Below are 127,879 nucleotides of genomic sequence, written 5' to 3'. Positions count from 1 at the left end.
GACTTCTAAACTAAGGTGACCAGACATCCCACTTTTGGCAGGACAGTCCCAACTTTTAATAATTTCTCCCAAGTCCCATGGCTTTTTAAAAAAGTCCTGATTTTTGGAAAGAATGCACTACAAGCTAGGGAACAGCGGGAGAACAGGAAGGGAATATACAGTTTTCAGAGGCCATGTGGACATTTAACCAGGATATGAGTTTTATATTATTTGTGTTAATTTTATAATATTTTTGTTTACTTTTAAAATTTAATTTTTAATATATTTTATTGATTCTTTTGTCCCCCTCCCTCCCTCCCACTCATACCCTCCCTCCCCAGAGTTTTATGTCCATTGGTTGTACTTATATGCATGTATACAAGTCCTTCGGTTGATCTATTATCTCCCCCAGATTTTCCTCCCCTCTCCACTGTAATTTGACAGTCTGCTTGTTGCTTTACTGTCTCTATATCTATATTTTTGTTAAACTTTAATAATAACAAATAATTGTTGAGAACTAATTATCAAGAAGTGCTTATCAAAGTTCGCATTGTTGATCAGTTGTTAGAATTCGACCACCATTGTTTGGACTTAATGAACAACTGCATTTTTTGGTATTGGCAATGACGAAAACATTTTGTAACTGTCTCTCAGATGATAAACCTCATACTGAGTGCTAGTAAGCTAGTGAAACAAGTGATGTCATTACAAATCAGCTATTCAGATAACTTAGGTAAGTAATTTACTTATTTATTTCATAAATTCATAAATTTTCTTGAATTTAGAGGAGAGTAGTCATATTATTTATATTTTATAGTGGTGGCAAAAAGCCTAGTGGCAACCTTGAAAGTGACATGACTTTACATAATTTTTATTTATTTATTATATTTGTAAATTGTTCTTATGTTGAAATTTAAAATATATATTACAATACTATTTTTGCATTATATGAAAATTTTTGTTGCCCCATATATAATCAAGAACCCCTCCCCCCATGAATGGTGTCCTGCTTTACCAATGTTTAAATCTGGTCACCTTATCCTAAACTCCTACCTGCCTGCCTGATTTCCTCCAACTATCCTCCACAGGCCTGCTCACCCCAAAATGTCCCTACATACTGTCTTGATCACCCTCAATGTCCTCCCCTGCTGGCCTACTAGCCCAAAGCTGCTTCCCCTGCCAGCCTGGTTGCTCCCAACTGCTCCTCCCCTCCCACAACTGACCTGCTCACTTTCAACTGCTCCCTCGATGACCTGCTCACTCCTAGTGCCCCCCTCTGCTGGCTTGTTTGCCCCTAACTGCCTCTGCCTTGGCCATGCCACCTTGGCTGTGTCAGGAAGGTTTCCCAGTCTAATTAATGTATTACCCTTTCATTAGTATAGATTATTACTATAGATTAGGGGTGTCGAACTCAATCAGAGAAGGGGCCAAAATCTAAAATCCAGCCTAAATCGCGGGCCGAATGGTTTACTGAACAGTCATAAACTGTCATTGTGATGGAAACGCAGTGGAGTGCAGTGATGACAGCGTGGTGCGGGCCACATTGCAAGGCCTGGCGGGACAGATTTGGCCCACAGGCCTTGTGTTTGACACATGTGGTATAGATTATTACTATAGATTATTGTTTTCTTTTCCATATGAACAATTGTAAACAAACCACTTCCCTCCCCTCAGATATATGCTCAGCCTTTCTGAGGAATTGGCTCTCACATGATTATTGATTATTGATTATTGATTATTGATTATTGAGGCAGGGAAGTCCCATGACTAGAGAGCCAGTTTAGCTGTTGTAATCATTCAGTTTCACTGAAAAGTCCTGAGAACCAGGGGAGATGATCATGTAAATTTCATTCTGAGGGCTGGAGAAGGTGAGATGCGATGTTCCCGTTCAATCTCTGAAACTAAAGTGGAGATGAGTTTCTGCTTCCCTGGGCTTTTGTTCTACTCAGACCCTCAATCGGTCACGTGAACCTAATCTCACATAGAGGGCAATGTGTTTGCTATACTGAGCTAGCCAGTGAAATGCTGGTTCCATCCAGAATCACCCTCACAGACACACCTAGAAATAATGTGTAAACTGGGAACCACATAGCCCACTCAAGATAAACATAAAATTAATCTTCACTGTAAACATATATTCTAATTGCCCTGAATGAGGACCTTGCTAAGATATGGCATTTTCAGCAGTAAAGCCAGGAAAATTCTGGAAAAATGGGAGGAGTTGGTCACAGTGCAGTTTTTCTGATGCTTAGGCCTAGACTGATTGAGATGTCCAAACATTTCCTGGCATTGTATGTGCACAGGCGAAATACATATGTGCCAGGTAGAAATGGGATTGGCTCATCCAGGTATCACAGACGACTTGAGGGTCCTTGAAAAAAGGAGGACACACCTGCCCCGAATCTCTTCCCTTGTGGAAAATAGGAGCCATTTTGGAAAGAGCCTAGGTGATGGGAGACAGGCATTGTGCAGAATTGCCTCCAGATTAGGAGTGCACTGCTCTAAGGGAGAGGACTTGCTCCATAAAACAGAGTTCCAGCTCCAAACATTTACTGCTCAGCTAACTTGTATTTGGTGTCAACATGAGGTATCCCGCAGAAACAAGGAAGAGCACCTAACTCTGTCCTCCATCCCTCAGCAACACTGACCTCGTAAATCAGGAGTTTAGGGGCCATGCCAGAGACATGAATGGTGCCAGGAGACATAAATGTAACACCCAGTGCCATTGCTGCTTCGATGACTGACTTTCTAGCTGTGCAAGACTCTGAGGGCAGAGAGGCCCAGGACCCTGAAAAGAGCAGAATCATCCTATGATAAACTAACCTGAGACAATGGGAATAGTGTGACATGTTTCTTCTCACTCAGTACACACTGAGACCTAGCGACTGGAGCCAATTCAGATGGCCCTGTCATTCCTCTTGTGGGCATCAAAGTGGTTCTCAGCTGAGGGGTTGAGGACTTCCCTCCTGAGACCTAGGGAGGAAGGTGAGGACAGTGACTGAGTTTTCTATCAAAACAATCCAATTGACCTGTTACCCAAAAACCAACAGCAAATCTGGTCTCTTTCATTCTTTCTCAGCCTTTTCCTTGATGCTCCTCAGTTGAAATGAGTTCTCATATACTCCTTTTTCAAAACTGCACAGTGTCTGAGACTCAGGGATTTTGTTTTTTTGGCCGCTTTCTGAAATTGAAATATTGGGATGCAACAGATACAGGATATCACCCTCTAGCAGACACCCACTCGAGAGAATCTTCTGTTAAACCTATGAGGACTTCATACACATCAGGGGTAAACCACAACAAGTTCTCTCCTAAAATTAGGGCAGAACCACCCCCTGGAGGCCTCAGATTATCAACCCCAGCACCAGATGAGGTAGCTGAGAGGGAAGTGGCAGACTCTGCTCTGCCCCCTTCTCCTACTCTTTTAAGTCCCATCCAGCTCAGTACCGGGCCCCTCGAAATCTCCTACATGCATTCGAGCTCAGTTACCTTTGTATTCCCATGGGATGACACCTGCCAAAGGAGGGGGAACAGACCCTCTCGTTAGGACCATTGTGCATGTTTCTATGTATTCTTGGCTAAGTGCTAATGCTCCTGAGGTAGTGGTTGGCTTTCCTTGAGGAGACTTTGGATATTAAGTAATATCAATTGCAAAATGGATGAAACAAAAAGGACCAAGGGAAGACAGAGAGACTTCCCACAGTGTTGAAGGTCACAATGCCCATGAAGGAGAGAACTCAGTTTGATTGAAGGCCACTGAGAGGAAAGCAGGAAGTGGGTTTCCTGTGCTTCAGATTCTGGGAGGAGACAGGTCTGACTTGGAAAGGAGCCCTACTCCCAATCTGGTCCTAAGAGTGAGGCAGGATGTCACATGGGACACACAGTGTTCTTCACCATGTCTCTTAAATTGTTGGTCCACTGAGAATCCTCATCTCAGAGCTGTGTGACTTTTGGAGGAGAAATCTGCCTCATGCACAGAGAGATATTGGCTGGTGTATTCTGGAGAAAGTTGGATTTGGAGAACAGACAAGTCAGGACTGCTGTCCTGGCCAGAGGGATATGGCACTGTACTCAGGAATGAATGAAAGTTCTATGGATCAAAACACTCTGACAGAGTTTTGGCACAAAGTTAGTGCCCTTGTGCTTACCACAGCACAGGTGTTCTGAAGAGCAAAGGGTGGTGACACCCTGGCCAAGGGAGGACAGACATCTATGATGGAGTAGAGCAGAGTAAATGGGACATGGTAGGCAGTGACAATTTTCTATGATACTATGGTTTCAGTGTGGGTGCCTAAACATGTGTGTGTTCCATTAAGTCAGTTTCCACAACACTCTTTAATGTCTGATAACAAAGAAATGTTAGTAATCCCTGACCTGTTGGTAATCCCTGAAATCCTCAAGCCTGGGCCTGGATCCCTACACTTGTCTGCCTCAGAGAAGGGAGGGGCCTCCGTGCAAATCTGCTTCCTTCCTTGCCTCATCACATCCCACTCCAATCTACTTAGATGCCCCGAGAAAGAAGAGCTTTGGCAAGAATTAAGCTCTTGCCCTGGTCTGATAGGTTACAAGTTTACAGCATCATCCTGCTCCTCTTTGACCCCCTGCCAGTGAACATACAGGAATCCACCAACGAGTCTTAAGTAAGCAGAACGACAAATCCATGTTTCTCTCTCTCCCTTCCTCTCTCTCTAAAATCAATCAGTAAATGCTTTTAAAACAGCCGAGCTCTTAAATATACTCTAAGTAAGGTCATGCTGAGCCCTGGACAGATTGCAGAAATGGAGCAGGACAGGATAAACCTGCCTTTTCTGTTGGGGGAATCCTGGCTGCTCCTGGATGAGAAATCACAGGACTTCAACTCTCTGAGGTGTGGACAAAGGTGAGGACAGCTTGGCTGAGAAGGTTCAGGTGCTCCCTTCCTGGGTGTCAATGGCAGCTGGGGACTGCATATTGTCCTCCACTTATCTTATTCCCTTTAGTGAGGATGGCTCCTCCACATGGCTCCATCCTCTGTCTTTGCGGTGGTTTGAGCCTGAAGCTGAGCCCTAGGCCACATTAACTCTTTTAAGAGATAATGTATTGGGCACCACTGTTTGGGGACTTCAGGAGCTCCCAGGGAAGCAGCGCTTCAAACTACATCCTCTGACAGCATAAAGCCAAGCAAGTACCTTCCCTTCATCCAGGCCCTGGCTTCCCCTGGGATCCTAAGATGGTACAGCCCCTGGTGGCCCAAGACCCTGCATTCTTCAGGGAAGGCAGCAGGGTTGGGAAGGGGCTATTCCTGATTATTTCCTTAGCATCTCCTTTTTTTTTTTTTCCAGCTCAGCACCGGACCTTTTGACACCTTCTATTTCCCCATGAGCTCATTGCCCTTTGTTTGTCTGTCAACTTCCTCTAGCCTGGAATGTGTCCCCTGTCATATGAGATAGTCAAAATGCTCATCTCACTGCTCATTAGCTCCTCCCTCCGTTGATTAGGCACAAGGGTATTGCTCGTGAGGTAGCTCTAGGCTCAAGACTAAGGACACATGAACAGAAACCAACCCAAATAGGAAGGTTGGATGAGAAACATGGGGCCATGTGAAGACAGACTGATTTGTGGAATTGTGGGGAGAAAGGATATTGCACAAAGAAAGGGTTCTGTGGGACTGAGAAGCTCCAGGTATTGGAATAGCAGGAGTCAAGGTGAAACATGGGCTGGTTCCTTCTGGAAATTCCAGGGAGAGTCTGATTCCTGGATCCTCCAGTTGCTAGGCCGCCAGCATTCCATAGCTGTAGGTACATGACTCCAGTCTCTGCTCTGTGATTCCATCTCCTGCTCCTCTCCTGTCCTCAGATCTGCCTCCTTACACCTAGTAATCCATTGCCTTTGCATTAGTCAGGGTTCTCCAGAGCAGCTGGAGATTATGAATACTTGGCTGGTGTGATTTCAAAGACTGAGAACCACAATCTGCAAGCTGGGGGGCCCGGGAAAGCTGCTGGTCAAATTTGGCCTGAGTCTGAGGACCTGAGAACCAGAGGAGCTGGTGGTGGAAGATGCAGTCTGAGGACAGAGGCCTATGAGATGAGTTGTGATGCCTCATTCCCCAGTGATTCAGCAATAAAGGGGTGAGCTCCTTCATTTGTTTTAGGCAGGCTATCAGTGCATTGATGGTGTTCACATAGGGAGGGTGATCTCTTTTTAGGAGTCCACCAATTCCAATGCTAACCTTTTCTGGAAGGTGATCAGAGACACACCCAGAAATCATTTGTAAGGTGGGCTGCTGTCCTGTCCTGTGGGCCATGAAGCCAAGGCATACAATTAACAATGACAGTCCTATCTCAAAGCCTTCATCCCATCTGCAAACTCCCTTTTTCCTTGCTAGGTAACATTTCCAGATCCCAGGGGTTACCACCTGGATATCTCTGGGCACTCATTGCTCATGCTCAGGACCAGCCTTTGAGTCCTGCACAGGAGTGTGGGCACGAACACACACACGGGCGTACACACACACACACACACACACACACACACACACACAGGAAAGGTTCTCTGAGGGGCTGTTCTCAGGCTGTTTGGCACAGTAGCTCACTGAGGTGTCCCTGACACAGGAGCTACCCCAAACTGATTTTTAATCATTCTTTAAGATGACCCAGCTGTCCTTTTCTTGAAGTACTCATATAAATGGAGACCTCTGAGAGTCTGTTCCCACTGCTTGAGTCTGCACACAAAGCAAAGGAAAGATCTGGAAATATCCATCAGTGTCAACCTGCCCTGCCTTGCTCGTCTTGCTTCTGCAGCCTTCATGAGTGCTTCCCATTAAAATATGCCTTACCGTAAACCAAAGAGGACAATATCCTTCTACAATCAAAGCCATTTTTCCCTTATGAATTCCCACACTGGTACCCATGTGTTTTTGTTGTTGTTGTTGTTGTTTTTTTAGGGATTCCTTCCCTCCCATCACGGACAGGAAGTGGCTTTCAGTGTGGAGCCTTGGTGACATGCAGTGGTACCTGTTGATGACTGAGGATGCACGGGGCCCAGCCCCTAGTTAGCATTAAAGAAATGAAGAACAGGTGATCAGGATGTGACTCAACCTGAGAGAGGAGAGGACTCCCCCTGGTCCCTGTGAGGCACTGCTTCAGGAGGGAGGAAGGAGAAGCATGAAGTGTGGACTGATGCCTGCACTCTGGGTTTGGGAAAATACTGAAGGGAGAAGAGGGGTACACTGGACTCCAGAAGCACAAGCCCAAGTTTGTTCAGAAGTTCTACACTAGACTGAACATTCATGATGCCTGTGTGTGGATTAATCTCTTCATGGTGTTGTCTAGTCCTGTTAGGTGGATGCAGTTAGGAGGAAGTTGGCTCACCAAACAAACCCCCATTATATCTTTTGAGGAGTAGGATAGCACAATAGGTAAACGTTCCAAGATGGAAAGGGAACTGTGCCAATCTTGATACAAGGGCAGTGGGTTGGGACTTAGTCAACTCTCTACAGAGCACAGGTTTTGTCCCTCCAGAACCCCTCCAGCTCAGTCCCCGTGAAATACTGATATAGAGTGTTGTGTCAAAGGAGACAGTGAGCCTAATGGAAAGTCTCATCTGTTCCTCTCTCTTCCTTCATCCCACCAATTCTTCAAGGCTTTCCTCAGTTACCAGGGTTTCAGCAATAGGCTGCATAAGCAAGGCCCCAGTAAAGGACAATGCTGACTAGATTCCAGGGGAAGCAAAGTTTAATATCTGGTGTCCCCTGTGGTACACTTGTTTTCCCAGTGAACACCAAACTGGAGTAGGTTCCTCATGTCCATGATGAAAGACGAGAGGAGTTCAGAGAGCACTCCAGCCACAGAGACATAAATGTCCCTGCACACAGGGAAGCAGGGAGTGAGCAAGCAGGATTCTGTGAGCTCAGGGCAGGTTTGCTCTCATTTTCCCACAGGGCTTGCTGCACTGTGCTAAGGTCCCCAGATGGGATATAAAACAGTGACATCCACTCCCTTCTCAAACTAGACCCTAGAGATGGTGAGGGAGGCTGGCTGCCAATCCTGCAGCCAGAGAATCAGTGTGAGATCTCCAAAGGCTAAGAACTGACAGCATCCTTTAGGAGTTGAGTGGGAGTGCCCAGGTCTTACTGGTGTGAGTCCACCTCATTATTAATCCACACACACACTGCCCCCACCCCCACTGTCACTGCCTCTTCCAGAGCTTCTGTCCCTTAAAGCCCTGAATTGTGAGAGCTTGATTCAGGACAGACAGAGTTCATGAACTTGGGAATGAGAACAAGGCACAAACAGACTGGTAAGTCCAGGACCATGGCTCCTGGTGAGTCACAATAAAATAACTGGTCACCCAAGAACCCAAAGAATGGTATCTCCCCTGGGTGGTGAGGAGCACAGGAGCCCAGCCATGCTAGTGGCACTCTGAGTGCCTCCTGAGCCCAGAGCTGGGCAGGGCAGCCTATCCGTGGGTTACTGTTCATAGCAGGGTGCCCTGCATTGAGGGTGGGGGTGGGAAGGTGGTTATGCCTTTTCATTCAAAGGCCTTCTCTGAGCATGGGCTGTCTTCCCTGTCTCCTCTCACTTCAGACCACTGAGGATGGGGTCTTCAAGAGTGACCTTTCTTCTTGGGATATGGCCAAGTGGGTGTGGCTGGTGTGTATGTGTAAATATAAATTTGTGAGGGATTCCTCATGGAAACAGAGCCCCTGAGCAGAGTTAATCAAGGGAGAAGTGCTAGGACCAGAGGTCCCCACAACTGTGAGCCATAGTTTGTTCCACAGTTCCACTACAGTCTAAAAACAAATGGTCATGATAATTATGCATAGGTCACTCTCTCACTGATGGCTACAATTGGAATCTCAGTTAAGGGCAGGTTGGGGCTCCTGGAGTCTTACCCACAGCTTATGCCCCACACCCTACACCCACCTTGGAGATTTGGCAGAGCCCACAGACCTCAGCTCACCACAAACTAAGTGAGCTCTGGACTGAAGATCTGGACACTGCAGCCCAAACAAAGGCTCCCTGCCGTGTCCCTCCCTGTGGCTGCAGCTGCCACACAGGCAAACAGAGTTGCAGTATCTCCCCTTGGACCAGTGCTTGTGGTGTCTCCCATTGGAACAGTCCCACCAACACAGCCCCTCTCCATTCCTGGAAAAAACTCACTCAGCCTTGTAGTACCTGCTGTGCTGAACATAGCAGATAGTCAGGCCTTCTCATCCAGTATGGTAGCCACCAGCGACATATGATGAGTTATCCCTTGAAATGTATCTAGTGCACTTGAGAAACTGAGTTTTTATTTTAATCTAACTTTCAATGTAACACATTTTCTGTTATTGTTTGGAGCACATTGGCTGTATGAGCGAATCTATTTTTTTAAATATTGGGGAATGCAAATAAAGACCCAGCATTTCTTATTAAAAAGGATTAAAATTAGTACTCAGTACTTAATGAGATGTTTGACAGAGTCAATCGTGGGCGCCCTGTACAAGTGTCAGAGTCTCAGGAGGCAGAGCCCTGCAGGGTCTCCCCCAAATAAGAAGACTTTTTGAAAAACATGAAAGTAAAATACTCATTAATATCTTTGTGTTGGCTAAGGTCTTCTAGGCTGGGCTAATAGCCAACCAGCAAAGAAAGATTAATAGGAGAACATCAGGGTTTACTACATGTGCAAGGAGGTTTCACACAGATATTATAAATGCATAAACATTTCAAAGACTCTGTGGCTGTATAAGACATTTGAAAATAATTTATAACATATTTTTATTGATTTCAGAGAGGAAGGAGAGGGAGAGAGAAGTAGCAACATCAAAAATGAGAGAGAATCCTTGACCTGCTGCACCATTCTGGGGAAGCAGCCTGAAACCTGGCATGTCCCCTGATGGGATATCCAATGGTGACCTCATGGCTTCATAGGGCAACCGTCAACCACTAAGACAGGACAGATGGACTATATATGGCATATTTGAACAAAGAAGAAAGGGGGTAATGGGATATTACTTTCCTGAAGTGAGAATGGGAGATTTGCAGGTAGTCGAGGAAGAACAGAAGACACGTGTCAGGAAAATTAAGAAACCATATGACACAGGTTATGTAGCTGACAGATACCTGCTTGAATCCTCATGTAGCATATCATTGAGAATTAAAGGACCAAGACTCGGCCACCCTGAAGCTGCTGTGGGGATATTGATTTTCAGCTGTTAATTAAGAGGCAAAAGTCTCAGAGAGAACCTTTGGACACCCCCAGCCTGTCCTGCCCAAAAGACTCAGAGAGGGAAACCTGCTTGAGGAAGGTGGTTGCCTTTGCCTGGTTTGAAGGAAACATGGTACACAAGAGGGCTTCAGCAGGTGTCTATTAGCTAGAATCCCCTGCAATCCTATGACAGTCTCAATCAGGTGTGTGTGGGAGCTTCCCAGACACTGCTGGTCCCAGGAGGAAGAGTTATACATTCCATAGTGGCTGCTGGGACAAGTGCTGGAGATGGTGGCAGTTCAGCTCACCCAGAACACCTCCTGGGCTCACAGCTGGACAGGGAAGAGATGGTATCTGGTAGGCTAGGCCCAGGACCTGGAGAAGAGTGGGAAGGCAGGGAGGGGTGACTCAGGTGTACCTGGAGGGGAGGGAGAGGAGTCAGTCCAGGTAGCCACATAAACTGTCCTTGGGAACTGTCTCCTGGGTCCTGAGGGAAGACAGAAAGGGAAATAGAGCCCAGGCCTTGGGGGAGACCTTGCAGGGCTCTGCCCCCTGAGACTCTGACACTTGTACAGGGTGCCCACGACTGACTCTCTCAACCTCTCCTCAGCTAGCTTCTTAGGTGAGGAGGGATCTCCATGCAAATTTGTTCCTGAGCTCTGAGGATTCCAAGTTCCTTTGTTCCAAGGTGAGACTTAGCAACCAGGAGAGCAACCAATGGACACTCAGTTCCAGGCAGGACTGGACCAGGACTGGTGGGCAGCCTACGTCCTGTCCTCTTCGCAAGAAGTTGCTTTGAGGCTGGTCCCAGGGCCTGGAGCTGTGGGAGCCCCTCCTGTCAGTGAGCAGCTGGCCTTCAGGTGAGTGTACCTCTCTACACACCAGACCTCTCCCCCAACAGTCACACACATGGGACAGCCACCAGACCTCTCCCCCAACAGTCACACACCTGGGACAGCCACCAGACCTCTCCCCCAACAGTCACACACCTGGGAGGGCCCTACCCTCTTCAAGTCCAGTCTCTCAGAGGCCTGAATCAGGGAGAATGATGCCGTCCACAGGTGACGGTCTCTGCTTTTCCCTCTGGGCTCCTGGATACTACCCTAAAAGGATTTTCAAAAGGTGTGGTATACCAAATCTGAACACACATCCTACGGAATGCATATCGGCCACCCTGAGTGCTCCCTAAGACCTATCAGATAGGCTAACTCTGCAGCAGACTGGCCATCCAGAGGCCATTGCAAATGCCTGTTACTAAATCAGGAGGCTATTGTACAGGGGGTGTCATGGAAGCACACGTCAGCCCAGGTTCCTTCCTGATTAGCCCACCCTGCTCTTACTTCTGGCTTAATCTGTCTCCTCTCAGTGTCTTCACCAGAAAGAAACAACAACTGACAGCATGAAACTTCAAAGTGTCCTGGCAGGAGTCTGGCTAGAAAATCACCTTCCAGTGATGCATCCTCTGCCCTCTCTGCCACTTATCATCTCCCTTGTACCCCGATCTCTCTTGTGTTCTCATATTGGCCAAGCGCTTTACTCTCCCAGAATTTGTGCAGTCTGTCCTCACACCAGAACAGGATCCTTCCAAGCCCTCCAATGGCCCCTCCTTGCTCAGGCCTCAGGCAGGAGTAGTCTGCCTCTGTAAGTTTTCATACCAGCCCCTGTGCTTCTTGACAGAATTATAATATTTACAAAGAGCCAATTGTAGACAATGGTATCCTTTGCTTCCAGTGTTTGTGTGTGTGTTCTTTCTATTCCATCCTAAACCTTGTGAGGAGAGACTGTGTGTAGCTCTGAGCATGGCATTTGCAGCCACCATAGGGCAAATACATGCCAAATGCAACTAGAAGAGAGGAGGGAGGGTAGGCTGAACCTCTAGTTCCCAGGTGAAGCAATTGAGGTTTTTGGTGTGGTTGTTGTTTTCTATCTGCTCTGCTCTTGGTGCCAATACCAGAACCACTGGGGATTAGTGCAGTGGCCTCGTTTGTAATCATCCATTCATCCATGTAGCTGGAAACCTAAAATTGCTAGTTCATAGGCAGAAGGAACGTCTAGAGGAATTACAGACAAAGGCAGCCTCACCACCCTGCCTGTTGCTCTCAGACCATGGCCTCCCCACACCCTGTAGTAAGGAGATGCATGGCAGGGACACAGTGCCCAGTGCCACTATCCCTCTCAGGAAAAGTCTCACAGTTGAGGAGTCTGAGTATTTCCCAGGCCTGAGTGAGGAAGTGAAAGGGACACAATGTGTCTGAGGCTGCCCGTCACTACTTGAGCCAAAATAAGCAGAGACAGAGTTGAAGCACAGGTTAGCGTTTACCCAGACAATGCAGTCAGTGGTCACTCTCCCTGGCAATGCTGCTCTGACCCCCTGGGGAGAAGATGGCTACCTTTAGCTGCCAGCTACAAGTGTAACAGGGAGAGGGGAGGGGAGGGCGTGCAGTCAGCCTTCAGGAGCGCAAACTCTACAACAGGGGTGTCGAGCTCAATCAGAGAAGGGGCCAAAATCTAAAATCCAGCCTAAAGCGGGCCGAATGGTTTACTGAACAGTCATAAACTGACAATGTTAACCAGAAATGTGAATTTAAAATGAGTGGAACAATCTTTTCCTCAACAGTGCTGTTAACCAACTCACATGCTATCAAGCAAAACAGTAATATTGGTATCAAGCAAAACAGTAATATTGGAATGTACCTAAAATGCTCATTGTTTTGTTTTCTGGCTAGATGTCTGACACCGTTTTCCCCGGATCAATGAGTCAATGTTCGGTTTTATTTCTTGGGCTGTAGCAACCCGCAAAACAGCATGGAGGCTGTCATCTGTAATGCGTGATCTGTGCTTGTTTTTGTTCAGATTCATTATTGAAAACATCTGTTCACAAAGATAGGTGCTCCGGAATACGGGCAGCATGAAGTCGGAGCTCTGGCATTGAGTCAGGGGGCAGTAGAGGGTAGAAGTCCTCAATTTCAACATCCTGAAACCTTGATTTCAGGCCACTGTCAGACTGAAGCTCGATTATCTCCATCTGAAGGTGATGGGGCACATTGTTGACATCAACTGTAAAAGGATTGGCAAAGATGTCAAAGCCTGAGTGCTGTGTTCTAAAGTCAGAGAAGCGCCACTCAAATTCACTTAGTAAATGGCTAACTTTGGTAGCCAGCCGACTGCAAGGAAAAGTACCAGAAATAGTGGTTGAGATACTCAAACAAACGGGAAAGTAGGCAAGATTGTCCTGTTCCAGTTGGGACTTCCATAGTTGAAGTTTACGCTGGAATGCTGTGATCATGTCAGACATCTTCGTGATGACTTGTTTGCGTCCCTGCAGCTTCAGATTCAGTTGGGCGAGATGCTCGCATATGTCACACATCATAGCAAAATCACATAGCCAGGTGGGATCCGACAGTTCAGGCAAGGGCTTTCCTTTACTTTCCATGAAAAGAGCAATTTGTTCTCTGAGCTCAAAAAATCTTTTGAGGACTGCGCTCTTGCTCAGCCATCTTACTTCTGTGTGGTATGGCACGTCTCCATGCTCTGCACCCACCTCCTGTAAAAACTGCTGGAACTGGCGATGATTCAGGCCACGTGCCCGTATAAAGTTAATAGTTTTAATGACTGTGGTCATTATGTCATTCATGTCCAGAACTTTTCCACACATAGCCTCTTGGTGGATAATGCAACGATAAGTAATCAAGGGTGTGTGGCAGTGACTTTTTTGCATTCTTTCCTTCATTAGTCCAACCAAGCCTTTCTTTTCTCTGCACATTGAAGGTGCGCCATCGGTAGTTAGCCCCACCAACTTTTCCCAGGGTAATTTAAAATCATTTATAGATTTCTCCACAGCCTCAAATATATCTCTACCAGTCGTCGTCCCATGCATGGCAGCTACATCCAAAAGTTTCTCAGTGACAGAGAGGTCGGTCTTCGTAGCACGTATAAAGATGGACAGCTGTGCTGTATCAGTGTTGTCTGTGCTTTCATCGATAGCAAGAGAAAAAGCGAGATAACTGCATGCCCGTTTGGCCAGCTGTGATGATAGATTTCCTGAGAGTTCTTGAACTCTATCTGCAATGGTGTTTCTTGACAAACTGACATTTTGAAAACTCTGTATCTGGTCTGGGCATACTTGCTCACACACTTTTAGCATGCATTGCTTCAAAAAGGCACCCTCTGAAAAACACCTTGAAGTACGGGCAATTTCTTCAGCCACAATAAAGCTTGCTTTCACTGCAGCATCATTTTTTTTTTTATTTTTTGTAAACATTTGCTGCTGTGATTGTAGTTTGCCTTTTAGTTCTTTAACAATTTTATGCTTTTCTTCCAAAGTATATTTGCCATACTTAACATTATGTTTGGTGTCAAAATGACGACATATATTGTACTCTTTCATCACCGACACTGTCTCATAACACAATATACACACTGGTTTGCCCTCTCTAAGCACAAACATGTATTCATTTTCCCATTTGTCATTAAATTGTCTGCCTTCACCGTCAACTTTTCTTTTCCTGGACATTTTGGGATCAATATTGGCAGTAAAAGATGTAGTTTATTGGAAATCTGCGTTAGAAGGAAAAAGTTGAAAACTGCACAGGGATAGCTTGATTTGGCAGATGGAGTGGAGAAAAAAAAGTCAGTCAATAAATGCCTGGCTGGGTACAGATAGCAGATTCTGTTGCGATTTTTATGCCTGCACTTTATGCCAGGAACTGGCAGCTTCTGCTGTGTATTTTTTATGCCCGCACACTCACTCTCTCCTCTGCTCTGCCACCCGCACAACCACATCGGATGCCATGCCGGACTATAGGTCACGCCTCCTGAATCTCGCGTGACTTGTTATCTATGCGCATGAGAAATAGATAGCAAGTACGGAGGCCAGCGAGGCGGCCGGCGAGATCACAAGCCTCCTATGTCACCGCGCGTCATTGTGATGGAACACAGTGGAGTGCAGTGATGACAGCGCGGTGTGGGCCACAATGCAAGGCCTGGCGGGCCGGATTTGGCCCGCGGGCCTTGTGTTTGACTTGTGTGCCAAAGAGAAAGAAGGCCAGAGCAACCAAAAGGACTGGGAGGTCAAACCGGTAACACTGACACCTAAGAGCTGAGTTACAAACTGCCTTTTTTTTCTCTCTCTCTTTTCTTTTATCTTTCAATTAATCAAAAATAAATGGACACAAATAACTAAGATATAGCCTACTTAAAATTAGGGATTACCTTACAAATCTGAGGTGCAGTGGAATGCTGGGATCTGCAAGACTCTCTGGGCGGAGAATCAGGAGTGCCAAATACATTAACAGAGGAAGTGAATGACCACTACTGGACATTTTTATGCTAATTTTACTATTCTTTATTTAATTTTCATTTTTTACATCTTTTATTTAATTTTCATTTTTTATATCTTTTACTTAAGAAACGATTTTTTTTCCTTACTTAATTTTACCTTTCCAATTATTACATTTATCAATCTCTACCATCACTATTACTACAGCTATTTTGCAATTTTTGTTTCTTTTTTTTTCTTCTTTTTTTCTTTTTTTCTGTCCAGTACCATTTTATTTTTTCTTTATTTTACATTGGGAGTAACCTTCATTCTATTTTAATCTTTACTATAGCATCATTCAACCCTATCTCAACTCGACCTTTACACCATCACTCTCTTACTAAATTTTACCTTTTTAGTCTCTGGTTTATCCTATCCTTTTCTGGCTTTAGTTTTTCCTCTATTCTTTCTGTATACCCCCTGCTAAAACTCTCACTATACTTATAGACCTAAGTTCCAACCCCTGATCCTAGTATATAAATACCAATATCTGCACTATATTAACTAGTTAAATAAAAAAATAAATAAATAAATAAATAAAAAAAACCGTTCTCCCATCTATCCTTTTCACATTATTTGTGTGAAGGTAGATTATTGTGAATTTTTATGCTTGTTAGTGAAATTGTTATGCTTATTTCTGTTTTGTTATTGTTGCTTTGTATTTAAAAAAAAATCCTCTGTTTTTGTTTGTTTCTTTTACTTCTGTATATCATAGCCTTACTTAATAATAGGGAATATTGTAGTTTGTATTAATCTACAAGTATTGTTACTGGCATTGGCTGGGTTCAGTGGTTGTAATATTGCAATTTTCTCCACATGTATATACTTTGTTTCCCATTTCTCTTTAAGTTTGCTTCTTCTCTATCTTTCTTTCTCTCTCTCTCTCTCTCTCTCTCTCTCTCTCTCTCTCTCCTTTCTTTTTTTCCCTGTTTTCCAACTTCATTTTGTCAGTACTTTTTTCCCTCTTTTTCTATCTCTTTATCCCTCTTTTTTTATTTTATTTACTAATTTTTTTTTAATTTTAATTTTTACCTTTTTAAATTTTTCTTTATTTTATTTTTACCTTTCTTCCTTCCCTCCTATCCCCTAAGTTGCCTTTCTCTAGTGGTCACCTTTATTAAAGGTTATTAATATTGTAAATACATTCCTGTTAAGTGCCTCTTATGTTGTACCTGGTAGTGTTGTATTTTGTACCTTTTAATCAATGCAGGAGAAGGAACACCACATAACCAGACATCCTGGGAAGAGAGGCCATGGGGAAACAAAAACATAGTCCGCACATGAAAGAAAAGCAGGCATCACCAGAAAAGGAAGTAAACGAGTCAGAGGTAAGCAGCCTACCAGAGCAAGAATTCAGAAAAATGATCATAGGATGGCTAAAAAGAATGGAAGAGAAATTTGACAATAACCAAGAAGAAATGAGGAAGAACCATGAGGAATTGAAGAAGAACCATGAGGAATTGAAGAAGAACCAAGAAGAAATGTAAAATGACATCGCTACCATGAAGAACTCAATAGCATCAAGAGTAGACTAGATGAAGCAGAGGACCACATCAGTGAGCTACAAGATAAGATGGAAAAAAATACCCAAGTAGAGCAGCTTCTAGAAAAAAAAAAAAATTAAAAAGCAAGAGGAGAGCCTACGGGAGCTTTAGGACAATACAAAACAAAATAATATTCAAATAATAGGGGTTCTAGAAGGAGAGGAAACTAAGGTAAACATAGAAAAAGTATTTCAAGAAATGATGACAGAAAACTTTCCTGAAATAGAGAAGAAAAAACCCACACAAATCCAAGATGCTCGCAGAGTCCCAAGCAAAATGAATCCCAGAAGACAGACTCCAAGGCACATTATATTCAAATTGGCAAACAACAACGACAAAGTAAAAATCTTAAAAGCAGCCCTGAAGAGACAGAAAGTTACATACAAAGGAACCCCCATCAGAATAGCAACTGATTTCTCAACAGAAACTTATCAGGCCAGAAGGGAATGGGATGAAATATAAAAAGTCATGCAAAGGAAGGGTCTGAATCCAAGAATACTGTACCCAGCAAGGCTATCAATCAAAATTGAAGGGGAAATCAGGAGCTTCACAGACAAAAAAAAACTGAAGGAATTTATCTCCACCAAACCAGCAATGCAAGAAATGCTAAAGGGTCTACTGTAAAAATAAAGAAATAGGAAGTGAAGAAGGAACATGGGTATAGAATAAAAATGGCGTCAACTGTGTACCTATCAATAATAACCTTAAATGTAAATGGATTAAATGCTCCAATCAAAAGACATAGGGTAACAGATTGGATAAGAAAACAAGACCCATACATCTGTTGTCTACAAGAAACCCACCTCAGGAAAAAAGATGCACAAAGACTGAGGGTGAAGGAATGGAAAGAAGTTTTCCAGGCAAATGGAAATGAAAAAAAAGCTGCGGTAGCATACTTATATCTGAAAAATTAGATCTGAGAGTGAAGGACATAACAAGAGACTATGAAGGCCACTTCATAATATTAAAGGGAACAATCCAACAAGAAGAAATAACCCTGGTAAATATATATGCACCCAATACAGGAGCAACCAAATACATAAAAAACTGCCGTAGGACATTAAGAGAGAGATTAATAGCAATACAATCGTAGTAGGAGATTTTAATACCCCACTGTAACCCCTCGACAAATCATCTAAACAAAAAATCAGCAAAGAAATATCAATCCTAAATGACTCACTAGACCAGATGGAATTAATTGACATCTTCAGAACAATCCACCCCAAAGCCACAGAATATACATTCTTCTCAAGTGCACATAGGACATTCTCAAAGAAAGACCACGTTCTGGGACATAGGCAAAGTCTCTTCAAATTTAAGAAGATAGAAATCATATCAAGTATCTTCTCAGATCATAAAGGCATAAAACTTGAAATTAACTACAATAAAAATAATCCAAAGAAATCAAACACATGGAGACTAAACAGCATGCTATTAAACAAGGACTGGGTTACCAGAGAAATCAAGGAAGAAATTAAAAACATCCTGAAAACAAATGACAATGAAAGCACAACAATCCAAAATCCATGGGACACAGCAAAAGCAGTTTTGAGAAGGAAGTTCATATCCTTACAAGCCTATTGCAAAAACTAGAAAAAAGGGTAACAGATGATCTAACTCTACAACTCAAAGAGTTAGAAGAGGAGCAACAAGAAAAGCCCAGTGTAAGCAGAAGGAAGGAAATAACAAAAATCAGAGCACAGATAAATGACATTGAGACCAAAAAAACAATACATAAGATCAACAAAACCAAGAGCTGGTTCTTTGAAAGAATAAACAAGATAGATGGACCTCTAGCCAGGCTAACCAAGAAACAAAGAGAGAAGACACAATTAAATAAAATCAGAAACGAAAGAGGTGAAATAACAGACCCCGATGAAATACAAAGGATTGTTACAAAATACTACGAACAACTCTATTCCAACAAACTGAACAACCTGGAGGAAATGGACATATAACTAGAAAAATACAAACTTCCAAAACTCGATCAGGAAGAATCTAAAAATCTCAATAGACCAGTGACTTGGGAAGAAATAGAAACAGTCATCAGAAAGCTTCCAGCAAACAAAAGTCCAGGGCCAGATGGCTTTACAGGAGAGTTTTACCAAACATTCAAGGAAGAACTAAAACCTATCCTCCTCAGACTTTTCCACAAAATTCAAGAGAAAAGAACACTTCCAAACTCCTTCTATGAAGCCAGCATCACCCTAATACCAAAAACAGATAAAGACAACTCAATGAAAGAGAATTACAGACCAATATCCCTCATAAACAAAGATGCCAAAATCCTCAACAAAATTCTAGCAAATTGGCTCCAGCAGAGCATCACAAAGATCATACACCATGACCAATTAGGATTTATTCCAGGAATGCAAGGTTGGTACAATATCCGCAAATCAATAAACGTGATACATCACATAAACAAATTGAAAGATAAAAATCATATAGTCATATCAATTGGTGCAGAAAAAGCATTTGATAAAATACAACACCCTTTCCTGATAAAAACTCTTAAGAAGGTGGGAGTACAAGGATCATACCTCAACATAATAAAAGGTATATATGATAAACCCACAGCCAACATCATACTCAATGGGCAAAAACTAAAACCATTCCCTCTAAGAAGAGGAACAAGACAGGGATGCCCATTCTTGCCACTCCTGTTTGACATAGTACTGGAAGTACTAGCCATATCAATTAGACAAGAGGAGGAAATAAAAGGCATCCAAATTGGAAAAGAAGTAAAGTTATCCTTATTTGCAGATGAAATGATATTGTACATAAAAAAACCAAAAAACTCCATTAAAAAACTAATTGACTTAATAAATGAATTTGGCAATGTAGTAGGATACAAAATTAACACCAAGAAATCCATGGCATTTCTATACACCAACAGTGAAACTACAGAAACAGAGATTAAAACAGCAATTCCATTTACCATCGCACCAAAAAAATTAAGATAGCTAGGAATAAATTTAACTAAGGAAGAAAGGACTTATATGCAGAAAACTACATGACACTGAAAAAAGAGATAGAGAAAGTGTAAAGAGATGGAAGAACATACCATGTTCATGGATTGGTACAATCAACATCATCAAAATGTCTATACTTCCTAAAGCAATCTATAGGTTCAATGCACTCCCCATTAAAATACCAACGGCATATTTCACTGACCTAGAAAGAACTCTCCAAAAGTTCATTTGGAACAATAAAAGACCCCGAATAGCCACAGCAATTCTGAGAAAGAAGGGTAAAGTAGGAGGGATCTCAATACCAGACTTCAAACTGTATTACAAAGCCACTGTTCTCAAAACAGCCTGGTACTGGCACAAGAACAGACATATAGAACAATGGAATCGAATCGAGAACCCAGATATCAACCCAAATCAATAGGCTCAATTAATATTTGACAAAGGAGGCACAACGGAGTCAAGACAGTTTATTCAATAAATGGTGTTGGGAAAATTGGGCAGACACATGCAAAAGAATGAAACTAGATCATCAACTTACACCATACATCAAAATAAACTCAAAATGGATGCAGGACTTAAACATCAGACAGGAAACCATAAAAATACTAGAAGCATCCACAGGCAGCAAAATCTCAGACGTATGCCAAAAGAACTTCTTCACTGATACTGCCCCTAGGGCAATGGAAGCTAAAGAGAAAATAAACAAATGGGACTACATCAAAATAAAAAGCTTTTTAACAGCAAAAGAAACCATCAACAAAACAACAAGAAAGCCCACGGTGTGGGAGAACATATTTGCAAATAACACCACTGATAAAGGTTTAATATCCAACATCTACAGACAGCTTATACAACTAAATAAAAGGAAGATGAATGATCCAATTAAGAAATGGGCAATGGACCTAAATAGAATATTTTCAAAAGAAGACAGAAGGAAGGCCAAAAGGCCCTTGAAACCATGCTCAAAGTCACTAATTATACGAGAGATGCAAATCAAAACAACAATGCTGTACCATCTCACACCTGTCAGAATGGCCAACATCAACAAATCAACAAACGACAAGTGCTGGCGAGGTTGCGGAGAAAAAGGAACCCTCGTGCACTGCTGGTGGGAATGCAGACTGGTGCAACCACTGTGGAGAACAGTGCGGAATTTCCTCAAAAAACTGAAAATGGAACTCCCATTTGACCCAGTAATCCCACTTCTAGGAATATATCCCAAGAAACTAGAAACACCAATCAGAAAGGATATATGCACCCCTATGTTCATAGCAGCACAATCTACAATTGCCAGAATTAGGAAATAGCCTAGGTGCCTGTAAGCAGATGATTGGATCCAAAAACTATGGTACATCTACACAATGGAATATTATGCTGCCATAAAAAAGAAGGAATTCTCATCATTTGTAGCAACCTGGATGGAATTGGAAAACATCATGCTGAGTGAAATAAGCCAATCAATGATAGAGAAACACCACATGATCCCACTCATTCGTGGATAATAAAGATCATTATAAACTGATGAACCAAAAGATAGATATAGAGACAGTAAAGCAACAAGCAGATTGTCAAATTACAGCGGGGAGGGGAGGAGGATCTGAGGGAGATAATAGATCAACCGAAGGACTTGTATACATGCATATAAGTACAACCAATGGACATAAAACTCTGGGGAGGGAGGGGATGTGTGGGAGAGAGGGAGGGGGGCAAAAAAAATCAATAAAATATGTAAAAATAAAAAAATTAAAAATAAATAAATAAATAAATAAATAAAAATGAAATTAGCAAAAAAAGACACAGGAAATTTACACAATGGAATACTATACCATTGTAAAAAAAAAAAAAAAAAAAAAAAAAAAGAGGGATTTCTTACCCTTCAGGACAGCATGGATGCACTTAGCAAAATTTTAGGCTAAGTAAAATAAATCAATCTGAGAAAGTCACTTACTTGTGGACTATAATTATCAGAATGAATTACCCAACAAAATAAGATCTGAAGCTTGAAGGCATGGACCAGACTGACATACCTCGATGTGGGTTTGGGTGGATGAGAATAAATAAACCAAAGAGCTTTATATACTTACTAGAGGCCTGGTGCACAAAATTCATGCATGAAATTTTTCGTTAGATGACAAGAGTGGTCGAGGCCGTGTGTCCAATTTTGATCAAGAAGCTCTTCAAGCTCTTTTGGTGCAAAATCCTCAAATTACCCAACAAGAGCTTGCGACAACTTTAAATTGTTCACAAAAAACAATTTCCAATCAATTGCGTGCACTTGGCAAAGTCCAAAAGTTTGGAAAATAGGTTCCTCATGAGTTGACCGACAACAACAGTAATCAAAGAGTCACAATTTGCAGTTCGCTCCTCTCTCATCAAAACTGTTTGCCATTTTTAGAGCAAATTGTTACCGGAGATGAAAAATGGGTGCTGTATGTTAATTTGAAAAGGCGGCCTCAATGGTTGGACAAAAATGAGGCTCCGCAGCCCATGCCAAAACCTGACTTGCATGCAAAAAAAGTGATGTTGTGTGTTTGGTGGAATTTTAAAGGAATTCTTCATTATGAACTTTTACCATCTAACCAAACCATTACAAGTGCAGTGTATAGTGCCCAATTGGAAAGGTTCGCCCAAGCTTTAAGAGAAAAAGAACCCACGCTGATTAATTGGAAGGGCATAATTCTTCACCATGATAACGCACGACCGCATACTGCAAGAATCACTGCTGAAAAACTGCGCCAGTTGGAATGGGAAGTTCTCCCTCAACCTGCATATTCTCCTGATATTTCCCCTTCTGATTACCATTTGTTTCGTTCTTTGCAAAACTTTCTTCTTGGAAAAAAATTTAATAATGAGAATGCCTCAAAAATGCATTGACGGAATTTTTTGCATCAAAATCACAAGAATTTTACAACAGAGGGATTAAAATGCTTCCTGAGCATTGGACACAAGTAGTAGAAAACAACAGCAACTATATTGTTGATTAAATTTTGTTGTATTGTTTAAATAAATTTGATTTTAAAAAGTATTAGAAAACGACATTAATTATTACTAGACCTAATAATTAATCAATCAATCAATCAGGAGAAACCAAGATTGCAGCATAGGGTAGACACCCGAATGCAGCCTACCACAACAATTTTGAATTTAGAACTGGAAAACAGGGGAGGCATCGTCCTGAAGCACCGGAAGGCTGGCTGAGAGGAGGCTTTGCCATCTGGGAAGGAGACAGAAGGAATGCTCAACCTCAGAAACTGTGAAGGTGCAGAGAACTGTGTGTGCGAAAAGGTAGCTGCAGAGTTCCCTGCTGCCATAATTCAGGCTCACAGAGAGGGGCAGACAGCAAATGCGCAGCAGACTTTCTGGTTCTGGGGAAAAACAGAATCACCCTATTGCTCTGATATACAACCCCAGACAGGGAGGCCGGACTGTCAGGTAGCGGACAGTGATCTCTCAGAGGTGTCTGAAGCCAGTGGCAATTACTGTGGGACTCAGGGAGTGGCTGCCAATGGGAAACCAAAGCTTGTCTGCACCACCCTGAGACTCCGCCCCATCCAAGCTGAGCACAGAGGCTCTCCCAGAGGCAGGCTTTCTCTAAGGAGGGACTGACCAGAACCCAAAGCTTGTCTGTGCTTTTAACAAAGAGGTTCTTGCACCTGCAACCAATCTTGCGAGACTCTCCATGAACAGGATATCCGAAGGCGAGACTGACAGGGAACCAAAACTTGCCTGTGCCACTCCAAGATTCCACCCCATCCAAGTGGAGTACAGAAGGCCTCCTAGGTGAGACATTGCTGATCCTCACAGCCAGTTGGCTTGGAGATCAATGTCTCCCAGTGATACCAACAATAAGCAAGGCTTAACAACAAGACTGCACACACAGCCCACAAAGGTCTACACCAAGACTGACCACCGCAGGTAACTGGGAAGACAGTGCTACTGGGCTCTACCAGAACACCTAGCACACAAAACTATTCCATCATATTAGGAAAAAAACTAAAATGCAGACAAGAGGCAGGACACAAAGGAAGGAGATGGAGGAAAAGAAAAGAATGAACATTGAGTTCAAAACTACAATTAAAAGGATTTTCAAGAATTTTAGAAAAGGCCGATAAAATAAATGAGACCTGTGAGGATATGAAAAGGGATCAACTAGAAATAAAAAGCAATCAACTAGAAATAAAGAATGCATTGTCTGAAATAAAAAATATTATACAGAGTCCTAAAAACAGAATAGAAGATTGCAAGAATCAAGACAAAGATTTGGAACACAAAGAACCAGAGGAAACTCCTCTGCAGAAGCAAGAAGATAAGAGAATCCAGAAAGTATTGTAAGAAATCTCTGGGACAATTTCAAGCAAACCAACATCAGAATTATGGGGGTCCCAGAAGAAGAGAGAGAGGAAGATACTGAAGCATATTTGAAGAAATAGTGACAGAAAACTTCCCCACCTGGTGAAAGAATTAGACTTCAAGTCCAGGAAGCACACAGAATCCCAAACAAAAGGAATCCAAAGAGGACCACACCAAGACACATCATAATTAAAATTCTGAGAGCAAAACTCAAGGAGAGAATATTAAAAGTAGCAAGAGAAAAGCAGGTAATTACCTACAAAGGAGCACCCATACAATTGCCAATTGATTTCTCAACGGAAACTATGCAGGCCAGATAGGAATGGCAAGAAATATTCAAGGTGATGAATAGCAAGAACCTACAGCCAAAAAATACTCTACTCAGCAAAGCTATCACTCAAAATCAACAGCCAGATAAAGTGCTTCACAAATAAAAAAAAAGCCAAACCAATGGGAGTGCTGAAGGGGGTAATTTAAGAAGACAAAGAAGATAAAGATAAAAATTATGAACAACAAATACCTAACAACAAATATCAACAAGTGAAACTAAAAACCAAGGGAATTAAAAAAATCTGATGAACAATATTAACTGGTGAATATGATAGAATCAGAGGTATGGAAGGGGAGTGGACATGATTCTGGGGAAAAAGGAGAGTGGGGGGTGTGGGAAGAGACTGAACAAAAACTGTGCACCTATGGATGAGGACAAGAAGGGGTGGGGAAAGGGCAGAGGGTGGGGTGGGAACCTGGTGGAGGGGAGCAACGGAGCGGGGGGAAGAGAAACACATTTATAATAATCTGAACAAAAAAGATTTATTTAAATAAATAAAAAATCAATCAATCCATCAATTGGTTTTCCACTGTTAATTTTAGTTGAGCTCCTGTGGGTAAATAACAATTGGTCTTAAAATATCAAGAGGAGTACCAGGGAGGAAAATTATAATGGTTCCTATATCCTAAGGCAATTGAAGGGTGTAAATTTAGGATAAAATCTCAATAGAAAATTCATTAAATTTACTTGTGTGTACTTTCAGAGCCATTATCTCAATAGATTAATGGTGACATTACAGGATTCATCAGGTAATGCAGCTGATCCTGGAATCACCTGCTTTGTTTTGCTGCTTTTTTGACTCCGAAGCTGAAGTACTACTAAGGGTTAAACATTATCTTTAAAGAGTAAAGGTTGAAGATGGGGTTTCTGAATAACATCACCAAGCAATATAAATCAGAAAAGCATAACATTGGGAATGAGGTACTCTATTTTTCTCCCAGTTTTATCCATTGCTACATACCAAATGATTTTGTCCTGGTGATCTATTGTACCTGGCCTATTTCATTACTCCTATTTTATCTGCCTAACTTCCTACCACATTCCCCTCTCAAGGATCTTGGCTCTTAGTTTTTTCTGGGAAAAGAAGCCCAGAATCTGTTTAACTGCTTCCTGCTGAAGAGAGGAAGACTGTTTTTCAGAGCAAGGAGATCATTTCTCTCTGTCAGAGAGACACTGTAGTATGTGCACAAAAGAATGTGGCAATTGTGTTTAGATTTAGTACCTCTCAGTACTAGTAGAGTCTGTAAACACCTGTTCATTTGGGAGTCTATCAACCCCCCATATAACTTTCCTTTCATTAGTTACCTGTTTCTTTGAGAGGGAGAGCAAAGTAGGTACCAAAATAACAAACAAACAAACAAACAAAAAAACAAATCTTGCCTACCTGGTTTGACATGGTGGAGGGAGCATTGGGCAGTGGAATGAAGTGTCCCAGGTTCAATTCTGATCAAAGTCACATGACCAGGTGGTGAGCTCAGTCCCAAATCAGGGGAATACAGAAGGCAGCCAATCAATGATTCTCATCAATTATGTTTCTATATTCCCTCTTCTCCCTTCCTCTCTGATTAGTAACTTGATTTTACTCAAATGCCACTCTCCCCATGGAAATACTTGCTAGTGTTTATTAATACCTTTAGGGTATAGGCAGAACACTATACAACTTGAACTGTAAAAGCCCAATAAGTTGCTAAATTTTTAAGAAAACAAATCACTCCCATATTTTGATTTCCTAGGAATTGACAAAGCAATAATGACCTTTTTTTCCCCCCTATAACTACTCAACAAATATCCTGTCTTAGGTCTACAATATCATCTCCACACTAGCTTGAGACCCCATGTCTCAGAAAAGATGAAAGAGCAAATCAGACTATCTAAAGAATCTGTGTCAGGAGATTTCAGATACCTTGGTAAAACTCTCATCTATTGCCCTTCTCAGTTAAGGGCAGCTCCCAAATCAGTATTTGTCTCAGTTCCTATGAAATGTTGTACAGATGGCTCTTTCTAACTTTTGACTTCCTATTAGACACTGAGACTCATGAAGTTGTTAAGAACTTAACTAATTTATGACATGTACAAAAGCCCTAACTGAATATGGCAATCAAATTCTGCCTATGCCCCCCAAAAGGTCCATTCCTGCTCAAATTAGCCCATGTGACATAGTCCTTCCCCCAATTTAGAAGGAATATTCTCCCACTAAACAATTACAACTAGGTGAAAAGGCCCCTAGTACATTTCTCTAACTGCCCCCACGGTTTAAAACTCCAAGTCATTAATAACTAGAGCTTGATTTGTCCAAAATGAAACCATTTTCTTCTAAGCATCCGTTTAGAAGTTCTGAAAAGGGTTTCCATGACCATGTATATGACTGTCAAACCCTTAAGGACTTGAAGTTTATTCTTTTGTATAAAATGGGCCCCGTGCAGGAATATGAGGGGTCCCTTAGCCCAGCTTGTGTCCTCTCACAGTCTGGGATCCCTCTGGGAATGTCCATCTGCTGAGAGTCAGACATCCCTTTCACAGTCCTGGGCTCTTGCTGTTCAGGACTCCTTGCTCCTTACTGCCTGCTTACAGTTCGCCAATCATGAGCCTGGCTTTTAGCTGAGAAATGCTCCCGAGGAGGCTGCTTTTGCATTGAGCATCTGTCCCCTGGTGGTTAGTGTACATCATAGCAACCAGTTGTTCTGCCATTTGGTCAATTTGCATATTAAGGTTTTATTATATAAAGATAAATATTTTAAAAATGTAGACCATATCTCTATAAAAGATTTTAACATAACATTTTTTAAACTGCTAGAAATAAATTAAAAAGATAACCTACTTCAGTCTTGGAAGAAAGCCCAACATGGCAGCCAGCAGGATGAGAATGAGGGAGAAAGTGTAAGGAAGTTAGAAAGGTGTGCATGTGTGTGTGTGTGTGTGTGTGTGTGTGTGATAGCATTCATAGGAATCTTGGGAACTGATAAATCAGGCTCTCTGGATAAAGAAACCATGCTACCACAACAGACACTCCCCAGAGGACATGGTTCCAGCTCAGAAACCATGCCATTTTGAAGAGAAAACATCCACATCACCACTCAGACTGGCCTTGGACACCATTCCAGACCCACACAATCAGCTTTTCAGCATTGGGAACTGAGTTGAACACCATACCTATTGTAGAATCTGGGACTGTGCAAGGAGTCACAAAAGAGGGACTTTATAGATGATCTTTGTCATGTAAGCTAGGCCCCTGAGCACCTTCACAACAGCTTTTACAATGAGGTTGGAGGAGAATCACATGGTCAGACAATCTATGAATAGACTCTATCCATGACTAGAACAATAACATCAAGACTGAAATATATGCATTAGAGTAAAACAAATAACTCAAGTATACGGCTTCCTAAAACACCCAAACTTAGATCTAGAGACTGCATCATGGGTCCCAGAAAACAAACTACATATGATCTTCCCCCAAACCTGGATGGCATTGAAATTTTATCTCATTCATAGAAACAAATACAGAGAGAGCAAAAATGAAAAGACAGAGAAACAGTCCCTAAATGAAAAAAAAGGGGGTGGGGGGGAGGGAAGGAAATCACCAGAAACAAACGAAATGAAGGCAAGTGATGTGACAGATAAAGAATTCAAAGTAATGGTTATAAGAATGCTCAAAATGTGACAGAATTACAAGCAACTCCATAAGAATTACAGGAAGCTGGATAAGAAATTCACCAACATGAATAAGAATCAAGAGGAAATAAAGAAGGATATAGCTACAATAAAGAACAAAATGGGAGTCGGGGTCTCGGGCTGACGTCGCTCGGCCTCCGGTTCCCCGCGTCCGTGTTCCGGCTCCTGCCGCCCGCTCCTGAGCGCCTGATACCCAACCGAGCCCGGCCCAGGCCCGGCCGCATCCGCCGGCCGCAGCGCCCCCGCTCCGGCGCCATGTCGCAGAGCGGGAGCGGGACGCCCGGACTGCAGGAGGAGAGCCTGCAGGGCTCCTGGGTGGAACTGCACTTCAGCAGTAACGGGAACGGCAGCAGCGTGCCAGCCTCAGTTTCTATTTATAATGGTGACATGGAGAAAATCCTGCTGGATGCCCAGCATGAGTCTGGACGGAGCAGCTCCAAGAGTTCTCACTGTGACAGCCCGCCTCGCTCACAGACCCCGCAGGACACGAACCGAGCATCTGAGACAGACAGCCATAGCATCGGAGAAAAGAACAGCTCCCAGTCGGAAGAAGATTACATTGAGAGGAGGAAAGAAGTGGAAAGCATCCTAAAGAAAAACTCAGACTGGATATGGGACTGGTCCAGCCGGCCGGAAAACATCCCCCCTAAGGAGTTCCTATTCAGGCACCCGAAGCGCACGGCCACCCTCAGCATGAGGAACACCAGCGTCATGAAGAAGAGGGGTGTCTTTTCGGCTGAGTTTCTCAAAGTCTTCTTTCTGTCTCTGCTGCTCTCACACCTGCTGGCCATTGGACTAGGGATCTACATCGGGCGGCGTCTGACCACCTCCACCAGCACCTTCTGATGAGGAATCGGAATCGGCTTTTCACAGGGAGCGGGATTCGTACCGGAGCTTGCGGCGTGGCTCACTGAGGCGCTGTCCGGGGCCTTGGTGGCTGCCACTGTGTTGATTTGTCCTGTAAATGCTGGGTGCCTGATTTAGTGAGATGAAGAATAGACACGAACCACGCTAACCTAGAACCAGCCGTACCTGTGGGATCAATCAATGAGCACGTCACACTAATACTACTGGAATAATGTAGTGGTAACTTTTCTTTGATATTATAAATATGAGTATAAATAATTTTACCATGCTAGTCATGATGTAGTATTTTAATAAAATTATTTGTAACCTTAATTCAGTTAAAATCCTCCCTACTTTGAAAGGATGGATAACATTGTTAAAGTGACTCCATAAATGGTTTATCCCAAATAAACATGTGGCCTTCCATCCACACGCTGTAGGGCTCCCTGGACGTGGATGCAGGGTCTGGGAAGACCGCTCTGCACTGTTAGCTGTTGAGCTGTGACAGGGCCCAGGGCACGGGCTGGGCCCTGTGCAGTGCAGACACTGGCCTGCGTGCTGGGCAGGGCGGTGACCGTAGTGACCACATAGATGATGCACCGAGGACACCTGCTAAAGCACCTCTTGTCCCCAGCCCCACTCGGGATCGCTGCATTGAGGCTCATTTGTGTTCATTTTTTTGGCGTGCTCACATTCAGCTTCATTTTAAGTAGATCGGTGTCTACTTTAAAAGACTGGAAATAGGAAATAAATGTTTGCCAAATCCTTCAGCGATTACTGTATTTGTATATAGTTTAAAAGGAAAACTGTGAATGCTTTAGGGTTAAACCAGGCATAGTCCCGTTGTCTGATTATTTTCTCTTCAGCATGGTTTTTCCAAGGCTGCCTCTGGCATGCTGTTTATGCTGTTGTGTATTTCACTTTTCCATATTCAATGCAGTTGTGTTAAAATAAATGTGAAAATTTCATTTAAAAAAAAAAGAACAAAATGGAAGATTTCAACAGTAGAATAGAGGAGACTAAGGACCTATTCAACAAATTAGAAGTCAAGGTAGAGAAAAACACCCAATCTGAGCAGCAAATGTGGAAAAATTCAAAAGCAGAAGGAGAGTCTAAGGGAACTGTAGGACAAAATGAAAGAAAGCAACATATGTGTAATAGGGGAGCCAGAAGGAGAAGAGGATGTACAAAGAAGAGAAAGCCTGTCTGAGGATATAATGACAGAAGACTTCCCAAACTTGGGGAAGAAAACAATCACACAAGTCCAAGAAGCATACAGAGAAACAAGCAAGATGAACTCAGAAAGACCCATACCAAGACATATCATAATTAAAATGGCAAATGTAAAAGACAAATGAATCTTAAAGGCTGCCTAAGAGAAACAGAAAGTTACCAACAAGGAATCTCCCATGAGACTATCAGTTTATTTCTCAACAGAAACACATCAGCCCAGAATGGAATGAAGTATATAAAGCAAGGGACTGAATACAAGAATATTCTATCCAATAGTTTAAAATTGAAGGTGAAATTAGGAGCTTCACAGACAAAAACAAACAAAAACTAAGAGAGTTTATTACCATAAAACTAACAATGCAAGAAATGATAAAGGAACTGTTGTAAAAAGAAGTAGGAAGAGAGAGAGAAAAAAAAACAACAACAACAAAAACACAGGCATCGAGAATAAAAATGGTAACATAATAACTTAAATGTAAATAAACTTAAATATAAATGTAAATAACTTTAAATGATAATAATCTTAAATGCAAATGAATTAAATACTCCAATCAAAAACATAGACTATCTGAGTGGATGAGGAAATGTGATGTAAACATATGTGATCTACAAGAGACCCATCTCAGAACAAAGGAAACACAAAGACTGAAAGTGAACAGATGGAAAAAAATGTTCAGGCAAATAGAAATGAAGAAAAGCTGAGGTAGCAATACCTATATCTAACAAAATAGACCTCAAAGCAAAAGCCATAACAGAAGATAAGGAAGGCCACTTAGTAAAACTAACGGTATTGATATAACAAGAGGACATAACACTGCTAAACATGTGCACCCAATACAAGAATATCCATAGAATTTCTGGAAGATAACAAGGGTGAAATCAATAGAACCTAAGCATAGCAGGGGACTTTAACATTATGGGACCCTGTGAGGAATACATTGGATGTTCAAGCCACTCTAAGCATGAGCCAAATTGAGGTGCTCAGGATCAAGATACTTTTATGCAGGTGCAAGGTTGCCACAAGCTTCACATTGCATAGATGTGCCTTTCTATAGTCCAATATCATGGTTACTGTTTGGCAAAAGCCTTCTTGTTTGAACTTGTTTGAGCATGTATATAAACTGTTACTGACCAGCCTGCCATGGCTACTTTTGTGAAAAATAAAGCATGTCTCATTTGCCTGTTTGCACATGTGTGCTCTTCCAATTCCCATTCCCAGGAGGGTAAGGTCCTTAGTTGAAGAGCTTTCATCCAACACACACCCACTGAAATCAAGGGATAAATTTTCTAGCCTAAGTAAATAAATAAATAAATAAATAATAAAAAAGAAACAGCAATCCTAAATGCTTCACTAGATCAGATGAAACTAATTGACATCTTCAGAAAACCAAGATGGCGGTGTAAACAACTAATCTGCTACCTTGCACAACAATTTCAAAACAACAACTAAAAGACAAAATGTCTATCACCCAGAACCACTGAAAAGCTGGCTGAAAGAGAAAGGAGCACAAGTGCTGAAAAGCTGAGGAGCCTAAGTACAAAGGCTCGCGAATTGGGCTGGTGGCAGGTGACTGTGCTCACAGCTTTTTTTTAACTTGAAGGGAAATAAGCTCCCGATCACTGTAAAATCCAGTTTCTGGGATCACACGGGGGACCTACGGGAGAAGCTGGTCTGTTGGCCATGGGGTTCGAAAGTGAGGGTGACTTTTTTGCAGAGGTGCATGCAGCAATCATTGTTTACTGTGTTGGAGTGTGGGGATGCAGGGACTTGAAAACAAGGAAAGGCAGAGACAGTTGTTGGCAGCCATCACTGTTTGCCATGCCCCAGCCTAGTGATGTCCTGAAACTCTACCTCACCCTGAGGCCTCACCCCGAACATTCTACAAACCCACCCAGGCTCCACACAGTTGCTTCTGCATATAAATGGCCTGTATTGTGGCAGCTTAATGAAATAAACTGAAACTCCAGCTACAAAACTGCAAAATCCCAAGCAAAGAGAACAATAAGGTAGTTCTTGCAGTAGCTCCTATGGGTGGCCTCAGACAGAAGCTGAACTGCACCTAATTGGAAATCTGGAAACTAGTGTATCTAGTGGCCGGTGTGAGATGACACCAGATTTCAACTACTCTCCTAAGGGACACGTTCAAGAGACAGACTCAGTAAGCATCAAAGCCCTATGGGAACCAGTCCTCCCCCACAATTATCAGGGGGAAAGGGATGTCTGTGTGGGGGGTTTGGGAAGAGACTGGACAAAAATCATATACCTATGGATGAAGACAGAGATGGGGGGAGGTAAGGGCAGAGGGTGGAGTGGGGACCAGATGAAGGGGAGCTATGGGGGAAAGAGAAATAAGAAACAATAGTAATAATCTGAACAATAAAGATTTATTTTTTTAAAAAGACTGAAATCATATCAAGCATCTTCTCATCACAATTCCATAAAATTAGATATCAACTATAATAAAAAACACTCAAGAAACAAATGGAGGATGAATGCCATGCTATTAAACATTGTGTTATCAAAAGATTCAAAGAAGAAATAAAAATACTGGAAACAAATGGCAATGAAAACACAACAATCCAAAATCTACGGGACACAGTGGAAGCAGTCTGAGAGGGAAGTTCATAGCATTTCAGGTTTACCTAAAATATATATATTGGGCGCTAACTGGTTTGGCTCAATAGAGTGAATAGAGGATCGCCTGTGGACTCATGGGTCTCAGGTTCGAATCCGGTCAAGGGCATGTACCTTGGTTGTGGGCACATCCCCAGTGGGGGGCATGCACGAGGCAGCTGATTGATGATTCTCTCTCATTGATGTTTCTAACTCTCTATCCCTCTCTGCAAAAAAAATCAATAAAATATATTGTAAAACTTGTAATAAGTTATCTACTCCTACAACTTAAATAATTAGAAAGATAGTAACAAGAAAAGCCCAGGGTAAATAGAGGGAAGGAAATAATAAAGATCAGGGTAGAAATAAATGACAGAAAGACCAAAGAAAAACAATTTAAAAGTAAACAGAACCAAGAGCTGGTTCCTTGAAAGGTTAAACAAGATTGATGAATCTCTAGTCAGGTTCACCAAGAAACAAAGAGAGAGGACCCAAGTAAACAAAATCAGAAATGAATGGGGTGAAGTAACAACCAACAACAAAAATTACAAAGGATTGTAAAAAAACAAAAACAAACAAACAAAAAAAAAACTATGAGCAACTCTACTTCAACAAATTAGACAACCCAGATAAAATGGACATATTCTTAGAAAAATACAATCTTCTAAAATTCAATAAAAATCACATGTCTATATCAATTGATGCAGAAAAAGAATTCAACAAAATCCAACACCATTTATAAAAAAACAAAACATAAAGAACTATTAGCAAAGTTGGAAGAGAGGGCCTATATCTCCACATAATAAAAGCCTTATATGACAAACCTACAGCAAACATTATACTCAATGGATAAAATCTAAAACCATTTCTTCTAATAACAGGAACAATGCAGGGATGCGCACTTTCACCATTCCTGTTTGACACAGTACTGTGCATATACGCATAACCCTTGGACACAGACAGTAAGGTGGTGAAGGCCTGGTATTGGGTAGGAATGCAGGGACAGAGTGGGAGCAGTCAATGGTGGTAAAGGGGACATATGTATAATAATACTTTCAACAATAAAGATTAAAAAATAGAATAATCTACTTTTTAAAAAGTAGTTAAGATTTGAGCAGGCATTTTTTTAAAAAGCAAAGAAAACCCCCCATAAATAGCCAATTTACACATTAAAGTGCCCTATCATCCCAAAGAGGTAGTCCCTGCCCACCCATCTGGCACTTTTTGATGATTTGCAAAAAGAGGTAGGCCAAAGCTGGGGAGGCCTGCGGACCCCTGAGCCAAGCCATGATGGAGACCTGTAGACCCCTGGCACAGGCACAAGGAGGCCTCTGCTGCTTTTCCACCCCTGGGCCAGGCTGCAATGGAGGGGCCTCTCCACGTACCTGAGAACTCCTTTCTGGTATGGCCCTGCCATCCATCTACGACACTGCAAGATCCTGCCCACCTGTGCCTGCTGCACACACAGCCTGCTGATTGGTTGTTATTGTGATGGTGTCCTCACTAATTTGCATATTATCCTATTATTAGACTAGTGGCCCAGTGCATGAAATTTGTGTGTGCTGGGAGGTGTCCCTCAGCCCAGGCTGCACCCTCCCCAATCTGGACTGGTGGCTCCTAACCATTAATCTGCCTGCCTGCCTGCTCACCCCTAACCACTCTGCCTGCTGGCCTGTTCACACCCAACTGCCCCCCCAGCCTTCTTGCCCCTGTCCCCCCGCCAGACTAATTGCCTCCAAATGCCACTCCCACTAGCCTGATTGCCCCTGCCTCCCCTGCTAGCCTGTTCACCCCAAACGGCCCCACCCTGCCAGCCTAATCTTCCTCACTGCCCCCCACCTGCTGGCTTGCTGACTTCCAATTATTCCCCCTGCCAGCCTTCTCACCCTCCAATTGTCCCCCACCAGCCTGCTTGCCCCTAACTAACCCCCCCACCAGCCTGATTGCCCCTAATTGTCCAAACCCTGCTGACCTGCTGATCCCCACCCTGTCAGAGCTCAGTGGTCAATGACATGAAGAGGGTGGCCCTGGCCATCCGGCTGGGACTCTAGGATCAATGGCAGAGCAGAGGCAAGCATTTCCCACCTGGCCTGGGCTCAGCCATTAATCCCTGCCCTTAGGGAGGCCCTGCCCACCAGGCCAGTCCTCTGCAATCAATGTCAGAACAGAGAGAGGCTCTTCCCATCAGGCTTGGGATCACCATTGAACCCCACCCACATTGGGCTCTGGGATCAATGGCAGAGCAGAGGTAGGTGTTTCCCACCAGGCCAGTGCTCCACAATTAATCCGCAGATGGTAGTCCAGAAGATCTCTTGCTCTAATTAGCATTTTACCCTTTTATTAGTGTAATTATTTCATACTAGAGGCCCAGTGCACAAAATTCATGAACAGAGGTGTGTGTCCCTTAGCCCAGCCTGCACCCTCTCTAATCTGGGACCTCTCAAGGGGCCCGTTTAGACCCAATCCTGGATTGTGAGAGGGATGTCCTACTGCCAGTTTAGGCCCTATCCTGCTCACCTGCCTGCCTTCCTGATTGCCTCCAACCTCTCCCCTGCCAGCCTGATTGATGTCTAACTGCTCCTCTGCCAGCCTGTTTGCCCTAAACTTCCCTCCTCTGTCAGCCTGGACACCCCTCACTGCCTTTCCCTGCAGGCTTGCTCCTCCCAACTGTGTTCCCTTTCAGGCCTGATCCCTCTTCTGCAGGCCTGCTCACCACCAACTGCCTTCCCCTGCTGGCCATCTGGTGGCAGCCAACTTTGACTACATGGGGCGGACATCTTGTGTAATGGCATGTAGGTCAATTTTGCATATAATATTCTTTATTATATAGACCTACTGCACCAATTCATTCATGGGTGGAATCTAGCCAACCCAGCCCCAATTAGTAGATTGGAGCAGGCCTGTTGGGAGGAGATGGTGGGAGGCTGACTGATCAGGGACAGGCCAGCTGGCGGAGGGCTTTAGGGGGTTAGCTGGCCAGCCCCAGCCCCCATTGGACTGGTTTGCTGGCCGCAGTGTATGTCATAACGACCACTTATTCTGGTTGCTGGCTCTTGTTATAGACACATGGTGCACAATTTCATGCATAGGTGGGATCCCTCAGCATGGTGGTGATTGAGGCCTATTGGGGGTCAGGACCGTGCAAGACTGGCCAGGCAGAGGGAGGGGCTGCAGAACTGTGGCTGGCCAGGGGGAGAGACCATAGGAAGTTAAGTTGGCTGGCCATGGGTGGTTGGCTGTGGGGAATCTCCTGCATTGAGTCCATCCCAGGTGGTCAGTGCATATCATAGCAACTGGTCAACTGGTCATTCCAGTCATTTGGTCACATTAGGTCACATATATATATATATATATATATATATATATATATATATATATATATATATATATATATATATATATGCCTAAGAATACACACACACACACACCACTATTGGCTCTGGCCTGCTCACCCTATCTGCTCCCCTCCTGGCCTGCTCACTCCAAACTCTCCCTATCCCCTGATGTCCTGATCACCTCCAACTGACACCCACTGACCTATTTGAGGATAAGCACCCCCAACTGGTCTGCTTATCTTCAATGGCTCCTGCCATCCCATACTGGCCTGGTCACTTGCTGGCAACCCAAGGTCCCAGACCCTTTTTCTTTTTTCAGCACCTCCTTGAGTAGAGGGCCAGCTGGAAGCAAGTATCTAGGATTCTTCTATAACTAACTTTGTAGCCTTGAGTGGAGGCCAGGGCCGGTAAGGAAGCTTAGCTACATCCATCCCTGGGGGAAAACCAAGCCTGCTGTTTGCTCCAGCTCAGTGGCTGGCTGCCATCTTGACTGTGTTAATTTGAATACTCTCTCCTAATTGGCTGGTGGGCATGGCTTGGTGTAGTAGTGATAATTTCCATGTTTTTCTTTTATCACTGTAGATATAAAGCCATTTTGTTACTCTTCGTTTGTTACTTAACTGGGCATGCAAATACTGGCTTTTTCCTAGGTTTTTCAACTTGAACATAAAACTGCTTATCATTCACAACAGCATGAATGTACCTAGAGATGTTTCTGCTAAGTAAAATAAGACAGAGAAAGACAAGAATATGATCTCACTCATAAACAGAATTATAGATACAGAGAAACAACTGACAGCATTAGAGAAGGGCTTGGGGGATTGGGTGAAAAAAAAATACCCAGAAAGAAATAGCCAACAGTATATGATTAACAGAATGAAGGAGGGTGGGCAGATGGAAGAGGATAAAGAATGGGAAATAATTAAAACAGAGAGACTTGACTCTGAGTGGTGAGTGCAGGATGCATTATGCAAATGATGTGATGTATTGAGTTGTACACAGAAAACCTCTGTTTTATTAACCAATGTCACCTGGATAAATTAAATAAAAATTCATTTAAAAATTTTATTTCTATGTGGAAATGTTTCTAGCATCATGTTATATAGTATTTTAAAATGACTTCTTTCAAATATTACAAATAAAAAGCTTATTGTTATAATTCTTATAATTTTGAAAAAAACTTGCTTACATAGGATTAGAAGGACTTAACTTTTGCTTAAATATCACTGAAATTCTATATGTAAGTATTCTTGCTAAGATCAGCTAGCACTAGAGAAATTCAATCCATGCACCTTTATAAAGTCTTGCCCAAGTTATATTATAAAAATATTGTAGAACCACCCACTTCAAAAGAAAAAAAATGCCAACAGAGCTTAGGCTGTATAAAATGACTTGCCAACCAATCAGAGAGTAGTCTCCTCTATTTTCAACTTACTTAAATTGGGTAATAATTAACTAAGAGAAATCAGCTTCTTATAAAAATTATCTTTGAATTTGACAATTCAACATTAAATTTAAAGAACACACAGAGCCTGTTAAATGAATCATTTCATATTTACTAAATCTTAACAGAGTAGATAAAATAGGACTCATATTAGTGAAAAAATCTCTACAAAATATCTTTGAAAAATGAAGACTGCTTCATCAATTCTGTATCTCCATGAAGGATGCGACCTATAAAAATAAAGCAGTGTATTTATACTTCACTCTTTTTGGTTATTTTCATTTATAGTCTGAAAGAGGTAGATTTTTCTGCAACTGAGAAGAGAATTGTGATAACAGGTGTAATAAGACAGTCATACAGAACTAAAAATTAAGTCTCATAACCACAAAATGTATTTCTATAAATCTGAAGATGAAATGCTCTGCTATTTTACACCCATATTCTTTTGTCTACATTGAAATCCACTACCTAATGGTTTTAGAAGTTTCCACAAAAAGGTGCATAACAATTTAACTTATTTCAGCATTGAAATCTTTTCTGGGCGAGCTATAGTATTTTCCAAACACGGGCTGAAAAATAGAGTCAGATACCATATATTTTAGATTTGCTCAAGTAGAAAAACAGACTTGGCTAACTTGGGTTCAAGAACATAGTAAAAACTGTGAATACTACATACTCATTTATAAAAGAACTATTCTCTTTAGTTACCACCACCTCTTTTTTTTCACTTGGTTAATAAATTCTAAAAGGAAACTGAAAGCTAATCAAACAATCCAGTTCCTTTTAATATCTTCTACTACTACATAATATTATCTAATATATTTAGTTCACCTAAAACAACAGACAAAGTGCTGTCACTCATAAAGCTCTCATTACCTTCTACAAAAAACAAGTAATCCAGAGAAGCGTGATGGGGTACACAACAACTTAATAAAATATTAAGAGCTTACAAGCAGCAGGGTCCTAGTAAAATATTAGGGTAACTTTTAGAATTTAACTCAATTTTAAGTCTTTAAATTCTATTTCTGACATGTACCTTCATTTCCTTTCAAAGTGTTAGAGACAATATCTCATTTAGTAGCTATCAATAAAATTTGGATGGGGGATTGTTTGATTGTGCTAATTTTGGCATAGTAATTTGTCAAATTTCATGTACATTGTTTTTTCTTCACCATCTAGCCTGTTGATCGCCACTGATAAAAATTTTTAAATATTTCATACTATAGGCTCTTTTTCTTGTTTTATAAATTTGCATTTTAACTCATTTTAAATTACAAGTGTGACAGGAAATTTAAATATAAAATATTAAATTTTCCAGACATTGAAATAAAAGAAATTAAGGAATGAAATTAAAATGTTCAGAAATTTCCCCATTTTATATGCAGAGACCTAGTACTGATTTTTTTCTTTATATGTCTGTTCTAACCTGAATTTAAAGCAATATAATTGTTTTTAGTCACATATATTATTTAACCTGTTTGTCCAATGACTTGCCTATATATCCTAATTTCTTTACAAATGGGATGTTCATATATGTGTAACTTACCAAAACTCTAAATCAAGATGTGCAGTAATCTCAATTTGTGGTGATAAAAAATATTATTAAAAAACTAGTGTGAATTAAATATGCTCTGCTTGTTTCATATCCCACACTCAGGTTTAATTTTTCACTTGGTATTTAAATGAGCTATCACACAAAACTAATTATTTTTATATTTTCTAGTGTTATAGGCTAGAAAGTTTAAATTAACTTTAATTTTCACATAGGAACCCATTGTCAGAACAAATCTAACTTTAATGATAATTACATGCAAAGGGACAAATAAGACAATAAACATCGAAACATACATTAAAAGGACAAGGTAATGAACACATATTCCAATAAAGGGAAAATAAAGCAGCTATGCAATGCAACTCTGGAAATGTATACATTAAACAATACAAAACTGCTAAGCAGCCTCCAATATCGAATCGTTCAGAAGTTCCAAGAAAATACAAAGTGGTAGAAAATGTAATAAAACTTTCATCTCAAAATCAATATTAGCTGCTTCAGAAAAGTTATATAGAAAATATATTTCTCAATATAGTCATCAGTCTTAACTGAATTCCGTAATCTCATTAACTGAATCAATACCCAGAAGAGATTATGTGAGACAGGTCTTTTGAACTGCGCTTTGTTTTATTTTCTGTCTTGGTTTCATCCTGCAAGTAGATTCCTGGAGCTCTCTTAGAGGAAGTGTTCAACTCTTTCTGAAAAGCAGCAGTAGTACAAGGCTTTATCACAGCTGTTGCTAAATCTACATCTGCTTCTTTTACAGAGACTTGCTCTTTCAGGACTTCTACCTTCTCATTGAGCTCATTTCTTTCCATTTGAAGAGCTCTAAACAGCTTCTCTAACAGTCCCAATTTCATTTGAGAGGACTTGTACTCTTTATCGCGAATAGTTTTCTGAAGGGGAAAAAAGACAGAATTTATGTAACCTTTGTATATATAAATAGAAATTAGATTATTGTATACAAAATTAACTAATCTAAGCCATACTTTTTATCATCTCTTGGACATCACAGTATATATACTGGTATTTAAAATATTTATAATTATATGAAGCAATGCAAAAATTAAATTCTTTGTCATATTTTCTTCAAATAACCAAGATCTACTTAATGACTTTAAGCAGTGTTAAGGAAATTTAGCATTTTAATTTAAAATGCTAGAAATAGGAATGTTTTTATATCTACATAGATTTTTTTTTCTCTTCCACTTTTTAGAGCCCTAATGTTTTCTCCTGTGAAATGTTATAAACTAGCCCTACCAAGTTTCTGTAAGTGAGAGATTTAGAAACTGTACATGGAATTCATTTCACTGTTATTTACAACAAGTATGACAAAAAGTAGTTTGTTGCCTTTTGGAAAGAATAAGTTAGGACAGAAAAGCAGTAAGTTACAAGTCTGTGTTCTCTGAATAGGAAATCTTAATCAAATTGTCTTTATTGAAGATCACTGATTCTCAGGTTTTGGCTTTTGATTCAACATTGGTATTACTTGGATAATTTTTAGAATTGCAAATTTTGGGCTAAATCCCAAATTTAATGAAACAAAAGCTTTAAGGGGAGCAGAATGCCAAGTTTAATAATTCTTAAGATGCATAAGCTTATTTACTATAGTAGAAAGCAAAATTGAAATACTTTAAAACTATCTATAGCATATACCTGAACTAATTAGTTGGGGAAATAAGTTTACACATCTCATTAATTCTAACTTAAGTAAACTAATCAAACTTTAGTAATCAAACCAGCAATTACTTTAGTAAAAATCGGACATTCCAGCCTGCCATAATATTGAAATAAATAAGCATTCACTATTCAGTAAAACCTTCTCACCTCTTCAGCCATTTGTAGAAGTACTTTATTATTACTTTCCCATTTGGTACGCCATATTATCATTTCTTTTTCCAGTTTCTTAATTTTCTTTGTCATCTGCAAATCAACACAAATATGAATTTAAAATCTAAATTGAATTCCCTGACCTACCTAAAGAAGGTTTTTTTTCTTTAAAAACTCTTTTATTTTTATGTTTCCTAATAATCTTACTTTTTATTCTTTTGTCAATTTTTCCATTTGTAGTTTCCTATTGATATTTCAGTGGAAAAAATGTTTTAATGTATTTGACCCCAGGATTATTTATTTTTAATACTAGAAGCCTGGGGCATGGATTTGTGCACACTGGAAGGAAATTAGAAAGTAGCCGGGGGGTTGGGACTGAGAATATAGGCCAGACATGCCCTGGAGCCAACCTCCTGTGATCTCTCCCTGGTCTGTTGCACCTGGGCAGCATTGGGGCTCGAAGGTCATTTGTGGAGTGAGCAGGGTCCCTCTTGCAAATGGGGATCCTCGGCCTGGCTTGTGAGGATCAGGCTGAAACCAGCAGTATGACATCCTCTGAGGGGGTTCCAGAGTGCAAGAGGTCATTCTGCATGACTGCTATCACTCTGCAGCTCCAGCATTGAGCGTCTGTCTCTTGGTGGTCGCTTAGCCATTTACATATATAATTTTTTTTTTCTGTTGAGAGTATTACATATCTCACATTTTCCACTTCAAAAACATTTTATAATATTCTTCCCCTCTCTCATTACTGCACTTGCCTCAACTTGCTGATAGTCTGCATGAATTTTATGTTCTTAGTTTCAGAGAAAGAAATAAGTGCTAACTTCAGATACTACACCTAACTCTCTCAGATAAGGCTGCGATGCATTTCATCCCAACTGAAGATACAAGACTTCCTGCTTCCTCAGTTTTATTTATTTATATATATATATATATATATATATATATATATATATATATATATCTCCTTGTTTTTGAATTTGCTGAATATTGTACACTAGAGGCTCGGTGCATGACATTCATGGACTGAGAGGAGGGGATGGAGGGGGAAGGGAAGAGTAGAAAGGGAAGGTTTCCCTCAGCCTGACTTGCACCCTCAGGGGATATTACTACAACATACGTTTGATATTTTGCTACTTGTGGATTCCTATCCATTTTGAGTTTATTTTTGTGTATGGTGTAAGTTGGTAGTCTAGGTTCATTTTTTTTACATGTGTCTGTCCAATTTTCCCAACACCATTTTTTGGAGAGACTGTATTGACTCCATTGTTTGCTCTTGCCTCCACTGTCAAATATTCAGCATAATGGCTTGGGTAGATTTCTGAGTTCTCTGTTCTGTTCTATTCTATGTCTATTTCTTGGTCTACGTATGTTCCTATGCCAGTACCATACAGTTTTGAGAACAGTGGCTTTATAATACAGCTTGATATATGATGGTATTGTGATCCCTCCTACTTTATTCTTCTTTCTCAGGACTGGTGGGGCTATTTCTTGTCTTCCTTTTTTTTAATTCCATAAGAATTTTTGAAGTGTTTGTTCTAAGTCTATGAAATATTCCATTGGTATCTTAATAGGGATTACATTGTTTATAGATTGCTTAGGGCAGTATGGACATTTTAATGATGTTGATTCTACCAATCCATGAATACTGTATATTCTTCCAACTATTTATGTCTTCCTCTATCTCTCTTTTTTTTTTAACATCCTGTAGTTTTCCAAGTACAGCTTTTACTTCCTTAGTTAAGTTTATCCTAGGTATCTTAATTTTTTTTTTTTTGTTTCAATAATAAATGGGATTGTTTATGTGAGTTCTTTATTGGGATATATATACATACATATATATATATATATGTATATATATATATGTATATATATATATAAAACTATAGATTTCTGGGTGTTAATTTTGAATCCTGTTAAATTGCCAAATTTATTTATTGAGTCTAGTATTTTTTTTTTTTTTTTTTTTATCAAAACTTAGGTATTTTCTACAATGTTAAATCATCTGGGAATAATGACAGTTTTACTTCTTTCCCAATTTGGAAGCCTTTTATTTCTTGTCTAATTGCTATGGCTAGCATTTCCAGTACTCTGTCCAAAAAGTGGGCATCCTTGTCTTGTTGTTATTCTTAGGGGAAATGGTTTTAGCTTTTATCCATTAAGTATGATGTTGGCTGTAGGTTTGCCATATATGACCTTTATTATGTTGAGATTTACTTCCTCTATTCCCACTGTGCTAAGAGTTTTATTCTCGAAATGGGTGTTGTATTTTGTCAGATGCTTTTTCTGCATCTATCGATATGATTGTGTGATTTTTGTATTTTAATTGGGTCATGTGATTTATCATGTTTATTGATTTTCAAATATGTACCAACTTCGCATAGCTGGAATAAAACTCACTTGATCATGGTGTATGGTCTTTTGAATATATTGCTAGATGCATTTTGCTAACTTTTTTTGAGGATTTTAGGATCTATGTTCATCAGGGTTATTAGCCTATAACTCTTTCTTTGTACTATCTTTACTTGGCTACTAAAGGCCCAGTGCATGAAATTTGTGCACAGAGATCCCTCAGCCCAACCTGCACCCTTTACAATCCAGGAGCCCTCATGGGGTATCCTACTGATGGCTTAGGCCCTCTCCCTTGGTTCTCTGTTCTCTGCAGGCCTAGAGGTTTCAATGCAGCAATGGAGATGAAGCCCCCATGCCCTGCAGTGTGCTCTGTCTGCCAGGCCTGGGGGCTTCGCCAACACCGACACACTAAGGAAGCCCCCGAGCCCTGCTGTCTGGGCTCTGTCTGCTGGGCCTGGGACTTCACCTCCATCAATCTGTGAATGAAGCTCCCATGCCCTCTGCTGGTATGGGGGTGCTCCTGCCACCACTGCACTAAGGAAGCTCCCAAACCCTGCTTTTTAGGCTGTCTGCTGGGCCTTGGGGTGTTCCCAGTGCCTCTGTACTAAGAAAGCGCCCAAGCCCTGCTGTTCAGGCTCTTTTTATCATGTCTGGGGACTTTCCTGCCACTACCGCACTAAGGAAGCCTCCATGCCCTGCTGTCCAAGCTCTGTCTGCTGGGCCTGGGGATGTTCCCAATGTGCAGGGCTAAGGAAGTCCCCAAGGCCTGTTGTTCAGGCTCTGTCTGTCAGGCTTGGAGGTGTTCCCACCACTTCTGTGCTAAGGAGACTCCCAAGCCCTGTTGTCTAGGCCCCATCTGCCAGGCTTGGGAGCAGATCCAGCCTGGCTGCTTAGTCCCCATGAACCCCAGTGGGGCTGACAGGCCGACACTGCAGCAGTTGTGGAGTGAAGAAGGCTGGAACCCCTCCAGAGGCAAAATCCAGCCCTGCTGCTCCAGAGGACAGGCTAGACACTCCAGCAGCAGGGCTGAGGGAACAAGGTGCCACCATTTTGTCACAGAGTGACAGTTAATTTGCATATTACTCTATTATTAGATAGAATATAATGAGGATAATTTTATGCTGCCTTCATAAAAAGGAGTTTGGAAGTGTTCCTTCTTTTTGGGTTTTCTGAAATAGTTTAAGGAGTATAGGGATTAGTATTTCTTTAAAGTTTAGTGAAACTCCCTGTGATGCTGTCTGAATCCTGGTTTTTGTCTGCTGAGAGTTTTTTTGTTTGTTTTGTTTTGTTTTTTGATTACTGCTTCTATTTTATAAGTTGTTTTTGGCCTATTCAGGTTTGTTAATTCCACCTGAGAGTTTTGGGAGATTGCATTTTTCTAGGAATTTGTCTACTTCCTCTACATTGTCCAGCTTCTTAGCATAGTATTTTCTTACAATCCTTTGTATTTCTGTGGTGCCAGTGATTATTCCTCCACTTCTGTTTCTGATTTGAATTGTGTCATCTCTGTTACTTGATGAGTCTGTCTAATGGATTATCAATTTTGTTCATCTTTCCAAAGAACTAACTCTTGGTTTCATTAATCTTTTTGTATTTATTTTTTAGTCTCTGTTCTAGTCTTTATTATTTCCTTCTATTTGCAATGGGCTTTTGCTTTAAGTTGTATGGTTAAAGAGTTTATTGCTGATTTTCTTGTTTTCAGAGATATGCTGGTATTACTATGATCTTCCATTTCAGAACTGCTTTTGATATCCTTCAGAGATTTTTGGGTTATTGTGTGTTCATTTTCATTTTTTCCAGGAAGTTTTTAAAATTACTTTCTTGATTCTGTTGGTAACCCATTTATTATTTAATAGCTATTTAGTCTCCACATATTTCATGTTTTGGGGTGTTTTTACTGTAGGGATTAAATATTTTTTTTAATTTTTATTGATTTCAGAGAGGAAGGGAATGGGAGAGAGAGATCGAAACATCAATGACAGAGAATCATTGATCAGCTGCCTTCTGCATGACCCCTTTGGGGAACGATCCCACAACTCAGACAAGTGCCCTTGACCGGAATCAAACCTGGGACCCTTAAGTCTGCAGTTCATCGTTCTATCCATTGAGCCAAACCAGCCAGGGCTGCAGTTGATTTCTAATTTCATTCCACTGTGGTGTGAGAAGATACTTGATATGATCTCAACTTTCTTACTCTGGTATGAGACTGGTTTTGTGTCCTACCATGTCATCTTATGAGACTGGTTTTGTGTCCTACCATGTCATCCATCTTTGTGAATGATCCATGTGCACTTGAGAAGAACGTACATTCTGTTGCATTGGAATGAAATGTTCTGTATAATATTAGATCCACCTGATCTAGTGGGTTCTTAAATAGTCTCTGTTTCCTTGTTACATTCTACAATATTTCTTTTTGTCTGGAAGATACAGTAAATCAGAGGGGTGCTAAAGTCCCCTTCTATGAATATATTATGGTCAATCTCTCCCTTAAGGCTCTATAGGTTTTTTTCATAAGTTAGGTGCATATGTTTACCAAGGTAATATTCTCTTATTAAATTAATCCCTTTAGTATTATTATTTGTTTAAGTAATTTTTTATTAAATTATCTGTATACATATTTATCATTGCCCCCCCCATACATACCCTCCCTCCCCAGAGTTTTATGTCCATTGGTTGTACTTATATGCACGTATACAAGTCCTTTGGTTGATCTATTATCTCCACCAGATTTCTCTACCCTACCTGCTATAATTTGATAGTCTTCTTGTTGCTTTACTGTCTCTATATCTATCTTTTGGTTCATCACTTTAGTATTATTAAGTGACCTTTTTTGTCTCTTGTGATGGCCTTCATTTTAAAGTCTATTTTGTCAGATCTGAGTATGGCTAACTTTTTTATTTCATGGAAAGTTTTTTGTATTTGGTGGTGTTTTTGTTTTTAGGTGGGTACCTGTAGACAGTATATAGCTGGGTCATGTTTTTGTATCCATTCAGCTACTCTAGTTTTTTGATTGAAGTATTTAAGTCATTTACATTTAGGGTTATTATCAATAGGTACTTATTTATTGCCATTTTAACTCTATATGGCTAGGTTTCTCTCTGTTCTCATTAAAGCAATCCCTTTAGCATTTCTCATATCAACCTTAGAGATATATAACCTGGCTTGGTAGTGATTTACTCCTTTAGCCGCCCCCCCCCCCTTTTTTTTGTCTGAAAAGCTTTTATTTAGTTTTCTATATTTGAATGATAGCCTCGCTGAATACAGTAATCTTGGTCTCAGATCCTTGCTTTCTATTACCTGAGTATTTCATGCTATTCCCTTCTGGTCTGTGAAGTTTCTGATGAAATATCAGGTGTCATCCTTATGGGCACTACTTTGTAGGTAAATTTCTTTTCACTTGTTTCTCTGTCTTTAATTCTGGCGCTTTAATTATGATGTGTCTGGGTGTGGGACTGTTTGGGTTCTTCTTATTTGAGGTTCTCTGTGCCTCCTGAACTTGTATGATTTTTTTCTTTACCAGGTTAGGTCCCTGCCACTATTTCTTCAAACACCTTCTCTATGCCTTTCTTCCTTTCTGCCTCTCCTGGCATACCTGATATTCTAATATTGTTATGTTTCACACTGTCCCACAGCTCCCTTATGCTGTCCTCCTGTCTTGTGATATATTTTTTCTTAAGTGGCTCTCTAATTGATACTTTCAGCTCTGTCTTCTAATTCACTGATTTGTCCTTAGTTCCCCTAATTTGCTATGTATTCCTTCCAATATATCCTTTGTGTTATGTCATTCTTTATCTCAGACTTTTTTTTATGCTCCTCAGCATCTTTACCATCATTACTCTAAACCACATGTGTCAAGCACACGGCCCGCGGGCCAAATCCGTCCCGCCAGGCCTTGCAATGTAGCCAGCACCGTTCTGTCATCACTGCACTCTGCTGCATTTCCATCACAAAGACAGTTTATGACTGTTTAGTAAAGCATTCGGCCCACAATTTACGCTGGATTTTAGATTTTGGCCCCTGCTCTGATTGAGTTCGACAGCCCTACTCTAAACTGTTTCAGATAAATTTCTTCCTTTACTCTGAACTTTGTTTCAGAGAAATTTCTTCCTTTTTTAAAATATATTTTATTGATTTTTTACAGAGAGGAAGGGAGAGAGACAGAGAGCTAGAAACATCAATGAGAGAGAAACATCTTACCAGCTGCCTCTTGCACACCCCCTGCCAGGGAGGTGACCACAACCAATGTATATGTCCTTGACCGAAATCGATCCTGGGACCTTTCAGTCTGCAGACCAATGCTCTACCACTGAGCCAAACCGGTTTCGGCCAGATAAATTTCTTTTAAAAAAATATATTTTATTGATTTTTTACAAAGAGGCAGGGAGAGGTAGAAACATCGATTAGAGAGAGAAACATCCATCAGCTGCCTCCTCCACACCATACTGGGGATGTGCCCACAACCAATGTATGTGCCCTTGATCTGAATCAAACCTGGGACCTTTCAGTCACAGGCTGATGCTCTATCCACTGAGCCAAACTAGTTTTGGCCAGATAAATTTCTTACCTCTGCTTTATTTCTCTTCTTCTGGAGAATTCTCTAGATCTTTCATTTGGGGCTTATTTATTTTGTCTCCTCATGTGGCTTTCAGTTTGGGTTTGTGACTATGTATGAGATAGATCCTCTGCACCTCTCAATCTCTAGTGCTACACAGTATTAAAGGCTGTTTCTGACTACAGTGTAATTGGATCAGGCAAAGATTCAAAGCCCCCAGATACTGACTTGAATTGTTCCCAGGCAATCATCCTCAGGTGTACCTAGAGCTTTTATTTTAACAGGGTGGGGCCATTGCTTCTGCCTTGAGGCTAATGGTTATTTTTAATCTCCTTTGTAGCCATAGAACAAGTGTTTTTCAATAGAGTGTGTCAACTGTCTTCCTCCCAGGCAAGACAGATGTCTATGTGGGAAAGATGCCCTCCCCTATATCAGGGAATGACTCAGCACAGGAAACTTGGGGTGTCTGCCTTCTGAGCTCTATCCTTCCAAATCCCCAATCTTGGCATCTGTATCACAGCTCCAGTCCACTCAGTTCTCTCTCTGCCAGAGCACAAAGAGGGTGGCTCTACAGGAAATTTTGTGTGTTGGGCCTTTAAGAGAATGCCTGAATTTTCAGCTGTTACTCTCTGGCAGGCAGCACCCTGCTGATTTTCAGAGTCAGATGTTATGTGGTTACACTCCTTAATTTTGGTGCTCTTTGTTGGGGAGCCCAGCATAGGTATTAGACCCCTGAGTACTCAGTGGGAATCCCCACACCAGCGATCTCTCTCCAGGATTTCAATTGCTGTCTGTGGGTGCCCAGCCAGCCTTTTTTTGCCTCCTTCCCTCCTATCAGTCTCTATGCTATCTCCATTTTGTGTCCTCTAGTGTAAGGGTTCCTTCCGGCCAGTTTTCAATTGATCATTATCATTCGGGAATTTTTTTCTGTATTTTAGCTGTAGGAACAAACTGATTCAGCATCCACTTACTCTGCCTCCAGTTTTAATTTCCCTCCTTATTCCCATTCTTAATGATGAAGGAAAACAGAGCTTAAACAATATGTCAATGGTCTCTAATAAATAACTTAATTATTAATGTGAGAAATCTGATTACTGTATATAAGCATTCAACCAGTATGCAATATCTGATAATAATGACTAATATATATTGATTGGTTATAAAATATCAGGCCTTATTGATAATTATCTTCTAATGATCACCTTTTCTTAAAAATCTCAATTTTAAAGGGGAAATGCCAAATAAAATAGCTTGCCCCAAAGAAGTCACATAATGCAAAAACAGATCTCAGTACCAGAATCTATGCTCCAAACTAAAGTGTTCCCTGTTTTATTTCAGGACAGTGACAGATAACTGTACTCTCTAAAATTGAATTTTAGCCCATATTCTTAAGTGGAATGACCCAGAACAGTTTTCTATGACAAATTGTTTTTAAAACTGATAAACTATATTAATAAGGCAAATTAAAAAAAAAAAAAGTGAAACTATTTTAGGCATTATTTAGACCCTTAGAAATAATCTACTAAAACCAAAATATATTACTAAGCTTGGCCTGGTTCTTAAAAACACACACACACAATTTACACAACATTTTGGAAAAGAACCGAGAAAAAAGCATCTGAAAGTGATTTAAAAAAAATCTACTTCTAGTTCTGGTCAGTGACTCAGTTAGAGCTTTGTCCTATATATTAAAAGGTAATAGGTTTGCCCTCACTGGTTTGGCTTAATGGCTGGAGCATGAGCTTGCAGACTCGAGAGTCCGGGATTGGATTTTAGTCAAGGGTATATACTCAGGTTGTGGGCTCATTCCCAGTAGAAGGCGTGGAGGAGGCAGCCTTCCAATGATTCTCTCTCATCATTGATGTTTCTCTCTCTTTCTCCCCACCCACTTCCTCTCTGAAATCAATTATTTATTTATTTATTTATTTATTTATTTATTTTATTTATTTTAAGTTCATGGGTTTAACCCTTGGTCAAGACACCTACCTGTTTTGGGTATGGTCTCCTGGTTGGGGTATATATTGGTGACAAGCAATTAATGTATTTCTCTCTCCAATTCTCACTTCCTCTCTCTCTCTAAGGTTGATAAAACATATTGTCAGGTAAGGATTTTTTAAAAAAAACTACTTCTAAGAAAAACTGTCCTTATTAGGAGCATTCTCTTTAAAAAATGACAGAATTTTGAGGATATGGAGACTATTAGCAACTTGAGACAATTTCTGGACCTAATGCATGAACATGCCAGTGAAGGTAAGAAAAGATAAACTTAACATTGTATCAAAGTATACATTCTTCCAAACAATAATACTTAATCATATTTAAAATAATCACATGTAAATTTTCTAGCAATATTGTACTATAAATTTGTAAATACCTTTTCCATTTCCTGCCTGAAGGTTGTAAATAGCTCATTGCTTTTTGCCATGGTAGTCTGGAATTCTTCAAACTTATCCATATAAAGAGAAAGCTACCGAAAAAAATATGAAATATTCTGAGTTCCAGGTAAGTAATTTAAAATCCAAAAGACTTAAAAGAAGATAATATAACTAAACACTTGTGACTTGTTAAATGTAATAAAAATAAAGTCAAACAAATAGCAAATCCTGGAGCAACCACACAGGAAATAGCTACAATTCTGATAAACCATTGAAATTTATAAAATTGTTTAATATGTATAAATGCTTAAAATGTACAAATATTCTATCAATCATAATAAAAACTAATGTACAATGGTATGCTATAAAATATCATACAATCAATGTTTTATGCACTACTACTCTCCTTACATTTCAAAAATTGTTCTTGGATAAAGGTAATTTTTTTACATATACCACCTGCATATTTTTTAGTTTTATTTCAAGGCTATCTTTTTCTTGAACATAGAAGGAAAATGAAACAAAAGAATGGTTTGGTTAAAAAAGAATTTAGTGTGAGTATAGTTGAGAAAAAAAGGAAAGCTAAAAAAGATAGAAACATCTTTCACAACCTGAAGGAATTTTTATTCTAGCTAGAAAAAGAATGCTAACTGAATGTAGAATTCAGTCATCTATTTTGGGGGGAACGAATAAATATGTATAGGAGAATACTATACAAATTAAACGGGTAGTTTAATTTATAAATTAGGCATAACAATAGATCAACAAAAATAGATAATAATAAAATATATCTTTGATAATAATATACTGTAAACTCGTGGGAATGTAATATACCTCATTCTCTGACAAATGGATACTCATCAGATAAACTGGTAGCATATACAATGTGAAGATGTTGGACAATGGAATGATTTATGTCCCAGGCAGAACAGAGCATCAGGTACAAAATTTCATCATGCAATTCAGAATGCAAAGAAATTTAAAATTTATAAATTATTTATTTCTGAAATTTCCATTTAATGTGAGAAAACTGCAGAAAGTGAACCCATGACTAAGGGTGACTGATGTAGTGTTTTGCTAAGGAAAAATGACAGTGCCTCTGAAGCTGCTGGAGAAGTGTGGGGGATGAGGGAGCAGGACAGGTGGCGGTGGTGGGAAGCCCACTGGAAGTCTTGCAAGAATATTCCTGCAACAGATCACTAGTAATTAGATAAGAAGACTTAAGAGAAACAAATCACAGACTGACATCAATAGAACTTAGTGAAAAGGCTCCCCTGTGACTTATTGCTACAACAATTATCTATGAATTCCATTAAGGGACATCTTTCCAAACTATACATAGGTTTTATCTACCTTCCCCACATTGATTTTCTTCTCTATTTATGTGAACAATTGAATGTTTAGGGCTAAGGCCCTAACTGGGTAGCAAATTGGTTAGAGCATCATCCCAACATGCCAAAATCATCCCTGGTCAGGACACACCCAGAAATTAATGGATGCAAAAATAAGTGAAACAACAAATTTCTCTCTACCTTTCTTTTTTTCTAAAATCAAACAAAAACACAAAACCAAAAAATAACCCACAAACAATAAATAAATGAATAAGGATAATGAGTAAGGAGTATAAATTTATGAGAAACATGCTAATAGGATCAAACATAAATTTATTCTGATATTTGATTCCTCTTCAACTGTCATAATAAGTTAGTTTTATAGACTATCACTACATTATAAAATGTTCCCAAAGATAAAGGCTGCTCATGAAGATAGATGCATGCCACTCTTAATGTATTAGTGTACTTTAGAACTAATTAAAGGAATTATTACATTAAATATTATATGTTTTAAACGGGTAGTACTTTCTTGAAAAGAATATAATGTAGGTAACTAAAAGAATAAAGTATGCATATAAATAACTAATTGCTTCTATTTGTTCAAACTAAGTAGGCATTAGTAATACTTTAAATATGGAAAACCCATTCTTTCTTTCCTCTGCTTATAAATGTTTGAGCCTCTGCTTACTTTATTCCACAAAAAAGACACTTCAATCTGATAACAGAAAAAGACTGAACTGACATACAGAAAAAAACTTAATTTTTTTAAAAGTACTGACACAATATTACCTGGGGAGTGGACATGTTTATACATAAGCAGTTTTTTAAATTACATATTGGAAAATATATGTTTTTTTGTTTGTTTGTTTTTTGTTTTTGCCAGTTTTACTTTCCTCAAAGAACAAAATTAGAGCTACTAAAAACATTTGTAGGATAATAGAAAGAGCACAATAAAAATAGGCTGACTAGTCATCTTTATTTCCATGGGCTGAGGGATTTCTTAGAACATGGAACTTACAATATAAAACCAAGAAAAGTTAAATGCAAGGGAAAAAATCCAAGAGGGTAAGAGATAATTTTTTCTGTTCTAACTGGCTGTGATCAAGGAAACTCATAAATTCTATTATCCCCTGTTGTCAAGTTACCTGTTGTTTTAATTGTACTTCTTGATGTTTCATTTCTTCATATTTGTACCTCGATTCAGTTGCTTCTTTTAATAACTAGAAAACAGAAACATTCTGCCAAAATACTAATAGTAATTAACATATGTCTAAAATGCCAAATCACAAGATAGCATTAGCCTTTATTCATTATTATGAAAGAATCACAGATCAGTGTGTGAAACATCCTATTACATCTTTTGTCAATTATTTCTATCTTTTTTCTCTACCAGTTTAACACTTAGTATGTAAGAGTAATATTTTAGCTGCTAGAGGTATCATGTTGGCATAATAAGGTTTATCAAAATCAGTGTTAAATTCTGCTATTTTGGACAAAAATAATGAGACCAAATGGAACAGAAAGCAAGACTAGGAATCTTGACAGTATCTGGGTGGCTTAGAAGCTCTTCTATTCCATGAGTGGCAATATGAGGTAGAAAAAATATGGAGCAAAAAAATGAAAACAGAGATTAGGTTTCTAACTCTGTTTCTGGGAAGGAGAGTCTAGTCAACACGGAGTAGGGCAAAGGTGGGTTTATAGTGGGAAGTACACAAAACACCATTTATCCTTTTATTATTATTTGTTAGTTATTGTATTATTTTTATACAAATAACTGTAAACCTACTTTTGTCCCACCTTGTTTACATGTATTTAAAAGAAAATTATATAGTAAAGTTACGTGGTAGATAATTTTGAAATTCAGTCTTTAAACTTCTTAACACAAAAGTTTTTTGTTGTTTTTTTTTAATATATTTTATTGATTTTACACAGAGAGGAATTAAGAGAGATAGAGAGTTAGAAACATCGATGAAAGAGTCATCGACCAGCTGCCTCTTGCACACACCCCCACTGGGGATGTGCCTGCAACCAAGGAACGTGCCCTTGACCAGAATTGAACCAAGGACCTGTCAGTCTGAAGGCTCTATCCACTAAGCCAAACCAGTTTCAGTTAAAACAAAAGTTTTACACAGTCCATTTACACCTTTAAAAACCCTAAATCAACCAGAAAAAGTACACATAAACTACATGAATGTATGTGTGTATGTATGTTGAAAACAGCAATCACTTCTTTAGTTATGTATCAGATACCATTGTTGGCTTTCACTAAAGTTCCACTTTGTGAAAAAGCATTTCTCTAAACCTTTGACCCGCACTTAAGAGTATGAGTTATTTATATCCTGAGGAATACTTGAATGATCTGTTTAATGAACTAGTCTATCCTATGTAACAAAGAGGTAATATGCAGATTGACCATCACTCCAACACACAGGATGGCCACCCCATGTGCTCAAAGATTGTCATCCCCATGTGAACACAAAATGGCCAGCAGGAGAGGGCAGTTGGGAGGGACCAGGCTTGAAGGGGAGAGCAGTTGGGGGGACCAAGTCTATAGAGGATGGTAGTTAGGGACAACCAAGCTGGCAAGGGAGGGCAGTACGTGTGACCGAACCAGCAGAGGAGAGCAGTTGGAGAAGATCAGGCCTGCAGGGGATGAGTTAGGGGCGACTGGGTCAGCAGGGGAGGGCAGTTAGGGGCAACAAGGCTGGCAAGAAAAGGAAGTAGATGTGACTGAACTAGCAGGGAAGGGTGGATGGGGGCGACCAGGCTTCCAGGGGAGGACAGTTAGGGCAAGCAATCTGGGAGGGGAGGGCAGTTAGGGGGAACCAGGCCTGCAGGGGAGGACAGTTAGAAGCAACTAGGCCAGCAAGGTAGTAAGTGTGACCGGACCAGCAGGTGAGGGCAGTTGGGGGTGACCAGGTCTGCAGGGGAGGACAGTTAGGGGCAACAAGGCCTGCAGGAGAGGGAGTTAGAGGTGATCAGGCTTGCAGGGGAGGACAGTTAGTGACAACTGGGCTGGCAGGGGATGGATCAGGCTGGCAGGCATAAGTGGGTAGAGGCAATCAGGAAGTCAGGTAGGCGAATGGTTGGGAACCAGCAATTCTAGATTGTGAGAGAGAGATCCCAGATTGGAGAGGGTGCAGGATGGGCTGAGAGACACACACCCCTGTGCTCGTGCCTCTGAGCCTCTAGTCTTATGTAATAAAAGGGTAATATGCAAATCAACCAAATAGCAGAACCACTAGTCACTATGATGTGCACTGACCACTATGGTGCAGACACTCAACATAGGAGCTGCCCTCTTGTGGTCCATGTACTTCCACAGGGGGAGCATCCCTCAGCCAGAAGCTGGGCTCACACCTCCATGACAGTGCTAAGGATGTCTGACTGAGGGGGAACAGGCCTAACCGTCAATCAGGCATCCCTTAAGGGCTCCTGGACTGCAAGTGAGTGCCAGCCAACATGAGGAATGCCCTCCCAAGTGCACAAATTTTGTGCACTAGGCCTCTAGTATTATAATAATTTACCACCTCATTTAAGTTACATATATAGTTTAATTTGCATATATTGAGTATGGTTCTTACTATGATCACAATTGGAAAACTTGATATAAAATACTAGAGGCCTGGTACAAAATTCATGCTCTCATGGGCGGGGGGTCCCTCAGTCCAGCTTGTGCACTCTCAGTCCAGAAGCCCTTGAGGAAAGTCTGACTGATGCCTTAGGCTTGTGGGTCATCCTCAGTGCTGATGTGGAGGCAGGAGAGGCTTCCGCCACCACGCTCGCCAGCCATGAGCCTAGCTTCTGGCTGAGCAGTGCTCCCCCTGTAGGAGCATTCTCACCACCAGCTCCTGCATTGAGTGGTCAATATGTGTCACAGCAAGTGGTTGCTCCAATGGTTGATTTGCAGATTAGCCTTTTATTATCCCATTAGAAACCCAATGCATGAATTCATGCAGCAGTGCAATCCCTGTGCCTGGCCTGTGGTATAGGGTCAAAACCGGCTCTATTACATCACCTCAGGGTCCCTGATTGAAAGAGGGTACAGTCTAGGCTGGCTGTGCTGCTGTTTTCATCCCTATGTTTTCTAATTCCATCCCTGGCCCAACTCCCTACTCAGGGAGGACCCAAAGCAAACAAAGGTTCACATAAGAGGGTCTCTCCTCCCAGGCCCAGTGGGCCTTCTCTCTGTGATGGACCAGTGGCACCAGTACCCGCAGGCACTCCTCTCTAACCTTCTCCCTCCATCGTGGCTCTGGCTTCTCTCACCTAAATGTTCCACTGCCGGTTCCGACTCAGAAGGTCGCCAAGGGACCTCACTACTGCATGAATTGTATACCAGCCTCTAGTCATATTCATATATATATATATATATATATATATATATATATATATTAAAAAAGCATAGCATGCAAATAGTCTCCTCAACAAGTTCTTATAGGAGTTCAACCAGAGGGCTGGCTGGCCAGGGGAAGGGAGGGAGGTCTCAGCTGATGATGATGGCAGGTGGCCAGGGAAGGGGATGAACTTCTGTCCTGGACGCCAGCAGCCACTAGAAACCCTACCAGTGAATAAATTTCGTGCACTGTGTCTCTAGTATAACTAGGTAAATGTTTAGGATAACTGTCTCTAGCTTTCAAAGCCAAACTTGCCAATGACTGCCACAACTTTGAACCCTATGATTACTACCTAAAATTCAAGACAACACTCTATACAACAAAATAAAAAATAAATCATGTACAGGTCTTTTCACTAATTTGGTGTAAAAATTCCAGTATGTTTCTTACATGAAATTTTCATTAGAAATAAAAGGCTGAATGTATACTAACGTTTCTCAATCTAGAGTAAAAAAAAATTGCATGACTTAGATGTAGAATGCTGAATTAGTAAAATGGTGTTAAAAGCTTTGATTATAATTCTGGCAATAAATTTCTTTAAGAAATAGAACTTACAAACTCTCTTTCTCTCTGATGTTTTTCATCAGCTTCCTTTATGAGTTGTGTTGTTTGCTGAAGCTTGGTATCCACAAGCTGTTGTTGCAGTTCCTTACGTTTGAATACTTTATCAATACGCTACAGAAAAATAAAATTATTCCAACACTTAGTAAAAAAAGGGAACACATGGATGAAAAGAAATAGCATAAGATACAATTACTCGCTTCTATGTTTTTCCTGTTAATATAACAATAGCTAATAACATTAAGTGTTTCTGTCCCTATACTTGCAGAAACATCTATGTACATCACCTTAAACCACATGTGTCAAACACAAGGCCCGCGGGCCAAATCCGTCCCGCCAGGCCTTGCAATGTGGCCCGCACCGCGCTGTCATCACTGCACTCCACTGCGTTTCAATCACAATGACAGTTTATGACTGTTCAGTAAACTATTCAGCCCTCGATTTAGGTTGGATTTTAGATTTTGGCCCCTTCTCTGATTGAGTTCGACACCCCTACCTTAAACCATCCTGAACCTGCAGGAATCATCCCTTCTGATTACTAATGGTACCCATGATTGCTGAAGGTAAGCTGTCATCCATCAATAATTTTGTATTTCCTATTGTGCTCTACATTAAAAATTAGATCTAAATTTTCAAAAAGGATGGAAATTAACTCATTCATAACACACATAAATTTCTGAACATTTTTTTTCTCATTGGATTTCCCCAAATTTCTTAATGCAGGTAAATAAAATGATATAATGGTAGAAATAACCTAGGATCAAACCCAGGTTCAGTGAATGGCCTTGGGTAAATTACGTCTCTTAATAAACCTCAGTTCCTGTATCTATAAATGTGAAAACTATATACTTTACGGAGTTATAAAAATCATGCAATGATTAAATTATTTAAGATGCTTAGTGCCTAGCATGTGTTATATAAATAATTGGTAAGAGAAAAACTTATTATTTTCAAATTCAATTGTTAAGTGGTATTTATGGAAAATAAAATTAGAATACTGTTCTCAGATGAAAAAATAGTATAACTCTTTTAGTTTTAAAATCCTATGTGACAGAATAAATGCTGGTTTATAATAGGTAACTTAATTAAGTTTTGAGGAATACCTGAGATCTGTCTTTGATTGAAAATAGTTAATTATATTATTAAATTATATCTTAACCAAAAAAGAAAATTTGGTTAACACCTAAAAAACACATGCCTTACACGTGATATAATATAAAAATTTACTTTAAAATTCATATTAATAGGGAAGTAGATTGCCATTCTTAAAAATTTAAAGACTTCATTAAATAAAATGAAAACTTTATAAAAAATATATCTAAAATTAAAATTCACTCTATAGGCCTAAAACAAGTTTCCTTATTGCAAGGAAGGGGAGAAAGAGAGAAATCTACACATTAAAAGAGCTGAGACACAATAACTAATAAAACATATAAACTTAGTTTGGATCTGATTTTAGCAATCTTAACTGTATGGGTGGGACATAGAAATATAAATAGTGACAAAGCATTTGATTAAGTGATTATTGATAAATTCTTAGTTGTAACCATGTTATTGTGCTTCTGCTTCAAAAAGAGACCATGACTGCCATTTCAGAATATGCATTCAAATAGTGCTGAGGGTGATGTCTTGTACTCATTTAAAAACAGATAAAATTAAAACAAACCACAAATGCTACTCCAATATAAATACCTTCTTTTGGTAGCAAAACACATACAACTTTCCATTTGAAATGGTCATAACCTTTAAAAATTAAAATTTTTTTCATGAAAGGAACTCAATATATACAAATAAAAGCAACAATTTTTACTATCTTGAAGCATAATAAAGACAGGAAGGCATTCTTTGAAAAACCCAAAGCCTCTCACACGATATATTAGATCTCTTAAAGTAAGCAGTTTATCACCAATTTGCTTCTAATCTAGACACTATCTAATTATAGGCTAGTTTATAAAATAAATACAGTGATCTGGTTTTGCAGATAATGATCAATCCTTTAAACTTCTTAATTCTTTAGATGTGTTATAACATGGATTAGAAGTTTCATTCACTTTCAACACAAATACTATAGTAGGTGGAATGCAATGGTATTTATACATTGTTCAGATATTCATAGAAGTCTAAGATAGAGTATTTGGAAATACAATTTGTATGCTAAAATCACTGTCTTCCAAGAATCACATGGCAATCAAGTAGTACCTAATGCATTGCTAGAATTTACTTCAGATATCCAAAGCCACTAACTCCTAGACCACTGACTGAGGATTCCAATTAGTCCTTCAATTCACCTGGTGCCAATCCTTTTCTAATAAATGACTGATTTCTAACATGCATATATTATACAAAAGATCTAAAATATTGTTCTATAACAGTAGCTTTAAGTTAGCAACAAATAGTAAAGGATTTTGGTAATAATGAAATGCTGTCTAAATAAATAAAAAATCTTTACCTCCTCTCTCAGTGTGTATTGTTCAATGAGCCTCTTCAGCTTCTCTCCCAGTTCAATGTTTTCTTGATGAAGTTTGGCATTATGTATGTCATGCTGTTCCAGCTGTGTTTGAATTTCAGTTAAAGTAAACTGGAAATGTGAAGTTGCTTTTTTACGACTTTCTTCTTCTTCTCTGGCCTGCTGCATATTTTCTTCCTTATCATAGAAAATAATTGTTAAAAGTGTTAAACCTATAGATAAAATGCTTATACAAAAGATGTTGTTGCTATGTGAGATAAAGTTACTTCTGAGCTACAATGTCTTTTGACTATAAAGCTTTTACTTAAGAGCTCTGAGATTGTTCTAAGTAAATTATCAGACAGATAAAACTGCCCTGATCTAAAATAAGTGTTATCTGACCATCTAGACATTCACTGCACTAAGGAAATAGGAGCTTCTCCACATTCATCTCTTCCACATGAAATGTCCTCCTCAGTGTTTAGATAGATCATCATCCTATTAGATCAGCTTGAAGAGATATTTTTTTCCAGATTATAGATCCTACTATTCTAGTTAAATTGCTGACTTGTTTTGTGAAAAATGAAATACCACCACTACCTACGTTAATGTATCAAAATCCAAGGTTTCATAAGCAAAAAACAAAACAAAACAAAGAAAACACCCCACAAATCTTTTATATCTGATGAAGATTCATTTCATAAATTGTCCTATAATCTATATCCTTGAGGACTTGCTGTGACAGAGTAAGCTGACATTTTGCTTAATTTAATTGTACTTCAACTGTACATTCTTTTTAAAAAATATATATATATTTTATTGATTTTGTGCGGAGAGGAAGGGAGAGAGATAGAGAGTTAGAAACATCAATGAGAGAGTCATCGATCAGCTGCCTCTTGCACAGCCCCTACTGGGAATATGCCTGCAATCAAGGTACATGCCCTTGACTGGAATCAAACCCAGGACCCTTCAGTCCCCAAGCCAACGCTCTATCCATTGAGCCAAACCGGTCTTGGCTCAACTGTACATTCTTATCGATTTGTAAAAGCAGACATGTCCCCATTATATGAATTCTTTCTAGCATTCTGCTCTTTTCCCTTGTTTTCTCATTGACACATATTTTGATACCTGCTTCCTCTTACATTATAATTATCAAAGGTATAACTCTAAAATATTTAACAAATAGCCGAAGACCTGAGGACAAGAGCAAACTAATACTATTTGTTGTATAGCTCTACCTCCTACTTTCTTGTTTCAAACTCATTTTCACTCATATCTATTGCTAGTAATCTCATTTCAAGCAGAGATTTCATTCCTTATTCAAGGAGGACATGGTAATCAACTACACTGATGGTAAGCAGAGCTGGTGATCTTGAGCTTTTTAAGCTGAAGGACTATGTATTGTATATAACATCCTTAAACAGGAAAGTAGATTCCTTTAATGAAATGAGATATATTCAGGGCTCTTCCTTGAAACCCAAATCAAAAGTTAAATAGAAAGAATGAGTCTTCAAATTTTGCTCAGTACTAGCCAAAGCAAAGCAGGAAAGTATATATCTCTGAAGACCCCACAAAGTCCTATGTTTAAGAATTTTGTGTACTTAGTTTAATCACCAGTTATTACCTAGTGACCTGATGCATGAAATTAGTGCAAGAGAAGGCCCTCTATCCCCTAGTTGCTGGCACTGGATTCTCTCTGGCCATCAGCAGGCACATGGAATCTGGCCTTCCCTCACAGCCCCAATCTAATTAGTGTATTACAATTTTATTATTATAGACTAGAGGCCTGGTGCAGAAATTTTTGCACTGGGGGGAGGGGTTTCCTCAGCCTGGCCTGAATCCTCTCCAATATGAGACCCTTCAGGGGATGTCCAATCATTGGCTCATAATAGCTCATTTGCCTGCCTGCCAGCCTGAACACCCCTCACTGCCTCCAGGTTGCCAATAAATGCCCCCTCCCTGCCAGGCTGGTTGCTCCTAACTGCCCCTACTTCACAGGCCTGGACACTCCTAACTGCCCCCTTTCTTCTCCCCACCCCTCCTCGTGGCCTAGTAACCACTCACTGCCCACCCCCCTGCCAGTCTAATTGCCCCCAATGCTACCCCCTGCCAGCTTGGTCACTCCCAACAACCTTCTCCCCTCCCTTTCCCCTGTAACCCTCATCTGTTCCCCTGCCAGCCTAGTCACCCCTCACTAACACCCCTGCTGGTCTGGTTGCCCATGCATTTAGTCATTTGGCCATCCCTCCCTAACCCCCCTGCTGATCTGGTTGCTCCACTCAGCCTGCTTGTTCAGTCATTTAATTGTCCAAAGAGCCAGCCCTAGGCAGCTGGGGGGCTGAGAGAACTGAGGGACTCCAGAGGCAGGCACAAGAATCGGCCAGGCCTCCCTGGATTTGGGCCTGGCTGTGCTGTGCTCCTGCCACCCTGGCAGGGATGAGGCAACTGGGTGGCACCATTTTGTGGCTGTGGATGCCACCATCTTTCAGGGTATAGCAGTTAATTTTGCATATTACCTCCTTATTAGCCATGGCACCACTATCTTTATGAGGACCTGATGGGAAATTAGCATATTCTCTCTTTATTAGATAGGATTGGATTGCTTAAATGGGGAAACAGGGGAAACCTTTTTCAGCAGGAGATGCTCTTGGCAGACAAAAACATGTAATTCCTGTATCTGGACTGATAGCCAGCCACATGCACTATACTGCCAAACTGGTCATTAAAAAATTGGACTACTTTCTTACACCAGACAGCTGTTGCCCTTAAAACCCCTCCTGAGCTCCCACCTTAGGTTCTGCCTTTGCAGTTCACCCAGATTTTGTTCTGATTGGTTGGTTTCTATGCCAGTCACCATCTCCAGTGCCTATCTACAAACCTGATCATAGAGGTGGGGCTGATCATCAGCCTCCCCATGCTGCTGGTGAGCAGATTGAACTGCTGACCTCTGGAAAAGAGAGGCTTGGCTGCTGGCGAGGCCAAGTGAGAAATGCAGGGTCTGATAATCCTGCTTCTCATCCAGGCCTCGCCAGAAGCTGCTGCTGCTGATCAGCCCTCTTAAAAAGGTCAGAAGTTCAGCCTGCTCGCCTCCTACACAGCCACGCCTTCAGTCATTGTAGATGTTACAATCCTGGCTGTAGACAAGAGGACCGGGGAACAAAATTCATGCACAGGGATAGGGAAGTGTCCCTTAGCCCAGCCTGTAGCCTCTCCAATCTGGAACCCCTCAGGGGATCTCTGACAAACCAAAATGTGGAATGTTTTACAAAGTAACTGGCAGTTGGACATCCCTCTCACAATCCGGAAATGTTGCCTCCTAACCTCTCGCCTGTCTGCCTACCTGATTGCCCTAACCACTTCTGCTTGCCAGCCTGATTGCTCCCTAAGCTGCTTTACTGCTGGCCCTGTAGGCCATCTTTTGGTGGTCATCTTGTGACGATGATGTGCAAGGTCCTGAGACCAGCTATGCTTTTATTATACAGGATATAGGATGTAAGTCTCACCACTGCAAAACAAGCGAGAGTTTATTTTAAATAGATATTCACTGATTATAAAATCAGCCTTAAATTACCTCCTAAAAAACAAAAAAACGTCCAACCTTTAATGTCTTGTTGTAACGCTGAAGTTCCCTGCAGAGAGCCTCTAGTTTGCTTCTTGCCAAAACAGCCTTGTTATGTTCACTCTGCAAGTGAACTTTTTCTTTCACAATCTGGGACTGCTTCTTCTGTAGAACCTTCATTTGTTTCTGAACATTCCAACTCTCCTCCAGCTATAAAACAAACACACTTAGAATTGAGAAATTACAGTAAGAACCTTTGAGTTCCAAGTGAAAGAATTACATTCATGAAACCTTTTCTACTACTCTCTTACTTTGAATGTTATATACAAAAGTATATGAAGAAAACAAATCTCAATGCATATTTTAAAACATTAAAAACAAATATTTTTTTTAAAGTTAAATTATTAGTCTTGGTGACACTTTAATAAAGCTTTCATGAAGAAAAAATGACAAGAGCAAAAAATAGCTAAGAAATCTGTCAAACAACAACATAGTTATGCCTATTAAAAACACTTCTATTAAAATTCATGACATGGGTGAAAATATAAGGAGAAATAAATAAGACCCTGACAGTAAGCAGGCAATACAATATACAGATATTGATTCATTATGTTGCACAACTGTAATTTATATTAACCAATGCCACCTCAATAAGTGTAATTTAATAATACTAATAATTTTGCTTTTCTATTTTATCTTGGATCACAAACAACACATTTAAACTGGTATAGGTTCTGTACAAATTATCTGTAACTAAACCTATTTCTTTCCTACTTCAAAGATTCTTTTATACCATAACATGAGTCAAAATAGTATCATACCTATTTTAACTGTACTCTTTAATGCTAACAGTAATAACAAATTGCTGATGTTGTAGCTAAGAAGTGACTATCCAACTTCACTAAATTATACTTATTTGAGTAGGTACTTGAAATTCAGCTAATAAATACCCTATCTAATAAAGAGGGAATATGCTAGTTTCCCATCACACCTTCACAAAGATGGCAGTACCCACAGCTAATAAGGAGAGAATGCTAATTGACTGCCATGCCATCAAAGACGGCAGTGCCCACAGCCACAAAATGGTAGCTTCCAGTCCCCTCCACCCCGCTGGAGTGGCTGGTGCACAGAATGACTGGGCCCAACCCCCAGGTGGTTCTGGTTAGTCAAATTGCCTGCCTTCGGAGTCCCAGTCTCTTTAGTCCCCCACGGCCAGCCCAAGGCTCAGGCAAGCCTTGGATGGAGGTTACCCAGCCACCCAGGTCTGGCCTGAGGTGTAGGCAAGCCTCAATGGCTGCCCAGGGCTGCCTAAGGCTCAGGTATCCAGCTAAGGCTAAGGCTTGTGCTGCCAGCAGTGACAGCAGCAGAGGTGTGATGGGGCATCGCCTTCCCCTGATTGCTAGGTCACCTCCTGGCCCTGAGGGCTCCTGGACTGTGAAAAGGAGCAGCTGGGCTGAGGAACCCATCTCTATCAAATGCATAAATTTTCATGCACTGGGTCTCTAGTTAATCAAAAGAGCTCCAGTAATGGATACATATACAAAAAAGTTACAGGTATGTAAAAATAGCTTTTCTTTCCTCTAAGAAAAAAAAGCATAGTCATCTGCTTCAAAAGAAAAGATAAAATGACGTTAAGGATTTATAATTAATGAAAAAGGCAAATAATACTGTGTGGCTTTTATAATAGTGCATCCCTGAGGATAGATTGAATAAACAAGAGATGAAAGTGACATCATGGGAGGCGGCAGAGTAGAAAGGCCAGGAATCTGTCTCCAAAGCAAGATACTAACTGCACTTGCAGAAACTGTGTAATATATTTTGGAACTCTGAGGTCTTTTCAAGGCTTGGGTTTCAGGGAAATGATTGGCCAGTAAGTAATGGTAAATTTTGGTTCATCTTGAGTAAACAATGCTATAGCAGCTCCTCATTCTTCTCCACAGCCATCCCTGTGGCAGGTAGCCACACCAATACTTATGAAGTTTCTGTTCCCTTTATTGCTTATCCCATTATAATCATATACTGTTTTTTTTTGTTTGTTTTTTACTTTATTCCTTTCTTCATTTAGCTCTTTGGAAATTTTAAATATAGCTAATTTAAAAGTTTTTGATAATTCTAACATCTGAAAAAAAAATCTTCCTCTTGGACAGTTGCTCTTGATTTTATCTTTTTCCTTTGAAAGAGTCATATTTTTTTATTTCTTCATATGCCTTAATGTTGTTTGTTACCGAAAAATAAATAATTTCAATTTTACAATGTAATTCTGGATATAAAATTATCTTCCTTGAACATGGTTTGTTTTTTGATTTTTATGGAGTGTCTCTGTTTTGGAAATTAGGCTAAGATATAAACTCGGAAACCACCTGTGGAAACCGTCTCCCCACTCCCCTCACCCCGGGTTTCCGACATCAAATGTTAGGAGGAACACATGAGGCCAGAGTGGTGAGGGATTACCAATTTATTCTATCATCTGCCCAACAGGTGGCTGGTCTTGGATGGCTCCAGCACCCAGTAACTGGAGTCAGCAACTTTTTAAGGACTTTTGGTGGTCTCTGTCTGGGCAGAGACTTCTTTATGCATACCAGAGGAGACATAATGGAATGTGGTTACCACAAGTGAAATGTGGTTTCTGCAAATACAATAGTATGTCCATAGTGAAGTAGCCTGAAAAGCAGGTTCCTAGGGGAGGGGTATCAACTCAATTGATCTATTAAACCGAATACAGCTCCCAACATCTACACATGCTTCTGGCACTGTGAAGTCAAAGCAGAATGAAGCCCAACCCCAGTATTTCTCTGAATGAGACCTATTAGTATATCTCATAATTCTGTCTTGAGGGACAGGTTTCTAAATAAACACCTATCTAGGGCCAAGTACAATCCCAAGGATAACCATTTCCCACATCCAGGAAAGGTGTCACTGGTTTTGTGTTTGGTGATTAGAGGATTCATTTTTGATAGTCTGGGGAGTTAAATGAGATGGTAAAAAAAAAAAAAAAAAAGAAAGAAAAGAAAAGAAAAAAAAGAAAGAAAGAGTTCTTTTTTTTTTTACATATATTTTAATTATTTTTCACAGAGAGGAAAGGAGAGAGATAGAGAGCTAGAAACATGGATGAGAGAGAAACATAGACCAGCTTCCTCTTGCACACCCCCTGCCAGGGATGTACCCACCAACAATGTACATGCCCTAGACCAGAACTGAAACTGGGACTTTCCAGTCCGCAGACCGATGCTCTACCACTGAGCCATACCGGTATTGGCAAGTAACAGTTCTTAACTGGATATCACCCCAGCGCTTAGAGCAAAGAGAAACATACATATGCCAAATTTCCCTAAAGGAATGTATATGCATACTTTAAAAGGCACTGAGGGTATGAGTTCTAATCAATCAGAAATGAGTTGCTGAGATCCCCCATTGGGAACATTGACAAGTTTTGGCACAATCTCAACACTGGGAACCACTAAGAATAAAATAGGTTGCTTAGGTAATAATAAAAGTTTAAGAGAAAAACGAAGCTATGTGTGAGAATACACAAGTCATCTTTTCTGTTAAAGAACAGTTTAGACAGCTGCCATTTTGGACCACATGACTTGGCAGCCGCCATGTTGGCAATATGGCTTGCAACGCCCCTGGGGCCACCCTTTGAATTAGACAATCTCGAAAGACTGTGCACCTGAGCTCCAATCTAGAGCAAAGGATAGGTCACATGCTATAAAAAAAACAAAGGACAGGTCAAAGGGATTATAAAAGCAAGCAGACAGTATGCTCAGTATGCATCCGCTTCCAGACCATGTGGGTGCACCCTTCTACATAGAAGTAAGTATGTTTGCCTTGCTGTCTGGGTCCCGAGTGTTTTGTATTCTATCAGAACTCCCAACTTGGAGGGCTCGCCTTATTTCTAACTTATGTAAGTAGGATGCGATAAAGTTTACTTTCTACACAAGGCCACTCATAAGACTGGGAGAAGTATCTGTTGTAAATTATACATAGGAACCAACAAAGAGTGACTTGTGGATTCCAAAATGCTTTGGAGTAAGTAAAAGCAACAACAGCTACACCTGGTGACAAACTGGAGTTACAGCTAAAATTTAGAGTAATTATACCTAAACAGGAGCATTATATTGAAGGATAAAAAGAGGAGGTTCACACAGACTGTTAATTTTAGGGGCATAAATTAAACACTGGGGAGTAATTACAATTATAAGAAATATTGCCCTGATTGGTTTGGCTCAGTGGATAGAGCCTGCAGGTTGAAGGGTCCCAGGTTTAATTCCAGTCAAGAGCATGTCGCTTGATTGTGGGCACATCCCCAGGGGATGTGCAGGAGGCAGCTGATCAATGTTTCTCTCTCATCAATTATTTTAACTCTCTTTCCCTATCCCTTCCTCTCTGTAAAAAAATCAATAAAATATATTTTAAAGAAAGAAATATTAATTATGCTCTGTTAACTCTGACTGCTTTGTTCTCATTAAAGAAGGCATTTTCTAACTTGGCTGGTAATTATATGTAGGTCATAGGAACTCATCTGAAAATGTGGACCATTCTCCACTGTTAGGGCCAGCCTAACAGTTGAACCATAGGGATGTGGGAATTGAGAAAAGAAAGACAGGAGAACGGGATCGGGAGGACTACAGGTAGCCATTGACCAAATGCAGCGACTTCATTAACTGTGCAATGTCTTTTATACACAAAACACTGAATATAAGTTCTTTCAAGAAAAAAATGTATTCTTTGTTCCTCTTAATCTCTAAGAAGAGACAGAGCAGAAGGACAAATTCTTGATATAGAAAATCTCAGTAAATAGTTACAGACTTCTTGGCAAGTCATGAAAGGTTGCTCTCATTCTACTGATAAATTGCCATCCAAACAAGTCTGGGAAAACTGTGTGGGTAGGGGTCCTTCAGGTGCAAGGACCGTGTCTCCAACACTCAGTTTCCAACACTCCACATCTAGGAATTGCCTATTATTATGGAAATATTAACAAGCTTGTTGCAAAAACCAGAGCTGCCAGTCCTTTGAAGACCCTCAGCCCTTTGTATAATTCCAGGCTTTTGCAAATCCCCAGACTGCATTACCTGCAAACTGCCCATTTTGCATACTCATTTTTATCTCTTTTGCTTACTTCCCTATGTCATTTTTGTTCTTGTCCCCACATAAGCAGCTGGCTATGGTGGTAAAGGGGGAGGGGATGAAGCAGAATTTTGTGGATGATCTTCTGCTTTCCCACACTGCCAGGGTTACTAGAATAAACACTCACATATGAGTCAATCATGTCTCTGCTAAATTGGCTCAAGTAGTGACAGGCAGCATAGATACACTGATTGTCCAGTTACAATAAAAGGGACAGAGACACGGAGATACTGAGATCCTCTCATTCTGGGATAAGTTCCTCCACTCTGGGACAGGAGCAGTGTAGTTGGAAAAATATTGCAGCTACAAAAGTCCCACAGAGGAAAGTAGTGAAAAGAATTTGAGAGGAAAGACAGGCAATTAAGGGATAAGGGGGATCCATGGGAGAGGAAGGCATATGTGAGAAGCAGACAGTTTCAAGATGCCCGAATTGCTTATCTGAACATTGACAGAATCTAGAGGAATGTTACAAGGGGAAGAAGAAGAGGGGGCACCAGGTGGGCTTTGAACTTTGAAACTGAGCCTACAGAAGACTGACCAATTAGGAAAGTATGGGAAACATAAATTAAGGAAGGGTCAGTCATGTTCTAACAGAGCTTCCAGTCTTTATAAACCCATAAATAAAGAAATTTAGGATCTGAATTAGATTTTTTCCCATTAGAGAAGTAGTTTTTTCCCATTTGAAGACTCCTCCCCAGGGGGAGCCTGTATATGTTTGTCATAAATTTCTACACAATTGCTTAAAAATACTTTAGCCCATAAATTTACTCTTTAAACTTAGTAGGACAAGAATTACAGGGATAGCCCATAGAGTTCTCTCCCAGTGTACTGAAGAGACAGAGGAGGTAAGCAGCTCTCCCCTCAAAAGGGCCAGCACAACCCCAAGTAGAAGACTGTCCTTATCTGTTCCTCCAAGTCTTGCATGAGGGAAGAGAGCAGGAAAAGCATAGTTCAGTTTTGAGAGAAAGGAGGCACCACTGAGAGCTAGGAAATTCAGAGCACAATCTGCCCAGAGACTCCAGTGCTGCTGGATTTGAGTAGTAGCAGCTATGGAACTAAAAGAAGTTAAGCTAATACCCTCCTGTGGCACAATTAGTACCACACCAAAAGAAGTATTTTCTAATGTTTCCCAATCTCGGTGACCCTATCCCATCCTGTCTTGCTTAGTTGGGGGCAGCTAAGCATATACCCAAACTGGAAGGGTGATGTGCTTCAGCTGAAGGAGCTAGAGTTGCAGACTCTAGTAGAGATTGAATTGTATAGCTTGGAAGTAGGGGTAAGACTCTCTGTTAAGTGCTGAACCACGCTGGACACACTCACCCTATCTGCCCATTCTGATATGAGCATGAGGAAGTTCAGGCAACATCAAGAAGCACAGATTAGCAGACCTAAGGTGGATGCTCATCTCAGGGAGCCTTGGTCTTTTATTAATCTTACCCCAGTTAAGGGCTCCAGGAACTCAGTGCATCTACTTAGGGCATCTCCCAACCCAGATAAGTGTAGACACAAATACTGAACAGTGTGGAAGCTCCAGACAGGTAGCCTAAACTGATTATTTTCAAACATGAAATCCCAAGTTGACTCAAAATCAATATAGCTAATGGTGGGCTTTAGAAAACACTAGAGTGCAGCCCAACCAGCAATAAAAGTGACACATTCAAAGACAGAATGTGGCAGGCATCAGACCCTACTAGGAAAAATTTTACCTCAGGGACAGGCCTCATAGCCACACAGTCTAAAGGGTTAACTCCACCACAGGAAGGCCAAGTGAACTTATTAAGATGCAATTATAAGTGCAATACATAATTCATAAGAAATAATGCTGGAGGATAGAGTTTTGGTGATCTGGAAGACTGTGCCACTGAGTCCAACAAGATACCTCAAGCATGTATCGATATTAGCATCACCTTGCTTTGCAGTGATCAGGTTGAGCCTCACAGCCAGCCTAAAAGTCGATCCCAACAACAATCAGGTCCACCACAAACAAATCCCAATTACAATAGGAGTACCTACATAACCCACCACAAGGACATTCCTGAATCATCCAACTCAGGAGATCATGAAGACTGGGTCACTGGGTTCCTGGAGAACTTTCTATCTAAGGTCACCAACAAACTAGGAGTTAAAGTACTTCTATACAATACATATAAGCAAAAATCATAAACAATTAAAATAAGGCAACAAAGCCTTTTTTTTTTAATTTTTTTAGAGGAACAAAGATGTCGGCATAGGTAAACACTCCTCAACAGCTGCCGTGCAAAACAATTTCCAAAAAAAAATTTATAAAACAAACATCCGTCTTTCGAAAACCAAGGGATTGCTGGCTGAGAGGAAGCTGTACTGAAAGAGAATCCAGGGCACAAGCACTAAAAAACTGAGGTAGGGGGCGTGGATGCGATATGGCCTGGCGGCTGATCCCGGCTGGCAGAGGGTGGTGCTTTCTTCAACCTGAAGAGAGACAAGCTCCCCATCTTTCTGAAATCCAGTTTCTTAAAGGCTAGACTGTCTGCCATTGGGTCGGAAAGAGAGGCTGGCTTGCTTGTAGATCTGAGATTGTTTGTTGTGCTGTGGTGTGAGACACAGGGAGACTCAGTGACGTGGGAATGCCAGGACGCCATCAGAGAGGCTGCAGACAGGCTGCCTCAGCCCAATGATGCTCTGAGACTCTGACCCGCAAAACCTACAAACACACCCAAGCTCCAAGCAGCGGCTTTTGCATATGAATGGCCCTCTCTGCTGTAGTTTAGCAAAATTGCAACCTGGGGCAAATAGATCCAAGGAGGTTAGGACTGTGGTTCATGCTGTAGCTCCTGCAACAGTGCTGGCCTCAGACAGTAGCTGAACTGCACCTCACTGAGACCCAGAAACCAGAGTTCTAGTGCAGTTTCAGTCCCTCACACCCATAAGTGACACATTCAGGAGATGGTCTCAGTGAACACCAAAGTCCCACTGAAACAAGGCATGTCTCCAGTGCAGCAGTTCTTCCTTCATAGACACAGCAGGTCCTCATGGCTAATTGGCCTGGGGGTCAATTCCTCCCAGTGCACCAACAGCAATCAAGGCTTAATTACACCAAGATTTTGCACTCAGCCCACAAAGGGATATAGCAAAAGCGACCACCTCAGGTAATTGGGGAAGCTGAGCTACTGGCTCCTATAGGACACCGACCACACAAAGCTACTGCATCAATACTGGGAGGTAGCCAATAGGAGGATTCACAGAAGCATGACACGAATGGGAGAGATGAAGGAGAGTAAATTACTGGATGACACACAGTTCAGAATCACATTTATAAGATTATTCAAGAATCTTCTAAAAACCTTTGAGAAACTTGAGACCTCCAAGAAGCTTTGTGAGGCATTCAAGGATCTTAATGAGGATATAAAAAAAAAAAAAAAAAAAAAAAAAAAGGAAAAGGACCAGCAAGAAATTAAGCAAACAAAGTCTGAAATAAAGAATGTACAGAAACTCAACAGTAGATCAACATGCCCCAAGAATCAAACCAAAAATCTGGAATATAAGAAAGCAGAAATCACCCAATCAGAGAGGCAAAAAGAAAGAAGAATCCAAAAGTGTGAAAATAGTGTAATGAGCCTCTGGGATGGCTTAAAGTGTATTAACATCCAGATTTTTGAGGTGCCACAAGAAGACAGAGAGCAAGATATTGAAGGCTTAATGGAAGAAATAAAGACAGAAAACTTTCCTACCTGGTTAAAGAAATAGACCTACAAGTTCAGGAAGCGCACAAGACCCCAAACAAGAGGAATCCAAAGAGGAACGCACCAAGACACATCGTAATTAAAATGCTAAGGGTAAAAGACAACGAGAAAATCTTACAAGCAGCAAGAGAAAAACAGTTACCTACAAGGGAGCACCCATATGACTATCAGCTAATTTCTCAACAGAATCTATGCAGGGCAGAAGGGAGTGGCAAGAAATATTCAAAATGATGAACAACAAGAATCTACAACCAAGACTAGTCCACCCAGTAAGCTATCATTCAGTATTGAAGGTCAGATAAAGAGCTTCACTGACAAGAAAAGTTAAAGGAGTTCATCAACACCAAACCAGATTACATGAAATGCTGAAGGGTATTCTTTAAGAAGAAGAAGAAAAAGGTAAAGGTAAAACATTATGAACAACAAAAAGGCAACAAATACATTCCTACCAACAAGTGAATCTAAAAATCAAGAGAATAAAAAAAAAATCAAGAACAAAATTTAAGTGCGAATATAATAGAATCAGAGACATAGAAAGATATTGGACTAACAATTCACAGGGGGAAAGGGGCCTGAAGGGTGCAGGAAGAGCCTGGAGAAAAATCTTACACCTATGGATGAAGACAGTGGTGGGGGTAAGGGCGTGGGGTGAGGTTGGGAATCAGGTGGAGGGGAGCTATTGGGAGGGGGGAAGAGGAACACTTGTAATAATCTGAACAATAAAGATTTATTTAAAAAAATAAAATAAGGCAACAAAGAAACAAAGCCCCAAATAAAGGAAATAGAGGGATCATAACTCAACATAATAAAAGCCTATATGACAAACCTACAGCCAACACAATACTCAGTGGGGTAAAACTAAACCCATTTCCCCTAAGAACAGGAAGGAGACAAAATTGCTATTTTTAGCATTCCTGTTGGACAGAAAGTGCTAGCCACAGCAATCAGAAAAGAAGAAGAAATAAAAGACATCCAAATTGGAAAAGAAGAAGTAAAATTGTCATCATTTGCACATGACATGATACTCTACATAGAAAAACCTAAAGATTGCATAAAAAAACTAAGAGACTTAAATGAATTTGGCAATGTGGCAGGATACAGTTAACATCCACAGATCTATGGTTGTTTTATAAACCAAAAATGAACTTAAAAAAGAAAATAAAAAAAATTAAAAATTAAAAAATCCCAATTACCATTGCAACAACAACAAATAATAAGATACCTAGGAATAAATGTAGCTAAAAAGATAAAAGACCTGCAATAGGAAAACTACAGAACATTGGAAAAAAAGAGATAGAGGAAGACAAAATAAAAACCTGAAGAATATACCTTGTTCATGGATTGTTAGAATGAACAGCAATAAAATCTCCATACTACCCAAAGCAATCTATATGTTCAATGCGACCACCATTAAAATACCAATGGCATATTTCAAATATCTAAAACAAACTCTCCAAAAATTCACCTGGAATAAAGATAAATGCAGCAATCCTGAGAAAGAAGAACAAAATTAGAGGAATAACAATAATAAATATTGAGCTATATTACAAAGCCACTGTTCCCAAAGCTTCCTGGTACTGGCACAGGAACAGACATATACTAATATACAATGGAACAGAACAGAGAACCCAGAAATCCACACAAGCTATTGTGCTCAATTAATATTTGACAAAGAAGAAAAGAATATACAATGAGGTCAACACAGTCTCTTCAATAAATGGTGCTGGGGGAGAATCCAAGATGGCTGCACAGGTAAACACCTAGCTGCAGCCGCACACAATTTCAATAAAATACAACTAAAATATAAAATGGACATTACCCAGAACTACAGGAAAGTCAACTGACTGGAAATTCTACAATGAGAAGCAAGGAGAAAACCAGAAAGAGGAGTGGAGGAGCTATAAAAGCCTAAGGTATGGAGACACGCAGTGCGCATGGAGAGAACGAAGCCGGAGAGGAGGAAGGCTGAGTGCCTGGCTGGCGTTCCCTAGCAGGAAGGAGATAAAAGCTCCAACTGTGCTGAGCCCCAGTTCCAATTGCTCTGAACCCCAGTTCTAGGCCAGATCCCAGGACCCAGGCTCAAACAGAGGGAGCTGGGTTATAAGGCGGAACTCCTGGGGAGCGGCAAAAGGAGGTCCCAGAGGTGCGCACATTGCATGAAGAGAATGGATGATTGGCTGTGCCACGGGATTGCCCTAGCGAGAAGGAGAAAGGCACTCCAGACTGCTCTGAATGCCACCTCCAACTCCACTTCCAGGTGAACTGAACCCCAATACCGGACTCATTAGGGGAGAGCCTAAACTGTTTGGTAGTAGGCGAAAATTGAGGGCACCTTTCTCTGAGGTGCTTGCAACGAGAACTGAAGGACCCTGAAACTCAGGAGCCGCATAGGGCGGGGCTGATGGAAGCCAAAGCTGTAGGCTCCACCTGAAACCCCACCCCATCAGGGAAGCTGCGAAAATGCCAACACAAAATAGATCACAAATGAAAGAAATGGAGGACAAAAAACAACTGGATATAGAGTTCAAATCTATGCTTATAAGGTTTTTCAAGAATTTCCTAGAAAAGATTGATAAGACCTCTGAGGATATGAAATGGGATCAACTAGAATTAATAAGGAATCAATAAGAAATGATAAAGGGATCAACAAGAAATAAAAAATACATTGTCTGAAATAAAAAATATTATACTTTTAATATTTTAGGGTCCTAAAAACAGAATGGAAGATCGCAAGAATCAAGTCAAAGATTTGGAATATAAAGAGCCAGAAGACACTCCTCCGCAGAAGCTAGAAGGCAAGACAATCCAGAAAATTGAAGATAATTTAAGAAACCTCTGGGACAACTTCAAGCGAACCAACATCAGAATAATGGGGGTCCCAGAAGATGAGAGAGAGCAAGATATCAAAAACATACTGAAAGAAATAGTGACAGAAAACTTCCCCCACCTGGTGAAAGAATTAGACTTACAAGTCCAGGAAGCGCACAGAACTCCAAACAAAAGGAATCCAAAAGAGACCACACCAAGACAAATCATAATTAAAATTCTAAGAGCAAAAGACAAAGAGAGAATATTAAAAGCAGCAAGGGCAAAGCAGGTAGTTACCTATAAAGGAGGACCTATATGATTGTCAGCTGATTTCTCAACAGAAACCATGCAGGCCAGATGGGAATGGCAAGAAATATTCAAGGTGATGAAGAGTAAGAACCTACAGCCAAAGATAATCTATCCAGCAAAGCTATCACTCAGAATCGAAGGTCAGATAAAGAGCTTCACTAATAAAAATAAGCTAAAGGAGTTCATCAACACCAAACCAGAATTATATAAACTGCTGAAGGGGGTTCTTTCAGAAGAGAAAGGAAATAAAGATAAAAAATATGAACAACAAATATGTAACTATCAACAAGTGAATCTAAAAACCAAGGAAATTAAAAAAAAATCTGATGAACAATAGTAACTGTTGAGTATATTAGAATCAGAGATATGGAAGGGGAGTGAACTGACAATTCTTGGGGAAAAGGGGAGAGAGGGATGTGGGAAGAGAATGAACATAAACTGTGCACCTATGGATGAGGACGATGGGGGGTAGGGAAAGGGCAGAGGGTGGGGTGAGAACCTGGTGGAGAAGAGCAATGGAAGGGGGGAGGGGAAAGGAATGTTTGTAATAATATGAACAATAAAAATTTATTTTAAAAAGAATAAAAAAATAAATAAATGGTGCTGGGAAAACTGGAGAGATATTGGGGGTGTGGGGGGGGAGTTAACTAGACCACCAACTTACATTAAAAAAAACACAAACCTGCAAAATGGATAAGAAATTTAAAGGTAAGATGGGAAAGAAAGCATACACATCTTAGAAGATGTTATAGGCCATAAAATAAGAGACATTTGTAATAGCAATATGTTAACAAAACAGCTTCTAGGACAATGGAAACTAAGGAGAAAATAAATGGAACTACATCAAAAGAAAAAGCTTCTGAACAGCAATAAACACCATCAACAAAACAAAAACAATAAAAAAGCTCACACCATAGGAGAACATGTTACCAATATTATTACCAAGGATGGTTTAAATCTCTAAAATTTACAAGGAATTCATAGAACTCAACAAAAGGAAGATAAATAATTCCATTAAAAAAACGGATAAAGAATCTAAATTAGACACTTTTGAAAAAGGACATTCACAAGGCCAAAGTCACATTTAGACATGTCCAAAGTCACTAATCATCCGAGAAATACAAATTAAAACAATAAGGTACCATCTCACACCTGTCAGAATGGCTGGCAAGGATGTGGAGAAAAAGGAACTCTCATGCACTGCTGTGTGAATGCAAACTGGTGTAACCACTTTAGAGAAAAGTATGGAGTTTCCTCAAAATATTAAAAATTCAATTTCCATTTGACCCAGTAATCCCAATCCTAGGAATATATCCCAAGAAAACAGAAATACTGATCAGAAAGAATATGTGCACCTCTATGTCCATAGCAGCACAATTTATGATAGCTAAGACTTGAAAATAGTCTAAGTTCCCATCAGATGAGTGGATCAGAAAACTGTGTTACATCTACAATATAGATACTACACTATTAAAAAAAAAAGAAGGAATTCTTACCATTTGCACTAGCATGGAAGGAATTGGAGAGCATTTTGCTAAGTGAAATAAGCCAGTCAGAGAAAGATAACTATCACATGATCTCACTCATATGTTGGATATAATGAACAACATAAACTGATGAACTGATGAACAAAAATAGAACTAGAGCCATAAAGTATTGAACAGACTTTCTAACCTATGAGGGAAAGCAGGGTGTCAGGAGGTACGAGGTCAACTAAAGAACTTGTATGCATGCATATGAAAATAACCAAGGGATACTGACAGTAGGGGGGTTAGGACTTGTGCTGAGAATGGGTCAGCTAGGGAAAGGTTATTAGGGGGAAAAGAAGGTTTATGTAATACTTTAAATCAGCAGTAGCCAACTGGTGGTCTACAGACCATTGATGGTCCATAAGAAAATTTTGATGGTCCATAGAAAACTTTGGACATTATATGCATTTTTTATGTTTTATTAATCCTGATATTAATCCTAATTCTACCTAAAAATAGAGAAATACACAAGTTAACATCACTCCACCACACCCACAAGTCACACCCACCAGCCAATCAGAGCAAGTATGCAAATTAACCCGACAGTGGTTAGTTTGCATACACAGAGGGAGGGAGGAATGAAGAATGAAAAGAGCATAGAAGAAAGAGAAAGGAAAGTGGAAAGCAAGGCGGCTACAGCTGCTGGTGGGAAAGCACTGGCAGTTCGTGTAGGGCTGGCTGAGGCACACACCTATGGTGGGAGGAGACCCAGAAACCAAAGTTTCAATCTGGTTTGGTGAGCAGCAGTTATGTGTGTGGCCCTAGAGATGGCTGCAGCAGGAGTGGCAGGTTGGATGTGCAGAGTAAGGCACACAGTGGTGGAGGCCACAGCGGGAGAGGTGGCAGTAGCAAGCCAGAAGACTTGCAGTAATATTTAAATATTCCTGCAAGAGGTCATTAGTCCTATCTAAAAAAGAGTGGTATGTAAATTAACCATCACTGCACTCCACAAGCCATATCCACATCCAATCAGAGCGAGTATGAAAATTAACCCAACCAAGATGGCTACAGTCACAGAGAGCAGGAGGGAGGCATTTCCCCGGCAATGGAAGAAGACAAGCTTTCCACCTGCCCTTGCAGGCCTAACCCTCCACTCAAGGATACAAAGTTTCAATTATAGAAGGTAAACAAATCCAAACAGAAACCAGAGGCTTGGCTCGGCTCCAGGCTACAAAGTTTCAATTGTAGAAGGTAAATAAATTCCACATACCAGGGCCTCCACGTGGGTAGCCATCCTGCAAACGACCACAGGCCCCTCGCCCAGGCTGCCCCATGCCACAAGGAAACACCCATCCTGATCTGGGATACCCTTCAGGGCAAGCCAGCTGGCCCCCACACATGCACCAGACCTCTATGTTATCTAATAAAAGTATAATATGCAGATTGGCCATCACTCAAACACACAAGATGGCTGCCCCCATGTGGTCAAAGATCCTGCCCCCATGTGGACACAAGATGGCCAAAACAAGATTGCCAGCAGGGGAGGGCAGTTGGGAGGCACCAGGCCTGCAAGGAAGGACAGTTGAGAGGAACCAGGCTTGCAAGAGAAGGCAGTTGAAGGGGTGACCAGGCCAGCAGAGGACAGAAGTTGGGGGCATACAGGCTGGTAGGAGAGCAGTTAGACATCAATCAGGCTGGCATGGGAGTGAATAGGGGGTGATCAGGCTCCAGGAGAAGCAGTTAGAGGAAATCAGGAAGGCAGGCAGGTGAGCAGTTGGGAGCCAGCAGTCCTGGATTATGAGAGTCCTGGATTGAGCAATTGGGAGCCAGCAGCCCAACTGCCATTTAGGCCTGATCCCAGTGGGGACATCCCTCAAGGGGTCTCAGATTGTAGAGGGTGCAGGCTGGGCTGAGGGATAGCCTCCTCTCCCCTCTTGTGCACAGATTTCATGCATCAGGCCTCTAGTCGTATATAATAATAATAGGCTAATAAGCAAATCAACTGAACTGCAGAACGACCAGTCGCTATGATGCACACTGATAACAAGAGTGCAGACTTTCAATGCAGGAGCTCCCGCCGGTAATCAGTGAACTCCCACAGGAGGACACTACCCAACAAGAAGCTGGGCTCTGTGGAAGCACTAAGATTGTCCGAGTGCCAGCTGTCAGATGGACATTCCAGAGAATGGCTGGGCTGAGCAACCCCTCCCTCCAAGTGCATAAATTTTGTGCACTAGGCCTTTAGTAAATAATAAAACAAAAAATATTCTAAGAAATTCTTATATTCTCACTGAAAGATAATTTTTGCCTTTACATTGCACTAAATTCACAAAATGTACTTTTGTCTAGTACATTTCCTGAATTCCTCTTTTTAGTAATGAGAAAGGAGGAAACAGGAGGGGTGCAAGTATTGTTGTGACTATTACAGAAGTCACCTGCTTCGTGATAACTGATTCTCATCTGATTGTTTTTTTTTACTTGTGTATTGTATGTAACTGTGTATTTTTTTCAACTGTTATATTTAGTGGCATCAAATACTTTGACTTTAGTAACTATCATTTCTTATCATTTGATTTTAGATTTGAGCGAAATAAACCCATAATGAGGGGGGGGAAAGCAAGGAATATTTTGCATTTCTTTAGTAATACAAAAGATAACATAACTAATGATAATAGTAACAATAGTAATATATGTACTTTACTTAACCATGAATCAGTCTACACAGTTCTCATCAGACACCATTAAAAAGAACATTTGAACTGAAGGTAGAGAGAAGAAAAAACCCAAAGTATTAAGAAAATATGATTCAAATATTTGTTGTAGAACTTTGTAGTGAGCTGGATCCTTGTCTGCTTTGTGTTGTTTATTCTGAGAATTTATCCAATAATGCCAAGAAACCTTCAAAACTCGAAAGACATCTGCAATCAAAACACCCAGATTTAGCAAAAAAACAAAACAAACAGTTGAATATTTTCAAAGAATGCGTGAAAATATGAAAAAGCATGTAATTGCTCTAACAACAATGTAATTGCTCTAACAACAATGACTATTGGAATAAATTCTTATTAAAGGCTTCTTATCTGGTAGCACTTCAACTCACAAAACACAAAAAGCTGTATTGGACTGGGGAAGAATTAATTAAGCCTTGTTAATTAATTGCATATTACAAGCCTGTGAAGAGGTTTTGGGAAAGCAAGCCGTCCAGATACTGAAAGCAATTCCTTTGCCCGCCAACAGCTTGCATACCTGGCAGATTTTTTTCTCTATTAAGTGAACTGTGAAAGGCAGAATTGAAGACATAGCTGAAGATATTGAAAATCAAGTTATAAAAATGGTGAAAAATTCAAGTTGACAAATAGTAATAAGTAACAAGGCACTTCTCCTTTGTTTTGTGAGGCTGAGTGTGCAGAAGTTACAGGAAGAACTATGTTGGTTCAATTTGACAGGTTTAACAACTAGCTTTGAGATTTTTGAAGCACTTAATAGTTACTTCCTGGAACATGTATTAAATGGGGGGGAAAATGTATTGAGATATTTACAAAAGGAAAGCAACCGCTGTTTAAAAGAAAAGAAAATGCAATCAAACATCTCCAGAACAAAACTAAATGACATGGAAGAAACAATTTACCACAGGATTTAAAATAATGGGTTAAAGATAAAGCAACTTAATGGGAACTACAAAGAACTCACTGGGAACACCATAAATATTTATATTTAAACAATAATGAGGTTCCACTTCCTACTTGCCAAAATGACTACTAGAAATAAATGCACAAACAAAAAGTGCTGGTAAGGATGTGCTGATAAAGGAATGCCAGTTCATAGTTGATGGGAAAGCAGACCCACCAATTATGGAAAACAGTATGGAGATTCCTCAAAAATCTAAAAATGGAATTACCAATTGACTCAGTGACCCCATCTCTTGAAATATATTGTAAGAAGACTAAAACACCAATCAAAAAACATATATGCAGCCTTTGTTCACAGCAACATTATTTACAATAGCTAATATCTGGAAAGAGTCAAAGTGCCTATCAGAGTATAAAAATACTGTGGTAAATTTACAAAACAGAATTCTGTGACTTTAGTCAGAAGGGAGTGGCAGGAAGTATACTTAATTATTCTTAAAAGCACTTAAGTATACTTAATTTAAGAGTAATTAAAAGCATGAGATTGAATACAAGACTACACTACCCAGTAATGTTATCATTCAAAATTGAAAGTGAAATTAGGAGCTTCACAGACAAAAAAAAGGCTAAAGGTGTTTATTACCAAGCCAGCAATGCAAGAAATTCTAAAGAGTCTGCTGTAAGAAAAATAGAAAGAGAAGGTAAAACAAAAGCATCCTATCTAACAAATAGGAAATATGCTAATTGACTGTTATGCCCTCACAAGATAGCAGTGCTTAGTCCCCTCAGCCCCATGTCATCCAGCTTCAGCCCTCCAGTCCCTTCAGCTCCACAGGGGAAGACAGTTGGAGGTGATTGCGCCAGCAGAGGAGGGCAGTTGGAGACGATTATGTCAGCAGGGGAACCGGTATCCAACAACCAGGCTGCCATAGGAGCTGTTAGTGAGGCTATCGGGCTGGCAGGCAGGATGGTTAGGACCAAGCAGTCCTGGATTGTAAGAGAGATGTTCAACTGCCACTTTAGGCCCAATCCCACAGGGAACCAAGATTGAAGAGGGTGCAGGCGGGGCTGAGGGACACCACCACTCACCCCGCCATGCACAAATTTTGTGCACCGGGCCTCTAGTAAAGAATAAAAATGGCAACAAATAATAACATTAAATGTAAATGGATTAAATGTAAATGCTCTAGGAAGAGACAAAATGGCGGAAGAATAGATAGGTGGATTCTGTGCCTTGTCCCGAAGCAGAAACAGAGTGCAGCTAAGGGTCATGCTGGGAGTGTTAAAAGCAAGCCAAGAAACAGCTGAACACCAGGAGAAACTTAGGGGCCACTGATCAGGGTGCCCCTGACAGGGAAGCACCCACAGCAGGGCTAGGTTTCTTCCTGGAGCTAACTATGGGCTTGGATGGGAAAATCTCGCCATCTTGAGTGGAAGATTGGATCGTGTCAGTGAACTGAATATCACAGCCGCAGAAAACACCAAGCAGCTGTGACCCCCAGAATGCTGATCCCTCCCAGCGCGAATACTTGGACTCAAAGGAGTGCCCCACCACACAGCGAAAAGTAGAGAGAGAACTACATAACCAGACATGCTGAAAAGAGAGATGATGGGGAGACAAAGAAACATCCTGCATATAAAAGAAAAGCAGGCATCACCAGAATAGGAAGTAAACAAGCAACCTACCAGAGCAAGAATTCAGAGTAATGATCATAAGATGGTAAAAAGAACGGAAGACAAATCTGACATATGACTAAGAACCAAGAGGAAATGAGGAACCACGAAGAAATGAAAAATGACATGGCTACTGTAAAGAACTCAATAGAAAGCATCAAGAGTAGACTAGAAGAAGCAGAGGACGCATTAGTGAGAAAGAAGACAAAATGGAAAAAAATACCTAATTAGAGCAGCTTCTGGAAAAAACAAACAAACAAACAAAAAAAACCTTAAAAGCAGGTGGAGAGCCTAAGGAAACTTTGGGACAATATAAAACAAAACAATGTTAGAATAATAGGGGTTCCAGAAGGAAAGGAAGCTGAGGAAGATATGGAAAACGTATTTTAAGAAATAATGACAGAAAAATTTCCTTAAATAAAAAACCTACACAAATCCAATATACTCACAGAGTCCCAAGAAAAATGAAACCCAGAAGAGTGACATCAAGGCACATTATAATTAAACTGACAAAACCAACAAAAAGTAAGAATCTTAAAAGCTGCCAGAGAGAGGGAGAAACCAACATGGCGGCACAGGGTAGACACACGAATGCAGCCTACAAGAACAAATTTGAATTTAGAACTGAAAAACAGGGGAGGCATTGCCCTGAAGCGCCAGACGGCTGGCTGAGAGGAGGCTCTGCCATCTGGGAAGGAGAGAGAAGGCACGCTGAACCTCAGGAACTGTGAAGGTACGGAGAACTGTGCGCGAAAAGGCGCTGGCTTACTCCCAGCGCAGAGAGAGCGGGCCGGACCGAGATTGCTGCTGGCTTACTCCCTGCACGCAGAGAGGGCGGGCCGGGCTGAGTTCGCTACTGGCTTACTCCTGGTGCGGAGAGGGCGAACAGCTAACGCGGCTGGCTTTCTTGCCCGAGAGGAAAACAGAATCACCCTATTGCTCTGATAAATGGCCCCAGACAGGGAGAGGCCAGACTGTCAGGCAGTGGGCAGAGATCTCTTGGAGGTGTGTGAAGCCAGAGGCCATTACTGCGGGACTTGGGGAGGAGCCGAAGGGAAAACAAAGTTTGTCTGCACCAACCCGAAACTCCGCCCTACCTGTGGCTGAGCACAGAAGCTCTCCCAGAGGCTGGCTTTCTCTAAGGAGGGACTTGCAGGAATCCAAAGCTTGTCTGCGCCTTTACCAAAGAGGTGCCCGCGCCTGCACCCAATCTTCCAAAACTCTCCGAGAACAGGTCTTTTCTAAGGCGAGACTGACAGGGAACCAAAGCTTGTCTGCGCCACCCCGAGACCCCGCCCTATTCAAGCAGAGTACGGAAACCCTCCTAGCTGAGACACTGCTGATCCTCACAGCCAATTGGCTTGGAGATCAACGCTTCCCAGTGATACCAACAATAAGCAAGGCTTAACAACAAGACTGCACACACAGCCCACAAAGGGCTACACCAAGACTGTCCACTGCAGGTAACTGGGAAGGCTGTGCTACTGGGCTCTACCAGAACACCTAGCACACAAAGCTATTCCATCAAATCAGGGAAACAACTGAAATGCAGACAAGAAGAAGGACACAAAGGAAGGAGATGGAGGAAAAGAAAAGATTGGACATTGAGTTCAAAACTAGTTATAAGGTTGTTCAACAATATCCTAAAAAAGGCCGATAAAATAAATGAGACCTATGAGGATATGAAAAGGGAGCAACTAGAAATAATAAGGGATCAGCAAGAAATGAAGAAAACATTGTCTGAAATAAAAAATATTATACAAAGTCCTAAAAACAGACTGGAAGATCGCAAGAATCAAGACAAAGATTTAGAACACAAAGAGCCAGAGGACACTCCTCTACAGAAGGGAGAAGATAAGAGAATCCAGAAAGTTGAAGATAGTGTAAGAAACCTCTGGGACAATTTCAAGCGAACCAACATCAGAATTATAGGGATTCCAGAAGAGAGAGAGCAAGATACCGAAAGAGTACTAGAAGAAATAGTGACAGAAAACTTCCCCCACCTGGGGAAAGAAATAGACTTACAAGTCCAGGAAGCCCGCAGAACCCCAAACAAAAGGAATCCAAGGAGGACCACACCAAGACATACCATAATTAAAATTCCAAGAACAAAAGACAAAGAGAGAATATTAAAAGAAACAAGAGAAAAGCAGGTAGTGACCTATAAAGGAGCACTCATAAGATTGTCAGCTGATTTCTCAACAGAAACCATGCAGGCCAGATGGGAATGGCAAGAAATATTCAAGGTGATGAATAACAAGAACCTACAGCCAAAAATAATCTACCCAGCAAAGCTATCACTCAGAATCAAAGGACAGATAAAGAGCTTCACAAATAAAAAAAAAGCTAAAAGAGTTCATCACCACCAAACCAGAATTATATGAATTGCTGAAGGAGGTTATTTAGGAAGAGGAAGAAGATAAAGATAAAAATTATGATCAACAAATATGTAGCTATCAACAAGTGAATCTAAAAACCAAGGAAATTTAAAAATCTGATGAACAATATTAACTGGTGAATATAATAGAATCAGAGGTATGGAAGGGGAGTGGACTGACGATTCTCAGGGAAAAGGGGAGGGGGGGTGCGGGAAGAGACTGAATAAAAACTGTGCACCTATGGATGAGGACAATGGGGGATGGGGAAAGGACAGAGGATGGGGTGGGAACCTGGTGAAGGGGAGCAATTGAGGGGGGGAAGAGGATCACATTTGTAATAATCTGAACAATAAATATTTATTAAAAAAATAATAATAAAATAAAAAAATAAAAATAAAAAAGCTGCCAGAGAGAGACAGAAAGTTGCATATAAAGGAATCCCCATCAGACTAGCAACTGATTTCTCAACAGAAATTCATGAGCCAGAAGGGAATGGAATAAAATATACAGTCATGCAAAGCAAGAGTCTGAATCCAAGAATACTGTACCCAGCAAGGCTATCAATCAAAATTGAAGGGGAAATCAGGAGCTACACATACAAAAACAGATTAAGGGAATTTAGCAAGAAATGCTAAAGGGTCTATTGTAAAAATAAAGAAATAGGAAGCAAAGAAGGAACACAGGGGTATAGAATAAAAATGGTGCCAAATGAGTACCTATCAATAATAACTTTAAATGTAAATGGGTTAAATGCTCCAATCAAAAGACATAAGGTAACAGATTAGGTAAGAAAACAAGACATATATCTGTTGTCTACAAGAAACCCACCTCAGAAAAAGAGATGCACACAGACTGAGGGTGAAGGGATGGAAAAAAGTTTTCCAGGCAAATGGAAATGAAAAAAAAAGCTGGGGTAGCAATACTTATATCTGACAAATTAGATCTCAGAGTGAAGGACATAACCAGAGATAATGAAGGCCACTTCATAATACTAAAGGGAGCCATCCAACAAGAAGAAATAACCCTGATAAATATATATGCACACAATACTGGAGCACCAAATACATAAAAAAAAAACAACAAAAAAAAAAAAACCCTGCTCAGACTGGTTTGGCTCAATGGATAGAGCGTTGGCTTGGGACTGAAGGGACCCGGGTTCGATTCCAGTCAAGGTCATGTACCTTGGCTGCGGGCATATCCCCAATAGGGGGTGTGCAAGAAGCAGCTGATAGATGACTCTCTCTCATAGATGTTTCTATCTCTCTATCTCTCTCCCTTCCTCTCTGTACAAAATCAATAAAATATATTTAAAAAAAAAAAAAACCTGCTAGAGGACATTAAGGGAGAGTTTAATAGCAATACAATCATAGTAAAAAAATTTTAATACACCACTGTCAACTTTGAACAAATCACCTACGTAAACAAAAAATCAGCAAAGAAATATCAATCCTAAATGACTCACTACATCAGATGAAATTAATCAACATCTTCAAAACATTCCACCCCAAAGCCACAGAATATACATTCTGCTCAAGTGCACATGGCTCTTTTTCAAAGATAGACCACATATTGGCACATAGGCAAAGTCTCTTCAAATTCAAGAAGATAGAAATTATATCAAGCATCTTCTCAGATCATTTTGGCATAAAACTTGAAATTAACTATAATAAAAATAAAAGAAATCAAACACATGGAGATTAAACAGCATGCTATTAAACAAGGACTGGATTACCAGAGAAATCAAGGAAGAAATTGAAAACATACTGGAAATGACAAGAAAAACACAATAATCCAAAATCTATAGGATACAGCAAAAGCAGTTTTGAGAGGCAAGTTCATATCTCTACAAGCCTATTGCAAAAAACAAGAAAAAATGGTAACAAATGATCTATTGGGTCGGCAAGTAAGTAATTGCGGATTTTTTAAAGAAAATCAAAGACAATTTTTTCATGGAACTAAATAACTTTATTCTGTAATGTATTGCCCATTTTGATCAATGACCTTTTGCCATCTTTCAGGCAGCATCATAATCCCACGTTCAAAAAACTTCTGGTTTTTATTAGCAAAAAACTGAATCAGGTACGATTTGACATCATCATCATTATTGAAATTTTTACCATTCAAGGAGTTTTGTAAAGATCGAAACAAAAGTAATCAGATGGTGCAAGGTCAGGACTATATGGTGGATGTGGCAAAACATCCCAACCAAGCTCCATTAATTTTTGCCGAGTGACCAAAGATGTGTGTGGCCTTGCATTGTCATGATGGAATACACCTTTTCGATTTGTCAATTTGGGCCGCTTTTCTTCAACTGCATTGTTTAATTTCATTAGCTGTTCAATGTAGACATCAGAATTGATCGTTCGGTTGGGTGGTAAGAGTTCAAAGTAGACAATTCCTTTGTAATCCCACCAAACTGATAACAAAACCTTCTTTTGATGAATATCAGCTTTTGATGTTGTTTGAGTTGGTTCACCTGGCCTGCTCCACGATCTTTTCCGCTTGATATTGTTGTAAACAACCCATTTTTCATCGCCAGTTATCAGTCATTTTAAAAATGGATCATTTTCATTACGTTTCTTTAGCAAATCGCAGCTGCTAATGCGTTGCGTTAACTGTGATTCTTTCAGTTCGTGAGGAACCCATGTATCAAGTTTTTGAACATAGCCAAGTTGTTTTAAGTGATTTTCAATGCATGTATGTGATACATGAAGCTTCTCTGCAATCTCACGTGTTGTACTGTGACAGTCCGAATTGATTATTGCTTTGATTAGGGCGTCATCAACTTCAACTGGACAACCAGAGCGTTTTTCATCTTTGAGTGAAAAATCACCAGAACGAAATTTGGCAAACCAATTTTGACACTGCCGTTCTTTTAAGGCTTCATCACCATAAACAGCACATAACTTTTTATGAGCTTGGGATACGTTTTTCCCTTTGCGGAAATAAAAAATCAAAATATGACAAAAATGTTCCTTTTGATTTTCCATTTTTCAACGAACGACAAACGAAAACTACAAAACAGATCAAAAAACTTTTTTTACTGATTAACAGCTGAATAGCCAACTATCAAATAACAAAATGTGTTTTACATTTTTACTACGTCTGCAAACCTAAAAATTCAACTGAAGCCATATATGTGTGAAACCCGCAATTACTTACTTGCCGACCCAATAACTCTACAACTCAAAAGAGTTAGAAAAAGAGCAACAAGAAAAGCCCAGTGTAAGCAGAAGGAAGGAAATAATAAAAATCAGAGTGGAGATTATCAACATAGAGACCGAAGAAACAATACATAAGATCAACAAAATCACGAGCTGGTTCTTTGAAAGGATAAACAAGATAGATGAACCTCTAGCCAGGCTAACCAAAAAACAGAGAAAGGACTCAAACAAAATCAGAAACGAAAGAGGTGAAATAACAGACCCCGCTGAAATACAAAAGATTGTTACAAAATACTACGAACAACTCTATTCCAACAAACTGAACAACCTACAGAAAATGGATATATTCCTAGAAAAATACAACCTTCCAAAATTCAATCAGGAAGAATCTAAAAATCTCAATAGACCAGTGACTTGGAAAGAAATTGATATAGTAATCAAAAAGCTTCCAGCAGCCAAAACCAGTTTGGCTCAATGGATAGAGCGTCAGCTTGGAGACTGAAGGGTCCCGAATTCGATTCCGGCAAGGGACATGTACCGTGGTTGAGGGCATATCCCCAGTAGGTGATGTGCAAGAGGCAGCTGATTATGACTCTCTCTCATCGATGTTTCTAATGCCCTATCTCTCTCCCTTCCTCTATGTACAAAATCAATAAAATATATTTAAAACAAAAACAAAAACCTCTTCTAACAAACAAAAGTCCAGGGCAAGAAAGCTTCAGATGAGAGTTTTACCAAACATGCAAGAAAGAAATAAAATGTATTCACCTCACACTATTCCAAAAAATTCAAGAATAAGGAACACTTCCAAACTCCTTCTATGAAGCCAGCATCACCCTAATACCAAAACCAGATAATGACAACTCAGTGAAAGAGAATTACAGGCCAATATCCCTCATGAACATTAGATGCCAAAATACTCAACAAAATTCTAGCAAACCATCTCCAGCAGAACATCAGAAAGATCATACACCATGACCAAGTAGGATTTATTTTATTCCAAGAATGCAAGGATGGTACAATATCTGTAAATCAATAAACATGATACATCACATAAACAAATTGAAAGATAAAAATCATTTACAGTGGTGCCTCGCATAAAGAACGCCTCGCACAGCGAACGCTGCACACAACGAACTTCATTTCATGATTCATACAACGAACTTCGTTTCACACAACGAAGTCTCCTGAGCTTCCACGACTGCTTCGCCCGAGCTTCCACGATCGCTGCCGATGTATTGCATCCTTCCGCACAGGCACTGCAGGCAGTCATTAGTCACTGCGCTTAACTTAAGCACGTATCGCGGCAATCGTTCTTCATTACGAATTAAATCACACATGTATCACGGCAGTCGTCCTTTTAAGTTAAACTCAATATTTTTTTTATATCATGGCTTCTAAAAAAAGCAGGAAGGTGATTTCTGTTGAAATGAAACAGGAAATAATTAGGAGTGAATGTGGGGTAAAACAGTGTGACCTGGTCAAAGAGTTTGGCCTCAGCAAGACCACCATTTTCACCATTTTGACAAATAAGGATGCAATCAAATCACCCAAAGTAGCCAAAGGAGTATCAAAACTATTTCATGAAAAACATAGGTCTTCAATCCACGAGGAAATGGAGAGGCTATTAGCGATTTGGATTAAGGACAGGCAGGTGAAAGGTGACGTAACAACCCAAGATATTATCTGTCACAAAGCCAAGAGAATTTATGACGATCTAAAGAAAAACATCCCTGGAAGTAGCAGCAATCAAGATAATGAAGAAGAATTCAAAGCCAGCAGGGGGTGGTTTTTTAGATTTAAGAAAAGGTGTGGAATCCACAGCGTTACTATGCATGGTGAGGCTGGCAGTGCTGACAAGAAAGAAGCAGAAAAGTTCTCTATTAACTTTCAAAAATGTATTAAGGATGAAGGATACTGCCCACAACAAGTGTTCAATGCCGATGAAACGGGTCTTTTCTGGAAAAGAATGCCGAGCAGAACCTTCATTACAAAAGAGGAGAAAAAATTGCCAGGACACAAAGCCATGAAGGACACACTTACCCTTATGTTTTCGTCTAATGCCAGCGGAGACCTCAAGATCAAACCTCTATTGGTTTATCACTCTGAAAATCCAAGAATTTTCAAGAAAAATAACGTTATTAAGTCCAAACTGCCCGTCCATTGGAAGTCCAATCAAAAAGCCTGGGTGACCCAAGTTATCTTCAACGAATGGATTCTGGAAACCTTTGCTCCTGCCGTGAAGAAATTCTTGCTGGAAAAAGAACTGCCGCTCAAAGCCCTTCTGATACTTGACAATGCCCCTTCTCACCCAAAAGACCTAGAGGAAATATTGCAGGAAAATTATCCTTTTATCAAGGTGCAGTATTTGCCACCAAACACCACATCCATTCTTCAGCCAATGGATCAGCAAGTTATTGCGAACTTTAAAAAACTCTACACTAGAGCCCTCTTTAATAAGGTGTTTGAAGAATGCGAGTTTGGTGGAGACAATATGACTGTCCGAAAGTTTTGGAAGGAGAAATTTGATGTCCTTATGGCAATACGACTTATACAGAAGGCCTGGGAAGAAGTGTCACAAAGGACCCTCATTTCTGCTTGGAAGATGCTTGTGCCTTCGTGGACCCAGGAAGAAGCAGTAGTTGATGACACAGAAGTGGTGAAGGACATCATCACACTGGCCCAAAGGTTGGAATTAGAGGTAGAGGAAGAGGATGTAGAGGAGCTTATTGAGGAACACGAAGAAGAGCTGACAACTAAAGACCTCCAAGCACTTCTGGTCCAGCAACAGGACAATGCTCAAAGGGAAGCCTCATCTGATAACGAGGAGCAACAATCAAACAATCAACCAATCCCAACTGCTGACATCAAGAACATCCTGGTCAAATGGAAAGCAGTTCAGGAGTTTACCAATGCCCACTATCCGGATTCAGCTGAAGCAAACAGGATCAACGATCTTTACTCCGATACTCTTGTCCGTTATTTCCGGCAGATGTTGGAGAAAAGAGAAAAACAAACAACTTTGGACAGGTTTTTCATGAAACCATCGGCCAAAAAGCAGAAAATGGATGAAGATGTGCAAGATTCGGTAGACTCTACTTAGTCTGTCTTAAAATTTAAAAAATGTGTGTTTTTTTTAAAAAAAAAATTGTTTTTAGATGTATCTAAATAAAAATAATAACAAAAAAAATCTTTTTTTATGTCATCTTAGCATATTTTATGCTACAGAACGAATTATTTTTTTTAACATGTATTGTTATGGGAAAACACGTTTCACATAACGAACTTTTCACATAACAAACTTGCTCCTGGAACGAATTAAGTTCGTTGTGTGAGGCACCACTGTAATGATATCAATTGATGCAGAAAAAGCATTTGATAAAATCCAACACCCTTTCCTGATAAAAACTCTCAACAAGGTGGGAGTACAAGGATCAAACCTCAACATAATAAAAGCTATATATGATAAATCCACAGCCAACATCATACTCAATGGGCAAAAACTAAAACCATTGCCTCTAAGAACAGGAGCAAGACAGGGTTGACCACTCTCACTACTCTTGTTTGACACAGTACTGGAAATACTAGCCATTGCAATTAGACAAGAAGATGAAATAAAAGGCATCCAAATTGGAAAAGAAGAAGTAAAGTTATCCTTATTTGCAGAGGACATGGTATTGTACATAAAAAACCCAAAAGACTCCATTAAAAAACTAATTGACTTAATAAATGAATTTGGCAATGTAGCAGAATACATAATTAACACCAAGCAATCTATGCCATTTCTATACACCAACCGTGAACTTACAGAAACATAGACTAAAAAGGCAATTCCATTTACCATCACACCAAAAAAATTAAGATATTTAGGAATAAACTAACTAACGAAGTAAAGGACCTATATGCCGAAAACTACACAACACTGAAAAAAGAGATAGAGAAAGATGTAAACAGATGGAAGAACACACCATGTTTATGGATTGGTAGAATCAACATCATCAAAATGTCCATACTTCCCAAAGCAATTTATAGGTTCAATGCACTCCCCATTAAAATACCAATGCTATATTTCACTGACCTAGAAAAAACTCTTCAAAAGTTCATTTGGAACAACAAAAGCCCCAAATAGCCACAGCAATCCTGAGAAAGAAGAGTAAAGTAGGAGGGATCTCAATAACATATTGCAAGCTGTATTACAAAATCACTGTTCTCAAAATAGCCTGGTACTGGCACAAGGACAAACATATAGATCAATGGAATGGAATAGAATAGAGAATCCAGATATCAACCCAAATCACTATGCTCAGTTAACATTTGACAAAGGAGACAGGAATATACAATGGAATCAAGACAATCTCTTCAATAAATGGTGTTTGGAAAATTGGGCAGAGACATGCAAAAGAATAAAACTAGATCACCAACTTACACCATAAAGAAAAATAAACTCAAAATGGATACAGGACTTAAATATAAGATGGAAAACCATAAAAATTCTAAAGGCATCCACAGGCAGCAAATCTCAGACATATGCCAAAAGAACTTCAGTGGAAGCTGAAGAGAAAATAAACAAATGGGAGTATATCAAAATAAAAGCTTTTTTACAGCAAAAGAAGCCATCAATAAAGCAACAAGAATTCCCACTGTATGGGAGAACATATTTGCAAATGTTATCACTGATAAAAGTTTAATCTCCAACATCTACAGACAGCTTATACAACTAAATAAAAGGAAAATGAATGATTCAATTAAAAAATGGGCAATGGACCTAAACAGAATATTTTCAAAAGAAGACAGAAGAAAGGCCAAGAAGCACATGAAAACATGCACAAAGTCACTAATTATCTAAGAGATGCAAATCAAAACAACAATTTGGTACCATCTCACACCTGTTAGAATAGCCAAGATCAACAAAGCAACAAACGATAAGTGTTGGCGAGGTTGAGGAGAAAAAGGAACCCTTGTGCACTGCTGTTGGGAATGCAGAATGGTGCAACCACTGTGGAGAACAGTGTGGAGTTTCCTCAAAAAACTGAAAATGGAACTTCCATTTGACCCAGTAATCGCACTCCTAGAATTATATCCCAAGAAACTAGGAGTGTATATATCCAATCAGAAAGGATATATGCACCCCTACAACAGTCTTAAGAAAGAATAAATTTGAAGGGATCACAATACTAGATATCAAGTTTTACTACTAAGTCCACAGCATATCTTGGTTTGCCAGATGTTGGGAATTCCAGAGGACCCCAGCTTTACAGGAGAGTTGTGTGGGGCTAATTTTGTAATCACTATAATAAAATAATTAAATATAAGACAGGAAAACATAAAAATCTTAGTAGAATCCATAGGCAACAAAATATTAGACATCTCTAGTAGCAATATTTACAAATGCAGCTCCTTGGACAATGGAAACAAAAGAGAAAATAAACGGGACTAAATCAAAATAAAAAACTTCTGCACAGCAAAAGAAACTATAAACAACAAGAAAGCCTAATACTCAGGAAAAGATATTTGTCAATGTTATACCCGATAAGGGCCTAATCTTTATAATTTACAGGGAACTTATACAACTTAACAAAAGGAAGATTAACAATCCAATCAAAAAATGGGCAAAGAATCTAAACAGACAATTCTCGAAAGTGGACATATACAATAGTAGGCTAATGTGCTAGTGGGAACCAGACTGGTGCAGCACCTGTGATAAAGTATGGACTTTCCTCAAAAAATTAAAAATGGAGGAAAACCAAAATATTGATCAACAGGATGGTAGTCAGCCACATAGAATGTGAGTGAGAGAGCAAAGGAGAATGTATGAATGTGCAGTGAGTGTTAGTATTTGTTAGTGAGGAACAGTTATATTCCACAGGACTGTAGGTCCAGACTCCCCTGGCCAGTCAGCATCTACTACTGCTAAAATGTCTTCTGGAGTAGCCAGCTCTGCTGCAGAGACTGCACTCCCTTGAAGGGGAGAGTGGCTATGATCAGAACCCCAGCCTTCCCTTCAATCGAGGAGACCTCTTATACTTCCTGGAACTCTACAGCTACAACACCCAGAGACCAGCTGCCTCAGCTGTGAACCCAAGAAGACTCTAGCCTTTCTGGCTGCAGATGCCTAAAAAGTATGTGCAGCAGAAGGAGAGAGGGTAGCAGCCAAATATGTGGATGGGTCCTGCTCCTTCTCACAGATGAGATAGAACAAAACAACTGAATCGAGTAACACCCACCCAGAATTGGCAAATGAAACACAGCTGGTGAGGCAATCAGTGGAAGAAAGGTCAGAGATTGTCTGGAGATAGGATCTTGGTTCTGGGCTGGAGAGACAAATAGGTGCAGTGGGGACTAGAGTCTCAGAGCAAGACTTCACTCCACCAAAACCATGGGCCTTGGAGTCAGGGTAGTCCTCTAATGTGGAAGGGGTCCACAGGGCATCTGGCAGAGGGAAGCACTGGATTTAATCCCACAGCCATTGGAGACTGTGTCCAGAAAGGCAGCCTGAAAGTCTAAACTGGCCATGCAGTGCAACAGGGAAGAAAGATACAAGTCATAGGGGTTCCTCTCTTTTTTTTACATCCTTGCTTTTGCCTGCTAAACTAGTACATAGGATCTTTCAATAAAAAGCGCTCACCAAGGCTTCAGGAAAGTTGTGTGTGTGTGTGTGTGTGTGTGTGTGTGTGTGTGTGTGTGTGTGTAAACTGGGGAGAACAGGGAGACAAGCAGGAAACCTGGTCTGAGACAATCCATCCCTAAAACCCAGTTTTAAGTGTGGCTGGGGAAGAAGAGTCTATACATTGGACTGAGAGGCCATTTGGTCCCAGAAATTAATACAGCAACAATGTTACTCACGGGTTGTGTCAGAAATGGACTCTTGTGGGAATACAACAGAAGGCAGGAAGAAAAAGAAAGTGAGCAGAGATCCCACCTGCTTGAAATCAAGGTTGTGGCCTATGACACAGAGGAGAGGTTGATCGCAGAGAACTTCAACACTGTGCTGACTACCTGACAGGAAACAGACATATCAGCCAGAACATTAGAAGAGGGGGTTTTAAACCAGTTCCCATGAGTCATTGACGCTCCGCAAACTTCACTACTTCACTTGATTACTTTTTTTTATCTTTTACTTAATAAACTAAAATATTTCTTCCTCTTTTCTCACTTTGTCTTATCTTTTTATTGTATTTTTTGTTATTACTATTATTTTTCCTTTAAAAAAGTTATTTTTATTTTATTATATTTTATTTGTGGATTAGTGTTCTACATTTTATTTTTTTCCTTTTGGCATTATTTTACTCAATTTTTCCATTATGACAATATTCTCTTCCTCACTTTCCTTCTTTTTCATCCTGTTTCTCTTACCCTATTACTGCTTTAGTTTTCTTCTATCCTTTCTTTTATTCCTTGTTAAAACTTGATCTTATTCATATATCTAATTTCCTCTCCCCTCCTCCAAGTCCATGGACACCTTTTCTCTTTCTTCACTAGCCAATTTTTCTTCTTCCATTTTTTCCTTTCTTTGTTAATTTTTTTTTGCTTCTGTTTTTACTCTCCTCACTTGTTCTCTTCTACTAATAGCATAATTAGTTTTAATCACCAACTAAGGCCTATCTGCTCTCTATTCTTTTCCAAAATTACATGAATAAATAAATAGGGAGAATAAAAGGGAAAATTTTTATATATATGTATATAGATTTTGTTATGTCTATATTTTAACATATGTGTTATAATTTTTATTTTTCTTCTTGATATTTTGTTTTTTACTTTTCTTCTTATATTGCCGAAATCAGTTTGGCTCAGTGGATAGAGCATTGGCCTGCAGACTGAAAGGTCCCAGGTTCGATTCCGGTCAAGGGCATGTACTTTGGTTGCAAGCATATCTCCAGTAGAGGGTGTGCAATAGGCAGCTGATCAATGACTCTCTCTCATTGATGTTTCTAACTCTCTATCCCTCTCTCTTCCTCTCTGTAAAAAATCAATAATATATATTGTGCATGTGCAAGTCAACATTTATTTTTAAACTGACAGTGTGCATCATATGTACCAACTGGTTGGTCAGTTGGTCGTCACACAGCCTTTTATACTAGAGGTTCGGTGCATGAAATCATGCATGGGGAGAAGTTCTTTCAGCCCAGCCTGAACCTTCTCTAATCCTAGGAATCAGGCCTAAACTGGCAGTCAGACATCCCTCTCACAATCCAGGACCACTGGTCCCTAACTACTCACATGTCTGCCTGCCTAATCACCCCTAACTGCCCACCCCACACTGGTCTGGTCACTCCCAACTGTCCTCCCTGCCAGGCTAGTCACCCCAACTGTTCTCCCAACTGATCCTCTGACTGCCTGGTTGGCCCTCACTGGCCCCCTGTCAGCTTGGTCACTCCTTACTGCTTCCCCTGCTGGCTTGGTTGCCCCTCTCTGTCCTTTCCTCCCCACTGGCTTGGTCACCCCATGCAGCCTGCTACTCAATCATTTGGTCACCCTTCACTTGGTCATTCTGTCAGCCTAGTCACCCCAGACAGCCTGGCCGGTAATCCAAAAAACCTGTTTGGTTGCAATGGTAGCTTAGGCTTTTATATATATAGACTAGTGGCCCAGTACATGAAATTTGTTCATGGGGCAGGGAGTGGGGGGCTGGAGAGGGCGGTGTCCAGCAGCCCAGCCTGCACCCTTTCCAATCCAGAATCGCTTGGGGAATGTCTGCCTGCTGGCTCATAAGCACTCACCTGCCTGCCTGATCGACCCTAACCATTCTGCCTGCTTCCCTTCTCACCCCCAACTGCCCACCTCGCCAGCCTTCTCACCCCCAACTGCCTCCCTTTTCAGCCTGATCACCAACTTATCCCCCTACAGACCTGCTTGTTCCCCAACTGTCCCCCTGATTGTCCGTAATAGCCTGTGCCTCAGCCCTACTACTATGGCTTTGTCCGGAAGGATGTCTGGAAAGTCTCCCAGTCTAATTAGCATGTAACCTTTTATCTATTAGTATAGATTAGAGAGCTGGTACACAAAATTTGTGCAGGGGAGTGGGAAGCCCTCAGTCCACCCTGCATCCTCTCTAATCTGGGACTCCTCAGGGTTCCCTGTGGGATTGGGCCTACACCAGCAGTCAAACATCCCTCTCACAATCCAGGACCACCGGCTCCTAACTGCTCAGCTGCCTGCTTGATCACCCCTAACATCCTCAGCCTGCTGGCCTAATTGCCCCTAACTATCCCCCCTCCCTGCAGGCCTGGTTGCCTCGTATAGCCCCCCCCCCCCCCTCCCCAATCCCCACCCAGGGTCTGGTCACCCCTAACTGCCTCTCTTGCAAGTCTAGCTGCCCCTAACTGTGCCCCCCCATGTGAACCTGCTATGGGGATCAGACCTGAACCAGCAGTCAGACATACCCCAAGGGGTCTTAGTTTAGAGAGGATGCAGGCTGGGCTAAGGGAACACTCACCCAACCTGCACAAAATTTGTGTACTTGGGTATAGGGTTCCCTCAGCCCATCCTGCACCCTCTCCAATCCAGGATCCCTCTCACAATTTGGAATCACTGGCTTCTAACTACTCACTTGATTGCCTGGCTGAAAATTCCTAACTGCTCTGTTGCTGTCTTGATGGCTCTAAGTACTTTTCCTTTCTGACATGATCCCCCTAACTGCTCTCCCCTCTTGGCCTGATTCCCACCTGCTGATCTGATCCCTCTAACTTACTGTGCCCTTCTACAGGCCTGATCCCCCTAACTGTTCCCTCCTGGCCTGATCCATCTAACTGCTCCTCCCTGCCAGCCTGATCCTCCTAATTACCCTCCCCTGCTGGTCTGATCCCCCTCAATGCCTATCTGCTCTCTCCGTGGCATGATCACCCTAACTATCGATAGCTAACTGTTCTCCCCTCCTTTTAAGAGCTGTTCCTCATTTACTACAGTCTTTTGGATGTCCTGGATCAGAACCTCCACTGCTTTTCAAAGCCAGATATTTTGGATATATAAGACAGCTTCACTGAAATAGTCACATGATAAAAGTCAAATGGGCAGTGATTAAAAAAAAAAAAGAAGATAAATGGACAAAGAGGTTTAATTTAGGTAGAAAAGTAGCAAAATACTCCACTAGTGGACTAGTAATATGGCAGATCCAGCAAGCCATGAAAGGTGCATCCTTTAAAACTGGTGTGCTTGATGTGAGATATAAACCCTTTTCTCTTCAAGGAGAAGCTCCAAGTTTGTGAATTCCCTCTCAAAGTGGTCACTATATGGGGTGGGGTCTATCTGTCTTTCTGATATCCATGTGTTGACAAGGATATACTCCCAAAGTAGTATACTCAGTTACATATCCTAACTATTGTTTTATGAAAAGTGTTTTAAAACATTTTTAAACCAAAGTATATATACCTCTTATTATTCCCAAGAATTACTGCTCTGAATAGAAATAAAACTAAACCAAAAATAAGCTATCATGTATCACTTTCTAAACAAATTCAGCAATTCTTACCATATGCTCTCCCTCATGCACCACAAAATTATAAATAAATAAATAAAATACCACTTGATTGCTGAACCTGCTGATCTAAGCCCTTGACCAGCAGATTAGGTCATCACCGGGGAACTTCTTAGAATGCAGTATCTTAAATACTACAACCCACTTCATATCACTTTAATCTTTTTACACATATTGAATCAGAATATGCAATTTGGTAAAATACCAAAGTGACCTGCACAAGTTTGAAAAGCACTCCCTGGACCACTGTGCTAACTCTGTTCTTTCTCCCCTAATCCTTTTATGGCTGGCTGCATCTGTCACAGCACCAAGTCCATTACTTAACCTATTCTGCTACTCTTTTCTAACTAATTTTCAATCCTTTATTCATTTTTTTTCTTACTGTTTTTTTAATTTATTTCTATCTTTTTTTAAAAATTGCTCTTTTGATTTTCATCATCTGGCTATTCCAATATAGCAGAAATTTTCAATCTTTTTCATCTAATGACACATAAAAACTAGTTACATTCTGCAGCACACCAAATAACCTGACCAAAAAAAATAGGTATAAGTCTCATTCATACTTTTTATGAGCAAAAAGTTTGCAAGAGGCTTTTATGTTGGTTGTCATTTTTTCCCAATCTAGGGAGAAAAAGGTCAGTGTGCTGACTAAATTAGTCAGGTATTGCATGTCTTAAAAATTCTTAAGGCACACTAATGTGCCTACAGTTGCACACTCATTGAAAACTGGCATGCTAGACTATTTCATAAAACTCACCATCAATCAAAATGGCTTAAAACTTTAACCTCTATTATGCAGTTATGTACTGAATTTCTGAATTTAAATACAAAACATATTCATTCCCAAGAGAGGCATGTAAACAAACAAATGAAAATGCTGACCTAGAAATGTTTGAGGCTGATTGAATTTTAGGAAATCTATTTTACATCTCAAAAGCATTACAATGTTTCAACATATCCTATCATAAATCAAGGCCATATAACCAACTCAAGTTCTAAAAAATTAAGAGTCTTCCTTAACACTGTAATGGAATATAACTTACATTTAAAGCTATATGAAAATTATATATTAAAAGTTTATCAAGCAGATGTACATTTTGACATTTTACATGGGCCTTGTTCCCTTAATACTCACAAGATCAGCATATTTCTTACAGAGAGCTGCCAGCTTCTCCTCTGGAGTTGAAAGAGTATTTAAGGCTTGCATCAATAATAATACTTCTTTTCCTAATAATTTAACAAGATAAAAGAAAAGTACCGAAAGATAAAATTAATACAATCTGTAAATTCCAAATAAAATTAATGTTCAGACACTGAGACTATAATTTAAGGCAATATAATTAGGTATAGAGATTCACCTGCTAAATTACAGAAACTAGTTTCAAATTGTGACTGAGCACGCCACATCCAAATTTCTTCACTTATCCTCTATCGCTGGTATTGTAGATACTGGCTAATTGGCCCTTAAACAGAAGTAATACTTATTAAAAGTTTAAAAACACTAGCCAAATCACTGATTCCAAGTTAAGATATTTTCCTTAAAGATGAAATATATTTTTAAGAACTTCCTCCTATCAGGAACAAATATACAAGAAAAGTTCAAAAAGCAAGCACACTCTTCCTGTATATAAAATGCACATAATCCATTATTAACATTTTCCCAAGTTGTGTTTTCTGATGATTTACTAAGCATAATATTAATATTAGTCAAGAATAGGGCCAAAAAAAGAAAGACAAATTAGCTCATCCCTTGAGAAAAGTTTTAAATAGTACTTCAAAAACTTTGGTGGAGATAAAAATGGGGCTGAAATAAGTCTGAGAAACTAAATAATAAAAGTTTTATTTCTTGATCTGGGGATAGGAACTCTCTTTTTTGGTAAAGTGTTGACTCTTGTACATAAAATATTTTTCTTTTTAGTAATCTGAAGAGAACTCTGATATGTTGTATACCTTATAGACTTCTATGGATATGGAAAGGGAGAACAGAGTGACTTCAAAATGAGTAATTTTCTAGCACTGAATTTTAGCATTAAAACCTTTTCTTACTAAATTTAAATCCAAATAAAAACAGGAATGTAATTATTAAATGCAAATAGTAAGACTAAAAATTAATTTGAAATTTTCTGTAAATTTTATTCTCCATTTTAAACTAAAACAATTTAACGTGAAACTATTTTACAAACACTATTGGGTCTATTATTTTTGAAGATATCGGTCTTGTTGCAAGAGATTATAAATACTTTTTATTTTCTTAAGAATAAAGAAAGAAAATTCTGGTTATAATCATGTACAGAGAAGTCAGTCAAATCAGACAAGATAACTATTTTATATAAATGGGATACAATACTGAGGGGCAAATAGCATGGCAAAATAATTATTTTAGATTTTATTAATGACATTTAACATACCACATTCTAATTACTAATTGTCAAACTAATACTGCAGTAAGGAAGAAAACATTCCTTAAAATCCACTCTTATTAACCCAATTTCTAAACAAGTAATGTGTCATTTTTAAATTTTAGTGAATATCCTTTAAATAAATAAATGAAGCATATATAGTTATAACAGCAATTACTGATCAAATATAAGGCAAATCAAATAACATTTCTGCAAAACTGGCCACCAATATTTTCAGAAGAAATAATTTTTGATTATTCAGAGAAAAATAACCATGGTTCCTATACCTAAGCTTCCTACTCTGCTTTGTTCACCTCCTGCATGGAACTGTAGCAGACAGGAACAATGATCCAATCAAAGAAAATAGATGTAGTAGCTAAGTAACATCAATCTCAAACCTGGCAATATTCCGTAATCATATGTGCTGTAAAAAATGTAAGTAAATGAGCTGTGTATAAAAATGTTTAACCACTAAGCAGAGAGTATTACCTAAAGTTCTTTCTTTGTTCTTGTTGCACTCTGAACCTTGTTGACTTTCAGAAGACTCTATTCCAGCTTTAAGCCCAGGAGGTTTCTCTCTTGACTCTTGTATGCAGTATGCTTGGCTCACCAAATTCCTATTTTTTATTATAAAGTGACTGCCTTCATCCTCTTCCAGTGAATGTTTGTTACCTGTGTCATCACAACTTGAGTCATGATGTTGAAGAATATCATTTGACTGAGAGTTACACATGTCTGCTTTCATTCCTGGTCTGCAAATTCTAGATTCTTCCATTGTACCAATCACAAGCTAGGTAGAATAACAGGAAGGAAGGGAGAAGGAGGGAAAAGCGTTAAATATAATTAAGGGAAGAAACCTATGCCATACAGAAAAGTACAGTTTTTATTTTGCTTGTTCCTATTTACAATGTAGTTTATACTTTGTTCATGTTTAAATGCAGATGGTATGATCAATAGTGCAGGTTATCATTTGATAGGGTTTTTCCCCCTTTCATAGTTTTTTATAAAATAATAATGTTTCTCTGAATCAAAAAAGGGAAAGAAAGGGAAGGGACTACCAGAATATGGATTAGAAACCCCAAGGCTCTGTGCCTTCAACAATAAAGTCCTGGCAGGATCTATTAGAAATAACTTCTGAAGAACTTCAAAACCTTCTGAAAACTTACAGCACAAAATAAAAACTTATAGCTCAATAAAAAATAGCCCAATAGGAGACATAGTGAATAAAAACATATAGCCCAATAGAAGGCTTAGTGAATAAAAAAGCATCTGCTTTCAGTAGGAGAATCCTGTGCAATTTCAAACTTCCTGCCCACCATTCTTCACACCCCAAGGTCAACAACAGTCTAATGACAGCAGCCCACAGTTATTTAATAGTACCAGAGGAAACATTACTTTGAAAACTTTATAGTCCCATCCAACCTTTCTGACTACTCCCTAAGAAAACTGTCTATGAATTTGCCTTTATTTCACCCTTGCGAGAGCTGTCCTGGGAAGCTTTTAGATAAACATGTTCAAGTACTAACCTGTTTCCCCGAAAATAAGACAGTTATCTTGTATTAATTTTTGCTCCCAAAGATGCGTTAGATCTTATTTTCAGGGGATGTCTTATTTTTCCATGAAGAAGAATACGGTACACATTTATTGTTAAATGAAAATAAGGGAAATTTATTACCTGTATACGGTATGGTAGTACAGTAGTACGGTAGTTGTCAACACAAACCAGACAAACTGTGATTCCTACAGTATCAAGAATTTACTCATTTATTCAATGACAATCATGTCATCATCTTCTGGAACATCATCATAACAATCCAATTCCTGAATTTCCTGGTGAATTTCTTGTGACTCCATTTCTTTCAGAATCAGTGGACCAAATCTCTCATGTTTAGCCTTGGGGGGCCTTATTTTCAAGGGATGCCTTATATTTCACTCAGAAGGAAACCAAGAAATGTAAGTTGGTCTTATTTATGGAGGATGTCTTATTTTCGGGGAAACATGGTAACTTCAATAATAATCAAAAAGGCTAATAATCCACAAGACTAATCCATGATCTCAGTCTGAATTTCAGTCTTGCCTTCATGCTGTAAAGTGAAGGCTAAGGCATAGAAGTAAATAGCTGGCTAAGCATTCTAAACTACTAAAAAGAAAACATGTATTGCTTATACTTCTGGACCAATTCTCCCTCTCTTCATGTTCACCAGTTTCCCTATGTACCCTCTATATATTCTGATGTTAGTCCCCTCAAGTAGAAAAATGCTAGGGTTGAAGTCAAGGGTCTGCCCATGCCCAAGAATAGGCATGGCTGCTCTATTGCATAGATAAAACTCATTAATTCTCATTGCTCTGGTCTGTATTTTTTTCTGATAAACTTTTAACAGCGACTGGTAGATTAAAGACCTCTCTCTTTAGAACCACAACTGGCAGATTAAAGACCTCTCTCTTTAGAACCACAACTGGGGAAATAAATTACAGCTCCTAAATGAATTATCTGAGTTATTCACAAAGATACCCACACCAAGTGAAACCAAGTCACATGTCAAGTCAGTACTACCTAAATTGCTATAATTGCTTATTGGTTTCATCACTGTGTTGATCATAGCAAAACCTCTACCATGAGTCTGGGAACTGAGTAAGGAATTCTTCATTTTTGACACAGTTGTCTCCATATTGGGAAGGGAACACCACGAAGGGTACTGATCTCCTTATCTAGGTAGTTCGAGCACATAAGACCTTTGAAACCTTCTCTGGGCTATTAATCATGGATACCTAATGATGACCACCTCAGGTCATAGGGGTTGCTGTTCTAATCCTAGATAATCTATAGTCTAATAATGGTATACTCTGGCATTTTTATATCCCCGCCCCACCCACCCACCCAAAAAAAAATCCCATTTACCACTGAAACAAAACAATTAAGATACTTAGGAATAAAGTTAGCCAAGGAAGTAAAAGGTCTGTACTCTGAAAACCAAAGGAAATTTAAAAAAAGAGATAGAGGAAGACATAAACAAGTGGAAGAATACACTGTGTTCATTGAATGGAAGAGTCAACATCATTAAATTGGCCAAACTATCCAAAGCTGTCTATAGATTCAATGCAATCCGTATTAAAATACAAGCAGCATATTTCACATACCTAGAACAAGTCCTCCAAAAATTTATATGGAATAAAAAAATTTATGCGGAATAGCTACAATAATCTTGAGAAAGAAGGACAAAGTAGGAGGAATCACAATACCAGATATCAAGTTATACTACAGTGCCATTGGCACAAAAACTGGCACACCAATCAATGGAACAGAATAGAGAATTCAGAAATTGACCCAAGCCGTTATGCTCAACTAATATTTGATAAAGGAGGCAAGAACATACACTAGATTCAAGACAGTTTCTTCAATAAATGGTGCTGGGAATATTGGACAGATACATGAAAACGATGAAACTAGACTACTGACACAAAATGGGTAGAAGATCTAAATGTAAGTAATGAAACTATAAAAATTCTAGAAGAAACTATAGGCAGAAACATCTCAGACATCTTTCATAGCAATGTTTACAGATACATCTCCTAGGGCCAAAGAAACCAAGAAAAATATAAACAAATGGGACTACATCAAAATAAAAAGCTCTTGCACAGCAAAAGAAACAAACCATCAATAAAAAAGGGAACTACTGAATGGAAGAACATAGTTATCAATGATATATCTGACAAGTGGTTAAAATACAAACTATATAAAGAATGCATAAAACTTAACAACAGGAAGACAATCCAATTTAAAAATGGACAAAAGACTTAAATACTTCTCCAATGTGGACATACAGATGGCCAAGAGAATGAAAAAATGCTCAAGGTCACTAATCATCAGAGAGATGCAAATTAAACAACAATGAAGTACCATCTCACACATGTCAGAATGGCTATCATCAACAAATCGACAAAGGACAAGTGCTGTTGAGGATATGAAAAAAAGGAAACTCTCATGCACTGTTGGTGGAAATGCACTGGTATAGCCACTGTGCAAAACAGGATGGAGTTTCTTCAAAAAATTAAAAATGTAACTCCCATTTAACCCACTTCAGTGATTTCACTTCTAGGAATATTTCCTAAGAAATCAAAAACACTCATCAGAAATAATACATGCATCCATATGTTCATAGAAGCACAATTTGAAATAGCTAAGATTTGGGAATAGTCTAAGTGCCCATCAGCAGATGAGTGGATTAAAAAAACTGTAGGCTAACACTGGTTTGGCTCAGTGGATAGAGTGTATGAGTCTGCCTGTGGACTGAAAGGTTCCAGGTTTGATTCTGTCAAGGGCATGTACCTTGGTTGCTGGCACATCCCAAGTAGAAGATGTGCAGAAGGCAGCTGATTGATGTCTTTCTTTCATGGATGCTTCTAACCCTGTATCCCTCTCCCTTCCTCTCTGTAAAAAGATCAATAAAATATATTTAAAAACAAAAACAAAAACCGGTGGTACCCAAGCACACTCTTAAAGTATAAAATGGGGCCTAAAAGATTCAAACCTGGTTGTGTCTTATGACAGTGACATAGTCCTTGATCAGAATAATAATAAGCAGTTGTTAAAATTCCACCAGAATCTTAATGGGATGGACCACACAGATTAAAAGGAAGACATATGGATCTCTGTAAGGGCAATATAACCTTTCTACACAAAAGGACTGCTGTGATAGGGAATGACTGAACAAAAGGTGAAGTTATAGTTACTGAAAATAGACACTCGTGGGAGGTAAAAAAAAAAAAAAAAAAAATTTAAGCACTGGAGAAGTAATATGTTAAACTCAAAGAGTGCAAAGGGAGAATAAACATTAATCATCCTGTGTCTTTCAAAACTTCCCCTGAAGTATTCCTTATAAAAATATACCACTTAATATGGCTTTCCAAAACTGTTGCTAGGACCCTTGGGTTTAACAAATTGATGACTCTTTCAGTCAGATTGCCCCTCAACTGGAAAAAGCCCTAGATGCCCCAGCTTCTACACCTTCCAAATAAAATGCTTATCAACATCACTGAATGGCTGTCCCACCTTCATTACTCTATTTATTGCCAAGCCATTCCAAAAATAGATAAATGTCATTTAACTTGTGTCTGAGCAGACAGGACATACTGGATTGAGTGGCCCAAAATAGAGAAGGATGGGATTCAATTACTCAACTAGAAATCCTCATTCTTACAAGTTGGCCAGGGAGCCATGTCATAAGGTATTTTAGACATGCACATAATGAGAACATGGACATAACTTCAGTTGAGAAACTCCAACAATTATAAACAATACTTTCTTTCCAAATGTAGCAGATGTGGCCCTTCTTACATGAAAGTCAAGCATTAACTTGCACGCCTCCAGAAAACACTGTCTTCTACCCTAAAAGATGATCAAAAAGGATTATCAAGTGTTTAGCACACACATGTCAAACACAAGGCCCGCGGGCCAAATCCGGCCCGCCAAGTCTTGCAATGTGGCCCGCACCGCACTGTCATCACTGCACTCCGCTGTGTTCCATCAAAATGACACGCGGTGACATAGGAGGCTTGTGATCTCGCCGGCCGCCATACTTGCTATCTATTACGCATGCACATAGATAACAAGTCACGCGAGATTCAGGAGGCATGACCTATAGTCTGGCATCCGATGTGGTTGTGCGGGTGGCAGAGCAGAGGAGAGAGTGAGTGTGCGGGCATAAAATATACACAGCAGAAGCTGCCAGTTCCTGGCATAAAGTGCAGGCATAAAAATCGCAACAGAATCTGCTATCCGTACCCAGCCAGGCATTTATTGACTGACTTTTTTTTTCTCCACTCCATCTGCCAAATCAAGCTATCCCTGTGCAGTTTTCAACTTTTTCCTTCTAATGCAGATTTCCAATAAACTACATCTTTTACTGCCAATATTGATCCCAAAATGTCCAGGAAAAGAAAAGTTGACGGTGAAGGCAGACAATTTAATGACAAATGGGAAAATGAATACATGTTTGTGCTTAGAGAGGGCAAACCAGTGTGTATAATGTGTTATGAGACAGTGTCGGTGATGAAAGAGTACAATATACGTCGTCATTTTGACACCAAACATAATGTTAAGTATGGCAAATAGACTTTGGAAGAAAAGCATAAAATTGTTAAAGAACTAAAAGGCAAACTACAATCACAGCAGCAAATGTTTACAAAGGCTACAGCGAAAAATGATGCTGCAGTGAAAGCAAGCTTTATAGTGGCTGAAGAAATTGCCCGTACTTCAAGGTGTTTTTCAGAGGGTGCCTTTTTGAAGCAATGCATGCTAAAAGTGTGTGAGCAAGTATGCCCAGACCAGATACAGAGTTTTCAAAATGTCAGTTTGTCAAGAAACACCATTGCAGATAGAGTTCAAGAATTCTCAGGAAATCTATCATCACAGCTGGCTGAACAGGCATGCAGTTATCTCGCTTTTTCACTTGCTATCGATGAAAGCACAGACAACACTGATACAGCGCAGCTGTCCATCTTTATATGTGCTACGAAGACCGACCTCTCTGTCACTGAGGAACTTTTGGATATAGCTGCCATGCATGGGACAACGACTGGTAGAGATATATTTGAGGCTGTGGAGAAATCTATAAATAATTTTAAATTACCCTGGGAAAAGTTGGTGGGGCTAACTACCGATGGCGCACCTTCAATGTGTGGAGAAAAGAAAGTCTTGGTTGGACTAATGAAGGAAAGAATGCAAAAAAGTCACTGCCACACACCCTTGATTACTTATCATTGCATTATCCACCAAGAGGCTATGTGTGGAAAAATTCTGGACATGAATGACATAATGACCACAGTCATTAAAACTATTAACTTTATATGGGCACATGGCCTGAATCATCGCCAGTTCCAGCAGTTTTTACAGGAGGTGGGTGCAGAGCATGGAGACATGCCATACCACACAGAAGTAAGATGGCTGAGCAAGAGCGCAGTCCTCAAAAGATTTTTTGAGCTCAGAGAACAAATTGCTCTTTTCATGGAAAGTAAAGGAAAGCCCTTGCCTGAACTGTCGGATCCCGCCTGGCTATGTGATTTTGCTATGATGTGTGACATACGCGAGCATCTCGTCCAACTGAATCTGAAGCTGCAGGGACGCAAACAAGTCATCACGAAGATGTCTGACATGATCACAGCATTCCAGCGTAAACTTCAACTATGGAAGTCCCAACTGGAACAGGACAATCTTGTCCACTTTCCCGTTTGTTTGAGTATCTCAACCACTATTTCTGATACCTTTCCTTGCAGTCGGCTGGCTACCAAAGTTAGCCGTTTACTAAGTGAATTTGAGCGGTGCTTCTCTGACTTTAGAACATAGCACTCAGGCTTTGACATCTTTGCCAATCCTTTTACAGTTGATGTCAACAATGTGTCCCATCACCTTCAGATGGAGATAATCGAGCTTCAGTCGGACAGTGGCCTGAAATCAAGGTTTCAGGATGTTGAAATTGAGGACTTCTACCCTCTACTGCCCCCTGACTCAATGCCAGAGCTCCGACTTCATGCTGGCCGTATTCTATCCATGTTCAGGAGCACCTATCTTTGTGAACAGATGTTTTCAATAATGAATCTGAACAAAAACAAGCACAGATCACGCATTACCGATGACAACCTCCATGCTGTTTTGCGGGTTGCTACAGCCCAAGAAATAAAACCGATCATTGACTCATTGATCCGGGGAAAACGGTGTCAGACATCTAGCCAGAAAACAAAACAATGAGCATTTTAGGTACATTCCAATATTACTGTTTTGCTTGATACCAATATTACTGTTTTGCTTGATAGCATGTGAATTGGTTAACAGCACTGTTAAGGAAAAGATTGTTCCACTCATTTTAAATTCACATTTCTGGTTAACATTGTCAGTTTATGACTGTTCAGTAAACCATTCGGCCCGCGATTTAGGCTAAATTTTAGATTTTGGCCCCTTCTCTGATTGAGTTCGACACCCCTGGTTTAGCATATAACACCAGTATTCCTGCAGCCCTCAATTAATGTGAATTGCTCTACAAAATAAGAATACCATGGATTCTGAAAAAAATGGCTAGAGAGACAAATGATTCCCTCAAAATGGCAGGCATTCACCAACAAAAAGTAGAATAGGATCTATCTGTAACTTTAGCTAAAATGGATAGCATTTGGGTCAGTCTCAACTCTATGGCTATTGTTCCTAGTAATGATAAAATTGCCACTTTCTTCTTGAAAACATCTTGTTGTACTTGGATCAACTGAAAACATCAATATGGAGTCTTAAGAGAAAGACATCTTGCTTTCTAAGGTAGACTCTGTTTATGATATTTGTTAGGCTAGTTTGGTTTACAACTACGAAGATAAAGCTGGAAGCTTGTTGATGGGTATTCTATGAACAAATCTGGTTCCAACTTATGTTGGTCAGATTAAACACTCTGGCCTTAAATTGTATACTCTAGGGAAAATTCACCAAGACTCATACAGTGTTTCTGCTTCCCCTTTAAATACATTCACAGATTGTCTTTGTTTCTGAATATCTTTTCAAAGATGCCCACAGAGTAACAGTTTTGGAAGAAAACAGATTATGTTTTCTATTATATTTTTAAAGCAATGGGCAGTTTTACTTATTGTCAATATGTTTCTGATTGCCTCTAATTAATTACCACAAGCTTAATGGCTTGTCTTATTTAACTTACATTCCTTTTGGAAGCTCTAGAAGAGAATCTGTTCCCTTACATTTTCCAGCTTCTAGAGGTTACCTGCACTCCTTGACCCCTTTCTTCATCTTCATATCCAGAAATGGTGAATCAAGTTTTATGCCTAATTGCCATCTTTTTTTGGATCTCACACTTTTCTTCCTCCTTCATTTTTATGACTCATTGTGATTTCCTTGGTCCACTCAAATAATTTACGGTTACATATCAAAATCCTAGTCTATGCAATCACATCTTTGCAAGTCCCTTTGTCCAATTTGATCATTCACATTTCCCTGCTTAAGACATGAATATATTTGAGCAATCACTATCCAGCCTATCACACCACACATTATAAAAATTCTCTAAGCTAAGGATTATTCTTCAGTAATGCAAATACTATCTGGTTCTCTTTACATGACACTTTAGACACAGAGGTTCAGAAAACAAGTATAAATGAAGACACTTATACAAAACAAAACATACTACAATTTTATCTCTGAACTTTTCTCAGCATCCAAAAACTATTAAAAAATAGTTGTCTATAAGTAAATTAAACTCTCTAAAACCTTCCTAGTTTCTTGTTTCAATAATTATTGATATTTGGATATTTCCCAGACCTATTTCTAGAAAATGAGTAAGTCCATCAATATAAATAACTTAATAATGTGTTATAATAACATTCCAACTTTCAAATGAAAACTATAATTCTAGGACATTTCAGTCAGCCACAATGATTTTGGCAGCTTCTCAGTATTTAAAACTTTTCTGATGTGATTGGTATTGATATTAAGAAATGTAATTTTTAATATTTTATAACAGTATCTGGAAGATCTATACAAATCACCAAATCATTCTTTTCCATATGACAATGCATTACAAAATGATTGAAACATATAAGATCTGCTTACAGCAAAAACCCCAGACCACTGGATTTTAACATAACATATTAAAACAAGTTCACTAACAGGGCTTAATTTTAAATAGCATCTATAATAATAAAAGTGTAATATGTTAATTAGACCAGACATCCTTCTGGAGATCCTTCTGGATGACCTTCCAAATGAAGCTGGGGCTGCAAGGGAAGCCTGGGTCTTAGGTGCCAGAGGGAAGCTAATGCTGGTAGCCAGGGGGAATGTCTATTCTTGCACAATTTTGTGCATTGGACCTCTAGTTAAGTAATACTCCTATATAATAAAGAGGTAATATGCAAATTAACCCTTTCACCCTCTCAAGATGGCTGTCTACAACCAAGCCAGTGAGGTTGTTATAGTGAGGAATGATAAACAACTGAACAAGCAGGCTGTGTGGGGTTACCAAACAACTGAAGGCCAGTTGGGGGGCTGTTAGGGGCAACTAGGCTGGCTGGGGAGAGGGACAGTTGGAGGAGATCAGGCCAATAGGGGTAGTTGGGGGTGACCAGGCCGATGGTGGGGAGGGGCAATTAGGGGCGACCAGACCAACAGAGGGGGCAGTTTGGGGTGACTAGGCTGGCAAGGGGGGGAGGGCAGTAAGTGGCAACCAGGCTAGCAGGGATGGGAGCAGTTAGGGACTACCAGGCAGATAGGGGAGGATGCAGTTGGGGGAAGAGGTACCAGGTCGGCGGGAGGGGTAAGTTGGGGCGATTAGGCTGGCAGGTGGGGCAATGAGGGGCAATTAGGCTGGCAAAGGGGGTAGTTGGGGGTGACCAGATCAGCAGAGGGAGCAGGTGGGGGCAACTAAGCTTGGGGGGAAGAGAGTAAGATGACCAACCTGACAAGCGGGGCAGTTAGGAGTGACCAGGCCAGCAGGGATGGGACAGTTGGGGGCGACCCAGGCTGGCAGGAGAGACACTTAGGGGTGATCAAACCAGCACCACAAGGGCAGTGAGAGGTGATCAGGCTGGCATGGGGGACAATTAAAAGGGTTCAGGAAGGCAGGCAGGTGAGCAATTAGGAGCCAGCAAACACAAGTTCCTTGCCCAGGCCACACCTTGCCCAAGGGAACTCCCACCCTGATCCAAGACACCCTTCAAGGCAAACCAACTGGCCCCACCCATGCACCAGGCCTCTAACCTATCTAATACTATCTAGTAAAAGAATAATATGCAAATTGACCATCACTCCTATACACAAGATGGCTGCCCCCATGTGGTCAAAGATTATTGCTCCCATGTGGACACAAGACGGCCATCACAGATGGCCAGCAAAAGAGAACAGATGGAAGAGACTAGGCCTTCGAAGGAAGGAAGTTGGGGGGACCCCAGGCCTGCAGGGGAGGGCAGTTAGGTGCAAATAGGCTGGCAGGAGAGCAGCTATGTTGGGAGCTAGCAGAGTTGAGGCAAGCAACGCAGTCTTAAGGAAATAGAATTAAGTTCCTTCTAGCAGAAGTTATGCGGTGCCCTGAGGGCTTGGCCAGAAGATAAGATTAACCTGGGGCTTAGCATCTCCTGTCTTCCTGCCTCTTCCCCTTCCTGATCCTCCCCCCCCTAGATAGCCCAGCCTTGGAATGTTGCACCTTGGAATGTCACACCGCCTCTGGCAATTAGTCAATCCTGTGTTGCCATACCAAAGACCCCCCTGCATAGGCAACCCCTGCCCCCCTTTGTCTCTGCTGTATAAATACAGCCATTTCAGAGAATAAAACTGAGGCTTGATCAGAACCTTGTCTTGCCTTCATTCTTTCGCGTTCCTTGTTTGTTTCATTCTCTTAGGTGGTTCCTGCGTGCCCCCCGTTGTTGTCCAGCGGGTCGGGACAAAATGGCGCCCAACTCGGGGTACTTCTGAGAATCTCTAGCGAGAACGTCTACCGGAGAAGCCCTGGCCAGGCACCCCCAGAGTCGCCGCAAGGACCCGTGAGTGAAGACTCAGCATTGGATCGCCACGGTCACGCCCGCCGTGAGACAGATGGGAGTTAAGGTAGGTAGACGATTTTTTCAAACAAGATTTCAGAACATTTCACCCCTTTTTTTGCTCGATTGATATTATTGGTTCTCTTGGTTGGTTTCTTCCTGCCCACTAATAAGCACTCACTTGCCAATCCGGGGAAGAGTGAAAAGTACCCGTCTTTGGCTGTGAGAACTCCGATTCACTTGAACTAGTACCGTCTCCTGGTTTTCTTGGCGAGAATCCTCTCCAATTAGATCTACTCTTAAAACCTTGAGCTTGCTTTGAACAAAAAGTCGTTCACCTTTCAGACTCAACCACGGGAGACCTGCGCGCCTGAGGAGGGCAAACGGGGTCTCCCTGTCTGTGAGGATCCGTGTAGGCAGATTATACCTACCGACCGTTTCACGCAAGCAAGGGAGTAAAGGGTAGAGTCGAAAAGAGAGTAATTCCACCTGAATTCCTGGGTTGATGAGAAAATTCAAGCTGACCTGGCACGGGGTCTATACGTCCCGCAGGCTTACGTGGAGAAGGAATCTCTTTGAGAGCCATCCAATCGACCAATAATGGGGAATGCTTTAAGTTGTCATGAAATGTTCCTTGACGGTATCAAGATTTCCCTCAGAACGCGAGGAGTAAGGGTTAAGAAAAAAGAATCTTAGAAAAAGGGCTCAGGGAGTCCCCTCAGGCAGGAGGAATTAAGGCTAGAAAAAAAAGGATCTTAGAAATGAAAGTGCTCTTTAGAGTGAATGTTGAAGTCTGTGATCACAAAATAATGTTGTTTTTTGTTGAAATTAGAATCTTAGTATATGTATGGAATTTAAAATCTATAATAAGTGGAACTCCACTGCTGAAACTACCTCTGACTTAATGCCTTGTTTAAAAATTATAAGAAAACTCACAGGGAAATGCAAATCTTGACCAAATAGGGTATTAATTATTATTTCAGAAAGCCAAAAAGGAAGAAAAAAATTGAGATCTATCTATCTATTAAGCATGAAAAGAAATTCAGCCAGATCTGTTGCTGATGCTTCCCCTGAAGTAAACAGAATATGGGGGAAGGGAGAGACATGAGGCGATCCAATATAGAAGCCCGCTCTCCTAGTATATTAAATTAAAAATTTCCTTTCTCACCATAAAAAAGTTTTAAAAATTTAGAAACGTGTCTGGGATATCTGTGCACGTGTAAGGAGTAAGCTAGTATAAGACTAAATGCGCGCACGTCCGATTTTGGATATTAGATAAGTCTTGAACTAGCCTTAACTTTTTACAAGAGCTACAGAAATGAAAAACCCAGAACTGATTCTTTTTCCTGAGAAAAACAGCGAAAAAATCTTCTTGAAAGAAATTCAAACTAATTCCAGCAACAAGATATGCATTTCCATAATAAGAAATAGTTTTCAAAATGCTAGTGAACCTTTTTAAAAAGTTAACTTTTAAGGCCTTCAAGAAAATAAATAAATTTGTCTCTGTCATAGAATTTATCCAAAGTAAATACTTTAAAGATCTAAGTAGTCCAGATAACTGGCTACATCCTTTGTTGAGGGAAGAAAGGGTAAAGGCCCTTCCCCCAGCAGACAGTTAAGATAGTGTCCTGCCTGTAGCCAACTTAAAGAATGTGAATAAACAAAACCTAGTTTCCCAGAACCACTGGCAAATTAAAAATTAAAGTTCAAATTTGCCTCATAAAAAACCTAGAGGACAGAATTGAATCTATTAATTGATTATGTCTTGTATTTCTCTTAAAAACATAGTGTTATTAATCTAAGAACTACTAAATATATTTGATTTACCAGCTTTAAAAATTCAAAGTTCAAATTAAATTAGGAGAAATTGTAGAGTTGTAGTGATTAAATACTTAAAGCATAAAAACTTATTTTTAAGAAAATAAAATATTTCCTCTAATAATTAGGAATTCAAAATAAGTTGCTTATTATTGATCTAATTAGAAAGAGAATTAATTCTGTGATCTCCATCAAAATTTTTCTATACAAAAACTAGTCTAAATCTAATTGATGTCTTAAGATAATAGTAGATAATAATATATTAAATGTTATGAAGGTTTTTGCCTGTGGGAAAGGCAATAACAATATATTTCTTAAAAATAGCCAAATTTTTCAACAATATAATTTGAAGAAAGACAAAAGCCATGCTTTTGGATCAGACCAATAAAATCTTTTTAAACTAAAAATACCTACTTAAGTTACTTTATAAATTAGCTTTTACAATATAATCAATGTCATATAAATTAAGTTACATGAGAAGCCAATGTTTTATAAATAATTGAATCCTAACTGTATATGGCCGCCTACATTTTTATCAAGCTAAAGGCAAGGCAACATTTGTGGCTTATGAATTCAAAAGTAAATTTGCTTTATTTTTAAAGTAAAGATACCTTGTCATGATAGCAGTCAGCACCTGTGCATTGCTACAGGTTGCCCAGGACCAAGGGCAAGGAAAATCGGTGTACACACCCTTTTACATAGAAGTCAAAATACTTAATTTTTTTTTTTATTCTACCGGGAACCCTGGCTTAGGAGCTTAATTTATATCTAACACAGAGAACAGTATTAACAACCACATTAAAAGAAATTTTTTATCTCAGGTATTAACCATTTTTACAGATCCAGTTCTAGAAAGGCTAGATATACTACAGCAGAGGAGCAAAGGTCCTTCAAACCTCTTATACTTCAATAGAAATACAAGCTCTTATTTATGCCTTAACAGATTTTACTACGGAGCACATCAATCTATAGTACTTATATGGTAAAGATAACAAAAATTATTAAAACAGCTACTATAAGGCACATTAATTCAAAGGAACTTGCAGTCTCTAAAATGTTATTTGAGAATGGCAATTTCCATATTTTATTAGAAACAATGTCCTCAGTAAATCCCCGAAGACTTAAACCTAATCAAATCTGGTAAAATAAATGTCACTCAATGGTAGAAAGAGCCATTCATACGCTTAAGATCATTTTAAAAACAAAAAAGGAGGAGACAGATACTATGTGTCATCTCAAGAGAAGCTCAGTCATACTCTTTATACTTTAAAAATTTTTTAAATTGTGATGCAGATCGTACAGCAGGCGAAAGGCATCAGGCCTCCTGTACAATAGCCTACACCGAGTCAGCTAGGTGGAAGGAAGCATAAACCAGAAAAGAGTTTTATCAGATTCAGTAATAATGCGGGGATAGGAGTGGTTGTACATTCTTATACTAAGTTATCTAATCAAGTAATCAATGATGTCCAAGCTCTCTTTAGTACCATTAATGATCTCCAAGATCAAATTTACTCCTTAGCTGAAGTTGTTCTACAAAATAGGAGAAGGTTAGACTTACTCACAGCAGAACAGGGAGGGATATGCTTAGCCCTACAGGAACGTTGCTGTTTCTACGCCAACAAGTCTGGAATCGTCCGAGACAAAATCAAGAAACTACAGGAAGACCTGATAAAGCGGAGGAAAGAACTGTTTGAGAACCCTCTCTGGAGCGGACTAAACGGACTTCTCCCCTACCTTCTCCCCATCTGGGCCCCCTCATAGGTTTCTTATTAATCCTATCCTTTGGCCCCTGGGCTTTTTGGAGGTTAACAGATTTTGTAAAACAACACATTGACAGCATCATGGCCAAACCCATCCAGGTACATTACCACCGTTTAGCCGTAGCTGATCATGAGCAAGATTATGAACTTTACCATCGCTCCCTCCCTGCGGGGACAGCATGATGACCAGAGGAATGCTTACCTACTCCCCACTAAGGAGAAAGGTACGGGTACCGATATGGGTGCAGAACAAAGCATTGCAAGGGAAGGTCCAAAAAATTTTCCGACCCCCTCTTCCCAAGGGAAGGTCACGGGAAAATTTCGACCCCCTCTGGATTTCCCTGTGAGCATACCTGGTTTGCATAGAGGTTGGTATCAAAACAAATCCAATCGGCTCTGCCTCTCCTCCCCAAAAGATACCAAGAGCCACTAACACTGGTGGGCCTGAGAAGCCCACGGGAGGAACCAGGTCACTACTCCCCCAATCGGTTAAGGCCCACCCTCAATTAAGACAAAGGGAGGAGATGTTGGGAGCTAGCAGAGTTGAGGCAAGCAACGCAGTCTTAAGGAAATAGAATTAAGTTCCTTCTAGCAGAAGTTATGCGGTGCCCTGAGGGCTTGGCCAGAAGATAAGATTAACCTGGGGCTTAGCATCTCCTGTCTTCCTGCCTCTTCCCCTTCCTGATCCTCCCCCCCCTAGATAGCCCAGCCTTGGAATGTTGCACCTTGGAATGTCACACCGCCTCTGGCAATTAGTCAATCCTGTGTTGCCATACCAAAGACCCCCCTGCATAGGCAACCCCTGCCCCCCTTTGTCTCTGCTGTATAAATACAGCCATTTCAGAGAATAAAACTGAGGCTTGATCAGAACCTTGTCTTGCCTTCATTCTTTCGCGTTCCTTGTTTGTTCATTCTCTTAGGTGGTTCCTGCGTGCCCCCGTTGTTGTCCCGCGGGACGGGACACAGCTAGGCATAAATCAGGCTGGCAGGGTGTGGTTAGGGGGTGATCAGACTGGCAGGCAGTAGCGGTTAGGGACAATCAGGAAGGCAGGCAGACAAGCAGTTAGGAGCCAGCAGTCCTGGATTGTGAGAGGGATGTCTGACTGCCGGTTTAGGCGAGGCAGTTGGACATCCCTTGAGAGGGTCACAGATTGGAGAGAGTACAGGCTGGGCTGAGGGACACCCCTCTCCTGCATGCACGAAATTCATTCACTGGACCTCTATAATAATAAAAGGGTAATATGCTATTGATATTTACACCAAACATCATTCCAGATGTCCTTTCTAATGAAATCGGGGTGGAGGGAAGCTGGCCTGGGTCCCAGGTGCCTGTGGCAGCTGGAAAAGAGAAGCAGCCCAGGTCCCAGGTGCTGGCAGCTGGAGGAAGGAAACTCTACTATTGTATGAATGAGCAGCAGCAACAAACCTTACCAGAGTTCAGTATTCATAACTGCCTGTTCCTTACTTACTGTGTTGATCAAGAATTACTGAAGCTATTTTTCTTTCCACACATGCCTGAATTCTGGCTTACCTATGATAAAGCACTAAAACACAAAATATGCCATTATTAACAGCTAATCCCAATCATTAGCTGAAACACATTTCCCTGTACAACTGCAACATATCTGTCTGCTCACTGTTTTGTTTGCTCAATTTCCCCTTAAAAAGATTCTATTAATCCTGCTTACCTTTCCCAATGAAAGAAAAATAACTATCTGATACATACTTAGTTAAGATGGAAAAACATAATAGTCAAAAAAATGTAAAACAAAAACAAACAAAAAAACAACTACAAATCATGTAAAGAAATATGAAAATAGTTGGTTTGTGATATCCCATGCACTGAAAGGACATGCTCAGGTTGTATGTTGGATTTCCCATTTAATTCTTCTCTCACATTTATATCTATCTACTTTCCTCCCTTCCTTCTTCTGTTTTCCCCTCCCTCCCTCTCTCTCTCCTTCCTTCTCACTCTATAAATACTAAAATAAAATAAGAAATAAACATGAAAGTTTGGGAAGGTTACAGGAATAAAAGAACTTAAGACAAAAATGTTTTTTGAGGAAGAAAGCCTGACACTAAGCTTACTAGATATTTCTTTTAAATCACTTGCTGTAAATATATGACTATTTACAAAGTGCTAAAGGAAACCAGAAAAACAATGCATCAACAAAACAAGAGCATTGTTACTTTCAAATGAACCAAAACAGAAATTACACAGCTAAAAGTTCAATAACTGCAATTAAAAATTCATGGCATGTCCTGGCTGGTGTCTGTGATTGGAGTGTCAGTCTGAACACTGAGGTTGCTGGTTGGTCCGATTTTCAGTCAAGGGCCATGTGTATGAGATTCAGGTTCAATCCCTGATCCCAGTCAAGATGCATTTGGAAGTAAACCAATCAATATAACACATTAATGTTTTTTCTCTTTCTCTCTTTTTCCTTTCCATTCTCCCACCTCTCCCACTGTCTCATAAAGTCAATGGAAAAAATATCCTCCAGTGAGGGTTAACCACAGCAACAAAAAAAAATTCACTACACAAGTTATACAGCAGAATTTAGCAGGCAGGTGAACCAACAAACAGAAAGTGACATCAATTAAAATTATGCAGTTTAAGAAACTGAAAGAAGAAAAATCAACAGAACTTAAGATATTTATGTGACACAAGCAAGCATAATGGTATACACATAATGAGAATCACAAAGGAGGAGGAAAGGGGCAAAAAATGTATCTTAAGAAATAATAGGCAAAGAACATTCATATTTGATGAAAAGCATCAATCTACATATATGCTCATTCTAAGTATGATAAACTCAAAAATTATCCTTCAAAATGAAGATATTAAAACACTACAGGCCTGGTGCACAAAATTTGTGCACCGGTAGGGTCCATAGGCCTGGCAGGTGATCAGGGCCATTTGGAGTCTCCCTCCCCTAGCTGCAGGCTAGGGCTTTCCTTTGTTCTGCTTTGCTTCCTGATAATCAGCACACATCATAAGTGAGAGACTGAACTCCCAAGGGCACACTTTGCATATCAGCCTCTTTATATAGATTCCAGACAGCCCTGGACAGTGTGTTCAGTGGTTAAAGCATCAGCTCAAGCTGGATTCCTGGCTCCAGTTGAGGCATGTTCAGGAAGCAATCAGTTGATGTGACTCTCTCACAATGATGTGTCTCTCTCTCTAAATACCAATGGAAAAAAATATCTTATGGTGAGGTTTCACAAAAAAAATAAATAAATAACAAAACAAAACAAAAAAAAACATTATCAGTTAAATAAAAATTCCTAGTAGATCTGCAATACAAAAAAAACCCAGAAGAGAAGAGTCCTTCAGACAGAAATAAATGGACAGTTCAAGTTAACTCAAAACCATAAAGAAATAAGCAATAATAATAATAAATAACTGTACAGGTATAAAAAGTTTTGTTCTATTTTTGGTGTATAGCTCCTTTTTTTCTCTACATGACTTAAAAACAACCTTAAGAAATAATTATAAATCTACATTAGCACATAGATGCATTAAGATATAATCTCTGACAAAACAAGGCAGACCAATATAGAAGCAGACATTTTATATAGTAATGAAACTGTAATACTGCCCCCCAGGAACCCTCTACAAAATAACTACACAATATAAGAAAGAGAAATAAGATCAGAATTAAAATAATCTATTACAAAAGAAGGCAGTATGAAGGAAATGAGAAAAAGATGAAAGACAGAGAAAAACCAAAATGGCAAACTTATATCCTTTCCTTACAGTAATTACTTTAAATGTAAGTAAAATAAACTCTCCAATCCAAAGGAAAAAAAGGGGGGAAAAATTTTAATGTATTCTTATTAATTTCAGAGAGGGAGAGAGAGATGAAATATCAATGATGTGAGAGAATCATTGATCAGCTGCCTCCTGCATATCCCGCACTAGGGACTGAGCCCACAATCATTGATCAGCTAACTCCTGCATATCCCATACTGGGGCTAGGGACTGAGGCCACAGGGCACATGTTGATCTAGTTGCAGCTGATCAACATGTGCCCTTGATAAGAACTAAACCCACGATCCTTCAGTCCATAGACCAATTATCCACTTAGCTAAACCAGATAGGGCAAAAATGACACATTTTTTAGACCATAATTGCCATCGACAGAAGAATCACTTTATATACAAAGACTGAAAGTAAAATGACAGAAAATGACATTCCATGACAACTGTAAGAAAAAGAAACATAACCCTGGCCAGGTGGCTCAGTTCATTGGAGCACTGTCCATACACCAGAAGTTGGGAGTTTAATTCCCTGCCAAGGCACATAGCTAGGTTGCAGGTTCTCTCCCCACCGGGGATATTCAGGAGGCAAAAGATTAATGTTTCTCTTTCACACTGTGGAAATATGGAAAGTTTGCAATGCCATACTTTATCCTTCCTTCCACACACACTAAAGGGTTTGAGGTATGGTGCTACATACCAATCAGACTGCTAAGTAAGACCTGGGTATATATTGCAGGAGAAAAATGCAGCACCCTCCCTCAGTCAGTCATAGAAAAGGGACAAAGTCTAACCTATATTGATGGACTGAAGCCTTATCCACCATGAAGTGAATGGGCCCAATGAGGATATTCAAGAGTAGAAGAAAAGCCAAAACAAAGTATATTTTCTTATCAATGGTGAAACCTCTTTCCTAAAGAAACCTTAAAAAAAGGTGTAATATCTTACATTTATGCTGGGGATATTGGCATGTCTTCTTTAATACTAGTTTCCACATTGACTCTGTGGGTAAAAAACACCCTCTTGTAAGAACTCTAGATTATAGAGGATTGTGTAAAGAGTCTTGGATTGTGTTCTGACTGGAGTCATCGGGGCTAAGAAGAGGTGGCTGCCAAGCATTGGCACTTGTAGTCCATACAAGTGCTCGATCTAGCTGCATTGGGACTTATTCTGTGAGCACAATTCCATGTCCTCTGTTGGAAGCATCAAATGCCTGTAAATATATCAGCTGTTGACTGGCACCTATTTGAATTCCCATAGTTCAGGTTACCCATGGAAGACAGAGCACCTCTTAGGCTCCTCTCAAAAGAGCCACTGATACTTAAGTCTCATACATTATCACAGCTTTAGAGAAGACACAGGTTTATCCTGAAAGCATTGTCGGGCAAAGGAAACTAAGTGGAAAATCAAAAAACTTTTGCACCGTAAAAGAAACCATCAACAAAACAAGAAGAAAGCCTAGGAGAACATATTTGCCAATGTTATCTCGGATAAGGGCTTTATCTCCAACATTTACAGGGAACTCATACTACTTAACAAAAGGGAATAAACAATCCAATAAAGAAAATGGACAAAGGATCTACAGAAAAGAGACATATCTAAAAATGCTCAAAGTCACTATTCAACTAGAGATGCAAATTAAAACCACAATAAGGCACTATCTCACACCTGTCAGAATGGCTACTATCAACAAATGACAAGTGATGGGGAGGATGTGGAGAAAAGGGAACTCTTGTACACTGCTGGTGGGATTGCAGATTGGTGAAGTTTTCTCAAAAAATTAAAAATGCAACTCCCATTTGACATAATAATCCCTCTTCTAGGAATATATCCAAAGAAACAAGCCACACATCCAAAAGGATAGTACATCTATATGTTCAGAGTAGCGCAATTTACAATAGCTAAGATTAGGAAATAGTCCAAGTGCCCATCAGCAGATGAGTGCATAAAAAAAAATAGACTACTGCGGGACTGATTTGGCTCAATGGATAGAGCATCGGCTTGGGGACTGAAGGGTCCCAGGTTCGATTCCGGTCAAGAGCATGTATCTTGGTTGCGGGCATATCCCCAGTAGGGGGTGTGCCAGAGGCAGCTGATCCATGACTCACTCTCATCGATGTTTCTAAATCTGAATCTCTCTCCCTTCCTCTGTACAAAAATTAATTAAAATTTTTTTTAAAAAAATAGACTACTACAATGGAATACTACATGGCAATATAGTAAAAAAAACTTTACCATTTGCAACAGCATAGAGGGACCTAGAGTTTTACACCGGGCAAAATAAGCCAGTCAGAGAAAGATAAAGTATCATCTCTCTCAAATGTGCAATCTAATGAACCAAATTGATGAACAAAAACATAGTCACAGAAGCATGAACAGACTGTTGAACCTCGGAGGAAAGACAGTGGAGGATGGATTGGAAGAGATCAACCAATGAACTTATATGCATGAGTGCATGAACCCATGATAGAATGGTGAAGGCCTGGGGTAAGCACAGGGTGGAGTCAGACCAGTAGAGGTCAATTAGCAGGGAGCCATATATAATACTTTCAGGAATAAAGATTTATAATAAAAGTAAAGCATCGTAAAAAGGGGTGGGAACACAAACATTTTGTTGATTCTATGAAGATGTTTTCTATTTGCTATGCAACTCCTTAAAAGAGTTATCTTTGGGCCCAGGCTCATTTGGCTCGTTAGAATCATCCTGTACAATTTACAATAGCTAAGATTTGGTCCTGGAGAGTATTATGCTGAGCAAAATACTGTGTTTTTTATTCCTAATTATGGCATATACCTACCTTGTAGGTTCAATTCCCGCTGGGTGCATATGGGAGACAATAGATCAATGTTTCTCTCTGTCTGTGAAATTAGTGATAGCATATCCTCAGATGAGTATTTAAAAAAAAGAAAAGAAAAGAAAAGAAAAAAGGTAGAGTAGCAAACCTACAATTACACAAAATAGCTTTGAAAACAAAAAATTATTAAAAGACAAAGTGCATTAAATTTTGGTCAAAGAGTCATCAATGCAAAAATATATGACTACAAATGTATATTCACCTACCATCAAAACTGCAAAATGCAGAAGGAAAAATAAACAGAAATCATGGGAAAAAATAAGCTATTCTAAATTATAGAATACAATAAAACCCACCTCCTAAAGAATCATTTTTTCTTTTAATTTCAATAATTTTTAAAATAACTAAAATTATACAATATTTCTGCTAAAAAAAATGTGCAGAGGTTAAAAAATATTTTTCAAGTTAGTGATCCAGAAATTTTAAAAATTAATGATCATAAAGAATTTATGTACAAGTGATTTTACTGATAGAAGATATTTCTAAACTTTTTAAAGTGAAAAATGAAAAGGTAATATTTAATCAAGTATTTCAATCTCAAGCTATAGTCTGCTAAATCTGAAAAGTAGAAAGATTCCCTGAAAAGCATGAAGCAAGGAAATGAGAAAATGAGTATAGAAAATGAGGCAATAGAAATGCAGAAAGTTCTATTCATAACCAGCTATTAACCAGAAAATGTTTAAATGCTTATTAAATCTTTCTTGCTAATTCAACAATTTTCTATTCTCTTCCTAAATAGTATAAATAGAAACTTGTATTCCCAAATTTCAGTGTTTTGCTTTCTTTTTAATCAGAGTTATCCCTTGGGAAAGAGCCTATAAAATCATTACCCAAAGTGAGTATTTGTAGTACGTATAGCAGAGATTTTGAACTAGTGTGCCTGAAGAATTTTTAAAACATGCAAGATGGGCACTGATTTGTTTTCCTTAGATGGTTAAATTTAAAAATGACAACAGCCAAAACAAATATATATTTTTAGTGTGCCATAGAATTTTAGTAATTAATGTGTTCTGAGATGAAAAATGTTGAGAATCTCTGGAACATGTTCCATCCCCAACTCCTTTTTCAAAGAAGTAAACACTATCTTTTGAAGCTCATTAGAATATTATTTTACAATTTCAGGAGTGAAGGTTTCAATATATTCAAATAAAAGACACTTTCCTTGCAATTTATCACTTCAAAGTGTGAAAACCGTACACCTATAGCCCAGCTGCTAGATATCTGTAGGATTCTAAGCACTAAGCCCAGAACAAGTGGAGTTCTACAAGGTCTCAACATTCTTGTATTCAGAGAGAGGTAAGTAAAAGCAAGTGGAATATTACAACTGAGCTTTGCAGAATGAAAAACAAAAGACCAGGTGGGCAAAGGCTGAAGCAAACCACAAAGGGAAGAAAGAAGACAGACACACACCAAACACACACACACTCTCACACATACACACACGCACGCACGCACGCACACAGAGAATGAAATTGTTATTACAAAGACTATGATGCTCACCAATTTTGTTAGACCGAGGTCCTCCGAAATCACCTCCACATTGTTTGGCCACATGTCGATTCTGGCAAGAGCCACAAGTTCAGGAAACAAATGACCCTAATATCTGTAACTCGGTATCCAACCAGTCCGCAATTTGGTGGACAGCAAAAGATTAAAAAAAAAGGGGGGGGGGAGGGAGGGGGCACACCGCCATTATTTAAGTGCGCAACAACCTGGCCTTGTCTGCCCAGGCTCACCTCTCTGAGCGTCCAGCTAAACTGCCGAAACCCGAGGGTAAGCCCTCACTGCGGCGCGCACCACCGAAGGCACCTGGACAGTGTGGGGTGGAAGAATGGACAACGGAGTCCTAGAATCGTGGGGAGACCCTGAGTCGCTAGCCGCACGTGGTGTCACAAACTGCACTCCCCCGCCACATTCTCTGTATCCTTCAGTCTGGACTGTATTCTCAGCTAAGAGTTCTAAAATCAAGATTCCCCTCCACTCCGTTTATTCCGATACAACGCCACACACACCTGTTCCCGATGTCGTCACCCTTGGAGGAAAAAAACACGAAAGTTCGTCTGGTGGATAAGGTTAGTGTGACAAGCGATCTAGTTCACTGTATACCCTGGCGCCCAGGGGCAAGGAGGACATTTCCCAAACTTACTGGTTACTGGCTTGATTGTAGTCCGATCCTTTCCGGTTTCAAAGGTGTCCTCAGAGGAGCCGCCTATTCTCCATGCTCCCTCTTTTACCTGCGTCGCACAGACGTAACGGAAGTACACCCAAACTTAAAAAGACCTAGCAGCCTGGCAGCCAGTGGCGTTCGTAAGCGTCGGAAGTCCAGAGGCCAATGACTGTGCTGCAGACTACCCACGTGACCGGAGAAGGTTTGGCCCCTACGCTTTACTGTAAGATACCAGTCGGGAGCAAATGACACAGGGCTGGATTTGTAAACCAAAGGGCAAACAGAGGGCGAGTGACTCTGCGCAGACTGAGAAACATGGAAGGCACTACAAGTCCCAGCAACCCGCGCGATCCTAATTCTGAGTTTAGGATCGGGATTAGAAAGCAATTGTAAATTCTGAAGAGAAAATCCAACGTGATTCACGTGCAGCCCACTTGGATTTGTACTTTGTACCCAACTGATTAAAGGCACTAAAAAAACTTGGGAAATATTCAAATGTTTGTGTGGACAAGAGATCTGGGTCAGGTGAGAACAATCATAATGATTTTTGTGTTCCTGTTCCAGCACATGATGTTCTCAGCCAGTATCATTTGTTAAAAGAGGTCTTACTTTGCAAAAAGCAGAGTACTGGCTTTTAGAATTTCAGTTTTCCTGCTGGACACCTGTCTAGAGCTCTGTCTCTATCCCAAAATCTTCAACACCGTTTACCCCTCCAGAATTACAACATAAGACAGACATCACTGACATCTTTGGTCAACCCACCCATCATACAAACACAGTGATCCACAATTACTTCAGGATTCCTACTAGTTGAAACAATTTGTCTCCACCATGTTTCCTTTTTTAGGTTTATAATAAATTTGGTTTCTAAAAAGTTAAAGTCCATGTCGCTATGGCAGGCTAAAAAGCCATCTCAAATGGTGAATAAAGAAAAACTGATTTTTTTAATGAGTGACATATTCTTTTTCTATTATGTGAAAGAAAAGAGCCTCCTGTTAACCTGACAAGCTCAGGGAAGGCCTGTGTGGCAGTCTTGCAAACCCAGAGACCTACGATGGTTTGAAAATTAAATATCTAACAGGTTATACTAGGTAGTCATGTCCCAGATATTTCACCTGACAAAGATCAGCCCCTCTGCCTTCCTGCATCAGAGATAATATATCTGTGAGATGTCTGGGAAACTTGTAACTTCCTTTTTACCCCGGACCCCTCAGGGCACAACAAATGGCCTCGAGACATTCCTCATTGTTATTGTTATCAAGTTAATTGTCAACTGTTAATTACATTGGAGTATCCTGTATCCATCTCTGTAAGAGAAGCTCATGTCCATCATTTCACCTTTTATCCTATCCCAGAGGTTTCCCCGCTTCGCCATGTCCCACCTCCCTAATCTATCACCAATGAATTTCATGTAACTCACCTACGTCCCTTTCCTTTGATTGCAATGTATAAATATAGAAATGTAACCCGCCATTCTGGACTGTATCTCAATCCGATGAGGTTCTGCATATGTCCACAGTAAGGCTCAAATAAACTCACAAAAAATATTCTTTACAGGTTTCAATGGTTTTCTTTCGTTAACAATTATTATTATTGATTTTTTTTTTTTTTTTTTTTTTTACAGGGAGGAAGGAAGAGGAATAGAGAGTTAGAAACATAGATGAGAGAGAAACATTGATCAGCTGTCTCCTGCACACCCCCTACTGTGGATGTGCCCACAACTAAGGCATGTGCCCCCTACCAGAATCGGACATGGGACCCTTCAGACCGCAGGCCAACTCTCTACCCACTGAGTCAAATCTTTTTCGGTGAATGGCATATTCTTAAAGAAAGGGCTACACAGCACTGAGTCAAGGGGTTGAGGTCCATAATGGCAGCAAAAATGTACTTAGGCCACTGAAACAAAGAAGGGTATAGAAGAAGCAACAGGGAAGTCTCAGTTGGGCTGCCTTAACTCACTAACAAGTGACAGAAAAGGGGGCCTTGGAAATAGGTTCAAGGCTGCCCATTGCTCCCCTGATATTGACAGTGATAGGGGCAGAAATAGAATGTTGGGCAACCAGCTAGTACTATAAGAAATATTAATCATGCTATGTTACCCATTATTGCTTTATTCTGTTTAAAGAAGGCACATTCTAACCAGGCTGACATCTGCATTGGGGACCTGGGAGCTTACCTGGAAGTGCAAACCATCACCCCCATTTGGAGCTGCCCACTTTCATGCAAAGATTAACAACTTTGCTGTAGAAACGAGAGCAGCCAGACCTTTGAAGATCTCTACTCTTTTTCCATATTATTAAACCACAACCCTCTGTTTACCTGTAAACTGCCTTTTTTTTTTTTTTTTTTTTTTTTTTTTTTACTATTTCTCCAAGCAATCCTTTGTTCATCTACCAATATAAGCAGGGTAGAACATATTTCTGTAGATTATCTGTGGATGATCTGCTGCTTTCCTATGCTGTCAGCAGAATTAGAATAAAAGCTCATAATTTTCAAACCTTAATTGGTTCAAGTAGTGACAGACAGCACAGACCCATTGATTGTCTGGTTACAGTATCAAGTCCCTGGAGCCTCTTAGAGGTTAGGAAATTAATAACATGGGGGGAAGGAGAAAAGAGAATGACAGTATTGCCCTCTTTGGAGGGAGAGTGTGCATTGGATCTTAGTTTATTTACTTCTTTCTTGCTAGTGTAAATCCTAGTGGTGGTCCTAGGGGGTCTTAATAGAATATTCATTGATTATTATTACTACCTTCCCAGATGTAGTCTTTGAAGGTCCTGGGTCTTAACTGACTGGTTGACATCAGGGAAAGGGGTCATTATTCAAAGTAGCTGGTCCTGAGGCAGCAATGGTGTAATATGTCTGGTTTTCCTGGTTTTCTGGTCTTGTAGCTGAAATACACTTGAGGCTTAGAGGTTATCTTTAGGGAGGTACAGGTCAGAGAGACTAAACCTCCTGACTAGTGATATGATAGGGGAGAATAGGTTATCCTAAGGGCAAGGTTTCTATTTTCCCAAGTCTTATCACTTATTAGGAATCTCCGACTTTCTGCCTTTAAAGTTGCTGTACCTGGTCCATCTTCCTAGCTCTCCTCATGTCTGTCAAACAGTTTCCAGACTTGTTGTTTTCTTTGTTTTTGTTGTTGATACAGTATTAGGGTTCAGAAGAATATTTCTTTTTATTTTTTAATATATTTTATTGATTTTTTTACAGAGAGGAAGAGAAAGGAATAAAGAGTTAGAAACATCAATGAGAGAGAAACATCGATCAGCTGCCTCTTGCACACCCCCTACTGGGGATGTGCCCGCAACCAAGGTAGATGCCCTTGACAGGAATTGAACCTGGGACCTTTCCATCTTCAGGCCAACGCTCTATCCCCTCAGCCAAACCGGTTTCGATGAATGTTTCTTTTTATTATTATTACTAAAGACCTGGTGCACAAAATTTGTGCATGGGGGTGGAGGAAGTCCTTCATCCCAACCTGAATCCTTTCTAGTCTGGGGACCCCTCAAGGAATGTCCAACTGCCCTTTAAGGCCCAATACCAATCTAGGACTGCTGGCTCTCAATTGCTTACCTACCTCCTACTTTCCTGATTGCCCCTAACCACTTCTTTTTATTATTATTTATTTATTTATTTATTTATTTATTTGCCCCTAACCACTTCTGCCTGTCATCTGGATCACCCCCTAACCACTCCACGCCAGCCTCATTGATGCCTAACTGCTCCCTTGCCAGCCTGTTTGCCCTGAAATATCCTCTCTTGCAGGCCTGATTTCCTCTCTTCTCTCCCCCCCTCTCCCCGCCGCCACCCCCAAATGTTCTCTCCTGCTGGCCTGGGTCCCCAACAACTGCCCTCCCCTGCTGGCCATGTTGTGGTGGCCATCTTATGCCCACATAGGGACAGGATCTTTGACCAAATGAGGGCAGCCATCTAGTGTGATGGAGTGATGGCCAATCTGCATATTACTCTTTTATTAGAAAGGAGAGAGGCCTGGTGCATGGGTGGGGACCAGCTGGTTTTCCCTGAAGGATATCCTGGATCAGAGTGGGGGTTCCCTTGATATGTGGGGACAGCCTGGGCAAGGGGTTTGC

At 40.1% G+C, this 127,879-nt stretch overlaps 2 protein-coding genes across 12 annotated transcripts; one reads left to right on the top strand and one right to left on the bottom strand.

Annotated features, from left to right (window-relative positions):
• The first annotated feature begins 28,447 nt into the window (after positions 1–28,447).
• Positions 28,448–30,167, top strand: LOC118714118 (BCL2/adenovirus E1B 19 kDa protein-interacting protein 3-like). Its single transcript, XM_036429047.2, has one exon. It carries the CDS (start codon positions 28,588–28,590, stop codon positions 29,176–29,178), a length of 591 nt encoding a protein of 196 aa, XP_036284940.1. The 5' UTR covers positions 28,448–28,587; the 3' UTR covers positions 29,179–30,167.
• Positions 30,168–39,578: 9,411 nt separating this feature from the next.
• Positions 39,579–123,901, bottom strand: LOC118714116 (gamma-taxilin). Of its 11 annotated transcripts, none has more exons than XM_036429036.2 (11): positions 123,631–123,887; positions 123,119–123,179; positions 100,399–100,699; positions 98,646–98,737; positions 62,802–62,972; positions 59,207–59,401; positions 56,752–56,871; positions 52,945–53,019; positions 50,465–50,557; positions 41,184–41,279; positions 39,579–40,252 (listed from the first exon to the last, which is right to left on the bottom strand). In XM_036429036.2, the coding sequence occupies exons 2-11, from the start codon at positions 123,170–123,172 to the stop codon at positions 39,932–39,934; spliced, it is 1,518 nt and encodes a 505-aa protein (XP_036284929.1). In that variant the 5' UTR covers positions 123,173–123,179; positions 123,631–123,887; the 3' UTR covers positions 39,579–39,931. The 11 variants fall into 11 exon arrangements, with proteins under 11 accessions (XP_036284929.1, XP_036284930.1, XP_036284933.1 ...); XM_036429037.2 differs by having other exon boundaries at positions 123,765–123,802; XM_036429040.2 differs by lacking the exon at positions 123,631–123,887 and adding an exon at positions 119,558–119,686.
• Between the last annotated feature and the right edge of the window lie 3,978 nt (positions 123,902–127,879).

This window comes from Pipistrellus kuhlii, unplaced genomic scaffold, assembly GCF_014108245.1.
Source record: "Pipistrellus kuhlii isolate mPipKuh1 unplaced genomic scaffold, mPipKuh1.p scaffold_m20_p_98, whole genome shotgun sequence".
NCBI classification, from domain to species: domain Eukaryota; kingdom Metazoa; phylum Chordata; class Mammalia; order Chiroptera; family Vespertilionidae; genus Pipistrellus; species Pipistrellus kuhlii.
The sequence above is the reverse complement of the archived record's forward strand: the minus strand, read 5'-3'. Positions and strand labels throughout refer to the sequence as shown.

Bases quoted from the DNA above. Each gene is read 5' to 3' on its own strand.
- LOC118714118 (XM_036429047.2), top strand. From the start codon at position 28,588: ATGTCGCAGAGCGGGAGCGGGACGCCCGGACTGCAGGAGGAGAGCCTG.
- LOC118714116 (XM_036429036.2), bottom strand. From the start codon at position 123,172: ATGTGGCCAAACAATGTGGAGGTGATTTCGGAGGACCTCGGTCTAACA. The intron at 98,738-100,398 runs GTAATACTCTCT...TTAAATTATTAG, and splicing joins GAACAAAGAAAGAACTTTAG to GAAAAGAAGTATTATTATTG. The intron at 56,872-59,206 runs GTAAAGATTTTT...ATTTTTCTGTAG, and splicing joins AATACACACTGAGAGAGGAG to CGTATTGATAAAGTATTCAA.